Source organism: Adiantum capillus-veneris, chromosome 16 (assembly GCF_014529385.1).
Source record: "Adiantum capillus-veneris isolate H3 chromosome 16, ASM1452938v2, whole genome shotgun sequence".
NCBI classification, from domain to species: domain Eukaryota; kingdom Viridiplantae; phylum Streptophyta; class Polypodiopsida; order Polypodiales; family Pteridaceae; genus Adiantum; species Adiantum capillus-veneris.
Genome location: NC_140946.1, coordinates 89,882,900 through 90,027,078, shown reverse-complemented (window position 1 = coordinate 90,027,078; position 144,179 = coordinate 89,882,900). Strand labels below are relative to the sequence as shown.

Sequence of the window (144,179 nt, the reverse complement as noted above, 5' to 3'; positions counted from 1 at the left end):
TATACTTCGCGAAAGCTGAGAGATCATGAGAAGAATTATCCTACTCATGATTTGGAACTTCTAGCAGTTATTCATGCGCTGAATTTATGGAGACATTATCTTCTCGGACGCAAGTTTCAGCTGGTTACAGACCACAAGAGCTTAAAATGGATTTTTACTCAACCTATTCTCAATATGCGACAACGACGATGGGATAGAGCTATTACAGGAATATGACCTTGACATAAAGTATAGACCAGGAAAGTAAAATGCAGTTGCAGATAGTCTTAGCCGAAAATCCTTTCTCGGAGCTATCTCTATTCCAAATAACCCTATCTGGGATAGAATCAAAGAAGCAACCTTGGTAGATCCAAAGTACCAACGTATAGTATCTCTAGTCCAGCAGAATAAGATGCGTGAAGCTAAAGATTACTCTCTTATGGGAGGATGTCTTTACTACAGACATAGACTCTGTGTACCCAGAGATCCAGCCTTAAAGAAGGCCATTTTGTATGAAGCGCATGATAGCCCTACATCCGGACATCCAGGCTATGCTAAGACTCTTCATGCTGTCAGGAGGAGTTATTTTTGGTCTGGAATGAAAGGGGACATACTTCGCTATGTGAGGCAATGTCTTTCTTGTCAGCGGATAAAGGCCGAAAGAATCAAGTTACCAGGGCAACTTCAACCTCTTGACATACCCCAGATGAAATGGGAATGCATCAGTATGGATTTTGTTATAGGATTACCTTCTACAGGAGATTATGATTCTGTTTTCGTGGTTGTTGATATGCTCACAAAAGTGGCTCATCTAATACCTGTAAAGACAACCTTTACTGCTTCAGATGTTAGTCGAGTATTCATCAAGGAAATTTTTAGGTTACATGGTCTACCCAAGCGTATCGTCAGCGATAGAGATGCCAAGTTTACATCGAAATTTTGGACTTCTCTTTTCCAATCTATTGGGTCACAATTAGCCTTTAGTACAGCGTATCATCCACAGAAAGATGGGCAAACTGAGAGAGTTAATCAAGTCATCGAGGACATTCTCAGAGCCTATTGTTCGCAAGAGCCAAAGAAGTGGTTACAATATCTACCTTTGGTGGAGTATGCTTACAAATCTTCCGAACACAGAAGCATTGGAATGTCACCTTTCAAAGCTCTTTATGGACAGGACTGTTTAGCACCACTGAACTTCTCAGATCCAACCATCAGGATAGAAGCCTCTAGAAAGATGTTAGAGGATATGGAAGCACAGACTAGGGCTATTCGCCAGGACATTCAAACCGCTCAGGATAGACAGAAGCACTATGCAGATAAGAACCGTTCGGAAAGAACTTTCAAAGAAGGAGATAAGGTTTTTCTGCGAGTCTGACCAAAGAAAAGCAACTTATCTCTAGGCAGATATAAGAAGCTAAGCCCAAGGTATTGTGGACCATTCGAGATCGTTAAGGTTGTGAGTGACCAAGCCTACAAGCTAAAGTTACCTGCAAACTTGAAGGTTCATGATGTATTCCACGTCAGCTTACTCAAACCCTATATTCCTAACCCTGATCAATTCCTGGACTCAGATCGGATAGTCATGCCAGCTCAAGGAGTTCTCGAGCTCCAACCTGACTACGTACTGGAAACAAGGGAAAGGAAGTTACGCAACAGAACTATCACGGAGCATCTGGTAAAGTGGAAGGATTACCTTGAAGAAGATGCAACTTGGGAGGACGAACCAACGCTTATAAAGGATTACCCAAGCACATTCTTGAGATGAGGACATCTCAATTTTTCACGTTGGGGAGGTTGTAAGGTCTCCAACCCCGATCAAAAAGAACACCATTGTATCTTGAAATGAAAATAATGGAATAAGTTACTATTTTTAGCAGTTTTCCAGATTCTGTCAGTGCCATGATGTTTAGAATGTTTTAAAACTCCGAAATGTGAATTAAAATAATTTTTGTAAAAAAATTCCAAAAATAGTAAGTTTTTGGTCGCCTGACCCATCCAGATTTGATCGTCTCGAAAAACTGCACCCGTACCCCGAATTTCAAAAAAATTGCATTTCGAACCCTGGGGACTACTAAATATGGCAGGTACTCAGGCCAGTACGGCTTAGTTAGATCTTGCTATAGCAATTTTCGGCATCAAAATCCGACTCCTATGACCCGTTTTAGCCTAGAACCAATTTTGCTAAAAATTGTCCGGGGAGGTACCGGGGACCCGGGACTGTGTGGGAACAGGTTCCAGCCCACTCCATATCAGCTTTAGCAACTAGGGGGCGCCCTCTTGCTTTGTGGGAGTCCTGGGAGAGTTTCCAAACCAGCAACTCAATCTCAGAACCAGTTAACCAAGCCAACCTAACACTTGGTGGGCAGGGAACTGGACTTGCCATGCTTAACTGGAGAAGCTCCCAGATGCATTTAGCAACCCAGATTGATTTTCAGCTTGAGGTGGCCTATTTAAAGACCTGCACACACACACACACACACACACACATATGCTCACACACACACAGTGCACACACACACACACCTACACACACTCTGGGACGGTGCTGCCGGAACACACACCTTTTGAAGGGGAAGCAAGGAGGGAGGTGCTGTCGAATTCTCGCCTCAAGAAGGTCGATTAGATCAAAGAATCGAGAATATTATAAGCCCTTAATCACGGTAACCACGGTTTAATTAATGCTTTCTGCAAATCCTTTTTCATTACCATCTAAATTTCTCGTCTATTATGCTTATTCCTAGTCGTAATTCTCTATGACTACTCTCTAAATTCTCCTTATCCATATTCTATTATGTAATCATCATTCCATAGCTGAATTATCAGCCATTCATCACTCTCGGTTAATGATTAGAACATAATTATCAGAATTTTCTCTCTCTAGGTAGCATAGTAATTAATCGATAAGCTAGTAATTGTGTAGATTGAAGAGAATCACTCTTTTAATCACTCATTAACAATGAAGCTTAATTGAATTCATTCTCTTATGCATTAAGATGTAATTAAGGAGGAATTAATCTGTCATTAAGACTCTAAGAATTGGTTTTCCTCACACATATGCCTAAGATAAATCTGCATTGTCTATTTACCAGAAAATAGTTTAATCATACTTAATTAAATTTTCTGGTAATTCCAATAGTGAAATCCTAATTATTCTTACCAGAAAATAGTTTAATCATACTTAATTAAATTTTTTGGTAATTAAACTATTTACCAGAAAATAGTTTAATCATACTTAATTAAATTTTCTGGTAATTCCAATAGTGAAATCCTAATTATTCTTAATCATGTAAGCCGAATAATTATCTTAGAGCCGGTTCCCATAGGATTATGTGCCATCCTTAATGATTGCTTTATGAAAGAAATCTAGATCTCTCAGATAGGAGAAATTAATTGATGTCACTAATCTACCCATTGGACTGTTATGATGTTTGCGAACCTTAGCTCTTTCTCCAAGCTAATCATTTAAAGTAGTGAGAAATGGCCCCGGTTAAGAAGACGTGCTTCGGTGGTGCCCACGATCGCGAGGCAAGAACGAGTAATGTCAACGAAAAGGGGAAAGCTCCTATGGAGGAACAAATACCGGCCATCTCACGGGCCATCCATGAAGAAGTGGAAGAGGTAGATCATATTTTTATTCAAGTTGTTTAATATTACATTGCACACGTTTAGTTAGGAATGAAAATTTTCCCGAACATCTTGGAGAAATCCGACGAAAACCTCGGCACTGAAATCATTGTACATTAAGTTCTAAAGTAGGAAGGTAATGTTTGATGGGTATGCTGTTTGCAATAGGAAAGAATGTCTGCTAGGGAAAATTTAGCTCGACATGTTCATTTTAATTCCAATGTTGAATCCGTCTTGACCCCCCTACTGATCACAGGGGGCAGAGTTCCTCGTTAAGGGCTCTTGAATCTACGACTTGCTTTCTATGCGGTGGATACCCACGACTTGCTTTCTATGCGGTGGGAACCCACGTCTTGCTTTCTATGCAGTGGGAGTGTCCATGACGTGCTTTCTATGCGGTGGACATACCTAGTTGTATGGGCAGCTAGGCGACAACGGGAGGAGTGAACTCTCGCTGGAGGGGGGATGTTGTACCTCCAGAACATTGGAACTTTTATGAATAAGTTTGAGTAGAATTTTTACTAGAATTCTGTCTTGGTACTGTTTGCAATACTCGTTGAAGGGCTATCTTAACGAACAATGTGATTCGGAATTAAACAAGGAATCTTTATGTTGAACAATCTTTGTGGTAGTAATTAGGTCACACAAAGAAGTGTGAGTGTGGGGGCTTGGCTCAGGTTGCCAATGCCTACGAGATGGGTGGTCCCGATGGGTCGGGAACTCTCTGTCCCCATTGTGCTTACTTCGATATTAGTAATACTCATTGGCCCTAGAGTGGTGAAATCTGGAGAGTACGTGCCTCTGAAACATGGGGAAAAAGGCACTCGAGGTTTCTCTCCTCTTGGAAGGTGGGTCTTAGGATCGCTACATAGGTTAAATCCCGCTTTCCCTGCGAGGTGGAGCTAGATCTCCTTGCTAGTAGGCTCGAACTCAATTCACTTTGTGATGAGAGATCGTCCGCTAGATGAACCCAGACCACTTTGTTTGCTTCCGCTATAGATCTTGTGGCCACCAGGTTTACCATCAGATCCGTTGTTGAGACGACGGGGTGGGTACCTCACAACTAAATAGGATCACTATCAAGAATAGGTTTCCCGTTCCACGGGTAGAAGACCTATTTGATAAGCTGCCAGGGTGTCGACCTATTTCAGTAGGATTGACCTAAAAAGTGGCTACCATCAAATAAGGATAGTTGATCAATATATTGTAAAGACCACATTTTGCACTACGTTTGGTCTTTACAAATACATTGTCATGCCTTTTGGCTTGACCAATGCACCAGCCACATTCAACCGCTTGATGGAGAAGCTATTCAGGCCTCACCAAACCTTTACTAGAGTCTTCTCTGATGATATAATCATCTACTCTAATTCACTAGACGAACACAAGCAGCACCTCCAGGTAATATTTCAAGTCTTATGAGAGGATAAACTTTATATTAATCGAAAGAAAACTGAGTTTGTCTTACAAGAGATTCAGTATTTAGGTCACATTATCTCTCAAGATGGCATCCAAACAGATCCATCAAATCTAGAGGTAGTAAAAGGATGGCCTAATCCAAGGAATCTTCATGAACTAAGAATCTTTATAGGTATGTGTGCATACTATAGATGCTTCATAGAAAAGTTCTCACAAATCACAGGACCATTACATGACCTAACAAAGAAAAACGCTAGGTATACATGGTCTTCCAAGGAGAAGAATGCTTTCTAAAAGCTTATCTCTCAACCTGTGCTTACACTGTTGGATCTCTCAAAGCCATTTGAGGTCCAATGTGATGCTTGTGGTGATTGCCTTGGAGCTGTTTTGCTCCAAGAAGGGCACGCCATAGCCTACAAAATTCAAAGGATCGACCCTATTGAGCAAGCTCTAGGCATATATGAAAAGGAACTCCTCACAATTCTACATGTCTTAGACTTGTGGAATCACTATTTGTTGGGGACTCCTTTCATTCTGCGAACGGATCACCAAAGCCGTTAGTACTTCATGACGTACACCAAGGTCTCTAACAAACAAATGAGGTGGGCAAATTTCCTTTTGCACTTTCATTTTCATATTGCTCACGTTGCTGGCAAGCATAATCAAGTAGCCGATGCATTCTCAAGACGACCGAGAGTGTGAATGCGGTTTCCATAGCAACTCACAATGATCTATCTTCTATGATAGATGAGTATGCTATTGATCCCAATTTTAGAGATGTGATTTCAGCCCTTGCACTAGGGAACAAAGAGGAACCATTTACCTTACAAGATGGTTATTTTCTCTATGGCAACAAACTATGCATTACTAACTCACTATGTGAGAAAGTAATGAATGAATCTCATGCTCCTCCTTATGTGGGGCATAGAGGGATTCAGTCTACCCTAAAAGGGATAGAAACATATTTCTAATGGCCTTCCATGAAAGCAAACATACAAGAGTATGTTTCTAAATGTGTGGTATGCCAAGAGACGAAGTTTGATAAAGGGAAGCAACCTAGATTGCTTCAACCTTTGCCAATCCCGAATTCACCATGGGAGACATATCCATGGATTTTATCTTTGGATCGCCCAAGTTTATCCATGGAAATACAGAAATATGGACGATAGTAGGCAGGTTTAGCAAACAAGCTCAAATTATACCTGTCAAAAAAGACTATCAAAGCCCATCAAATGGCAGCCCTCTTCATATCACAAATCTTTAAGTACCATGGCTTGCTGATGTCCATAGTGTCAGATAGAGATCCTAGAATGACCAGTAATTTTTGCAAGGGTCTCTTCAAGAATTTAGGGACAAGGCGAAACTTCTCTTCAGCCTATCACCCACAAATGGATGGCCAAAGTGAAATAGATAACCTAGCAATTCTTGATCTACTAAAAGCCTATGTAACGGAAGTAGATCAAAGGTCCCAATCGGAGAAGTACTTACGCTTAGTGGAGTATGCCTAAAACAATATTGTACATACCTCCATGGGAAAAGCACCTTTTGAGGTAATTGAGGGAAGATCTAAAAGTCCCCTGCTAGTTAAGGTACACGGGAAGATGTTTGTTGCAGATGAGTATAGCCAAGACCTACAAGAATCTTTCCAAAAGATTAAGGATGTTATCTCTATCTTACAGCAAAGGCAAAAGGCTGCTGCTGATAAGCATAGAAGAGCCCAAATTTTTTTTTCAAATGATTGGGTCTTGCTTAAATTTCCCAAGGCTCAATTAAGGCACACGACGGGCAATAATCCTATGGGATACCAAAAGTACTATGCTAAGTTAGCAAAGGTACTATGGTCCCTTCCAGATTCTTAGACCAATCAATGAGATGGCCTATCAACTCAAGTTTCCCAGTCATTGGCTCATACACAATGTTGTTCATGTGAGCCTACTAAAGCCTTACAAAAGAGAGCCACCTCAAGAACCAACTATTGAAGACCCACCGGAGATCGAGGACCACAAAGAGGTTCTGCAGCCCGAGTCCATTCTCCGACAGGAAGACAAGGTATTGAGAGGTGGTAATATTATCCAATGGTATCTTATTAAGTTTAAGAAGTATCCTTTTGAAGATGCTAGATGGATGCAAGGCATACAATTAAAGGTTAACCTAAACCTTGTCAATGCTTCCCTAGAGTAAGCAAATGTACAAATGTAAGTTAAATGAACAAAGTTTTTGTCTTATAAGACTCTCTTTTTCTTTATTGTGCACAAATGTTAAGAAGTATGCATGCTTAAAATCAAGTTTGTGGAGACGACTTCTCCCAAACACCAAGTAGAGCTTGTCACTCTACTATGGAAGATTGATATGATTAATGCGCAGACATGCTTGCAACAGCTTAGGCTCTCAAGCACCAAATGGATTAGTCAGCCATTCTGGAACGATGTCGTAGGGTAAGATAGGGATCCTCTACCTGCTAGAAAAAGGACTAATGAATAGGCTTTATCTTCTCTACCTCATAGTCGAGGATGACTATGATTTCAAGAGAGAGGTAATGTCATAATAACTAATATCTAATTCTCCTAACTGATTTTCTCATGTTAAACTGATCATTTAATATGGGGAAGTACCAGGGGAGATAAAACTTGGTTAAGCTGGCAGACCAACCACAGTAGGGATCCAAAGGAGGGAAAATAGGGACTAGGTGTGTCTATTTTAGGTTCCTCAATTATCGATTCTTCTATTTTTTGAGCTTGCTCTCTTATGACGACCTGTATGGATATCATTGTTTTATTTTTTAAACCACTACTTGATGGGATCACGCCCACTATGTTTAATGTAGTTTTTACTATTTTATTTGGGTTTTTTGAATAGTCACTGATCAAATACGTAATGTTGCAATTTGGACAATACATATTCACTCTCATGATCTCAGTGTGAGGATAGTCTTTCATACAGTGGTGTAACACAGTCCTAAGATACAGGCACTAAGGCTTGTTTCTTTGATTCCTTTATGGTGGATGTATATCTAATTCCCATTGGTCACGTTCCTGTCAAAGGTGGTTGTTGCCCTAAAAACTGGTTGTGGCCGTTCAACCCCGCCTAGTCCTCGCAAATTTTCTACAACATATCTAGGCATTGGTGGTACCTAAGGAGGTGCTACTTGGGCTGGTGGGGTATATTGTCGCTCTTTTACATACCCCTTGCTATGGTAACACTATTTTGTAGCATGGTTTGTCCATTTTTTCTCAATGGCACACCATTTAAGTTGCTTAGCCTATGACCTAGCAAACGGGCTTATCCATTTGAGAACTTCCTCAACAAGTTATTGTTGCCTCGCTCTTTTGTGTTGACTTTATAGACTTAGCTCCACTTTGTTGTGATGGTGAGTCATCATTTAAGTCTTTGTAGTTGCCTTTCTTATAGACAGCACAATTGTCTTTTAGGTATAGAGCCTCCTTGGTCAACTCATTTAGAGTTGAGTTCTTCTTCATATGCAAAAGCTTCTGAAGGTCTACATTTCTCACTCATTGGATAAATATCAGCATGAGTTGGGACTGACTTGGTAATTCCTCCACTTGGTAGAATTTTACGTAGAATTTAAACTTTAAGGGTGGATTTCTAATAGATTCTGCCTCTTTCTTCTTGAACTTATGGATTTGTGAGACTGTATTATGAGCTATCCCTCTTTGAGAGAATTATTAGATAAACTCATCAAATACCTCCTCCATTGATTCAAAATCTCTACGTTCAGAGTCAAACAAGGTGGAAGCATCCTCCTCTAGGTTTAACCCAGATCCCACAAACTATATGGAAAAGTCTAGTACTTACTCAACCTTGATGACACGCACAAAGGCTGCCACGTGATCCCTTGGATCCCTATTTCTCGAATATTTCTTATTAACCCATTTTTGGGCTTGAGAGGATCTGATCCTCCGATGATCGACCATCGTAAACATAGGGTCCTCTTTTCCTCCTCTATAATCCCTTTTTGTCTTGGGATATAGTACATGATTCTCCCCTAAGGTTGCTCTTAATCCATAGTTCCTAATTGGACTAGCAAGTGTTCGTTCTTCTGCTCGGCTTCTTTCTTCTCGTTCTCATTGTGGTGTTTCCGTCCTAATTGGATTAGTGTTCTTGTCCTACTCTCATCTTGATATTTCCAATGGAATGGTGGTTTTGGTGGTGCTTCTAACTCTGATGCAGCCTGATATCCACCCCCTTTTGTGTTCATGTCTGGTGTAGCAAATTGTTCAAGCCACGCTTGAAATGACAGTGGTGATGCTTGTGACATGAGGGTTAGGCAATGGTTGTTTATCTGATTTTGTTGTGGTGTCATAATCATTTGATAAGGGATTTGTAGATTTTCTTGGGGTTTCTATGGGCTTTTGCTTCCCTACCAAAGCTTGTGCCATCAGTTCTGGCGTTATCATTGTCCCTACATTGTCTGGGTGAATTGGCTTGTATTCTCTCCTGTACTTATTGACAAAAATAATAATATGGTTTCTTGTTATTGACTCATATGAAAACAAGTATAGGACTTTGTCCATGCTTAAGTCGTTCACATGGGGCTCCATGCACCGATAGTAAGAGGTGACTCTTCCTTCCTCGTGCTTGTAAATCCCGATGTTTTCATGGATCATTGCCACTTTCCACTCCCTTGTCATGAATGTAGCAGGCTCTAGAAAGAGTGAGTTTAGGAGGTATCTCTTGAGTCTCCATAACCATCTTTCTTTTTGCTACATTGTCTCCATATCAATTGTAATTTTCAGGGTCTTTGACAATGAGATAGAGGTTTCCCTCCTCATCGCGAAGCCCTGGGGGATTCACTCTATATGCAAAACAAGACGCCACCTGCAAGCGAACAACTTCAATAAAACCCCTATATATGACTCATATTAGGAATATGACCCCCCTTTCTACGCTTATATGACAATCAATGAAGAAAACTATCATACCCCTATATCTTACATATAAAACTTAGTCTCACATGATCTAACTAAGTCAACTAGTCAAAGAGTGTGTAGCATAATGATTGGCAATGTAATCAGGAACCACTTCTGTTTATGTACCCTCAATGTGTCTTAGTTTGAATTTCCAACTATGTGCCTGATCAACCTACACTCTAGCTACTCGTTCAATTCTGACCCATCCAAAGCTGGTGTAAATCAACCCTGACCAACTCCAAATCATCCCTTATCTATGATCGTCTTGATGCAAAATTTGATGTGTGACCTAATAAAAAACTTTGCCTAAATTTATCCAAGTTCTATTACAAGTAATCAACTCGGGTCAAGTCCTCCCCCCCCCCCCCCCCCCCCCCCCCCCTAAATATGATACCCCCCTCCCTTATTTTTAAGCTTGGGAGATAAATGATTGAGGGCATGCCCCTAACTTATACACTTATGTAGCTTGTAAACAAAACCCCTCCCTTGCACTTACTGGTGTGGTAAGTCTTCCATGGTGAATCCCCTGGGTGTGAAGCCTATCACAATCATCAGTTACCATGATTACTGTTAATCCTCTCGCTGCCGTTCTTCAATACAAATGCATTGATGTCCTCAAACATCATCATATATCAAGGCTCCATGGTCATTGGTTCCCTTAAGAAAAAGTGCACTATATTTTTTCATGTTTAAGGGTTTTTGAGAGGTACTACTCCCCATGGTCCCTTGCTTCTAAAAACCTCCAAGTGGTTGGTTAGCCATCCAATGATATGATCCTTCGAAAGAGTTGTCTGTATCACTACCCTCTTCTATGATAGGTGTGAAGGGGTCTCTCCTTGCTTGGTTTACACTCTCTTCTATCAACACTAAGCTAACCTAATCTCTGGCCACTCTCTGTTGTCTTTGAATACACCTTTCGGATCTCAAATTCATTAAATTCTTTATACAAACAAATATGAACCCAACCTCTTACCTTAGAAGTCTCAGTTTTAGCACTAAAATTGGTATGTAGACATCATACGTGTATGATTTCTATTCTCTCATAATTGACTCAAACTTGAACCATACACTCTCCTTGATGTTTTTACTTCAAACCTAGGCTTACTTTGAAGTTCTAACCCCTGCAGGTAGGTTAATCTCTCCTATGTATGCATGGGATGTTGCCGGCTTATCCAAGAGGTTAACTATGTCAAAATTGATCCAAATTGGGTGAAACTTGGTCCTTAGGCTTGCCTTGAGATGTTTCACACTCTAGTAAGCTCTATTAGCAGTTCTGGTCACAAAATATGCCCATGAGACATCATACACATATGATGTGTATCTAGTCAAAAGGGAGTGAATCTCATTCCAAAGGATACCCACCACATAAGAAACTCCACTGCCACTTGCAAAATTTAATTTCAATACCTATTGTGCTAGATATTGTCAAATCAAGAATTCACTTTGTTTAACTATATCTTTTGGTCTCTATTAGCCTTAAATTGCTTCAAAGTCAATGAGACTTGGCCTATTTACTCCCTAGATACTCTTAAACACAATGGTTCACACAAAGGTTCCTTTTGGACCAAAATTTGGCCTCCCAGACATCATATGCGTATGATGTCTAAGTTGTCAAAGTACATTTCTATTTCTTTCCTAGGTGCCCCTTGATTTGTACAACATGCACAAGTGCTCACATCAAAGTTTGGATATCAAACTTGCAGCTTATCACCACTTTTTCTCAAGAAGTTTCCTGAAAAGAGTAAAAATTCCTCAATACTTAGTTCATATGCCCAAATGAGATGAAACTTGGTGTATGTGCTATATATAATATGTAGACTATGGGTGTGAAGTCAAAATGCCCATTTTTCCTCCCAAGTCTACTCTTTAGACATCATACACGTATGATGTCTGCTGAGGAGTTTTGGTCCAAAACTCAAGCACAGGTTTCTCCAAGTCTTCAGCACTGCCTCCAAAGCACTCTTACAAATTTTCAATGCAAAAATGTGCACTGAATCACAAGTTTCCTATTTTTTTTATTTTCACACGACTTTTGTCTTTTGGGGACCAAATGTTGGTCAAAACCTTAGTGCCAGGGTCACCTTAGGGTAAAATACCCCTTTGGAACACTCTGGTGTAGCCTGTTTTCAAAGACTCACTCAACCATGCATAAATGTCTATTGAATCTTTTTTATTGCAAGTTAACTCTAAAAATCAACTTTTCAGAGATTACTTATGCAAGCAAACTTACAAGGAAATAACATTGATAATGGATAGCTCTAGATCACAATCACATGTCCTATCTAAAACTAATCTTACTCCTCATGTGGGGTTTTGAAATCGTGGGTAGAAACACACTTTACTGCCACACAAGGACTCGTAAGCACTTTCATACCACCACAACCGATCAAACACCACCAATCACAACTATACCAAACTAGCTAAAGTTGTCTACTACGAAAGACCCAGGTGATACACGCACTCCCTAGAACCTCTCTAAAACCTCAAGAGTCCAACCTAGAGTAAAATGACAAGGCTTCGGCAACTCGGAGGAACTTTCACCTCATAGGACTAGTCTAAGGTCACCTACCTAGGGCTCTCGTCCTTGGCAATGGCGCCAATGTTGTCGAGAAAATTTGTTGCTCGCAATTGCTAGCAAAGTGAGAACTAGGCCAGCAAACAAGATGTCAATAAAGGATGGAGCTTGACCCGTAGGCGCGTAGAATCCAATATGGGTGTCAATCATCTACTCAACCTTCTATGGACAATCACTAACAAGAAACACCAACTCAAAGCACACTATGTATGCACAAAAGCTTTCTTATCTACGATATCTATGCTCTCTAAAACAATACTTAACGTTATATCACCTATTAGTAAATATGGGAATCTCCTAATTCGCACTTTGTAAATGTGGTGAAGTTTTATTTACGATATAGTACTTTGCTATGTGTTTCAATCATCATTCTTTTCTTTCCAACGAAAAAGTTTGCCGATGAGATACTACTTGTTGTATCTTTGCATCGTGTCATTGACTTATTATCATAAATGTGGATAAATGTGTAGAGAAAACTTTTAGAAAGACCATAGATCTTTAGATCAAACTACTATGGAAACTTGAAAATGCACCCAAAATGCATTGCTTTTTGAGTAATTACTTCAACTCCATGAGATCCATTGTTGATTAGGTTTGACATTGTAAGAAAAAAATTTACGCTGAACTATTTGATCAAGCCCAAGCAATGTCATGTCTCTCTAGAATTCTTAATACATGTGTATTGTTTACTATAGTCCTTTCATATTGTCCCAAAATCATCATCAAACTATATCAGCAAGATTGTGAAATGTCTAAAGAAAAAAGGAAGGTACAATATGATTTTCTACTTAGTTCAATAATGAGACAAGATACAAGAACAAATGATGGAAATAATATACAACTAGCAATGTGTGACAATGTGTTTGTGTACATAGAGCTTTAAAATGTAAGGAGTAAATTCACCTCATACACATAGAGATTTACTCTCCAATAAATTTTATATGGGTGACCACAACATAAATGACAACTGTGTTTGGCATGAAGCATGATGACACATTATCTAGGTCATTTATGACCATTACAAGTAAATCCAAAAGGATGCAACCAAGTGATAAGTTCTTAAGTAAAGTTTTTTCTTGGGCATAAGGTAGATTATTTTCTCTTTTAATAGGTGGTGTTAAGAAACACCAAACAATCATACACAAAACAAACCAATGTACAAGTATTTCTACTTGAAATCACAAAAGTACAAAATGCAAAGTAATGTAAAAATGTGTTGTCAAAGGTGCATCTTGCTGAAAATCTATTGTGTGAAGTTTCAAGTTTTTACAGCTTAACATTGTTCACTCTATCAGAGTGGAATTTACATCATGGGGCTTTGATATCATCCTTGGTGGGAATACATTTTTCATAATCTATCTATGAAACGTTTAGCAGATCCTTCATTTATGTAACTCTTGTTATAGCCCAACTCTTGAGCTATGTGCATAGCTTCCATGTCCTTTAAAGTTGAGGTCAAAGGAAGTTTATGTAGCTTCGATCTTTGAGAATCATTTGATGGAAAAAGAGTATGCTTTGTTGTGGCCGTGATTGATGAAGCCAATCCTTGTGATAGAGAAGGCCCTTTAAAGAAAGAGGTGATAGAGAATTGAACAAATCTTCCATGCTTGTTTCCAATACATTTGGATTGAACTGATTAAGAAGATGAGACATCACTATTGCTAGGTTTGGTCCAGCCATCAATAACACTCTTAAATTGCTCATACAATGCATGTCCAAATTGAATAGGCTCTTGAACATAGCAATAAAATTTGACAACCCCACGTGCATCACTTGATTGGCTTAATTGCACCAAGTATGGCAAAACTTCTTCAATCAAAACTAAATTGGAAACATTGACATCAAAGGAGGTGGGAAATATACAATTCTTGATTGGATTTGGACATCCCTTGTAAAGGCTATCATCAAGTAGAATTTTCCTTGTACGTTTGCAAACATCTCCAAACTAATTCCAAATATACTCGAGAGGTTTAAACATTAAGTTCCACCCCCATCTTATTGGGTCAATATATGATGGTCTTTGAATGCTTGTGGAAATTTTCTTGACTCCATATCATGAAGAAAGAAAAATTATTCATTGCATGAGTCTCTAAACACCTTATTATTTCCAATACGTTGTGGAGCAAAGTTGTTGACCAAATTCCAACATGAACTCTATCAAACAAGGCATTAAGAAACTCCATACACCTTGGCCGAAGAACCACCCAATTTTTGCCAACTTGGAGACTTTGGAACTTTTGGAATTTTGCAAAATAACATCGTAATAGTAGGTCATTAAGATCCAAGATAACACATAGCTTTGATGAAGTTTCAGATAACGATGAAGTTGTCATGATACCATGTGCTACATCTGTCAAACCCAAAAAGACATTGCTTAGTCAAAATTCCATAATCATATGTTTCTTGGAGGCTTATGCTTGACAAAAAGTACCATCTACAATTTCTCCTTGCAACCAAATAGTTTCACTCAACAATGCACATTTAAACAATTGTTTGTGGGGTGATAGCTCTCTTCTATACTTAACAATTATATTTTAAACTTTGGGGTCATTGACAATTTGATGCAATAAGGTAGATATGTATTTAGATGTTAAGTTTGCTCAAGTAAATGTTATTTTCATATTCCAAGGATAATTTGTACATATAGTTAGAGCTATTGTCATGGCCAATAAGTCATTTTGTAATATGTCAAGAATGTAGCCAAGGATACTTCAACAAGGTAGACTTATACAAATGCACCTTGCTAATGTCTATAGCATGCTTGATTATTGACAACTCATACCTCGTACACAAAGGAAGGTATAACACGCTATTTGAAAAGTAAATCCCTTTCATCTTTGAAGATGAAATTTGTATCAAAAAGTCCTTGGTTAAATACCAAATATGTAGGTTTTGAGAATGTGGAACAAACTTGCTCATTTGGGTTTTGGACACTTGAAAACACCCTCACTAGGTTTTGAACATGTGGACAAAACTTGCTCACTTAGCTTTTGACCATGTGATCAAAACGAGCACATGTATTGATTGGGGGGAAAGTTTCTTTTTTGAGATTTGAGCATTTAAAAATGCACTTGCTTAGCTTTTCAACACATGGTAAAACATTTTTAAGCATTCTCTTTTGTTTTTTGACCACTCTTATTGAACTATAACTACTCTCTCCGCATGGTCAAAACCTAGGTGAGTGTGTTCTTCCACATGTTCAAAACCTATGAGTGAGTATACCTTCTTTTTAAAGTGCAATAGCTACTCTCTCCACACGGTCAACTACTCTCTTTTTGAAGTGCAACTACTCTCTCCACGTGATCAAAACCTAGGCGAGTGTGTTCTTCCACAAAACCTATGAGTGAGTTTTTCAATTGGTAAACACATAACTTGATTATTGTGAGAAGGAGATTATTTAAAGAAACAAAAGTTGCAATTGAACATAGCACAAGAATTTGACCATAAGGTCAAAACTAACATGTCACCATGACTACAAGAGGTAAGCAAAGTCTCATATACCTAAGATGACTACTCAAATGGCTTGATATCCACTTGTCGTCGCATTCTCCTTTCAGCATGTGGTTAAGTCTTTTTCACTAACTTACAAATCTTGATATCTGAAAAATACCATTTGAAAAATATAGTTAGAAATTCATCTAAACGCTTTTGACAAGATCATTCAGTTTCACTTCTTCCGTTTGTGGGTTTTTAAGTAAATGGATAAAATACTTGCACAAATATAACTTAAGCCATTGAATCCTAGAAAACTCTCTATTTTGAGTGGTGTGAAACAAACAAAAGTGAATTCATAGGCAATAGTTGCCATTTTAGCTTTTGCTGCCATGTGATTATGGTTGACAACAAATTGGAGCCACTACCTTCAAAAGTTTTTTTAAGAAAAGATCCATTAAGTTGTATTGCAAGCCAATTTGTAGTATGAAATAGTATATAAACTAAAGGGACACACTTGAGAGAGAGAGAGAGAGAGAGAGAGAGAGAGAGAGAGAGAGATGACCAAGCTCACACACTTAGGGAGAGTGTCAAGAAGCATCCACACTAATTTTTTGACCATGTGGACAAAAGAGAGAGAGAGAGAGAGAGAGAGAGAGAGAGAGAGAGAGAGAGAGAGAGAATCAATCTTATTCATGTAGGTGGAGTGAGGAGGAACATCCTCACTGCACTTTTGACCATGTGAACACAACTTCGGGCAGAGAGAGAGAGAGAGAGAGAGAGAGAGAAAGAGAGAGACAGAGAGAGAGAGAGAATGATGAAACCATTCACACACACACACACACATACACACAAACATGAGTAGAATCACTCACTTAAGGAGAGTAAGAAGAACATCCTTACTCATATTTTGACCATGTGGACAAGAGAGAGAGAGAGAGAGAGAGAGCACCAAGTGTAATCATTGAAGCTTTGAAACTTAGTCACTTAGCAAAAACTAGGACAGACATTCTCACCAACTTTTTTGCCATGTGGACATAACTGAGAGAGAGAGAGAGAGAGAGAGAGAGCTTACTTAGGAAGAGTGAAGAGCACTAGGAGAGATAACCTCACTAATTTTTTGACCATGTGGACAAAAATAAGGGATTGAGGGGAGGCGAGAGAGAGAGAGAGAGAGAGAGAGAGAGAGAGAGAGAGAGAGCTTACTTAGGGAGAGTGAAGAGCACTAGGAGAGATAACCTCACTAATGTTTTGACCATGTGGACAAAAATGAATGAGAGAGAGACAAAGATGAAAAAAATTGAAGGATGGAGGGGGAGACAAAGAGATATGGAAAACACTTTCAATGTAACAAGTAGTACATAGGCTTTATCACTCCCCAAATTACAAGGAAAATGAGTACTTAAACATGTTGCAATTCAAAAAGTTATAGTGCAATCAAGGTACCAAAAACACTTCAAGTGGCCTTCATTTTCTCTTTCATGGTAAGGACCATGAAATCTTGGTTAGATTCCTCTACACCTTCCTATGGTAGATAAGGCACTTGTGGTTCATCTTCTTTGGTGTCTTTTGGATGAGACTTTTCTTTAGCCTTTTCATGTGCTCTAGAATAGATTCCATCAACTTCACATTGCTCTTGCGAGTTGCAAACTATCATGATGGATTTTCTTCGACTCAAGAGTGCAGCCTTTGATGCAAGACCACCTACATTCACATCGAGATCAACCTCATACTGGTCATTGAATACCTTCACAGTTTTCTTGATAACTTGCTTCTTCCTTCTCACTATTGCTTTGGCCACTTGTTGCTCGTCATCAAGATCTTTGTCAGCCCCCTCCACTTCAATGTGTGCATTGCCCCATATTAGGGGCTTGTTTGTATTGTTGACATAGCGATCAAGGTTGAAAAAAGTTTTGCTCATGCTCACTAATGTTCACACCACAAATGTGTGTATGGCTCCAGAAGCAAAATTGTTGGCTAAAGGCAAGAAATCAATGCTACCAACAAGCATCTGGAACTTTATGCTCATGTGTAGAGGACCATCCTCCAAAGAAACCATTTGCCTTCGAGTAAGAAAAGATAGTAGGATGAATTGTTTAGGCTCACAAGTCATCCGTAGCAAATAGGAGACAAGCCTCTCAAACTTGGAGGAATCCCAATTCATTCCTTCTACTCCATGTGCAGCATCCAAGATAGCTACACCAATGGTACTTGGACCTCTGTACGCATTATATATTAGATCAAGGGCTTCTAAATCATACCCAACAACATACACTAACCTAGGAAAGGTGCTAGAAGATTGAGGGGGGTCTCCTTTCTTCCAACAAAGAAATTCACTATGTCTCTTGCACCATTGGGTAGTGGACTTGGATCAGCCTTATGTGATAGTTTTTTTGACAACCAATCACTACAAACACCTACAAACTTTGAGTAAACATCCTCTATGATATTGTAGTCATTAAGTAGCTCCTCCCATGTTTTCAAGACACTGTTGTTGGTTGATATTGATGCATTGAAAAGTGTGACCAACTCTTCCTTTAGCACCCTGTCCAGCTTTAACTGCCTTGCTCTTGTTTCCATATCTATAAGATCTTCCTTATCCCACTTATTTCTGAGAAATAAGATTTTCCCTTCGTTGGTTTTGTTTTGCAACCTATTAATCTCTCCATCCTTTAGCCCCATCAAGCAACGAAAGGTAGCCAATGATGCTTGTCTTCCCTTCTTTCCAGGACTTTCTACTTGAGATAATAACTCATCTTTGGCATATTATTTCATTATCAAAACCCATCCATCAAATACTTGTTGGGAGCTTACTATCATTTGATAGTCCCTTGATGCCCATTTATCCTCAATGTAATCAAAAAAACCCTGAAAACATATACAGATAACAACTTTGTAAGGAACATAACAAACGTGCTATTTTGTAAAAGCAAAAAAGGTAGTGTGTGATGCTCTACCTACCAAGGTAGCCATAGCATGCTAGACTTGGGAAATCCTTGTTGAGGTTTTTATGGAGATATAAATGCCATCCATTGGTCTCTCAATTTCTTGAGTTGCTCAATATAAGGAGCATTCTTCATGACATTATGTGATTCTTCGTTTGTCATGTGAGATAACTCTATACACATCGCTGCTAGACATTCCACAAGTATTCGAGCATTCCATGTTGCATATAAATATTTGGTTGTCATGCAACGTGGTGTTGTGCTTTGGATATATATTTTTGTTGCATGTGTGGAATGTAGACTTGATATAATCCAATAAGAGTATGTACCCAACATGGATTCCTTGACCTCATTGCTCGTAAGTGGTCTTGACTCCCCATTTTCCCTAATGTAAGGCATTACGTAAGCTGAGGTGCCAGGAGCCATAGGATTACTAACAAAGAGTTTTGTTAATGTCTCCACATAATCCCATGCAAGGGTTCTATATGTATAAAGTGGAGGTGCCACCTCACAATTTACCAATGAGAATGGAAAATTGTGAAGTGGACCCAAATGGAAAGAACTTTTCAAACATGTGAAACCCCATTTCTTCTTGCTTTTCCTTCTTGTTGCTTGACCTTGGGGAATCAAACGTCATCTCTACAACCTTGATGTGAAGAGTAACAAGTGGTTTGGGGTTGAAAACTGCAAGACTTAAGGATGTAGAAGAGCTATTAACAAGTGTGTTGGCCACACTTACAAAAAGTGCATTTTCCATGGAAGATTCCCAACCCTTCAAGTTAATAGTGTTCGTGGGGGTTTCTTTTCTAGTATTGTCTTCGCGAAGCAATGTATGAAGCTTCTGCCTTTTCTTCAAGAGGCCACCATATCCTTTTGCTAAAGAGAGGAATTCTTCATTGTGTTGAACGTTTTGAAATGCCAAGGCAACATCCCTTGTGCAAGAGATATCCTCAGACAAATCCCGCCCCATATTTTTTAGAGAGAAGTTGTCTTCAACCCGCATCCGTGTAGCATTCAAGGCCATGGGGTCAAGCTTGTAGCACATATTATTGTCCCTTAACTTAATCGCATTACAAGGAACCCCTTCCTTGCGAGCACACCCCTCCGTAATATTTTCTATCACCCCATTTTGTCCAAAACCTAATGTTTCACCTTTCTTTGTGAATAACAGCATATCTGAGTGTAATTGTCCTTGTAGATCATAGACATCAATATACCATAAATATGAAAACTTTTCAGTACCCCCATTAATCACCTCAAGCCCCTTCTTTGGAGCTTTATCTTTCTTTGCCATTTGGGAGTCTATAAAAACATACAACAATAAATCATTAGTCCACATCACTCCACATTATTGTAACTTGGATATACCTAGGTACTTGCTTAATGTTTGACCATGTGGATAAAACTCACATACTATATAAAATATAAAACTTACAAACGGATTGATAAAGTTTTGACCATGTGGATGATACTTAGGGATGGAGGGAGGGACACAAAGAGAGAGAGAGAGAGAGAGAGAGAGAGAGAACCATGTGGATAAAAACAATGGCAGAATGAGAAAGCCATGAGAAATCTAACTGAGTGAGAGAGAAATTAAAAAACTTGGAGAGGGAGTGATAAATTTTGACCATGTGGTCAAAACTTAGGGATAGAGGGAGGTACACAAAGAGAGAGAGAGAGAGAGAGAGAGAGAGAGAGGGGGGGGGGGGGGGGGGGGGAAGGGGGAGAGGAACAAACTCATTCACATAGATGCAACCAAGTGGAAAAAGCTCACTTACTAAGAGAGAGTGTAAAAACATTGTTTCAAAATGTTGACCATGTGGTTAGAAGTGAGGGATGAAGGGGGGAGATAAAGGAATGAGGAAGCCATTGGTAAAACTAGCACAGTCAGAGAGAAATTACAAAACTTAAGAGGGGGTGATAGAGTTTTGACCATGTGGACAAAAATTTGGGGCGCACGCGCACACACACACACACACACACACACACACACACAGAGTTTTGACAATGTGGACAAAACCGATGGTAAAGTGACAAATCCATGGGAAATTCAAGGCCAAAGAGATAGAGGAGAGAGAGAAAGGAAGATAGAGAGGGGAGAGAGATAAATAGAGAGATTGTTGACCATGTGGACAAACCTTAGGAACACACATACACAGATATTTATACAAGGTCTCTCTCTAGAGACAAGGGAGAGAGGGAGAAAGAGGGAGAGAGAATGTTTGAGATGACCAAATTCATTCACATAGGTTTGAGTAAGTGAAAAAAAACCACACTCACTAAGAGAGTGCAAAAACATTCTTACAAAAATTTTGACCATGTGGCCAAAAGTGAGGGATGAGAGAGACAAAGAGTGAGGAGGAGGAGGAGGCCGTTGATAAAACTAAGAGGTGGGTGATAGAGTTTTGACCATGTGTACAAAAGTTAGGGATGTATGGAGGTACACACACACACACACATAGAGTGTTGACCATGTTGACAAAACCGTGGCAAAATGAGAAATCTAATACTAGAGTGGATGGAGGGCCAGCGGGCCACAAAGAGGGACTGATAGAGAAAGGAAGATACAGAGAGAGAGAGAGAGAGAGAGAGAGAGAGAGAGAGAGAGAGAGAGAGAGTTTTGACCATGTGGAAAAAACATGGGGATGGGAAAGAGAGATGTTATTAACATTTATACAAGGCCTCTCTCTAAAGACAAAGGAGGAGAGAGAGCTTTGACCTTGTGGACAAAGGGGGATAGGGAGAAAGGAAGAGAGAGAAAGGGAGAGAAAGAGTTTAAACAATGTGGCCAAAACTCAAGGATAGAGGGAGAAAGGAGGAGAGAGAGAGAAACTAGAGGGAGAAATAGTTTTGACCATGTGGATGAAACTCAAGGATTGAGCGAGATAGGGAGATAAAGAGTAGACAATAAGAATTGTCCACCTGGTAATAACCTTGGACGTTATTATGTTATGATATTACACTACTCTGTAGAAGAGACAGAGAGAGAGAGAGATGGAGAGTGAGAGAGAGAGAGAGAGAAAGACAGTTATGGGGAGAACGAGAAAAACATGGACAAAACTCAATGGAAGGAGAGGGAGCAAAGTGTGAGATTTGTCCACATGGATAAAATCTTTGATGTTGAGTTTATTCTTCTATTAAACTACTTGGTGGTATTGCACACAGGTGAACTTAGCTTACAAATTATAGACACTAAATTATGCCCCCCCCCCCCCCCCCCCCCCCCCCCCCCCCCCCCCCCCCCCCAAGCTTATTTCAATCACAAGTTTTGTTGTTTTGTCATGATGGAAAAGTCTGGCTTACAAATGAATGTTTTGCAATCAAACCGTGAATAGATTTATCCATATGAGTAAAACATTCCTAGATCTTGAAATTGGAATACTTCTCTAGTTTCTTTCACCAAAACTCTTCGTTTTTGACCAAAAGTGTATATAGAATTCTTCAATGTGGGAAATAGTCAATTTATGTGGACAAGATCGCATGGTCACTCACACAATGGGATTTGTTTTGAGCACATGGTTAAAAATTTTCATATGAAATGTATGATGCTATTTGGAATCAAGTATAGCTCAATAGATACCAAATTCCCTTCAAGATAGATTCAAAAAGGAAAATTTTAAAATAGCAAAAAAAATTATATTTTGATTCTATTTTCTTAAATTTTTCATTCGGATTTTCCCTTTCTCCCCCTCTCTTCAACCGGTTAATTTGGTTTTTCCACCGGGTCAAGGTTAAGCTAAGGAACGCTTTTCTCAAACACATAATAATCGAATCATCACATCATACAAAAATTTGTCCATAAGGTCAAACTTTGTGTTTTGGATTTTTAGAAACTTAAACTTGTTATAAGAAGACAAACAATATGAATTTATGATTTCACATGATCAAAATATAGAAAAACTATAGATGAAGACAAATACCTTTGACCCTTTAATGGAGTAAGCTAGACCCTTTAATAGAGTAAGTTAAACACCTTCACATTTTTAGGCTAGTAACAACTCATGCACTTAACTCGGACCAAGCAACTACGAATGATGCACTCATTATGCTTTCAAACAAACATGGAGGGATCCAACATTAATATTCAAGGTAGGTCATCACCTTCTCTTCATTTGCATTCAAACTTTGTTTATTTCCTTTGATTAGCTAAGTTTGAAATGATACCTTTGATAGAATGATCGATTTTGAGTGTTGGTCGAAGGGAGATAGCTATTGCACAACCTTGAAAACTTTTAGGAAAGCTTAATCAATATTATGTAGGGTTGTTAACACAAAACTAATGCATGCTATGTTTGTTTGTGTGTGTATTTGCAAGCATGGAAGAGAGAGAGAGAGAGAGAGAGAGAGAGAGAGAGAGAGAAGGGGAGGGGGGGGGGGGGGGGGAGAAGAGTTCAAAAACAGCTCTTATATGTGGACAAGGCAATAGCTTATGAAGTGTCTATCAATTTCTCTCTCTTTTGTGTTTCTCCATTGGCAAATTGGCTCGATTAAGGCTCCCCATCGTGTGTCACGAATGTGTGTGTGTGTGTGTGTGTGTGTGTGTGTGTGTGTGTGTGTGTGTGTGTGTGTGTGTGTGTGTGTGAAGGAGAGAGAGAGAGAGAGAGAGTTTGAAAATGACCGGATTTATGGTCTTATCAAAACATCCACGTAAATTTTAGAGGCCATTAATAGGGGGCCATGTTGGTGTCATTATTTTGATTCACCTAATTGGCTTTGTGTGTGTGTTAGTGTAAGAGAATCTGTGTGTGTGAAAGAGAGAGAGAGTGACAATGTGCACAACGTTGAGAGGAGCAACCTACGCATTGCTTAATTCTTGTGTGTGTGTGTGTGTGTGTGTGTGTGTGTGTGTGTGTGTGTGTGAGAGAGAGAGAGAGAGAGAGAGAGAGAGAGAGAACCTGCAACCTGCGCAAGGCCTTGGAGGCTTGGAATTCCCTCAAAATTGGAGGCTTGTAATGCCCTCAAAATTATGTAAATGTTCGCAAAGGGAGATTATTAACGGATGACCTTGTAGAACGATACATGCGCAAAGCACAGAGAGAGAGAGAGAGAGAGAGAGAGAGAGAGAGAGGGCAAGGCTTGTATGTGTGTGTGTGTGTGTGTGTGGTGTGTGTGTGTGTGTGTGTGTGTGTGTGTGTGTGTGTGTGTGTGTGTGTGTGAGAGAGAGAGAGAGTCTACGCAAAGGTTTTGGAGAGAGAGAGAGAGAGAGAGAGACAACTTTGGCAGCTTGGCAAGTTGGCATTAGTGAGAGAGAGAGAGACCTGTGCAAGTTTCCATGAAGTTCAAACAAGTACTAATTGTGTGCAGATTAGAATTGAACGTAGTCTATACACCACTACCTGCACTATCCTAGGAGCTTGCAAAAGTCCTCAACCGTTATTAAGGCTGAGAGTACTTCCTTCCTCTCCGAGCTGTGAAATAATAGCGGGTACTAGGGTAGTAGGGAACTCTCTCTGAGCTGCGAGTAAATAGCAGGGCCGCGGCTTCGTTTGCAGGATATGGGTAACGGGTATCGTGCAATGGTCAGGCTAAATCATTTTGTGGGAAACATACAAAATTCCTTTCCTTGAAGGCAATTTTAGAAAATTAGGTTTATTTTGTGGGTTTTTACTCTATTTTGGAGCGCAATTTCTCCCTTTCCCTTTTGCCCTCAACCGGCATTTTTGAAATTGAAAACGGCACAATATTTAACCAAGACACATTTTTCCCAAACACTAGGGGTACGCCACACTACACAGCGTTTGGGAAAATAGCTTTTGCTAAGAGAAATTTTTAAAAAACTAAGTTATTTATATGATTTTTTACACTATTTTTCTCTATTTCAACACTAGCTTTCTCTATGGGCAAAATTTCTCCCTTTGCGCTTGCCCTCTTGATTTCAAAGTCATCAATTCCCAAGAAGTATCTAGTCCTCAGTAATCTCACACACACACACATACCTCTTTATACAATGGTTGTCCTCCTATTACTAGATACGGGGTTGTTGCAACTTGAGTCCACCGTTCAACATAGGGTTAGGTCGCAAGCACGATGAACTCCTACCTTCCTCATGATAAAAATTTGGATATGTCCTAACCTAATAATCATCAAGTGCAATAAATGCATTGATTTGACGTTCCCAAGCAGTTTTCAGGGTACAAAATGGGAGGCTTTTGGCGTGCAGCACAAACAAGAAGTTTTTTGCACTAAAATTTCTGCAAGAAGACAAAAGCGCACACTAGTTCATGTTGATGTAGACATTTAAAGAGACAGCATTGGGCAGAAGGTGACCGATTAGGAACATACATACATATATATATGTAGAAGACGAGGACAGTCCGAGTAGGCAGGAATTGTCCCTTAGTAGGCCACACAGCAGGATCAGTCACACTAGCAATAATTACCGCAAGCAGTTACTACAGTAACTCCTGGGAGCTATAAATAGGACCCAGTACATTGTAATTGGGCTTCTTAGCTTCTTCGCTTTTAGCTGCTTGACTTTTGGCTTTAGCTTTCTAAATACTTTTGGGTTTACAAGCTCTTCGCCTCTAGCTCCACCCTGTAACAATTGCTTCTGTAATCATTTGAGCTTAAACCCATTATACACAGTACTAGTTATCCTTGAGCTATTAATCTAAATCTGCAAATACTCTTTCCAGTCTTCCAGTCATGTCTTTTATCTCAGTATAACATTCCAGTTTAGTTCCTTATTTCAATTCAGTAGTATGTTCCAGTTTCACTAACTGAACTGACGACATAACCAGTAGCTCTAAATTCTAACACTGCAATCAGTTGTCTAAAGAGACTAGCTCCAATTCCATTTTGATGATCACGGTGGTTGGAGTTGTTCGCTCTCCAGAAAAAACTTATCTCCCAATTAGAATTTTCAGTTGTATCGATGGCGCCCAAAGCCAGTCGTGGTCGCAAATCATCAACCCGGTTAGGCACTGATTCCAATTGCATCGGCCCTATTCTTGAGGTATCAGAAAGAGATTATGATCCCAAGAAGGACCCTGAGAGTGAGAGTGAGGCTCAGGAGGAGCACAGTCATGCTGATGAGGCTAGGGACTCTCAGCACTCCAATCATTCCAGGAGGAAAAGGGCTGAGCAGGAAGAACGCAAAACTAGGAGTTCTAGGTCCACACACAAGGCAGTTGAGGCCAAGGGTAGCAAGGGCAATCGTCACAGTTCCAGCAAGAAAGTCACAGAAGAGATAGAGACTAAAACTGAAGAAGAAGTTGATTGGGATGCTGATACCGATCACTACAGGAAATCTTCAAGACGAAGTCAATCTCCCAAGGTCAAAAGAAGCAGAGATGATGCCGATCGGCATGATTATACTTCTTCATTGAAAATATCTTTCCCAATGTTCAAAGGAAGAAAGAAAGATCATCCAGATGTTCATATTCAAGCTTTTGAATAGTATGTTGAGTTGAAGAATATTGATGAATATGACTGGGGAGAATATTTTCCTCAGACACTGAAAGATGCAGCAAGAAAATGGTATTACCATTACCTAGCTTGCTAACTCAGATCATACAACAAATTGCTCAAGGCTTTCAGATTGGAGTATTTAGACAACAAGGGTGATGAGACATCCTCTGCAAGCTAGATAAGATTAAACAAGGGAAATTGTCAGTGAGAAGTTATGTTGAGAAGATCAAGGAGTTAACCACGCAATTTCAGGAGCCACCATCAGAAAAGAGGCTACACACATGGTTTCTAAATGGGTTCCACAGTAAGAAGCTCAGAGAACAGGAGGGACCTGCACCAACAAAGAAATTTAATGCTTTGGTGCAGAGAGCTCTGAAACTTGAATAGCAAGCTAAGAAGGAGAGAAGTCACAAGAAGCGGAGGTCCAGCAGTAGAAATTCTTCCACTGAGAATTCCGATTCTAGTGAGACCTCCAGCAACTCTGATGAAAAGAGCACGGACAAGACCAAGAAGGGGTCTTGGTCTAGGAAGATTGATAAAATGTCTTGGCAGATTGTTGACATCAGTCAGACCAGACAACCTGTTAGGAGAATGGAAACCTGGTGCTCAAGGTGAAAATCTAAAGATCATGTTTCCAATGAATGTCCACAATGTACCTATTGCAAATCATATGGTCATTTATGGAACAATTGTGATATGCGCATTCATCACTTCAATAAGGGAAAGGATTTATCTGTAGTGGCATTTACCAATGTTGAACCAGCTAGAGCAGAGACAACTAGTGTACCCCAAGAGGAGAAATCAGGTACCATTGGCACTGGTACTGCACGTGGCAGATACCAGGGAGATACTAGTCGAGGCCAGGGTCGTGGTAATTTTCAAAATCAAAGCCATAATTTTTATACTTGTGGAAAGTATGGGCACTTTGCGTCTCAGTGTCCAGAGGCACCCAATGATTGCGGCTACTGAGGTGAAAGCCCCAGAGCCAGTCAAGCAATTACACTAAGTAAAGGGGTAGTCATTGAGGAAATCCCAGATGAGCCAGCAAAACCAGTTATTCTTGAAACTAGCAAATGGGCTTAGCAGAGAGAGGTATGGAAGGCAAAGGACAAAGAGAAGGTAATCAATGAATGGCAGGAGCAGAGATAACTGGTGGCTAAGATCACAGAAGATCTAGCCAAGAAGCTACCAGAGTAGCCAAAAAGTTCTGATGCTTGGGTCATTCAAAGATACTAGTCCAGTCTTTTGAGAAACGACAACCAGATCAATCAGGATCTGGAATTTCTAAGACTATGCAGGCTGCAGTCCCTGGCTGCAGTCCAAGGGCTGGTCAAAGATCTAAAAAACATTAAATTAGATCTAACTGCAATGGGAAACAATGAAGGGGGCACAACAAGCACCAGAACAGAGAAGTGGCACTGTGAAGATATCCCAATTCCTCCAGTTCTAATAACTCTGATCAAGAGAGAGAATAAATTCATGTAAAATTCTATGAAAGAATTTAGAAACTGATAGTTGAATTAGAAGACATCAGAAAAACTTTGCCTGAAGCAGCAAAATTCATCAGACAACAAAGAAAGGCTGAAGCAGATGCCAGAGGCAAATGTTAGAGATGATGAAGTGCCGGTGATCCAGGTAGTTTACAAATTCAAGAAACAATGGGAGCCACTATCCGGTGTCATATTGGATGGAGGGGTAGGGGTAAACATCTTGGGGGCACACCTTCAGCAAAGAATGGGTATCAAAAACTTGAAACCAGCACCTTTTAAAGTTTGAATGGCCGATCACAGAGTCGTGCAAGCAACTGGGATGATAGAGAGTATGCAGATAAGGGTGGGAAAAGAAAAGTTCAAGACCATCTTCCTAGTACTGGATGTGCAAGGCACATAATATGGGATGCTACTGGGATGCCCATGGTTGCGTACGACACAAGCTGTTCACAACCAATCAGACTCTGATAATACAAAGCACCAGTAGAAGAATTCAGATCCAGATAAACAACACTAGAAGCTGGAAAAAGGCACTACAACCAGAGAGCTTTGCCATAAGTATGGGGTAAAGAAAATTGAGAGGATGCTGGCAGCAGTGAAGATTTTTCCATTGACCGAGATAGACCTAAATGCAGTATTATTTGACAAGGATCAGGCTGAAAAGCAAAGGAAGCAATTTCCAGATCAATTCACTGAACTGAATCCTGGAGAACGACCAGTTTAGCTAACTAGACAGCCAGAGAAACCAGTTGACTACAAAGAAGAATTCTCAGATTCCAGTACACCAGCACCCACTGAAGAGGTGCACTCTAAAGAAGTTATTGAAGTTCAAAATGACAATTCAAAACTACAAGGTTCGTCCTGGGATTATGCTGAGGAGTCAACCAAAAGGAAGGGAGGTGGGCCTAATTGGTTGCTTCCAGATGATCAAGAAATTGAAGAATGGAACCTGAGTTCTGAGGAAAGTCCTAGATTGATCAAAGTAAACAAGAATTTGAACCCAGGAATGAAAGAAAAAGCCCGACTCATGTTCCAAAAGTACAAAGACATATTTGCATGGAACATACCGATCTAAAAGGTGTAGATCCAGAGGTCTGTCAACATACAATACCTCTGAATCCAAATGCCAGACCAGTGCATCTGCAACGGTACAGAATGAATCCAAATTATGCTAAGAAGGTCAAAGAAGAAATTGACAACCTTCTTAAGGTTGGATTCATCACAGAAGTTGTCAGTAGTGACTGGTTGTTTCCTATTGTAGTGCCCAAGAACAATGGAAAGCTCAAAGTTTGTGTGGATTATTGAAAGTTGAATTCTCAAACCATCAAAGATCCTTTTCCATTACCTTTTACGGATATGCTTCTCAATGAGATTGCAAGCCATGAGATGTATAACTTTATGGATGGCTATAGTGGTTATAATCAGCTAAAGATTGCTCCTATAGATCGGAGTAAAATCACTTTTATTACTGAATGGGGTGTGTTCATGTATCCGGTCATGCCATTTGGTCTTTGCAATGCTCCAGCAACCTTCCAAAGGTGTATGATGGAGATATTCAGTGAATTCCTCCACCAATTTCTAGCCATATTTATGGATGACTTCACTGTATTCTCAACTGAGGAAAAGCATTTGCTCTTTCTGGAAATGGTTTTTCAATGTTGTAAGGAGAAGAGGATCTGTTTGAACCCATTCAAATCTGTTCTCCTGGTCTAGAAGGGACAAATACTGGGACATATAGTGTCCAAGAATGGCATAGAGATGGCCAATGATAATATCCAGTATGTCCAGCAAGCCAAGGCACCCCGCACAGCATCAAAGTTAAGTTCATTCTTGGGATATATCAATTTTTATAGAAGGTTTGTTCATATGTTTTCTTCCAAGGCATTACCCTTATATGAGCTCACAAAGAAAACCAGCAAGTTCCTCTGGACTGTTGAATGTGAGGAGAGTTTCCAATGTCTTACAAATGCCATTATCAGTAAGCCAGTGCTTTGACACCTAGATTGAGATGTTATTTTCTATGTGTGCATGTCGATGCTTCAGGACTGGCAATGGGAGCAATACTGGCTCAACCAAAAGGGAGGACTGATTATCCAATGTATTTTTCCAGACAGAGATTCAGTGAGGCTAAACAAGAATATACTACTATGGAGAGAAGCCTTGGTAATGGTTTTCAATGCTACCAAGTTTCAACAATATTTACTAGGTAAGCTATTTCATTTCTATGTGGATCATCAAGCGTGCTTATTTTTTATAAGCAAAGTTATTATCCAAGGAAGATTGATTAGATGGATGATGTTCCTGATGGAGTTTGAATCCCGCATATTTCACAAGTCCGACAAATCTCATTGTGGTGCTGATTTCTTATTAGAAGTACTGACGGCTACTCAAACATATCCTTGAGAGATGAGCCAATAGACATAGAGCTGTTCCAAGTGACAGCTAAGGAAAACACAGATCTAGAATGGTATGATGTGTATCAATTCCTTTCCAAAGGAGGATTCCTAGATAACTGGACTTAGAATCAGAAGAAGGCTCTGATTATTAAGAGTCTAAAGTTCACCATCATAGGAGGATTTCTCTATAGACTGGAAGTAGATGGGGTTCTTCAAAGGTGTGTGCCAATAGAAGGAAGATTGCAAGTTATTTTTGAAGCACACCATGGGGATTTTGGAGGACATTTCTCCACTAATATTACTTATAAGAAGATTTTGCAGGCTGGATTATGGTGGAAAACTCTGATATCTGATGTTAGAAGTTTTTGCAAAACTTGTGATGTATGTCAAAGAATAGGCAGACCAACAAGAGACCGACAGCAAACTAATATGACTCCACTTATTCCAGTTCAGACATTGGGCGTGTTTATGGAATCGGGTCTGGACTTAATGGGACCATTCAAGAAGGTCACTCCAAGGAAGAACCGATATATTTTAATGGCTATCTGTTATGTCACTAAATGGGTAGAGACCAAGGCTCTTCCATATAATACTGCAAAGTCCACTGCTAATTTCCTATTTGAAAACATTATTTGCCAATAAAGATGCCCTATTGAGATTGTGTCTGATTAAGGGACACTTTTATAAATGATACCATGGAAATTCTGATGGAAATGCTCTCAATTAAGCAGAGGAAATAAAATCCTTATTATCCTAGATGCAATGGTCAGGTAGAGAGCAGTACCAAAACCATCAAGAATATTTTAACTAAGATTGTTTAGAAGGAACCACATCATTGGGATCTTAAGCTACAAACTGCTCTATGGGCCTATAGAACATCTTACAAAGGCACCACTAGAATGACATCGTTTAGAATGGTGTATGGTACTGAAGTTGTAGTGCCTATTGAACTTGTAATTCCCAATCTCAGAATGGTGGTGGAATATGGATTAGATTTTAATCACAATCTTAAACAAAGACTGGAGGATTTAGTGCATTTGGATGAGTTGCACCAACGTGCCATGCTGGAACACGAAATTGTCCTGCAAAGAAGAAAGCACTGGCATGATAGAAGAATCAAAGTTAGGGAGTTCCAGAAGGGAGACTTGGTCTTGCTTTATTAGTACAAGCCCTAAGAAACCAAATTTAAAGATAGTTTGGGCTGATCCATATGAAATTGATTGGGTATTTTCCAATGGCACAGTAAGGTGGAAAGCCTTTATATGGACTACTGTTTCCAGGTGTTTATAATGGGTCCAAAATTAAACTATATTATTCTAATGAGAAAGAGACTTCCAAAGGAGAAAATACGGGTATTCTGGTACTAGTGACCAAGAACTATTAGAACCAGCTATTTTAAACCTCTTCCATGTACAACCAGTACCAGAACCAGTGACGGTGCCAGAAAAGACTCAACGTGATGGAATAGTGTCAGTGGCAAAGTCAATAAAGTGTCAGAGCAAGCACTAGTTTTTATGGAAAAAAGGGCCAGTGGGAATGCATGTGATAATCATTAAAGGGAACATGGGAAGTATTAGCCAATGCATGTGTGCCACATCACCGACGGTGCACAAAACTCTAGGAATGGTAAGTAGTGGAACTTTTATGGCACGAACATGTATAACAGTAAGGCGAGTGGACATTCTTCCTCACAAATCTCCTGCACGACGCCTACATGCTATTACACACTCGCCATCGCAAGCTCTGAGGCTTCTTCACTACAACCACAAACCTCCTCCTTAGAAGAACTCTGTTGATTATTGTCTATCCCTACCCGACACACCTTGTTGTGGCCTGGAATATACAAGTAAGTCTTCTTCTTCTACAGACTTACCATCTTCACCATGTATGGGTAGAAGGAAAATGTCACAAAAGATGCAGGATACCATAGATGAGACTGCAGCAGTCATCATCTCTCTTCAAGCTTCCCTACCACTTATCGCACATAGCAAGGCCAAAGTGCTGCTAGAGCTATGGGATCTGCATGTAGTTGTACAAGCTACAAGGATAGCTTTTGACACGGCCGTAATCAAGCAAGTTCTTGATTCTTTTAGTGACAAGGATGGCAGTGCTATTGTCAATGGTGTAATAGTCAAAGCAACTCCTGACGCCATCGCTTTTGCTTTCAAAATGCCCAATGAGCCAAAGCCGACCACAGTGTCTACAAAACAGATAAGTTCGGCTTTGAAAGAGGATGAAGCAGCCAAGAAGAAACAAAAGGCTAGTGCATAAGGGGTTCTAGTAGCAGCATTGGACGTCCCCTCAGCCTACAGGTTTGTTATTGAAGCTGTTAGCCTAAAGAACAACCCTACATATGTGTCAAAAAAGTTGTTTGCTATGTTACTTGCAAAAAGATTAGATGCTACAGCTAAAATCAATTTATGTCAGATCTTATCTCATAAAGTGCTCCAGCAGACTACCAAGCTGAAATCTCAGAATGTATTCAAAGCCTGGTATGTCTGGCAATTTCTATATTGCACAGCTACTCCATAAGCTAATTACCAAGTACGGATGGCTTGGAGTCTGAGACCCATCCCAAAGACTAACACTGTTGAGCTCTATTGAACGAAGAGGCTTCAAGCAACCAGTTGGCTCTAACTAGACAGAAGAGGAAGGCCACACAGGTGGTGTCCAGTGGTTCAAAGAAATCAAAGATTACATTGGCCAAAAGTAGTGCTTTACTAAAGCAATTGGAGAGCCAGTTTAAGCCATTGCCTACTGAAAAGTCCTCAGCAGCTTTGGCCATACCTGCAAAATAGACTCCAGCAGACACCAGTGTTGGAACAGGCTAGCAAGAAACATCTAGTGTTGAACACGTGGCAGTTAATATTGACAAGGGAAAGGGTTCAGAACCTGCCAATACACCCAAAAATTTTCCTATTAGTGAATTGGCTTTATCCATAGCCAAGAAGGATAGACTGCAGCAGTTACAGCATCACCCTCTAAAAGGACGACTAATTCTTCAGAAACTTGATTTTGCAACATTACCATACATGGCTCCTGTTACGATTTATGAGCCAGTCCACTCTGACCCGGCAACAATAGTTAATGGTTGCTCAGTGATTATCCCCAGTCATCATGGAACACAATTTTCAACACCTTGGGATAGATGATGGATGCAACAGCTTCCACTGATGAAGTGTCTAAGCTAAAAGAAGAACTGGGAAGCAGCCAGCAGCAAGTTCAAAAACTTCAGCAGGAAATCGGGGCACAATCTCTTAGGCATAGTATTGTTAAAAATCAGTCAGCACGCGAACAATTAAGGAGCTACAAGAAAAACTATGTAAGCTCAAAAAAGAATAGGCAATTAAATGAAGACAAGGTAGAAGTTGTAAGAAATGCTGACAGATTTTAGACTATGCTGAGAATGAAGAGGGTAGACTTCAACGCGCTGCTGACAACCCACACGACATTGAAGGCCTCTCTTACAGAGATAGATATATATATAATAACCTTGCTGATATTTTGACTCCATAAGGCAATGTCACTCTGAATATGGACAATCTGAAGGTACTTATGGAGACCATGTAGAGTGATTTGCAAGACAATCTCTCTAAATACAACACTACTTTAGCAAATCAAGTCATCATAGATTATATTGATAAGAAAAATGATCTTGATGAGGATTCTGAGAGAGTAGAAGAGTAGGATGAGGAAGGAGAGGACAAGCCAGCAAATAAACCTGATGATGATGATAATACTCCTCCTTCCCCACCTTCAGGCTCTGGAGTTAGTGGATCAGCTACAGGGGGCAGTGAACCCAACAAAGACCAGCCAAACTAGCACAAGGACCAGTCAGACCAGCAATCAAGGCACCACCAGTCTGATGATTAGCAGCAAGGCAGTGGCGAGAAGAGCAACACTGGAGGTTCTCCAGTACACCACCCACAGCACACTCCAGAGGGCAAAGGTAAAGGCAAAGCTGTGGCTGAATCCTTAAAAGGTTGATGAGCAACACTTCTTACAGTTCATCACACTAAACAAGAGGATAAGACATCAGCAAGCTCCTATTACTAGGAAATATTTGGAGGATGACACTCTTCTCTCTGACCTAGAATGCTTTCAAAGGCTGTATGTAGGTGCTAAGAAAATCATTCAGCACTAGAAATCGGTTGCCTTTCATGATCAAGAGTTGTGTCAATTACTTGAGCATCCCAGCAGAACCCAGCTACTGGAAAGGGTACTTGAGTGCATGTTGAATTCTAATGATATGACAATCCATCCACATTGGCAGCAAAAGTCTACTACAGATTGACACTCTGTAGCTCTTGAACTGGATCTACTGCTAGGAAACAGACCTACATACACGTGTATGAGGGAAGTTAGAACTCAATTAAAAGAAGTCTTGCTTCATATGCAAATTCCCAGAGGAGTTTTGGATTAGCGGGTGCAGGCCATCATTGAAGATAGGTCTTCCAGCAATGAAGGACATTGGACTCAAATGACACTAGGGGAACAGGCAACTGCTCTCTGAAAATACTCTTTCAGCTCGTCCGAGTTACTAGGTAGATGATGTAGTAGGAGAACCAAGTTGTCCTCAATTTTCTGGAGTTTGTGCCTGATTCTCTAGTTCTCCTGTATGCATTGCTTGCTAAAGAAGCTAAACTGCCTAGATTTTTCCCAGCTTTGTATCCTCAACATCCAGAACCAGTGGATTGGCTCACTTACTTCAACTTTACAAATGAACTTCAAGACTGGTATGAGCAAGCCACTATGGAATGGAAAGCCTGGAAATCACTGATCAATGAGGGCCTCAAAATGGTTAATGTCATGGATCTACAAGGAGAAATGCAGAAGGTCAAATGTTGTATGGGACATTGGAAGATCCAGCTTCCTGGGTTAACGAAGATCACAAATCATTCACTTCAACTGACTTTGGAGTCTTCTAAAATTCCTCAAAAGGATATCACTGCAAAGCCAAGAATGGGACCACAATACAGAGAGATGGCTGAGAATTTCTTTGAAGCTAGAATTAAGACGAATCAGCCTCTTCAACAGGGATGGATCCACACAGCCTTGCATTGTCATAAATTGGCCAGAACTTGTCTGACAAAGGGCAAACGCAGTCTATATGATCCCAACACCAAAACCTATAACCCACTCACGCCCTATAAATTTGAGATGTCCACTGAAAGGCGGGATTAGCTTGAGCAGGAGGCCATTTACAGACTTATCCAGAAGGACAATGCTAGCACTGGGACTTCTGAGGCACCAAAATAGAAGAAGGGCAAGAGGAAGCGGGTTCAGTGGAAGTATATTGGGTAGTTTCATCTTGAAATCAGACTGTGGATTTTCCCAATTAGGCATTGGAATTTCCTTCGTTGGGCACCCTTGGAATTACAGCTATAGGGGTGTCAAGCACTCAACAAGCATGAAGTATGGTTTAAAGCTAGCAATATCAAAAGATTATTATCATGAGGAACATCGGCCAAATCAGCAACTAGAAGGGTTTAGGGTTTAGGCCAAACCAGAGCACCAGATGGTTTCCTCAACACCAAATCAGAATCAGGTGGTGGATTTTCTTTGAAAAATTATGGGGTTATAATAGGACCCGCTACATTGTAATTGGGCTTCTTAGCTTCTTGGCTTCTTAGCTTCTTGACTTTTGGCTTTAGCTTTCTAAATACTTTCGTGTTTACGAGCTCTTTGCATCTAGATCCACCCTGTAATCATTGCTTATGTAATCATTTGATCTTAAACCCATTATACAATGTACTGGTTATCCTTGAGCTATTAATCTGAATCTGCAAATACTCTTTCCATTCTCCCAGTCATGTCTCTCGTCTCAGTATAACATTCCAATTTAGTTCCTTATTTAAGTTCAGTACTCTGTTCCAGATCCACTAACTAAACTGACGACATAAACTAGTAGCTCTAAATTCTAACACTGGAATCAATTGTCTGAAGAGACCAACTCCAATTCCAATATATATATATATATATATATATATATATATATATATATATAAGGGCCGCATATTAGGTATGTTTTTACCTTGATACGTATATACAAACACACACACACACACACATATAATTATGTATATATGTGAATCCATTTATACATAATTATACATAGACACACACGGGTGTGTGTGTGTGTGTGTGTGTGTGTGTGTGTGTGTGTGTGTGTAGCTGTTTAAATCTTAACTATTAAGACATCATTGAATTTTTACATTCAAAAGACAACTGGCCAAGGAATAATGAACTGATATGTACAAAAATAACTCAGTATTAGAATTATTTAGGTACAATGACTGTAGGAAAGAGATCCTCTTTCAGTAAGACTAGTAGTAAAAGAACTTCCCTGTTCCTCAGTGAGTATTTCATGACAGAAAGGTTGCTTGCCAAAGAAAAGAAATCCATCCAAGATAAGATAGAGTCCTTACCTGCATCCATCAAAACAAGACAACAATTCAATTAGCCTTGGATGTGTTTTACAGGTATCAATGGACCATACCAGTTGTTATCCATGTCCATCTTACAAAACTTTTTTAACTTTAAACAAGCTAGGTCCACAGTAAATTCTTTTTGTATATAAGTTAAATTATTACTTTTTACCTAAGTGACAGAGTTTTCCTTTTAATCCGAGTGGCATATTCCCCAAAGAGAATATCCTTCATGAGTTATTTAACTGTCATTTTAGTGAAGTTCTATCAATAAGCATTGATACTATCTCCTAGGTATAGAACAGATGTTGTATTTATCATACAAATGGAATCCAATGTAATCTATAAGTTACAACCTTATAGCTAGCCAAGTAGTAGAAGCCTAGCCCGACCAAAAAAAAAGAAACTAACTGTGAATGTAAATGTTGTAAACCATCAAAAAGATATAACGATCTGGTTCTTCATAGAGTGCAACGGATCATATTCCATCCTATAAAAGCAACATAAACTAGAACACGGGTCCGAAAACTATGTTTCAACATTTTACCACTTCCTCCATACGGAAGGTTCTTCCAAGTCACAAAAAGTAGACAACAAGCCATTCATTAATACTAGCCAATGCATTAGAAGCAGTATTCCATCCTTATCCGAGGTACAACCCTTTCCGAGCTTCTGTTGAAGCCAAAACTGCCATGTGCTTACCTTCACAAATAGTTTGAACAGAGAACCATTTCATAAACCATAAGCAAACCCAAAACATTGGGCTATATCCAGCTTTATTTTCAAATATAGATGATGATCCTTTCCTTAGAATGTGAGCTCGCACAGTGATATACAGTACTTAGTGCCTCAGTTGCTACAAGGGCTAAGAGTAGCCCCATTTTTTGAAAAGAACCAGTTATGCCGAGACTAGGAAATGTCAGAATGCACAATAATGCAAAATTAAACAATGCCTCAGTTATTATAAAGGTCAAGAATAACCCCATTTTTTTGAGAAAAACCAGTCATGCCGAGATTAGGTAAAGCATGCAGACGGTAATTCCCTGCACCGGTTTTAAAAGAAACCCATTTACAAGATCATATCACAGTTTAAAGCCATACTGCACACAGTTCCTTTCCAATAAAACAGCATAAAAACCCCTATCTACCAATGTATGTCAAAGCATTCCAGCCAATCATTATCTTTTACTGGCCTAAGAGGTGCCAACCACACACAGTATGAAGATCCAACAGACCCCGACAGCTTACCAAAGAACCAGCATAACCAGTCCAAGGTCCGGAGCACCTCCCATTTATATTACCATGATGTTATATCATACCATGTCAGCCCATAGCAGACGGGGGTGTATCATGCCCATAGTTACCATACTAAGCTAACACCATACCCTCAGGTGTTTATCTCCATTGGTACAGTCAACAAGATAGGCCAAAAAAAAAACAGTTGCTTTGTATGCACAAGCAGTCCCAAGGCCCACAATAATGTCCATGTACAGTAGTTATGATTATGCAGCGGCTTCTTTCTGAGCCGATACCTAAATTACATGCAGGTACTTCAAAGAGTCCATTATTTTGCTCAAATGCTAGGCAAAAAAGTTTGTCTCTCTAAGTTTAAGACAAATACATAGTGTATAACTCAGACGACATCATTCTTCTCTTACCATGCACGATACTGCAACAACATTTAAACAAAAACAGAAGCTTTGTAGTAAGGTACCTATGTTACTTGAGTTGCAAGCTCCATTTTAGCAAGATCAGACAGCAGCGAAAAAAAGAGCAGAAAGAAAGACCTACGCCAAGGCTAAGTGAGGGCCAGAGTATGCCCTCACCTCAGTATATATAGGATGTCATGCACGCTCCTAGAGTCATCAGTTTGAATGCAATCAGACGCCCTCAACTACTCAAGCCTGTAGGTGCCATAGCCTGGGGAAGGTGATCGAGAGTGGACAGGGGCCGCCTACCCCATGAAATAATTACACTTCATGCTTTGGTCTAAGCAGGGGCCAAGTCCCCAGTTATCTTTATTATGCAACCCTGGGGGGGGGGTTGTTTCTTCTGGGGAGTTTTAATTTAAAAAACCACTTATGACCAGTATACTAGTGTGTGTGTGTGTGTATTTATTTTTTTATATCTATATATTTATATAAATATCAATATTGTATAGTCTAGTATGCTATGCATGAATGTATGTGTGCATATGCATACATATGTGCGAGTATGTTCGCATACATATACACACCCATATTTATTTCTTTCTTTCTTTCAAAAAGATCCTTCCATTAGTCAATGCAATTCTTCCCATATATCTATATTTAATGCATGCCTATGTGTATATAAATTTTATATATCTATTTTGTGCTCTGTACATAGAGGGATGTAGGTTTTGGTCTAATACTCCTTGGCATGGACCTCAAGTTTTTGCCACATGGTCAAATCTTGAGGCTACTGGTACAACTCATGTTATCTTAACTAAGTAAACATACAGATTGAATAGCTTCAAACCCATAGCCTTGACATGGGCCTTGAATGTGTATGATGATCCTTAGCATGGACCTCAATTTTTTCCCACATGGTCAAATCTTGAGGCCGCACTATGATGGTACACCCCAAGTTATATTGGCAAAGTAAATATAGGGTGTAATAGAAGTGGAGTTTGGTAGATTGAATAATTGCAAACCCATAGCCTTGAAATTCCTTGAATGTGTACCCTTGGCGTAGGCCTCAAGTTTTTGTCACGTGGCCAACTCTTGAGTCTACTCTGAAGGTATACCTGAAGTATAGCTGATTAAACATAAGGTATAAAAAAGTGGGACCCGATCCATTGAATGACTAGGAACCCGTACTCTTGACATGGCCCTTTAACGTGTGTAATACGATTTGGCATGGACCTCAAGTTTTTTCCATGTGGTCAAATCTTGAGGCTACTCCATCTCAATAGATATTTATTGACTATTTACATGCCTATGTGTATATAAATTTCATATATCTATTTTGTGCTTACTGTACATAGAGGGATCTAGGTTTCATCTAATACTCCTTGGCATGGCCCTCAAGGTTTTTCCACGTGGTCAAATCTTGAGGCTATCGTGACAACCCATGTTATCTTAACTAAGTAAACATACAAATTGAATAGCTTCAAACCCATAGCCTTGATATAGGCCTTGAATGTGTATGATGATCCTTAGCATGGACCTCCACATGGTCAAATCTTGAGTCCACACTATGATGGTACACCCCAAGTTATATTAGCCAAGTAAACACAGGTGTAATAGAAGTGGGATTGGGTAGATTGAATAATTGCAAACCCATAGCATTGGCATTCCTTGAATGTGTCTAATAACCCTTGGTGTAGGCCTAAAGTTTTTGTCACGTGGTCAACTCGTGCGTCTACTTTGAAGGTATGCATGAAGTGATATTAGCCGACTAAATATAAGTTTTATAAAAGTGGGATCCGTTCCATTGAATGACTAGGAACCCATACCCTTGACATGGCCCTTTAACATGTCTAATACGCTTTGGCATTTACCTGAAGTTTTTTCCACGTGGTCAAATCTTGAGGCTATTATGAGGGTATGTATTAGCTAAGTAATAGCATGTAATATAAGTGGATGGTGGTACATTCCATGACTGCAAACCCATAGCTTTCACATGGTCCTTTAATATTTCTAATAATCCTCAACATGAGCTTCAAGTTTGTGTTGCATGGTAAAATCTTGAGAGTACTCTTGCATTGAATGTTTTTTTCAGGTGTCTTTACAAAAGTCATTCAAAGTGGAGACCTTGTAGACCTCCTCATTGGAGACAAGGTGGTTGAAAATGGGAGTGTATTTTCAATTGAACCTAGCATTTTGTGCCATGGTGAATTAGTTGGAGATGGTAGCTTGTCAGTGTCTATTGATAATTGCCATGACTCTTTCGTTGCTTGCCCTTTCCAACAATTCATGCATTGACAGTCAGTGAAATGGCTGGTGGGTTTGCAAAATGGGAGAGACAAAATGTCAAGCTTATAGGGGAATGTGTCATGATTAGTATGCCACATGATGAAGTGGAAGTGGCCCTTGAAGGAGAACATATGGAGGAAGTCGGCTACGAAGATCAATTGCAAGAGAGTTGGAAAGAGCGTGTTGTCTTGCTTTGGTCAAAGGGGATGAAATATTTCATTGGAACAGTGGATATACTTCTATCTTTTCCATATGAAGTGATTGACTATGAGGTTTGAGGAGAAGAAGATCTTGGTGTGGTGCTGAATAAAGCTTACAATGAAGGAACAAGGGCGAGTGCAAGTGACAGCTTAGATTGAATCACTTTAGTACGATGGCCTATTAAGAAGCTTACCTTCCAAGATGGATCACCATTGCTTTCCAAACCATTGGGCAAAGAATTTGTGGATGAAGACACATGCAAGGAGATGGACAATGTGGATTATGTGGCTACAAATTTTGATGCAGGGTCAAGGTCACTTTTTGTACACACAGCAACCAGCTTAGTAGTCTCCACAACCAAAGTATAAGTGGGTACCCAAGACGCTAAAACCCATGGAAATCAAGCGGAGGGTACTCCAACAGCCGAAAATCTAAGAGAGAGCATGCCATCCTCAAACACTTTTATTTAGACCATGTAGTATAGATGGAGCCTCGTCAACAAAATCCATTGAACAATACATTCAGTACCCACATCTTGCACCGCATATTGTTACCCCATGCATCTTTTCCATTGCAATGATAGGGCCGTATTACAAGGCCTTGCATACACAAAGTGTTCATGCCCATGCACATTGCATAAACCTTCATCCAGGATGACTCAAAATGGGAAGGGGGGGAGTAGCAAGTCAATTGCAGGATCAAGGGCTGCAAGATGTTGAGAACTCATGTGTATAGTGTATAAATTGTGTTTTAAGTTTTTGCTTTTTAGAAGGTTTTTATCTCTTAACAAGCATAATAATGAGCCATATGCTTTTTAGCTGCTTTTTATCAGGTTTTTATCTCTTAACATGCATAATAATGAGCCACACTAACAAATGTTTGACAACCATGATGCCTAGAGTGAGATTATGTATATACGAGTGTGCAAATAATTTTGGCTAATTTTTGGCCAAATTAAAATAATTTCCAATAATTTTTTGTATTTTTTGGCTAGTGAGGATAAATAAAATTAACTAGGAAAGTTCAAATTGGTTTTTGAAATCAAATGCTAGATCAGCAAAGCAAGAGATTCAAACATGTCAAATCTAGGAAGATTTGGCACAAATCAAAATTTGGGCCAACTTACGACGGTTCAAATTTGCAAAATCAAGCGACTAGATGTCCAAATGAGTTGTTTGAACCACAAGTGATATGCCATGGGCAATCAAGACAACAAAGGTAAATATGCACTTGGGACTTGGGTAAATCGAGCACTTATAAGCAAAATAGGAAAAATCAGGTCTCATTTGCACTTGTTGAGCTCTATATATATATATATATATATATATATATATATATATATATATATATATATATATATATATATATATATATATATAGAGAGAGAGAGAGAGAGAGAGAGAGAGAGAGAGAGATCATGTCTTTGCAACCTAGAGCATGCTACGGCATCTTTGCTTGCTAGATACATTTAAAGCCACCACCAGGCACGAGATTCAACACGTATGTTCATCTAGCATCCCTTCACAAATGCATAAAGGATACACTACACAAAAAACATCAAATTAACCACAGTAATCAAATCAAAGATAAATTTTTGGCAAACTGTCCGAGGTCATTAGGGGGAGAAAACCAATGTAGATGTGGCAGGAGAGAACATTTCCTTAGGAATAACCAGCGGTGGGAACAGTTCCATAGGAATTACTGATGGTAGCTTCCAGAAGTATCCAACGGGCAATAATTACAATAGTTACTGTAGTAACTATACACAATCCTATAAATAAGACCCATTACACATTCTACGGGGTTGGTCATTCTATGTAGGTTGGTTGCGGGTTGATTGTCATGTACTGTTGTTAGCCTTTGTACTTATCTTTGAAGTTCTTGTATTAATCATGCGAACCTTTTGGGCTTGGAGCCATTTGTACTTTAATGCTTAGTTTGTACTTTTTATGTTATACATACTGATTCGAATATACATTATTAGTTCCAGTGTTCCAGTATTCAGTCTTTCCAATTTGTATTCTTTCCATTTCAGTACTCTGTCTTAGTTCAGTTCTCTGTTCTAGTACTTCGATTCCAGTTGTTTGATCTAATATGTACCATCTAAATTCCTCAAACTCACAACTAGCTATGAACTCCAACACTGGAGTAGCTGCCTAAAGAGACTAGCTCATTTCATTTTGGCGATCACAGTGGCTAGAGCTGAAGTGCTCTATGACCAGTGAACTCTCTCCCCGTTGGTGTTCTAAGTTGTAGTCATGCCGCCCAGAGTTACATGTGCCCAACAAACCAGCGACCAGGTTTCGTGGTGAAGCAGAGTGGGTCAGTCCAATTCTAGAAGAATCAAAGCAAGGCTCTGACACAGAACACGATCTTGGTAATGAAATTGACGCACCTCTTGAGCATGGTACTATTGAAGGGGCAAGGGACTCTCAGCACTCCAATCATTGCAGGCGACAATGGGCTGAATGTGAGCAACACCGAACCATGTCTCAGAGGTCTAGGTCCTCTAGTAAGCACATCAAAAGTAAGGGCACCAAGGGAACTCACCACAGAACAAAGAAGAAGAGAGTGACAAATATTGGTACTAGTATTGAGTCTGAGACTCAGGAAGATGGTCATTGGGAAGCTGATACTAATCATTATCATAAACCTCAATCCAAACACCATCGTCATACTTCAAATTCCAAAAGTACTAGAGAAGCTACTACCAATACCTCATTGAAAATCTCATTTCCACTCTTCAAAGAAGGTAAGAAAGATGATCCAGATGTTCATATCCAAGCTTTTGAATGGTATGAAGCACATTGACAAGGATGAATGGGGGGAATATTTTTCGCGAACGCTAAAAGGGCAGCCAAAAAATGGTATTACATTACCCGGCTTGCCAACTCAGGTCATACAACAAATTACTAAAAGCTTTCAAACTGGAGTATTTAGACAATAGAGGGGATGAGGATATACTCTGTGAGTTTGATCAGATTAAACAAGGGAAATTTCCTGTTTGAAGCTGTGTGGAGAAAATCAAGGAGTTGACTAGGCAATTGCAAGAACCTCCTTTTGAAAAGAGATGAGAGCATGGTTCTTGAACAATGAATGGCTTTCATAGTAAGAAACTCAAAGAACAAGAAGTACATGCACCAACAAAGAAATTCAATGACTTGGTGCAGAGGGCCCTCAAATTAGAGCAACAAGCCAAGAAAGAAAAAGAACACAAGAAGAGAAGATCAAGTCTCGCAGTGGTTCATCCACTGAGAATTCAGATTCTAGTAACAGCTCTAGTACATCTGATAGTGATTTAGATCAGAAAAGCAAGGGTAAAGGAAAGAAAGGATCTTGGTCACACAAAATTGAAGAAATGTCCATATAGATTGGTGAGATTGCCCAAATCAAACCTTCCATCAAAAAGATGGAAACCTGGTGCTCCAAATGCAAATCTAAAGATTACATCTTGAATGAATGTCCACAATGCACTTATTGTAAGGCGCATGGCCATCTCTAGAATAATTGTGCCATTCGGATTTATCACTTCAAGAAAGGAAAAGATATATCCTTGATAGCATTAAGCAATGCAGAACCAATAAAAATGGAAGGAGCCACTGAGTCCAAAACAGAAAATCCAGGAACCAGTGGGACTAGTAATGGCCGAGGCAGATACCCAGGGGGTACTAGCCAAGATAGAGGGTATGGGAATGTTTAACACGGAAGTTTTGATTGCTACAATTGTGGAAAGTATGGGCATTAAGAAAAGGTGTAATTATCAAAGAAATTCCAGAGGAGCCCTAGCAGCCAGTGACTATTGAGGCCAAGGAGTGGGAACAATAGAGAGAGGCTTGGAAGTCCAAGGTCGTGGATCAGTGGCAGGAGCAGTGAGAGCTGGCAGCCAAGATTATAGAGAATCTGGCTAAAAATCTACCAGAACAACTAGAGTATTTTGAGGCTCGCACCATCCAAAAGATCCCAACCGAGTCTTTTGAGAAGGGACAGACAAAGCACTCAGCATGTGGAATTGAAGAATCTATAATTGTCGTAGTACAAGGTCAGGTGGAAGAATTCAGGTAAGTCAGATCATACTTGGCCAAGATCTATGCAACTAAACTGGTGAAGGATCAATGCCTGTCGTCCCAGTGTCAGCAAGTGGAAGAAGTTAGGCAAGTCAAACCAGACTTGTCTGAGAGTGAAGCAACTGCGTTGGTGAAGGATCAATGCCCATCCCAATGTCATCAAGGAACCAGCTCAGAGAAAGGAGTTGAATAGGGCTGTGAGCATAGTCATGAATCCTCTGGTTCGGAGAACAGTTCTGGGCACGAGAGAGATGAGATCTATGAGCTGGATGATATTAGACAAACTTCACCAGACGCTACAAAGTTCATCAGATAGAAAAGGAAAGCTGAAGTTGAGGCAAAGGCAATAGACCCTCAATAGACCTCTCAGTGTAAGAGATGATGAAGTTCTAGTCCTTCAGGTTGATCATAAGTTGAGGAAAGAATGGGAACCTTTATCTGGTGTTATTCTGGATGGAGGTGTCAGAGTCAACATACTGGGAGAACACTCTCCAACAGAAACTGGGCATCAGTGATTTAAAGCAAGCACCATTCAAAGTGAGAATGGCAGACCATAGGGTAGTACAGGCTACAGATCTGACTAAAAACATGCAAATATGGGTGGGTAAGGAAAAATTCAAAACCTGCTTTCTTATGTTAGATGTCCAAGGAGCATATGGAATGCTACTGGGATGACCCTAGCTCAAAACTATAGGAGCCATTCATGATTATGCAAATCAGACTGTCACTATTCAAGGATCTAGTAGGTGGATTCAGATCCGAACTGATAATACCACGAGCTGGAAAAAAGCCTTAAGACCTGAAGAATTATGCAAGAAATACATTTCTAGGAAGATAGAGAGAATTCTTGCAGCAATGAATATTTCCATTAGCACGGATTGATCTAAATGCAAAATTAATGAATAAGGCACAAGCTGACAAACAAAAGAGATAGTTCCCAGACTAGTTTATTGAACTACATGCTGAAGAAAGGATAGTCCAGTTAGCCAATGAACCAATCTGAATCTGAGTTGGAAAAATTTGATTTCAGATTAATGACAGACACTACTCAAGAAGGCACTGAGATAGCAACTGAAGGTACTGAAGTCCAAGGTGCAACTTTGGTGTTAGGAAATACATTCAAAGATTATGCGGCTAGAATCGATACTAAAAAGGAAGCAGAGTCATTAGCAAAATGGAAGGGAGGTGGCCCAAAGTGGTTACTTCCAGATGACCAAGACGTAGAAGAATGGAACCTTGGGTCATAAGAAAAACCCTGAATGATCAAAATCAACAAACTCATGAACTCAGAGGTGAGGGATAAAGCAAAGGCTCTTTTCTAGAAGTATAAAGATGTGTTTGCTTGGGAACACACTGATCTAAAAGGTGTAGATCCAAAGATTTGTCAGCATTGAATACCACTAAAACCATATGCAAGACCAATACATCTGCCAACAATAAAGAATGAATCCTAATTACGCCAAGAAAGTCAAGAAGGAGATAGACAATTTGCTTAAAGCAGGATTCATTATTGAAGTGGACAGTAGTGACTGGTTATTTTTTATAATGGTGGTTCTGAAGAAGAATGGGAATTTGAGGGTTTGTGTGGACTACAAAAAATTAAATGCACGGACTTTTAAAGTTCCATTCCCAATATTATTCACGAATATGCTTTTGGATGAAATCACAGGCCATGAAATGTACAACTTTATGGATGGTTATAGTGGCTATAACCAGTTGAAGATAGCATCTGAATATAGAGCCAAGACTACATTTATCATCAAATGGGGAGCATTTACGTATCTAGTAATTCCATTTGATATGTGCAATGCTCTAGCAACATTTCAATGCTATATGATGGAAATATTTAGTGAATTCATGCACAAGTTTCTAGTCATCTTCATGGATGATTTTACAATCTTTTCTAAGGAAGAGGTGCATTTATTATTCCTAGAAATGGTTTTTGAAAGGTGCAGGGAAAAAATAATCTTCCTAAATCCATTCAAGTCAGTCTTCATGGTCTGGAAAGGTCAACTATTGTGTCCCGGAATGGTATTGAGATGGCCAATGATAAGATGAAATGTGTCCAAAGCTACGGCACCCAAAATTGTGTCTGAATTAATTTCATTCTTGGGCTATATCAACTTCTACAGAAGGTTCATTTATATGTTTTCAACCAAAGCCCTACCTTTATATGAGCTCACTAAGAAAAGCAATAAGTTTATTTGGACCACTGTGTGTGAGGAAAGTTTCTAGTGTCTAAAAAATGTAATTATCAGCAAACCAGTCCTTCGACACCCAAACTGGGATGTTATTTTTCATGTCCATGTGGATGCTTCAGGACTGGCAATGGGAGCTATACTGGCCCAACCTGATGGAAAGACCGACTACCCAGTTTACTTTGTTAGTCGTCATCGTTCGCAGGTTCAGTATTGTTGAAAGGATACACCACTATGAAAACAAAATCATTGGGGATGGTGTTCAGTGCAACTAAGTTTAGGCACTATCTATTGGGAAAACTATTTCATTTTTATATGGATCATCAAGGCATTATTGTTTTTTATCAACAAAGTCGTTATTCAGGGCAGACTAATTCGCTGGATGATGTTTTTTATGGATTTCAAATTTCACATTTTCAACAAACCCGGTAAGGCACATTATGGCACTGACTTTCTGTCTAGAAGCACTGAATGTTATTCTGAGATATCTTTGAGCGGATGAGCCAATGGATGCTTAGTTATTCCAAGCTTCAGCTGAAGAAAATCTAGATCCAAAATGGCAAGAAATATACGATTTTCTTTAGAAAGGGGAACCCCTAGACACTTAGTCTCAAAATCAGAAGAAGGCATTGATTGTCAAAAGTCTGAATTTTACTCTTATTGGGGGTTTATTGTATAGGTGAGTGTGGATGGTGTTCTCCAAAGATGTGTCACGATGCATGGCAAAATGAAAGTCATTACTGAAGCCTATAGTGGTGATTCAGGAGGTCATTTTTCTACTCACATCTTTTATAAGAAGATATTGCAAGTAGGACTATGGTCATGGCAAACTATGATAGATGATGTCAGGTCATTTTGTAAAACTTATGCTGCATTCCAGAGGATGGGTAGACCTACAGCAGCAGATATGACTCCTCTCACTCCTGTACAACCTTTGGGGGTATTTATGAAATGGGATCTAGATTTTATGAGGGCATATAATAAAGTCACTCCGAGAAAGAATCGATACATTTTAATGGCTACTGGCTATGTTAGCAAATGGGTGGAGGCCAAGGTTCTTCCAGATAATACTATTAAATCTATTGTTGTTTTCATTTTTGAAAATATCATCTGTCAGTATGGCTGCCCTATCAAAATTGTATCTGACCAGGGGACACATTTCATTAATGATACTATGGAAATATTGATGGACATGCTTTTAGTCAAGCATAGAAAATCCACTCCATATTATCCCCAATGCAATGGTCAAGCAGAGAGTAATTATAAAACCATTAAGAATATTTTGACAAAGATAATTCAGAAGGAGCCACACCAATGGGATGCTAAACTTTAGACTGCTTTATGGGCATACCAAACAGCTTATCAGGATACCACTAGAATGACACCGTTCCGAATGGTATATGGAACGGAAGCAGTTGTGCCAATGGAGTTTATTATTCCCAGTTTTCGATTGGTAGTGGAGCATAGCATGGAATTCAATCACAATCTTCAGCAGAGATTGGAAGAATTGCTACGATTGGATGAGTTAAGGCAATAAGAAATGTTGGAACAAGAGGTGGTTCAGCAGTGAAGGAAACACTGGCATGATAGTAGAATCAAAGTCAGAGATTTTTTAGAGAGGAGATTTGGTTCTACTTTACCAGTCTAAACTGGGACCAAAAAAACCAAATCTCAAGATAGCCTGGTCTGGGCCATATGAAGTAGACTGGGTATTCTACAACGATACAGTTAGGCTGCCATATCTGTTTAAATTACCATTGTTTGGAGTGTATAATGGGGCCAAAATTAATCTTTACTATTCCAACAATGAAGGGGTTCAAAAAAATGTTGGTAGTGTTCCTTTTGAGACATCTGTACTAGTAGACCAGTATGAACCAGAGGTAGAGTCTCTGAGCCTTTTTCATATCAAGCCAGTAATAGTGTCACATCCAGAGCCAGTAGATATTCAAGAAAAGACACAGTCCAAGTCAGTCTTAGTAGGTAGCAGTCCAAAGGGAATCATTGATCAAATCTTTAAGGGGATTATGTCAAAAACATTTGGCAAAAGTGACCAATGCATGTGTGCCACGTCAAATCTGGTGCACATAAACCCAAAAGTGGGAAGTAGTGGAGCTTTTATGGCGCGGACTTGTATAACAATGAGATGTGTAATCGTTTTCATGCACAAGTCTCCCGTGCGATGACTTTCTATTATTGCTCATTCACCATCGCCAAGCTCCGAGACTCCCATAGTACTATCCGCCACCTCGTCATTGTCTTTTGCAACACCTCATCGTGCTTTACCTGACACACCACGCTACAACTTTGAGAATACAAGTGAATCTTCTTCCTCTTCACTATGTTCTATGGAGACATAGTGTATGGGTAGACGAAAGGCAGCAGAAAGGATGCAAGATCAAATGGATGAAGCTACAATAGTGATGAGAACTATCACAGAAGCACTGTCTTCCATTCAGTATAGCAAGATTCATAAATATGTATTTACAAATCAAGCAGTAAAGCTCCTAGAGCTTTGGGATTTGTAGGTAGTGGTTGAGGCCACAAAACTTGATTTTGATGCAAAGATCATTAAGCAGGTGCTAGATACATTTGATGCTAACCATGGAACTGCTACATTCATTGGAGTCCAATTGCAAGTCACAACTGGTGAAATCTCTTATGCTTTTCGACTACCTGATGACACAAAACCCTGTCCAGCTACACCGGAGCGGGTCAGTACAGTACTGATGGAAAATGAGCAGGCAAGAAAGAAGAGGAAAGCTGGTCGTCAAGGGGTTCTAGTAGCAGCATTAGAATACCCTTTAGTATATTGGTTTATGATGAAGCCATCAGCCTGAAGAAAAATACCACCTATGTCTCTGAAAAGCTCTTTGCCATGCTATTGGCAAAGATACTGAACTAGTAGAGAAGGCACTTCAGAAAGACAATGTACCTAATTTACAAGCTGCCACCCAGCACTTCAAGCTTAGCATGGGTCAATGGCGGGTCCAACTGACTAACACAAATCAGCTCCTTTAGTTAATAGTGGAATCTTCCAAAATTCAAGGAAAATACATCATTGCTAAGGAAGCCTTAGGCCCACAATACAGAGAGATTGTTGAAATTATTTTTGAAGCCAGAGTGAAGACTAATCAGCCACTTTCACAAGGATGGATACACACTACCTCGCATTGTCATAAGCTGGCCCATCTCACTCAAAGAAAACAAACCATGTATGACCCTGACATCAAAACATACAACCCTCTCATGCCCTATGAACATGAGATGACTATGGCAAGGAGGGATCAACTTGAACAAGAGGTCATTTACAGACTCATCCACAAGGAAAATGTTGGTATTTGTTCTTCTGAGGCACCAAAGAGGAAAGGCAAGAGGAAGTGGGTTCAATGGAAGGATATTGGGTAGTCCACTTCTTGATATCAAATCCGGAGGTAGATTTTCTAAATACACGCATCAAGAATGCCGCAGATTTTCCAAATAAATGCATCAAGAATGACCCTATACTTTTGAAGGTAGAAGATTCGTTGTGGCTCGTCGATGATAAATTTTGGTTCATACCAAAATTCAAGAAAGAAGGGACGGATGTAGATGTGGCAGGTGAGAACAGTTCCTTAGGAATTACCAGCGGCAAGAACAATTCCTTAGAATTTACCAGCAGTAACTTCTAGAAGTATTCGACGGGAAATAACTACAATAGTTATTGTAGTAACTCTACACGATCCTATAAATAGGACCCATTACACATTCTACGAGGTTGGTCATTCTACATGGATTGGTTGCGAGTTGATTGTCATGTACTGTTGTTAGCCTCTATACTTATCTCTGAAGTTATTGTATTAATCATGGGAACCTTTTGGGCTTGGATGCATTTGTACTTTAATGCTTAGTTTGTACTTTATGTGTTATGCATACTGATTCAAATATACATTATCATGTTTAGTGTTCCAGTCTTTAGTCTTTCCAATTCAATACTCTTTCCAGTTCAGTACTTTGTCTTAGTTCAGTTCTCCGTTCCAGCCCAGTACTTTGATTCCAATTGTCTGATCTGATATGTACCGTTTGAATCCCTGAACTCACAACTAGCTCTAAACTCCAACACTGGAATAGCTGCCTAAAGAGACCAACTCATTCCAATCAAGTCCAAACTCAAAACAAAATTGCCACTGGACTCCCCAAGCAGAGGTCATGTAATCACAGTCAGGGTTGGGTGAGGAACATGGATCGCGATCCATGTTTAAACACCTCAGAATCATGAAATTTTTCACCTAGTGAATGCCCTCAACAGCGTCTCTACACTAGTGTAATCATAGTTCAAAAATCTTGCCATAGATCGATTGTGATCCATGTACCCCAACATCCAAAAATCAAACCAAAAATGGCCTATTTTTAGATCAAGGTATGGGGAACCCACCCCTCAAATTTGAGCACGATTCCTCTAGACCCAAAAACCCTAAAATCTCAAAAAAAAAATGTAAATGGTCATTTTGACCCATGCCAAGAAAAAGTGAAAACCCAAAAGTTTATGACCAAGGGGTTAGGGAACATGTCTAGATGCTTCCCCTCAAGTTTGGTAAAATTTGGGCTCAAAACATGGATCGCGATCCATGTACCATAGGAGCAGAGTTGGTAGATTCAAAGTCCAAAGTGTATGAATGTGTCCAAGTCATCAAGTAATGAAGGAATTGTGCAAGATTGGCCAGAATTTTGAGAGATTTGTGACTTCAGAGAGTTAAAGTGCCAAAGTTAGGGTTTTGGGGGAAAAATACCATAAGTCATAAAGTTGGATATGTTTTGAATGCTCAAAGTACCAAAGAGAAGCCAAACATTGTCAGCAAAAAGTGTAAATCTCTTCAGCAAGGCCAAGAAGTCCAATCAGAGTCAGATGACATTGAAAATTGGTACACAAGTAGACATGGCAGTGATAGTCAAACTCCAATCATCAAATCAGCAAAAACCAACACCCATTAGCCGCACAAATCAATCAAAGAGGGATCCAAAAAATAAATATGGTCAAAGTTGGGAGAACTGGGCCATAAACCGGAAATTGGGTAAAGTTGATAAATTTAGATCCAAATTTGAAAATATTCGACCAGTGTGCTAGGATAAGCTATAGGAACATGCCCACCGAGTCTCATCCCAAAATGTGATCAAACATGGATCGCAATCCATGTACCTTTTTCAAATCTTAGGACCAAAACCAATCCATCAGGTCTTGCATGCCATTTAAATCCTAACTCTGAAGTTTCAAGTCATTTGAACATCAAAACCTTGAAAGAATGCCAAAATTCTCTAAGTTTGTGGAAAATTTGCAACAGTTGGCTTAGAATCCAAACCAATTATCCAAATCACAAAATTTTTCACCCATAGCATCTCTTAAGCATGCTAAACCATATGGTGAAGAGATCACTCCAAAATGTGTATCAACATGGATCACGATCCATGTACCCCTCATCCACAATTGACCTGAATCCATTTGACCTAGTGCCTATAGATGTCCTAGTCACACTAGTGAAGTTTTGTCAAACTTGGAACTGTTTTGCTCAAGTTATGTTGATTTTTCATTTTATGGTCAATTTATGTTATTTTGACTTTTTCAACAATTTTTGGATCAACGTTGGGACGACAAAGCTTGAGAAGCTTAAAGAAGAAAGGTGACAAAGAGCGAGTGGACATAAAGCTGCTAAGATCCACCTGCCAAAGGATCCACAAAGCTCTAAAGAGAAAATTTGATGAAGACAGGGCTGAGGAAGAGTCAAAACGCTAGAAAATGGATCTAGACTCACCAATGGACTCTCCTCGTAGCTAGCAATTACATAAGAAGAATCAGCTCAACATACAGCTACAACAAAGGATGTGAAGGAAACAAATCAACATGTCTCACCAAAACCGCCATCTCCACCCCTTGCTGATACAAAGAAGACAGAAGTTCAAGTAGAAAAGAAAGACCAAGACTGTATCGAGGAGGAGCCAAGAAATCTCAAAGAGAAAAGCAAGGGAATTTCTACAAAGATGGATGTAAAAAGAGATGTACCACCTCTAACACAAGAAGATGCAAGAGAATACTGGAAGAATTTGATCTTAAAGAGCACCTGGAGACGATTGAACTCAATTTCAGATGCCAAAAGGTGATCACCCAGCTTCGGATCCAAGATGTTGAGGATGCTAAAGCCGATACACAAAAGGCTAACCAAGAGATAGAGAGGTAAAGGTAGCAAGTCATTACCCTGCAAAAGGACAAAGAACATCTAAAGAAAGACATCGTAAAAGAAAAGGAGGATGATGAAAATCAAGAGTTAGAAAGGCGAATTGAAGCAAATATAGATGTCCAAGTGCAGCAACAAGCATTAGAAGAGGCTCTGGAGGAGAAGAAGAAAAAAGTACTCCAAGTTGTATGAATCCTATGACGTAGTCAAGCAAACCCTCTCCACCCTCTTGTCCATTCAAGATGTATTTCCACTTGCCTCTATATCGCAATTTTCCACAACAAATGTTGAAGGGACCAATGCCTTGAAGATGGAGTTGGAACAAGAGAAACTGCATTGGCAGCTCCTAATGGCTAGAATGATTGCAACAAAATCCCAAAGAGAACAACAGATCAAAGATCTTCAAAAACAATTGGCAAAAGCTAAAGCTGAACTTACTGCCCAATTAGAGATGCACGCCAAGGAAATGGAGACTAAAGTGTTGGAATTGGGTGCTATCCAAACACAAGCAATTGTACCACTCACCCAGATATAGCATTGACATGCCCCCAGTGGACTTACCAAGTACATCATCCAAGGGAGAAATGGACGAGCTCGAAGAAGAGAAAGAGTTAGTCGATGCCAGAGATGAGCTCAAAAGATGGATCGAAGAGAGTACATGCTTTATAAGCTCAAGATACTAGAATTGGTAGCTCTACTAATGCTCAAACCTGGCAAGCATGTGAAGAATTTTGGCCATGAAATGGTGGCCTTACCACTGATGAATCAAGAGGTGATCCTCTAGAAAAAGAAGATGCTCCCGCCTCTAGAACCGAATGCAAAAGGAGATTATGATGATGTTCCAGTAACAGCTTAATAAAAGGTTGCTCATCTTGGAGAGCCAACCACTCTGGAGGAAGAAATGGTTTGATAAGAGGCCCCGAGATGAGACACCATATAGGAATGCTCCCCAACATTTAAGGATTGACCCAACATACTTCCTCATACCAAGAAGGCAATCTTGGGAGAATTACACTTGGAAGAGAATCAGGCTATTAGTGCTCAACTATCTATTGATTGCAAAGCCTACTCTTAACCATAAACCTACAAAGGCATACATGGTACACACTCTCAAAGTTGTAATCACTTTAATGCAAGATGTGCCAGACCTAACCTGCCAGATTTTGCTAAGATGATCCTCACATGTATCGAAGCATTTGAGGACATCGACAAGTCCAAACACCCTTGAGAGTTGTTACTAGAAGGAACGGACGGCATCAGCTGGAACATGGAAACAGAAGCCCCCTCCAAAAATATCATTATGAGGATGTATGCAAGGCTGGTGTTCCTACCTTCCCATTATATGTAAACTTTTAAAGAAGCCTTCATGATGGGAGACTCCACCATATTCAACTCGCTCACTAAATATTTGCATGCAAGACATGTGGCATATCATAGTACATTTCTCAACAACCCATTCAAAGATCTGTCAATTAAAGTTGACATCATAGCTCGAACAACAATGTTTAACAAGATCACAAAGACACTCAAACAATAGTAGTTTGACTACAGAGGAGCATCCAAGACTTGCACGAGGATTTGCAACGGCTAAGAAGGGGGAGTGTCTAGCCGATGTAGTTGAGGGGAATCCTCCTAGTCAACCAAACCTTGTACGAGCCATTTTTAATGTAGTTCATCGTATTTTTTTTCGAAAGCCTTGTAATTGAGTCCATGTAATTTTGATCCGAAAGCTGTACAATCTGAGTTGTAATATTTTGTCATGAGCCCAAAGCCATGTGATCCGGCGATTGGTCATTTAAAAAACCCCTAGGTATAAAGGTCAATAGCTTTAGTTTGAACACACTTTTTTGACCTTATGTTTTGGATTTTTGGAAGAGCTCTGTGTACGTATGATTGTAGGCGGCCACTCAGCTACAACTTGTCACTCATTTTTCTCTCAACCTGATAATCCAAATTCAATTTCAAGAAGTGCATTGTGTTCCTTGTCTCTTGCTCTTTCAATTAAATATAAGCATTTCAAGTTTTGTTGTGGTTCTCGCCTCCGTGTCTGCTAAGAGTCTTATCTAAAGATTTGAGAGGTGAAATCATTATTTTTTGACATTTTTACCATAGGAGATGTTACTAGACTTTAGGTGACCTATTTGGATTGTTCTGTTGCAGTTTCCATGACTTGGTACATGATGGATCATGATTTTGATACCTTGTCAAATGACCACTAGACCTTATCGACTTGTGCCCTTAGACCTAATATAGGTTCCCTTAAAGTTTTGTGAAGATGTTCAGAGTCCAATTAGTTGACTAAATGGCATGATGACCTAGAGCGGCGAGATAGAACATGGGAAGATTTTTCGATCAGAGAGTTGAGTTGATGTGTTTGCTTGTTAGGTTTACTTCTTGAGGACTAACAACCTCAAAGAATCTTTGTGCCCCATCCGAGTCACTTCCCTAAATATTGACATATTATGTTAGTGCCAGATAGCTATGCTACATACGTCCATTGTGCGATACCCGCTAACAATGATCCCCAATGATTTGTGGAGAGAGATAAGCAAGCTACAAGAAGGAGAACATGAGGACCTTAATGTGCACATAAACAAGTTTGAAGATTGTTGGCGAAGGATTATAAAGGGACTTGAAAAGAATCAAATTCCCCCTAATTTCTTGAAGAAAGATAGATTTGTGGTTCTCTTTAAGCATTAGAGATAATGTGGAGCTCAAGAACCCAGGGACCTACAATGAGGTAGTGAAGATATAGCTAAGAACAATGGAAAAAGAAGATAAGAAGACATGAGATGGAAAATAGGAAAAGAGAAGCAAATGTACATCAAAGGGATGTTTATGTACCAATGAATGATCTGGTTGAGCCTTTGCCTTTGGATATGCATGTTGAAATGGAAATCCATGTAGAAGCTCCAAGAGTGGACAATAGAGGACATGAATTCCTTCACCAAGGCATCCAAATATAAAATAGGGATAGAATCAATCTCATGCACCTCCACAGTTTAATGTAGGGATTTTGGAGGTGGTTGATGAGGGGGATGAAGATGATGAGATTGATTTATTTGTAAATAAGAGAAAAAGGGGAAAAAATTAAAGAGTGAAGGTCTTTTCAAAGAGGGAAGAGAAAGGAAAAATCCAAGGAGAGATATAGAAAAAGGCAAGGCACCTATGGAAGAAGCTAAAAGTAGTAAGCATGCAAAGGTAAAGAGCGAGGAGAAGGAAGGTAGGCATGGATGATTTTCAGGTTGGAAAGGGTCAATCAACCTACAAAATCTTAGAATACTTGAATAATAAGAGGGCTGGAATATCATATGGGCAACTCTTTTATTTGAGATCAGGTATGAGAAGGCACTGGCATAAACTAGCTAGTATTAAAAGGGTCAAGGTAAAGATGCATAATACACATGTATTGCAGCTTCATAAATTAATTGATGTCTTGCATGTGGTTGATGCTTGGATACATGGAAGAAGGGTGAAAAAGGCCTACATGGATGGTGGAGCCCAAGTATGTGTTATGACAAAGGAAACAACGCAAAAATTGGGATTGTAGCTCATAGGCAAATCTTTGTTTAATGTGAAGATGGCAAATAGTAGTAGAGTAAAAAATTTGGGCATCATTCATGACCTGGAGATTAATGTTTTGGGTCAAAGGTTTTTCATGGACATTCATGTGATTCCTGCAAAGCTTGGGGCATATCCAATTATATTGGGTAGACCTTAGTTGATTGATATGAGGTCATTGCATGACTGGGACAAGGGATGTATTGACCTCTTCGTGGATAGGCCTGAAGACAAGAGGATTAGATATGATATGAAAAAATGTAAGGTCCTAGAAATTGATGAAGAACAAAGTATGCATCATAATTTATCACCATCCACTTATGTACATCATCTTTGGCATCACATTGACCTCTATCTATCTATCTATATATATATGTATATACATATATATACACCAACCACTTACAAAGATTATGATTTACTAAACATACAATTCATGTACGTACTTTGTTAAATAGAAGTGCTTCTTTATATGTGGACTACATCATTGTCTACACTCATCTTAATCATGCTTTTCATGGCTCTCTGATGATAAATATACGACTCCTAATGTCGTAGAGAGAAGCAAGATTATATCTGATCCTAACCACCCTCTTCATAACCACGGGCAATAAGTACTAATCAATTCATTTACAATGTTGGGTAGACTCCACAACCTTTTGAAGCAACCTTCGAGACAATGTTGAGATTTTAAAAATCTTAGGTACATATAGTACATAGTTTAAAAAGGCCACAAGACCAAAAAGATCTCAACCACAACAACCACATGCAAGGTAGAACCATTATCTCCAATTTATTTTTCCTTGGCATAGTTCTTGTGGAGTTGGAGAGGTGATGACCAAGAGATAGTCTTGACAATGCTAGAAAGAATAAGAATGAGCAAGATAACCTACGACATTAGCGACACCTTTGTTGGTTCTCTTTGAAGCATTTCTTATTTTACTTAACTTTTTCATCTGGTCTCTTATGCCAAAGGATCTAAGCATACCATGCCTAAAGGAGGATACGACAGGCACAAGATTCATGGTTCCTATTAAAAAGTGAGCATGCTCATTGGAGCTTGGGAGCATCCGAAGGAGTTTGTTAACGAGGTGACTAGGGCACTATACTCATCCACTCGATCCTTTACGTGCAAACTCTATATTCTGATTCAAAATGTAGTCAAATTTAGTGGTAGTGAAACCCTCCTTTCCCAAACTAGACCATAGAGTATTGCCCAAACCACCCAAGTGTCATCTCATAGTTCTCCAATGCTACTCTACAAAACAACCAAAGACATCCCATGCACAATCAAACATTCGGCACAGCTTCACGTAGGATTGGTACATGGGGCATACACCCTCTACATGTGCGATGAAACGCCACAACGGCACTAGCACTCTCCAAGAAAGGTTATACATGATGAACAACAAAGTACAAAGTTGTGAGTCATAAGCTTTTGGGATCCAAAGAAATTGGGGGAGTTTGACAGAAGCAACAGCAAGGAGAAATAGGTGCCTAATGATGACCATCTTAGGGCCAAACAAATGCGAACAAAAGGGGACAGGAAGTGTAGTATGAGCGAATAAGGATTGGCTACTGGCAACCATTGCGGCTGTGACTACTTCAAAATCTACGAGAATTTTGCACAATTGAAATTCTATTGACATAAAATAGCTTCAAATAAAGTGCAAAACAATGCTTCCAACACGAGACTCCCAATGACAAATTTTTCAAAACTTTCAAATGGAGAATTCTCGTCCACATTTTGTACTGCAGAGAGAGCAGAGCATAGCAGTACGTGTTTGCACTACAAGGGCGCCATGTTGAATTTCTCGGTGAAAAGAGTGCAGTTTCAATCAACACTCCCTTGATTACCTGTCTCAACACCACCTCATGCAACTTTCGGTTCTGATAGAGACACAAATAGCTTCACTATTCAAAAGTAGGCGGCTACACTACCAAGCATTTATCTTTGGCTTTGATAGGTCACATCCCCTCCATTGTACCCTTTGACAAGACACTCATGTGACCATTAGAATTGCTTAAAACATGAGCTCCTTAAATGGGACCTCGAAATGTAGCTTAAGTTGGGGGGCTCAAAAGATCAACACAGCTCTCTTCTATGCAGCTCCTCTCAGATGCAGAGATCTTCAAAAAGCATGAACATGAAAGAGACGGCATTCTACCAAATATAGAAAAAAGGGGTGCTCTTAAAAGGAGATTAAAAACACCCCCCTCTCCTGCCCCATGCACGCCCCCATAAGAGCTGAGAAGGTTTCCTGCAGGATGAACGGAACAACCATCACTTACCCGACGTTCTGCTACATTCCTTACCAAATGCTTTTAAGAGACAAAATGAGGGGGGAGGCACACAGACCAGGGAGAACCATCGATTCAAACAGGCTCTGCTTTCTCTCATGGCATTTCAAGCAGGAAATACGATCTCTTCATGGAACGAGTACAACGCACCACTACCCATCAACACTGAGACAAATTTCAACGCATAAAAGAATTGATTCTCTTGTAAAACAACTGTGTAACAAAGCACAAAAGAGTGTATGCCATGTCTCATGGGACAAAGTTTTCTACTCTAATACTGCACATATGGCTCCACATAAGCTCAGACTGATGTCGCTCACATTAATACAAAAGGGCCCTATCTACCCTCCCATGAAACACTATATGTATAAATATATATATATATAAATATTTACTCTTTCTGAGGAGCATCACTATACACTAGATCAAATATGTTAGCAGACATAACTTGTTAGCCCATTAGATGACCTACCTCAGTAAGATGTAATCTACAAGGCACCACTGATGAAATAAAGTGCGAACTTCTTTCCCAAGTAGACAAAGGACCTGGTAGGAATGAGATTCTACTCTCCACCCAGAACCCCGAAGGCCAGAATCACAAGCCTACCAGAAGAAAAATCCTTCGTCTATGTAGGAAATCACGTCACACACACAACCGAACCCACCATGGGTACCACGGCATGCTTTTCTTCACATCAATCCGCATCCAGCTCCACATCAGCAGGATCTCCAATCCATCTCCTGCCCTCTTGCCATGCAAACTGTATCCTCAACTTCCCATTTGCATCAATCCCTCTTACGACCCCTCTGCTTGTATGTGTAACAATATTCCATCCCCACCTTGGTGTAAGCACACTTCGTTTTACCCTCACCCTATCCCCAATTCTAAAAGCTTTCACCCGCTCCACTTCATCACGTTTGCACACCCAAAGCTTGTCCAGAAAACAAAACGCAACCCATAAATCCTCATGATCATCAATCTTATGCACTATACCAATACTTGCATGAGTAACCTCACCCCATTGATGGGCTGGTGTTGAAACCGAGGACTTTACCCTTACCCAATCGCCAATATCGATAGGCTTCTCTTTCACTATCTCCACTTCTGCTGGATCAAGCATCCAGTATTTTTGACCACTAGCAGAGGAGTAGGTCTTCAGCCTCCCATCTGCATCTATAGATATTACAGTCCCCAAAGTTTCTTGATTATTTCCACACCAACCAAACCTTGGCTGCTTCACCTCCTCTTTTACACGGACTTGCTGGCCTATCCTAAAAGGCTCTTGAACCCTTTCAAGTTCATCAACAAGGCCAAGCCATTGATCTTGTTCTCCACAAAAACCAACAAGGACTGCTCTTTCCTCGTTATCAATCTCATAGGCCAGTCCCTGCACAACCCCAATACCACCAGGATGTACAGATTTCCACCCATGCTTGGGCTCCACCACATCCTCCTTTACCTTCACCCAATCACCAACTTCAAACATTTCCTCTACTACAAGATCTGCAGGATCTCCTCTCCACGGAGCAGTAAGTCCTGGAAAAGCTACTCTCACCTCTCCATCTGCATGGACTCCAATGATGACACCTTTAGAGCCAAGACTGCAGCCTCTCCAGCCCCATCGGGGCTCTTTAATACTTGCTCGGAAACGAACATGCTGGCCCACTTTGAAGTTTGCAACCTTTTCCACATCCATGTAATGCGTCATCCACCGACCTTTTCTGAAGCAGCTTACAAGCTCCAAGTAACCCATCTCAGAAAGACTATGAACTACTGCAAAGCTATCTTTGCCTGTACCATGCCAATCATAGCTTGGTTTCACACCATGCGGTTTAAGACGAACCCAATCACCCACTTCGAAACCAGAAAGACATTCGACATCTCCAGGTGACACCCTCCAAAATGATGGCCTGCCAGCAACTTTGATCTGACAAAAAACGATCAAAATGTCATTTTGGGGTTTACAAACTCAGGAGACAGGGACGGTAAAAAGGACCAAACCACCCACATTGAGAGTACCATCCAAATCTATTCTTGAAATCTTGCCAGTCGTAGCTGAAGTCTCCCCACACCATCCCAACCGGGGCTCAGTAACAGATGATTTGACATGTAACTCTTGACCAACCTCAAAGGGAGCTACCTTCTCCACATCTGTCAATGAGCATGAAAAAGGCCTGCTTCTAAAGCAAAACCCTACCCCCATATCACCCTCTTCCTCTAAACTGTGAACCACACCAATGCTGCTCCTAGTCACATCTTCCCATCCATACTTCGGAGATGAGACTGCTGCCTTGACCCGAACCCAATCACCCACCTGTAAAACAGTGTGAATGAGTGCTCATAAGAAGTCCATGAGCAGTGTTGCTCAAGAACAGACACAATTGCATGATCACCGAAACCATTACATTAAATGACAATTAAAGGTAGTATACCTTAAAATCTTCAACCTTTTCGATGTCAGCTGGGTCAGCTTTCCAGGATCTATGGCCACAGAGAATGTCTATCATAAGAAGACCATCACTGCTAATCTCCATCACAGTTCCCACACTGTGATGGGTCTCACCACCCCAGGCATACCTTGGCTCTGCAACTGAACGCTTAACGCAAACACGATCTCCAACCTAAAAAGTCAACAAGGAATATGACACAATCAGCCCAAATCAGCCCAAAAAACCATGAGAAACTGATACAAAATTATGACTAAGAGCTCAACCTCAAGCTCTCAACAAAATAAAGCAGATCCCAACAATACTCTACCTTGAAAGGCTCTACTCGCTCAACTTCTTCAGGTTCACAGTGCCAGGGACCTTGCACATAATTAAGCTCCAAGAGCAGGCTATTGTCTGGACGTATACTGTAGACCACACCGATACTGCCAGGAACAACAGAGCCTAACCCATGCTTTGCAGCTGTCAGCGAAGGACGAATTCTGACCCAATCACCAACTTGAAATTCTTCAACACGCTCCATCTCTGCTGGATCAGCTTTCCAGCCTCTGGAAGCCCCAGGGAAACCTACCCTTAGAAGCCCATCATCATCCATACACAGAACTGTCCCAACACTATCCCTCGACTGCCCGCGCCATCCATATCTGCCCAGAAATTTAATTAAAAGCCTTTGTTAGTAAATCCTGATTGCCAGAGAACACATTGTCATAAACAACATCTTACTTGGGCTCCTTGACATCTGCTTTCAGCCGGACATGCTGGCCACGATCAAGAGGAACAACTTTTACGACATCCTCTACTGAGACACGAGCCTCTCCGGAGCAGAAAGACACAATCAAGCAGTCCTTATCGACTACACTTTGCACAAACCCCACATTCTTTCTGTTGGCACCTTGCCAACCAAACTTGGGAACCTTCATGGACCTCTTGAACTTCACCCAATCACCAGGTTCATACCTGAAATCCCAATGCAGTGATGAGTGATTTTCTCAAACTATAAAAAAAGAGCATCCACTTCTGTGTACAAAAAAGGCCTTGGCATTGTCAGCTGTCAGTCCTTGAACCCACATGACGGCTGTTAGCTGGATTCCCCTGTTTGAAAGTGCTTCCAGAAGATCTTCAGATAGCCACTCTCGAGGAAGCATTTCAAGGAAATCCTTGAAAATCTTGCCGCTGGAATTGAGGGGAGAAAAACATCAGAGCAGCTAAATTGGATATTGAAGTAGACTGCCAGAGAGCTACACCAAGACATTTCAGAAAACCAAAGTAGTCCAGACCTGTATGTCCTTGTATCAATATTTACACCCCCTATTCCTAGCATGACTGTCATCCAGTCCAGATTATCCCTGACCATCTTTGCTGAGCTGGAAGCTATATGGAGTGCATTGCAGCCTTCGTCATCCTGAAGGACAAACATGCATGTGACATGATAGCTGTGTTAGTTGACCAATTGAATTCCAAAAGCTTTTGAATAAGACAAGCCTTCTATTACAAGAGAGGTACAAAACACTTGAGCATACTCTGATGAAATAAAGCTACATATTTATGTCAAGCCTTTTGATGCTTGGACAAGTAAAAATTTTGCTGCATTAATTTTGAGTGTTTAGAGAAGAGACCTCATGATATTAATAGCATGTATAAGGTCACCACCTACCTAGATGATGCAGGAAAAGCCCAAGCAGCCTTGTCTATTCCTGAAGAGATCCTCACACCAAGAAGCAGTGTTGCTTTTATCCTAAGCCCATTTTTTTTACAGCCTCTCCTATGTCTTGTAGAATTCTAAAAAAACAAGCCACTCGCACCCATGCACGTGAGCACAATTTTTGGTGAAACTAAATTTGCACTAATTACTGTGCAAGACATAGCAACCCAAAATGGGTGGAGAAATCCATAAAAGCTAGAAATGATCATGGACGGCCTCAAACTGCTAAAGTGAAGCGACTCTCAAATGGAAACAATCACGAAACTTCCATGATGAAATCCCTTCTAAAGATTGTGTGTATGCTAAATAGCTCAAAGGGCCCAGAACCGCATCCAAATGAGCAAGTAGTCGTACTCGTACTCTGGTAGTGCTTTACTCAAATGGCTTAAAATTCAGGACAGTTTTCCAAAACCGTAGCAAGTGAAACGATACTACAGCTGCTGAAACAAACCAACGTTAGACGGAAAAAAAATTCCTGAGCATGAGGGCAGCATGTGAGGTACCGTGCTAACGGAAACTGCAAAATAAGGCAGCAGTGACATGCCAGCGTGCGAGAAGGCTCCAACAAGTAGATAACCTATCAGAATTCCAAAAGAAAAACCTTTGTTTGAGAGGCAGCTTGCAGTTCCAAGTCTTCTCCCCCAATGGATAGGTTTGTGCAAACGCCATAATTGATTGCCATGCTCCGAAATACACGGTGAGGGAATAAGCAAGCGATATGCATTAAAAGCATTAAGTGCTCAAAAATAAGAGGAGGGATAGCATGGTGGAGAAGCTTGGGCAGTATCAATGCTCATGGGATCTGCTGAATGCTAAAATCCAGTCTATTATCTTCTTGAATTGCACTCGGCAGGCACTTGGAATATTTGGAATATGACCAATGCAAAGGATATCTTGATCCCTTTGGGAAAAATTACAATAGGATGACACCAATGAAGAAAGCTCATATGGAGGTACAGTGGTGACCTTTGAGCCTCAAAGGTCGAAGAGTATGAAGGATTACATTCATAAGATGCAGCATGTGATTCTTCAAGCATGATAGCTGGTCTCTTTGGAAGATATGGCTATCATCTTGATAACACATCTCACTTCGGAGTATAGTGTTTTTTGTTCAACCTTGATTACTTTGGGGAGGACCACTGATTTGACATGTGAGGAGCTTGTTCCTATTACCAACATCTAACAAGCACCTCTGCCATCAAACTCTGAACAGGAAAAAAGAAAACGCCTAGAACACAACACAGAATAAGTTTAAACCTGTAGATTACAATCTGCTTCCCTCTCCAGTAGGAGTTTCACACATTGCTTGGATCCTCGGGCCAAGGCCACATGAAGCGGAATGGCATTTCGTGCATCCCTTATATTTACATCGACTCCAAAATCCAGTAACATCTGTGTCCAAAAAAACCGTGGTAAAAAAACCTGACAACAAGAAAATGCAACTTCTCCTAGACAAACTAAAAAGGCAGCAACAAAGTCCACATTTAAAGGCACAAAAGGTATAATTTCCACTGCTCTTCACATCCATCCTAACATCTAATATCTCCAACATGCTAACCAAAATAATACCTTTAACATCTTTGCATCATTAGCAAAGGCGGCGCTGTGTGCAGCAGTAAAGCCCCGTTGAATTTCCTTTGCACAGCCATCAGCTCCAGCTGACAATAAAAGATTGACCAGCTGTCTTGCTTCTGGCACAGTAACCACAGACTTTGTTAGAAACTGCTCCCACTATCTTATTCATATGATAGAACTCATCTCAAAAATAAAATGCATGAAGCTAAAAACTTTGAAACTCGTCTTCTGTTTTACAAATTGAGACCTTCAGAGAAAGTGGGTGTTGTAAATCCCCTTTATCAAGTTTTGATATGTGAGAAAATCTACCTGATGATCGCAATTTTTTCAGTACACACGACCCATAAGATTGACATTGACTGGCGTCTGGATAATTTGTATGTCATTGATAACTATTTTCCACTCTCCTAATATTTGGTTCAACCTGAGAGCTAATGAGGCTTTGAACCGACTTAGCACGAGTCTTAACTCAGCCAAAACTCCATTTGCACAAGACAAACCCAAGCAATGACAGGATTTCTCCATGCGCATAAAGAAAAAGTAAACAAGCTGAACACCAGACATATCAGGCAATGTCGCGCAGACCAAGAATTCTTTCTCAGAGAAATTATTGCCTATAGTTGCAATGTCTAAACCAGCGCTCAAAGACTGAGGTCACCCAACAGCTGAAGACTCCTTTGTAGAAAAGAGATGGCATCCCCATGCTTAAACTCATCAAGTGATCCCTCCACAAATAAATCCTCAAATCATGTCAAGCAGAACTTATATTCACAATCGACATGCTTCGCCTGCTTGGGGAAAAGCATGGACAATAAGAATATACCTAGATGAATCCAGGATAAGCCCAGATTCACCCTTGAAGGATAGTGCAAGGTATAGACTCATGGTAGTCACCCACAAGACAATATAACCATCAGCTCCATCATGCATAGTATTGACTAAATACCACAACATCCCCACTAACGTCGTCAGTGCCCAATAGTGGATGTAGAACTAGGTACTAACATATGCTCCCCAACACAACACACACACATGAGCATACATCAACACAAAGTTCAGAGTACTGAGTTTCAGTCATGACTCCGGAGATCAAGGGCAGACTCAGCCATAATGAAGCCTAGCAACTAAAGAAGCATGAAATCGGAAAAATTAGCACAAAAATGAGGTAGTTGATAGGGCATATGCACCACAAAAGATAGAAATACTTAGCACAATATCAACTGGTCATAACTCGGACGAAAATTTCACAATGTGAAGTCTGCGTGTCCGCTATACGACTAAAAAATATACCTAGATGAATCCAGGATAAGCCCAGATTTACCCTTGAAGGAAAGTGCAAGGTATATACGACTTAATTTCAGCCAAGGTGCAATTGAACCTTCACTAAGATTTGCAGCTATTATTTATGCACTATTTGAAAATGCTTGTTTAACATGATGGAAATTAAGGTTTTATATGTTGTGCTTTGAAGTTTAAAGGCAGATTTCAAAAACACATTGATCGAATCAAAAACCTAAGAAATGCAAGCCCCAAATTGTCTTAGTTTTCTCTTTTTGATCAGATTTTGTTGTACATTGCGGTTACATTGCACTCTTTCAAAAATGACAGGAGACTAATGCAATTTCTTTATTCCTAAACTAGACTATAAACTAAAATAAGAGACCTAGTATGTCTGGAGTCTGGACGATTTTAGAAAAGTGCTGACAAAGGCAAATGTGCAGGCGATGCTTTTGTAAAATCCAAAGGGGATTAAGGGTGGTCGTAGGGGGTAGCAGGTGGCGGCGAAGCAAGGAGGCAGCGCTTTTTGGCACGTGGCACGTGGCACGTGGTTCTCTCTCTCTCTCTCTTTTGGAAAAAGTCAGGGCTGTATATTACTGAGTACAATATAATCCCCAGCGGATGCCAAAATAGCCTATCACGTGGGGTGTACAAGCTGAATGTAAGGAGGAGAGCAACTATAGTGACAACTCGACTAGAACAATCTCATGGTGGTCGGTGTGATGAGTGGAGGAGAAACCACCGAGGAGGGGCATAATGCCACGTAATCTGGCCACCTGTAAGTGGGAAGAAGAGTGGGGATCAAGCCCAACGCCGAAGGAACGCAAATCGGCGTGCCTCGGCTGCTCGAGATGTACCTGAGGATGAATCCCACTACCAAATCAGGGTATGAATGATGTCCAACCAAATGGCAGTGAGTATATCCTGAAGGAGCTGTGGAGCCGCACAACATTCCATAGTGTAATACTAGTGATGACTGAGAAAACTTCATCACGTGTCTGAGAATCCCCCTGCCAAGCAATCTGTGGAAGCATAGCCAAAGTACCTCGCCGATAACCAATCGATGTGAGCATAAAGGCTGGATCTGTGTCTGAGCCCTCGTAGAAAAGATGGGGGCCGGGCATCGGCATCAACCATGAGATAGATCCCCAAGTAAGAAATCCATGCTGAACACCTGCTCTACTAAGTAGAAAGCAAACTGCAAGCCACAGTACATGGGAAGCTGAGCATGACCAAAGACAGTGTGCAGGTGACTCAAGTAGTCGCAAAGGACAGCGAGTACATAACGGATCATGACCCATAATAGCTAGCCAAGTCCCAACCGGAAGTCCCGCATGTGGAATCATCCACATGAAAAAAGAAATACGACGAGCCGCATGTAAATCCCAGATGGTGGACCAAAACTGCTGCAGATAGGCATGGGAGAGGCCTGAATGTAACCAGAAACGCATACGAGTGGGCTGCTCTGGCTGCTATCTCATCAGTGCTAACCGTCCAATCCTGACAATGTACTCAAAGAAGGATATTGGTGCACCGGTGGGGTCAGGGTGAGGCCAATGCCACTCGCCTGGGTCCCAATAAAGTTGAGATAGGGCACGACCCTCCCACACCCAAAGCCTCCAAAGTGCAACATCGGCGGAAGAGAAACGAGGGTCAACACAACGACGCTTCCCGCGGGAGCCAACTACTCTGATGGCCTCCCATCGAGCTCCGGGAAGGGCAAGGTGCAGAGAGGTGGCATCATATGTCAATCTAGCATGAATCCCATGAGACTACTCAATATCAACTGTGAATAGCATGGTGTCTAAACGAGCTAATAAGAGAGTGCTATGAGCAAAGAGGCCTTCCCAGCCACAATGGGGAGGCATCTGAACCGTGCCTCTCATGACTGCATCCCATTGTGAAGGAATGGCGGAATCAATCTCAAGCAGTCTGTCTGTCACCCCGCGACCAATGTCATAATGTTCTGCCACAAAATCAACATCCAGCATACGTGACTCATGAAACAACCACATAGAGGCAGCAGGGCCAGTGTCCCAGGCATCCCAATCAATGTGACTCCTCTCTCCAAGCTGACGTGGTGGACCAACCAAAGAATCAAGAACTACAGCATTCCAAATGAGAGGCTGGCGCTCAATCTCCTCACGACATGAGGGAGGTGAGCGTATGATAGCCCGTCGCATGGAAACCCAAATCTGAAGGAGCGATCGGATGAAGGGTGAGAGGGAGGCGGTGGACAAGGGGGCATCAATAAAGAGAAAACGATACCCTGTCTGCCAAGTATGACCATCTCTAGTGCCGAGTCGTGGAGTCACTGCGCAAAGAGCGACCTGAAGAAGCATCTTCCAAGGTTCTTGTCCGGGGAAAAGACCCCGAACAATAAGCTTGGTAAGAAGGGCGCGGCTCTGTAACTCTGGATCAATAATGCCAAGGCCTCCCTCTGACCTAGGACGAATAATCGTGGACCAGCGAACTCGAGCACAGGTATCAGTAGTCCCATCTGTGCCACTCCATCAAAAGTTCCGCACTAAGCGGCGGAGCGGAGCTATCACACCAGAATGTAACAACCAGCAAGAAGCCGTATACCATATTGTAGCCAGAATGACCTAGTTGGCGACCAATGCACGGCCAGCCAACGACAGATGACGTGAAGACCAATGGCATAGCTTCCTGCGAATAGACTGTAGTACGGGTGCAAACTGCTGCTGTGAGGTAACATCGAATCCAACCTGAAAGCCCAGATATCTGCATGTCTGACCTAGTCGCAGCCATGTGAAACCATCAGCTACCCCCCAAGTAGGTATGTCATCACTGCCAACCAGTAACCCATAGGATTTGTGCCAATTAATGCGTGCGCCACTAGCAATGCAAAAAACCTCTAGGGCCTCCCGCATAGCATCAAGAGCCGCTAGCAAATAGCGTAACATAAGCATAGTGTCATCAGCAAACTCCTGATCAATAAGGTCTTGAGCTGTAGGTATTGGCATGGTCAAGCCACAAAATGCATGACTCTGAGCACGAAGAAAGTCAGGCATAGTCTCTCCTACAATAAGATACAGATATGCTGCTAGAGGACATCCCTGACGGACAGATTGAGAAAGCTCAAAACTGCGACTAACACGGCCACCAATAGTAATAGCACTGTTGGCAGTCCTGCAGAGAGCGGCTCAACACGATCGTATGCTTTCTCGAAGTCAAGGATGAAAAAAGCGAGAGGCTCAGAAGATGATTTGGCGCACTCTACTGCCTCATAAAAAGTGAAGATATTATCCAGGATGCATCGATCCATGACAAAGCCTGTCTGAGAAGTATGAATAATATCTGGTAAGAACGGCCGCAAGCGATGGTTTATCATTAACGCTAATATCTTATAGACCGAAGGGAGTAGGGTAATGGGTCTCCACTATCGGAGCTGAGTGGTGTCACCCCCTTCGGAATAAGAGATATGAGACCTGAACAAAGATCCGGATGCATATATCCTGATGCAAAGATGTCCTGACAACCGCGAAGCAGTGGTATATGCAATACATCCCAATAAGTCAAAAAGAAAGCTCTAGTGAGGCCATCCTCTCCTGGACAAGAGGATGGATCAAGACTCTCTATAGCAGCATGGAGCTCTGCAAGTGTGAAAGGTGCCAACAAGATCTCTGCCATAGTGTCTGTACAACGGTGTCTCGTGTGATGCCAGATCTACTCACGGGCAAGTAAAACCTCAGTAGTGCATACATCGACAGTGAACAATGTCTCAAAATAATCTGCAGATATATCAAGTATAACATCAGGATGCATATGTAGTGTCCCCTGAGCATCGCACAAAGTCCGAAGGGTGGTGCCAGGAGGGCGCTCTTTATGCGCAGCGTAGAAGTCTTTATTCATTCGATCGGCTTTAGCTATCCAATGAGATATTGAAGCATGATGAGTGAACTCAGACCTAGCATCTTGTACGCGACGAATCTCCTCTCCGAGCTCTGTTTGTCTAGCAGGGAGGTATGCATCCTGAGGCCACTCCTCAAGCAAGCACTGAGTGGAACCAAGAGGGACTCCTCAACTGAGTCCCGTACTCTCAACTGACAATAAATAATACCGGGAAAGTATTGCGGGAAACTCTCTAGGGGGTCCACCATAAGAAGCATCCGAGGACCATAAGTCAGGAATCTGTTGCTGCAATACTGGGGTGATGAGGACACTGTCACGGATGCGGCAGCCTCATCTCTGTGCAGAGGATCTAGTGAAGGAGATAAACAATGAGATGGGTAAATGATCCAAGAGGCTGGTCCCTCTCCATATAGTAGTGAATCCGCCTAGAGCTGCTGCCCAAGGGCCAATGTAAAAACGATCAAGTCGCTCTAATAATCTCCCCTGCTGTCTCTGAAACCCCCAAGAGTAATGAAGTGTAGCAGGGTGATGACCAAAAGAGGGTAAGTGCCAGGCGTCAACACCTTGAATAGCTAGAAGAAATCGACCCCAAGTTGGCTGCTCATCGAGAGAGATGGATGATAGAACTGGAGAAATGATGGCTCGCCAATCAGAGTCGCTCTCAACGTTGTTGAAGTCACCTCCAACACCAGAGGCACACTGATCGACCGAGCGACTGAGCTAGGAAGATCCAGACGCCCACGACTGCGGAGGACTACACAGCATCGGCGGAGGCTGCATCACAGGATTCGGATTACTTTGGCTCGACATGCACGACGCCCGGTCAGACTACTGACCATGGAGGAGATTGATGAGATCCGCCAACGACCGATGATGGATCTCTTGTGATCTAGCTATCCCAACTAGCTGCTGTTCACACCTAGTAGTTTAGGATTCCATAGTATTTTATTGTGACATTTGTCATTTCATTTTTGTCATTATTGTCATCTTGTTACTCTGACTCTGACTTTGTATCAGATCCACCACATTGTAACTTTCTGGTCTCATAGGTCACTTTGGCCTTTTGAAGACGTTAATATCACATTTCATTTCATCATCTCTCTCTCTCTCTCTCTCTCTCTCTCTCTCTCTCTCTCTCTCTCTCTCTCTCTCTCTCTCTCTCTCTCTCTCTCTCTCTCTCTCTCTCTCCATCATTAATAAAGAAACTGAATTTCTTTATTGATATGTCAGTATGTATGAAAGAATGAAGCGTTGCAAAACAAATTTATACATTACCTTTAGAATTTAAGAGTGTGCAACCTTTGCCAAAAGTGTGGAGAGGAAGATGTGATGAAGACGACGACAAAGAGAGCAAAAAGCAAAAGGAGAGAGAGGAGGGGGAGGGGGGATAGTTTCATCATTTCCCCTCTTCGGTGGTCATTGAATCCTATCATTCTTGTATAGGGATGCCTTGGCAAAGCTTGCCCCTATATATATACAGTGGGAATATAACTTCCCCACATAGTCACCACAACCAAGGAAATTTCAAATGAGAAGGGAATATGGATGAACACAGCCCAAAATGGGGATGCTCCTGCTCCTAGGCATGACTCGGTCTTGTTGGACCCCCCTCGTCTCCATACCATTGTACCATGCGCATATTTCCCACTTTCAAGTTCTTCTAATGGTTTAATAGCATCGTTGTAGCCTCGATTGAGATATCTATGTGGTTTATCTGAGCTTTTATCTTCAATCAACAATGTTATAGAACCTAGATCTACAATCTCTTGACAAATTTGGAGCTTGTATGTTTGAGAAATAGCCTAAGTGCAGGATTTTTTCCACTTTACCTAATGCAATCACAAGGATCCAAACTAAAATTCATTGGAGCAAGAGACATAACCATAATAGATCATCTCGTCAAACTTAGCATCCAAAGCCCTCTTCTTTGATAAAACATGAAGATGAGCAACATAACCAAAGACATAGAGATGTGAGAGAGTTAATTTACCTATAAATACCTCCTCTGGAGTGGAGACGTATACTACTTTTGTAAGAGAGAACAAAAGATATTAATGTCCTGGTGAGGAAGACGTCGACCTATAGGACAGATTAAATACACGATATAATACACTCATTCCACTTTGGGATGCCATGAATAGCATATAAATAATTGAAAAATAAACTTCTTCAAATAAAGATGCTCCCCATGAGGGTGAGCTACATGTTGCATAAAAATGCAACTACTACCAATCCATGTGTCCTCTTTAAGGTCTTTCTTGGTTACCCAAAATTCTTCAATCACATGTAGCCACAGCTTCCAACCAAAATAAGAGAGGGAGAGAGGAATGCTGCAAGAGAGTGCAAGCCATCTCCTTCATTGTCCCATTTTTCCTCTTCACAACACCATTCTGATACGGGGTGTAAGGGAGAGAGGTTTGCCTTGGACTTCCTTTGGAAGAGAGAAATGAATCAAATGGGATAAACTCACCTCGACTGTGAATTCTTAAAATCATAGTTAGATTGGTTTTCTACTTTGCGTATCCAACTTTGATAGTTATGAGAGCATCATGTGAGTGCGCACTGCGCGAGTATGGAAGCATGAGAGAGAGAGAGAGAGAGAGAGAGAGAGAGAGAGAGAGAGAGAGAGAGAGAGAGAGAGAGAGAGAGAGAGAAACGAGAGAGCGCTAGAGAGATCAATCCCCCATCACCACCATGAACCCTATAGACAACCAATAGTCAACAAACACTAACACAGCCGCCCTAAACCTCCAACATGTCCCTATCTATAATGGAGTCGGAGGTGGAACTACCGCAAATCACCCAACCACCCTACAAAAAATAAATAGCAACGCCCAAGAAAATAAATGGCCAGCATGGGCACCGAAAACAGCGAACAATGGGCCCAACAATGGCCGATCAGACAAAGATGCAACCTACATGCATTTGCAATGGATGGAAAACCTAGGAGACACACTAGTCATACAAGTAATGCCTTAGACCAAGGTGAAGTGGAAGGAGTGTTGAATACTCAAACCCAGAGATCTAAGGCCAAACCCAGGAGACACACTAGTCATACAAGTAATGCCTTAGACCAAGGTGAAGTGGAAGGAGTGTTGAATACTCAAACCCAGAGATCTAAGGCCAATAGAGCAGATGGTTGCTATGATCTTCATTGAAGGACAACACCCCACCAGTATAGCCAAAATCTAGGGACTCCACCCCTCCAAGAACATCTTCATTTAAGAGAAATGAATTGTCCATAAGAGGATTAAGGAACTAACATAGTGACGGTGTCACACAATTCTCTAATGATGAAGGAAGCTTATGAAGGAGCTTGTGAACGGGACTACTCATTGTACTGTTAGAGTTTCGGATTCCTGTCCGGTGGTGGCTCGAGTATCTCCCAGGAGCAGTTTAGGGAGTGAGGGCTGTTTGGTGGCTGTGCTATCCAAGCTATCCCAGGTCTAGGGTTCAGGTTAGCCTAGGAAGTGTTCTGGCACCCTTGTGAGCCTGTGCGCAAGCCGTGCATGTTCAGGCACTTAGAATAGTTGCATACCCTCCGATTGCACACAGCCACATCATTAGCATGACATTCAGTACCCATCATGAGCATTTTCCAAAGTATAGAACCCTTTTTCCAAAGTACACATTTTTCACTTATTTATTAATAAGTGACTTTTTGTTGAAAAAGTGAGTAGGGAAAATTTCTAAAGAACTATAAAAGAAAACCATTGGGCACTCAGTAAAAGCAGAAGAAGCAACAAACAGAAGGGAAGGCACCTGCAACAGAGCAAGCAGGCACCACAAGTCCAAGCGTTTTCTCAAAGATCAGCCCAGCGTTTTCAGCAACTACCACCAGCGTTTTCAATTTCCAGCCTTAGCCTTGCGAGAACCCGCATCCTCTGGTTGCAGATCCTCACCAGATTCCCCATCTAGTAACAGGTCAGCCTAGCGTTTTCAGAATTCAGCCAGATCAGCCAACGTTTTTGCATTTCAGCCCTAGTGTGGCGAAGCAGTTGCAGATTCACGCCGCAGTACCGCCACAGTAGCAGATCCCCAACAGAGCATCTAGCATTTCAGTTTTGAGCCTTGACGCCATCATCGGTACCGTCGTCGTCGTCGGCATTGCAGATCCCTATCTTGACGACGACGAAGGTCTTAACGACGACACCTACATCATCGTCATCACAGATCCCTATCTTGACGACGACACCTTCGTCGCCATCGTTGCAAATCCCGGACTTGACGACGACACCATCATTGTCATCGTCATAGTCTCCATCGTCGTCGTCGACATCATGCAATCTATAGCATAGACCTCTCTCACCATAGAGAGGGGGGCCCTTGGAGGAGGGTTAAAGAACCATCTGATGTCAAATTCTCCTCTCTCATTCTCAGCACTCTCATTCTCAGCACTTTCATTCACAGTAGCATTCACTTTGTTTGTGATCATTGCACTTGCACTCTCTCTCTAAGAAGAACGGAAGACTCTCCCTTCCGTAAGTAAAAGGAACCCTTGAGCACAGTTCAAAGCACTCATCCTGAGCACTATCAACATTCACTTCCATTGCACCTTACATTGGTATCAAAGCTCTTTGGCAGAGTTCTGTATCACTCAAGGAAAGAACCACTGAAAATTTTTTGCTTGTTGCGGTCGCACGTAACCCAAATCCACTTGGGCGTGTCAATTCCTGATCGTGTTTTTGAAGAGTGACAGGTAACCCAAGAGAGAAGGGCTTGTAACAGACTTGGACACTCCAAGTCAAGAATCTACCGCGACAGCACCAAATAACCACTTCAAAACAGTTCACAGTTCACAATTCACAATTTATTCGACACTGGCCCGGCGGAGTTCCGTGCCTAGAAATATTGGCCCCAAAGACTGGCGCCCCTTTCGGTATTCTTTTTGTATTAATCTCAGTTCAAAGTACAAGGGTGTGGGTAGGCGCTCACACTCAGACTCTTCGTCCAGATGCTCTGAGTGTGAGACCTGCTCACATATTTAAAGATTACAAGGGTTGCTAAAAGCAGAGCCCAAAAGCTGAAAATCAAAAGCTCTTAAAAAATAAGGTAAAAGCCTTCTCTCACAAGCTCTCTTGAGCCTTCAAAAATAAAGCAAAGCTTTTGCTCTCTCTCTCTCTCTCTCTCTCTCTCTCTCTCTCTCTCTCTCTCTCTCTCTCTCTCTCTCTCTCTCTCTCTCTCTCTCTCTCTCTCTCTCTCTCTCTCTCTTATTCTTTTCATGACGTAAATAAAGCAAGGCTTTCTCTCTCTGTCAAAACGCATCGCCCAAAAATCTGTCAACGCTGCCACATCAGCAGATAGTACGGATTAGCCACGTCAGCATTTCAGTACGGACTTGCCACATCAGCATTTCAGTATTTCCTGCAGAGGGTGTGTGTGTGTATAGCGGGCAGCCACGTCATCACTTTGTGACATAACCCCCTCTTGAAAGCATTGTAATCGCCCTCGATTATGCCTGCAAAACAAGCAGAAGCCATAAACTGCCTCAGCAGACACTGACTGTTAGTACCTACATACTAGGAACGCACATCTAGCACGTGTACCAATCGACAGTCACATCACACGACATCACAGGACATCAATAGACAATAGACATCACATGACATTCAACATACATTCGGATCTTAGACCATGATTTATCGGCAATGTAGCTAGCAATCGCATCTAGATCCAGTCGGGACCTCATAGATGCCCGCTTGACTAACCCCTATTGCAACCATGCCTATTCGAGATCATTTAGACCAAAATGCTGCAGTCATTTCGTCTATCAGTTCCTGCACTTAAAAACAAGTCAAGAACAAATCAGTTTCATATCCATTTCATAAAGTCATACAACACAATACTGTCAGTTCTCAGTATCCCTGAAGCTCAAAGAGACATCAGTGACTCGTATTCTAAAAATCAAGGCATCTGTTGACAAAGGAGCGGAGTAACTCCCCTCTTGTGCATCCCACTGCACCAGATCTGCGGCCAAGCTGAATTCTGGGTTCCATTTGGTGTAGACTATACTAAACCAAAAGCTTCGATTTCACAATCTGAGGAATATCTGCTAGGTCCTCCTCCTCCATCCACTTCGCATCCAATGCAGGATAGTTCTTGAATTTAACCAAGAACCGCCTTCTTACTTTACCCTTATTCTTTGTGTCCTTATGTGCCAAAATCTATTTAGGAACAAGGATCTCCTCGTTTTCCTCCACTTCGGGTTGCTCATCAGGCTCCCCATCGTTAGGCACATCACCTTTAAAAGGTTTCAAGAGACTCACATGAAATTCATTGTGAATCCTCCAAGTGTCAGGCAGTTTCAGCCAGAAGGAGACATCATTGATCTTTTCAGAGATCTGGAAAGGTCCGTAGTATCTCATACTAAGCTTTGGAAAAAGCCTCTCCTTTCCCTTCTTCTTTCTTAGCCGTGCCTTCTCAAAACGTAAGAGCGCCCAATCATCCTTCTTCAATTTCAAATCGCGACGATGACGATCCGCTGTCTTTTTCTGTCGTTCTTGAGATTTCTGCAAAGCCTCGCGGACCTTGGCAAAAGCCGTGTCTAAGTAGCAGGTATACTCATCATCTTCAAAAATCTTATCTTTCGTGCTTAGGAAGGGTGGAACCTTCGTAGCACCTTCAACAATCTCAAATGGCGCTTTCCCCGTCGAAGAGTGTATCGTGTTATTGTAGGCAAACTCCACCAAAGGTAGATACTTTTCCCATTGAGTCTTCTAATCTGAGATATAAGACTTCAATAAATCTAAAACCATTGAATTGGCAATCTCAAATTGCCCGTCAGTCTGCAGTGGAAAGATAACGAGAACTGCAACCGCGTGTCAATGTTCTCCCAAATTGCCTTCCAAAACAAACTCGTAAATCTGGGGTCCCTGTCGAAGATAATCGTCTCAGGCATGCCATGTAATCTAAAAATCTGGGCCACAAACAGTCTCGCTAAGTGATCCGGCTTGACTGTTTTCTTCACTGAAATGAAATGAATCTGCTTGCTAAATCTGTTAATAACAGTCCAAATACCATCCTGACCACTCTATGTTCTCGGGAGATCAAAAATAAAATCCATTGCAATACTTTCCCAGGGGCGGGTGGGTATGGGCAAAGGCTGTAACAATCCCAGTGCTTTATGCCTGTCAAACTTGACCTTCTGACATACCAAGCAATTGCACACAAACTCGTCCACATCCTTCCTGAGTGTCCGCCAAAAGAAGTATTTCTCTACCTCTTTCATGGTGGTAGCAATGCCGCGATGACCCGTAAAAGGCGGACAGTGGCATTCAGTCATAACCTTTTCCCTCAACGGCTGTGTAACACACAACATGGTTTTCCTCATCAAGTAGCCATCCCAAATGGAATATCCTGCTACTGTCTCCCCATCCCGTATCCGTGTGAAAACGTTTGCAAAATCTGGATCTATGGCATACTGGTCAACCGTATCCTCGAAGCTCCTATGATGTATCGCGGAAATAGCCAGAACTAACGGCTTCTGAGACAGCATCTGCCACCAAATTCTTCTGTCCCTAAACATGGACAATCAAGAAGTGAAATTGTGACAAGATGTTTGCCCACCGTATCTGCTTTTCCGATAGCAGCTCCTGTGACAAGAAGTAGCGCAAACTCTGACACATGAAAAGACCGACACATAAAAGAGATGTTGCGACTCTTTTCTCAAGTGCAGGCACAGATGCAAGAGATTCCGGGAAAAGGAGACTCTCCGGCTCACAGGCTGACACGTCGCCCAGTTTCCGAGTTTGGGCTTTCCCTGCTAAAAATATCTCAACTGGTGCATCAGTTGACTTGGCAGCAGAGCAATAAAATGTTCCCCTTGTCATTCCAAAGCTAATGACGCGAACACATTTTCCGATCAAAAATAGCAGTTCCCTAAATTTTAGGAGATGCTTCCATGGCGTCCCTATCGGTCTCCTGACCATCATTGAAGACTACCATTTGACCAACATCTACAATGTGGGTTAATTTACTGGCCCCTTTCAACTTATAAAGTTGCAGTGACTTGACGAGTGGCCCAAATTCCAGTTTGGCGCACACGAGCTTCCATACTCATCAGAATTCAGTGCTAACTGGCCCGGGCAGTCCCTGTCTGACCGACCTAGATCCCCGATGTGAGAACTCCATTCGGCTGCAGCCGTTTCACACTGGCCATGCAATGTCCACTTGCACCTTTTCAAGGGTTCCGGGACAAACAAGTAAAAATAAAATAAATATATCTAATACTTATTTACGGAAATCAACAGGAAAAATACACCTCCTGGTGACACACCCCACCCTTGAAATACTGCAAGCGACCTCGCTTGCATGCCAATAATACATGCGATATCTCCTTATATCACATATATTCTATGATGGGAATCCAAGATATACATGCTTCCGGAAATGTAGCGTTGGACGATTAAACAATCCCACCAACCTGGCTACGACACATATATCAAGCATAGAAGTCTTCTAGTGTACTCTTGAGCACAAACTTCTCTAGCTAAATTCTGTATGGAAAGAGTAGATACAATTGCTTAACTACTCTCTTGAGCATCATGAACCAGGCTCTTGCCTTACTCCAAAAAGGTTGCATCAAGTCACTGTGGGTTCCATCTGAAAGGCTTCAAGATACAATTGCAATAACTGAGGTGAATCAACCAATTCAGAGTCTTCCATCCATTTGGCATCTAACGATGGATAGTTTTTGAACTTCACCAAATAGCGTCTTGCAACTTTTCCTCTAACCTTTCTTTCTTTATGTGCCAATATCTGTTCACGAACAAGGATTTCATCCAATTCTTCCACTTCGGGTTGTTCCTCATCAAGCATATTCTCTAGCACATCACCAACAAAGGGCCTTAGAAGGCTGACATGAAAAGCATTATGTATTTTCCAGCCTTCTGGTAGCTTTAACCTGTAAGCTACATCACTGATCTTTTCTGAAATCTAAAAAGGACCATAATATCGCATACTGAGCTTAGGAAACAAGCGTTCCTTGCCTTTCCTTTTCCTTAACCTGGCCTTTTCAAAGCGCAAAAGTACCCAATCACCAAGTGAAAATACAAGTTCACGACGGTGACGATCGGTAGCTTTCTTTTGCTTAGCCTGAGTCTTCTCAAGAGCAATCTTTATCTTCCTGTATGTTTCATCCATATCTTGCACATACTTGTCTGCCTCAAATATCTTGTCCTTAGTCTGCAAAATGGGCGGGACTTTCTTTCCTCCTTCCACTATCTCAAATGGTGCCTTACCTGTTGACGTATGCACAGTGTTATTGTAAGCATATTCAACCAATGGGAGATGGTGTTCCCAAGTTGCCTTGTGCTCTGAGACATAACATTTGAGCAGGTCCAAGACAGTAGAATTTGCCTCTTCTGACTGTCCATTAGTTTGCGGATGAAACGAAGAAGAGAACTTGAGCGTAGTGCCCATGTTCTCAAACAATGCCTTCCAGAAAAGACTCGTCATACGTGGATCCCTGTCACTGACAATTGACTAAGGCATCCCATGATATTTAAAGATATTGCTCATGAATATCTTGACCATGTGTTCTGGCTTTATCTTCTTCCTAACAGGAATGAAATGGGCCTGCTTACTGAACCTACAAATGATAGTCCAAATCCCATCATTTCCTGTTTGCGTCCTTGGAAGAGCAAAGATAAAGTCCATTGCTATACTTTCCCATGGCCTATCAGGGATCGGCAATGGCTGCAACAATCCCGGTTGCTTTTGTCTGTCAAATTTGACTTTTTGGCATACTAAGCATGATCTTACAAATGTGTCAACATCTTGACGCAGAGCTGGCCAGTAGAAGAATGCCTCAACCCCTTTCACTGTCGCATCAATTCCACGATGCCCAGCATAAGGTGGAGCATGACTTTCCATCAAAATCTTTGGCCGTAACTGTTTAGTAACGCATAACTTTCCATGCATCATGAGAAAGTCATTCTTAAGCATATAGTGCTCATGATGTTGCCCATCAACAAGCTGGTCATAGATCCTTGAAAAATCTGAATCTTCAGCATATTGTGTCTTCATTTCGTCTAGTTCACAATGGTACGGAATTGACACTGCTGAAATTTGGGGCTTTCGTGACAACGCATCAGCCACCACGTTCTTTTTCCCTTGCACATGAAAATGGAACATTGACAAGATGTTTGCCCATCGCATGTGCTTCTCAGACAACTTCGTCTGTGTAAGAAAATATCGCAAGGTTTGATGATCCGTTTGGACAACAAAATCAGCCCCTAGCAAATAGTGTTTCCAAAAGTGAGAGCATGAATTACTGCCAGCAATTCTTTCTCATAGACTTGCAAGTTCCTTTCAGTCTTCAAAAGAATTCTGCTCTCATATGCGACTACTTGGCCATTCTGCATTAAAACTGCACCAAGACTATGGCCACACGCATCACATTGAACCACAAAAGGTTTAGAAAGATCTGGCAAAATAATTACCGGATTTGAAGTCAGCTTCTCTTTCAAGTGTTTGAACGCTTAAATTTCCTTGGCTGTCCACTTGAAAGTAACTCCTTTTCCTTGCAGTGCATGGAGTGGAGAAGCAATCTCAGCAAAATTTCGGATGAACCTCCTGTAATAGGAACATAAGCCTAGAAAGCTTCGAATGTCATGTACGGACTTCAAGTCTGGCCATGACCTAATTGCTTCCACTTTAGCGGGATCCATGCGTACCCCATCCTTTGAAACAATGTGCCCAAGGAAGTGAATCTCTTGCAAAAAGAACTCACTTTTCTTCGCATTAATGAGTAGTCTATTCTTGCGTAGCTCATTGAAAACTGCGGTCAAGTGATCCCTATGCTCCTCTTCAGACTTTGAGTAGACAATCATGTCATCAAAGAAGGTACCCACGAAGTTTCTATGTGGTCTAAAAATTATGTCCATCATTCTATTAAATGTGGCAGGAGCATTTGTGAGACCAAATGGCATGACAAGAAACTCATAGAGACCAAATGTTGTCCTGAACGCAGTCTTATGGACATCTTCTGGTCTAATGCGTATCTGATGATACCCGCTCTTTAGGTCATCAGATACCCGCTCTTTAGGTCTATTCTTGTAAACAATGACGCTCCCTCAAGCCGATCAAGAATGTCATCTATCCTCGGTATGGGGAACCTAATCTTGATGGTATTCTTATTCAAGGCGCGATAGTCAATGCACATGCGCCATGAACCATCCTTCTTCTGCACTAAGAGAGCAGGCGAACAAAAAGGGGATGAAATGGGCTGAATCAGCCCCTTCTCTAAAAGCTCGTTGACCTGACCCATAATCTCTTTCTGCTTGGTCTAATGCGTATCTGATGATACCCGCTCTTTAGGTCATCAGATACCCGCTCTTTAGGTCTATTCTTGTAAACAATGACGCTCCCTCAAGCCGATCAAGAATGTCATCTATCCTCGGTATGGGGAACCTAATCTTGATGGTATTCTTATTCAAGGCGCGATAGTCAATGCACATGCGCCATGAACCATCCTTCTTCTGCACTAAGAGAGCAGGCGAACAAAAAGGGGATGAAATGGGCTGAATCAGCCCCTTCTCTAAAAGCTCGTTGACCTGACCCATAATCTCTTTCTGCTGGGCTGCACTAACCCTGTATGGTGGTCTATTCGGTGGACTAGAACCTGGCACAAGATCTATAGTATGATCCTCAGGTCTCTCAGGAGGTAACTCCCCTGGCAAAGAGTCCGAAAAACAATCACTGAAACCACTCAAAAAAGTTGACCTGTCTTTATCTAAGGTAGACAAATTAGATACAACTTGAGGTACTTCTTTTGCAAAGATCAAGTACGCAGAAAAATGATTCTTTATTACAGATGAAATAGCAGAAGCAAAAACAACTGGAACAGACTCGCCTTTAAGCTTTACATCAAGGACATGAGTCTTTCCTCTATGTACAAGGGTAATCTTTTTGTTGTAAGTATCCACCATAGCATGCAACCTGTAACACCATGGGATACCCAATACCACATCACAGCCCTCAAGCGGCATAATATGAAATTCTTCCGCATCCACATAGCTCTGAATGTGCAGACGAAGCTTTCCCAGAATGGGAGTAGCAGGCTCTGAATGTCCTGGGCATGCCAAACCTGCTTCGCCTGTCATACCCATCTCCTCTGCACGAATGCCCAACTTTGATGCCAATTCTGGTGATATGAAATTTGCACGGGCTCCTGGATCAAAGAAAACCAGCATTGTCTGGTCTCTAACTTTGCCCCAAGCTCTGCACAGCTCCGTGGCATCTCTGTTTGGCTGAGCTCCAACCAAATCTAGAACAAGTCCTGCACTCGGCTTTGGCTTCTTCCCTTTATGGTCTGACTTGTCATCCTTATCCTGTGACTTCTTCTGTGGGCACTCATTTGCAAAGTGTCCTTCCTGTTCACAAATGTAGCATTTCTTGGCCTCCCTAAGAGCTTTCCTTTCTTGAAAAGTTTTGCCAAAAAAATGCCTTTTTTGTCCTTGTCCTCGTTCCTAAGAAGATTTAGACTGCTTCTTGGACGTATCAGCTTCTTCAATGGAGGGCTTCTTTGCGGGAGGCTCAGAAGGCTTTGCTGCAACATTGCCCTTGGCTGAAAACTGTTTGCCCTTGGACCCTTTCTTGTGGCTATTAAATCCATCGGAATCTCCCTTCGACAGATTGCTGGTCACTCTTGCATTCTCTATCAACTGAAACATATTCATGACAGTAGTCTTTGTGCAATAGTCCCTGATCTTCTTGGGCAATCCGCAACAGTACTTCTCAATTTGTTCTGACAAAGGCACAAACCTGTAAGAGGTGACTCGCAACAGTGCGGCCCAAAACCGTTTTTTGTACTCTTCCAGATCCGCACACTGTTTAGCATTCAACTCGTGCCATTCCGTCATCACATCCACTTCAAAAGTGTTTGTCAACCATGCAGGCGCAAAAAGTTGTTTGAATTGGACCCACGTTATTGGGGCTTGACCTTGGTTCAACAATGCGGTCCACCATTGAAGCGCATTCCCTTTCAAGAAAGTGGCAGCCTTGCGTATCTTTGAAGATTCCGTGAAGTTGCCTCCAGCATAAGCTGCATCGAACTGATGTATGAAGGTCAAAGCCTTTAATTGGTCCTCAGTTCCTCTGAAAGTTTCAAACTTCACTCCCTGCCCACCTTCCATGTAATCCTTAGGCTGACTCAAAGGAGCCACATTATCATAAACAAGTGCCTGTAACAGTGGTGCTCCATGAGTGTTCATTCCAGCACTCGCATCAACTGTTTTCCCTGTCATATCTGCATTTTGTACGTATGGCTGCGAAAAACCAGCCATACCAAATTGTGTTCCAGGCACTCGAAACTGGCCATAGGCACCCTGAAAACCTGGTTGGACACCCATGTTCGCGTACATAGGGTTACCCATGCCTGTTTGCATTGTCCCGAACACATTCCCTGGCATATAGCCTGTGGAAGGTCCAACCATAGCTTGAAACACTGAACCACCTCCAAAATAACCAGGATAAGTATTAGGTAATGGAAGGGTCTGACGCATAGCCTGTTCATTGCTCCCTTGACCATTCACAAACGGTTCCTGTCCAGCTAAAGCAAGTTGCTTTGGATCATTGGACACCGCTAGTTGCTCAACCACATGGGCTTTCCCTCGAGCATCACGAGTCCTCTGCGCATTGGAAATCTCCTTTTCCTTCAACGGCTCAGTCATGCCCTGTGTAGGAGGCTGAAAACCCTGTGTCGGAGCCTGTAAGAATTCCTGCATCCTTGGGTTGTTAGCCAACTGCTGAAACATGTCCATGCAACAACGCAGTTGAGTTCTAAACAACCTGTCCTCTTCTTGAAGAGTTGAAGGAATTTTCTATGTGCCATGTGAGGAAGATCCCTCTTCAGGTACTTGGTCTCTCTTCTCTGCCATATCGACAAGCTCTGTGTTGCTTTCACCCACAACAATCCACACTGCACTTTTTGAAGAAAAAGTGACTATCCCGTCGATGGAACCATATAACCGGCCTATACAACGTAGAGGGCGATACTATTTCAATTACCTGGTAACTTTACACAGAGCACTGAGAAGGGAAGAGAACACAGTTGCGTCCAGCGACTAGAATGTCACTGCGCACACAAGACCGACACTCTGTAGGCCCCAAAGACTGGCACCCCTTTCGGTATTTCTTTAATTCAGAGAGCGGGAATTACAAAAAAGAGAGTCCTTGGAAGATAACACCTGCATCCAGCTAGTACGCTCCAGATTCGGCTAAATTTCGACAACATAACGGTACCAAAATTAACCCGAATCCGTTTCCAAGCTCAGGACTCTATCCCACTCGCGTTATCCCTCAGTCGGGAGCACAAAACAGTAAATTCCAGGTCGCTGTAATTTCTGGTTCAGTCCTGTTTTTGACCTGATTTGGGCACACGACGGTCCCTACACTGTTCCATGCACCTTGGGCTTGGTGCCCCTTGATTCTGGAAGCATCCCGAGCACAAAACAGTCTCAAAACAGAGTAAAAACAGCAAGCAAACAGTGCTGAATTTACTGCGCAATCGAGAGGTTATCACCCTCTCGTGGACCTGCTTTGGTGCAGCAGCTAGCTACACCGGTTCCTGTGCAAAGAGGCTCTTGCCTCAACATGAAAGCATATTTCCCCACAGTTGTACATAGGTCAAATGAGAAGCCCACTAGTGGGGCATAACATATTGTACGTAGGGGAGAAAGAGAGCAGTATGTAGCGTGCGGGGCATCACTCCCGTCACCATACTGTGCATAGAGGGCAAGGTAAACATTCCATAGCTTCTGTACCTGCTACAATCCACCTGATGCTGAAAATGGCACCCCCTTTGTTGATATGCAGCTCGTTTTTGCCTCCCAAAGTGGCAGAATCGCTCACAGGCTAACACGTCGCTCAGTTTCCGAGTTTGGGCTTTCCCTGCTAAAAATATCTCAACTGGTGCATCAGTTGACTTGGCAGCAGAGCAATAAAATGTTCCCCTTGTCATTCCAGAGCTAATGACGCAAACACATTTTCCGGTCAAAAATAGCAGTTCCCTAAATTTTAGGAGATGCTTCCATGGCGTCCCTATCGGTCTCCTGACCATCATTGAAGACTACCATTTGACCAACATCTACAATGTGGGTTAATTTACTGGCCCCTTTCAACTTATAAAGTTGCAGTGACTTGACGAGTGGCCCAAATTCCAGTTTGGCGCACACGAGCTTCCATACTCATCATAATTCAGTGCTAACTGGCCCGGGCAGTCCCTGTCTGACCGACCTAGATCCCCGATGTGAGAACTCCATTTGGCTGCAGCCGTTTCACACTGGCCATGCAATGTCCACTTGCACCTTTTCAAGGGTTCCGGGACAAACAAGTAAAACTAAAATAAATATATCTAATACTTATTTACGGAAGGTAACAAGAAAAATACACCTCCTGGTGACCTTTCCCTTTATCCAGTTGACTCTTGCCTTTGTCTCCTGGCTGGTCTGGTACCTTCTTCTCAGTGACTGGCTTCTCATGATCTTTCCCAGAGTCAGTAGCAACAACGGACTGATCAGGCACAGTTTGCTGAGCAATTTGCCGCTCAGTTTTACTTCTCTCAGCTTTCTCAATGCTCACTGCCTTAACCTGGCTTTCTATTTGCTTCAAGAACTCACTGCTTTTTGTTAGTGTAATTCTTGGCTTCTTTGAACCCAAGTAACCCAAGATCTCAGTGTATAGTCATTACCCGAAGCGGAATGGATACTTTGCGTGAAGGTGATGAGAGTGGAGTTGGAGAAGAAGAAGTTTCTACACTAGGAGGATCGTTCCCCGATCTTCCTCGATCCCCATCTACGTCACGGATTGCACCAAATCCTATAGAGGCTTTGGTCAAGTCGATGATGGAGATGATGCTACAACAGGAGGTGCTACGTGCGGCCTTAGAAGAAAGAAGGGCAGCCATGGAGCGTAAGCGTGAGCAAGCGCACTTAGCGGCCGAAGACCTAAGGGCAACTATGGAGCTTGAGCGCAAGCAAGCACACGAAGCTCAACGGATAGCGGTCGAAGAAAAGCGAGCGGCTATGGAGTTAGAGCGTGAGGCACAGAGAGACCAACACATGCAAGAGTTGGTCCTACAAGTACTCACATCGAAATCCAAGCCAATCAAGGACGTTGGCACTTCATCAAGTAGCACAGGTAGAGATGCAGATTCCAACAACCCAGTCACTGAGAAGTTGACAATCAGTAAGTATGACAGTAAGATGGATGCTAATGTTATTCATTCTTGGTCACATCAATTTAATGCTTACTTTGCGACAACTAAGAAAACACAAAATATCAAAGTTTTGACGGCAGCCATGTATCTTGCCGATGATGCCATTAATTGGTATCAATTGTGGTAAGAGGCACAGTTAGCCGCGCACCTAGAGGAAGCCGAGGAAGGCATGCCCCTTTCTTTCAATTGGGCCGACTTCCAAGACAAGCTCAAGGCGCGGTTCATGCCACCTCAGTACATAGCGCAATGAAAAAAGATTGGCGCAATCTCAAGCAAAATGGTACTCCAATTATGTCTTTTTCTAACCGTGTTTTGCAACTCTGTACCCAATTACGCAAATCGGTTGAAGAGCGCAAAGAGGCATTCCTATTCAGGTTGGACGAGTATATCAAGTTCGATGTCGAAGTCCTCGACCCAATAGATCTCAACAAGGCGGTAGCGATTGCTCTCGCGCAAGAGATGAAGCACGACAAAGTGAAGCCTAGGAGAACAAGTCTTCTAACAGTACCACTTAGAATTCTCAGAACCCGCAAAATGGTAAGAACGGTAAGAACAACGGTAATTCTCCTAATCAATCTTCCTCTATTTCTAAAACACAGAACTCTCACAATGAACCTAAGGGAAAAGGAAAAGCTAAAAGTCAAGAAAACCCTAAGTTGTTGCCTGATGAAAAATCTGCTCAAGGAATTTTAGGAGGTTTGTCAACTCTTGAAGAACGAGCCGAATATACACGAGACAAAAGATGTTTTAAATGTCATACTAAAGGTCATATGAAAAGAGATTGTCCTAAGAAAGCATCCAACGAACGTAAAGAACCCACACAACCCACATCCTCTATTAATGCCATAAATGAGAACACTAGTGTGTCCCAAGTTTCTAGTGCTCATCTAGCTGATGAGTCTCTCATGAAGTCTTATGGTCATGTGAATGGTCAACGCATCGTGATCTTGTTTTGATTCAGGCAGTATGCATGAATCAAAACAAGATTAGAGCCCGCTTGGAGGTTAGCCAGACGATAACAAGGTGTTCGGCTTCGCTCCCGGTATGGACTCTCTCATTATATGAGAGTGCCTTGATTTGTTATTCACTGTTTAACGAGCTTTCTTCCGTAGAGGATTTATTGCGTCTGCTCTCTCATAATGTGATATGATTTTGGGCATTCGATGGTTTCGTGAACATAACCGTCTCATTGATTGGGCAGACAGTACAGTACGCTCACTCTAAATGCCAAAAGTGACTCTCCCATGATCATTCGTGGTGAGGTGGGTCTTCATTCTTTACCTCTCATTTCTCATGTGCAGGCGAAGCTTGAAAAGAAACATGAGAAGGAGATTCTCTCAATCCTTTCTTCTTCGAAGCACGACACACATTTTTTGTGTCACAAGACGGGCACCACGTGCCAATAGAAAAGAACAGACTGAACAGACTTTTAACACTTCAATAACAACTGAATTGAAAGAGAGACGAGACGCGACACGGAGTGGCGGAATTCCACCCCAGAGAGTATTGGCCCCAAACCTTGGCGCCCCTTTCGGTATTTCTTTATATTGCATCAACATAGTACAAGCTGGTACTCCAGACTCTGCACCTTATCTAGGAAGCATGCCAAAGAATGAGCCCTAGCCTCATATTTAAAGGCCCTTGGCCTGAAAAGCAATTACAATAAAAAGTCTTTAAAACTCAAAAGCTTCTGGTCCAAAAAGCAATGCCAAAAGCTGTCAGCATAAATTACGGAAATCCGTACAGACTGCCACGTCATCATGCCAATGCAATTTTCAAAAATCTACCACGTCATCAATTTTGGCGTGTGTCCAAATCCTGCTTTATTTTAATCCTTTATGTCACTTGGGGCCCCATCAAACGGGGTCCCCATAAGTTGGTAGGACTTCTTCTTCTGTTACTTGTTCTTCTTAGGGTTTAGGCCCCTCGGCCGGCTTCTGTAAGTTGACTCCATTCTTTAGGCTTTGACACGTCAACAATTTGTTACATCTCCCCTTCTTGAAAGGGAGTAATCGTCCGCGATTACAGCATATCTGCAAAACAACTCGACTTAGCTCAAAAATTTCCGAGGGTCATTCCGAGGGACAATCAATTTGCTCTTTTTATTATAGAGTTAGCTTCTCCTTTCTGCTCTTTTGATCAAGGAGTTAGCTTCTCCTTTCGACTGTTTTGATCAAGGAGTTAGCTTCTCCTTTCTGCTCTTTTGATCAAGGAGTTAGCTTCTCCTTTCGGCTGTTTTGATCAAGGAGTTAGCTTCCCTTTCTGCTCTTTTGATCAAGGAGTATAACATGCCTAAATGTTGAAATGTCTCTATTGTGCAAGAGAGAGTATGCAACTATGACCGACCTGGGCATGCACGTCTTGCTAGAGGCTCACGAAGTGCCAAGCTAGGTCCTACGCTAGACTACCACTAACGCTAGACAGTAGCAGAAGCTTGTCCACGTGGCGCAAGTGTAGTGCGCACATGACACCGTGAGGGAGGATTGGTGACACTTGTTATCCCCTGTGGCGATTACAAGTAGCTATGTTGAGCACATCCGCAGTACTATGGAGACCTTGGCTAAGGAGTTTGAGATGACAAATCTCAACTTCCTTCACTACTTTCTTGGATTGGAGGTATGGCAGCAAGAGGGGGGCATCTTTCTCTCTCAGAAGTGCTATATCCAAGAATTAGTGGAAGCATTTGGTATGACTAAGTGCAAACCTATCTCGACCCCTATGGATCCCAATCAGAAGTTGTCACACTATGGCTCCCCAGATGTAGCATATGCTACAAAGTATCGAAAACTGATCGGTTCTCTTATTTGGGTTCTCAACACCCAATTTAATGTCAGTTTCTCAGTGGGACTTCTCACTCTTTCATGCAGAAACCCGCCAAGTCCACTTGGAGCAGGCTATTTGGACTCTGCGGTATTTAAAGGCGACCAAGTCATTAGGCATTCACTATGCAGCTGGAGGTAGATACTCCCAAATCATTCTACAAGGATGGAGTGCTTCAGATTGGGGTGGGGATCTAGATGGACGATAGTCGACTACAGGTTACACCTTTTCTTTTGGCTCAGGAGGCAATTTCATGGAGCAGCAAGAAACAGCCTACAATTGCCTTATTTTTCACAAAGGCAGAGTACAGGGTCAGTGTGATTACAGAGGCTACTTGCAAAGATCAGATTTTCCGAGCAGACAACCAGAGCTGTATAGCCATTGCGAGGAATCAGGTGTTCCATGCCCGAACCAAGCATATAGAGATTAAGTACCATTTTGTTCGTGAGAAGACCAAGGATGGCTCTATCTGACTAGAGTACATCCCAACGTCAGATAACCGTGATGATATCTTCACCAAACCTCTTCCACAAGCGACATTATCCTCTCGTGCCAGCTCCCTTGGACTTGTTTCCCGTCCAAGAGTTGAGAGGGAGTGTTAGAATTCAGATTCTTGTTCGATGGTGGCTCCAAGTATCTCCCAGGAGAAGTTTAGGAAGTGAGGGCTATATTGTGGTTGTGCCCACCCGTACTTGAGGTAGACGTATTTTTTCTCGGCGATGCACTCCGCGGTGTTGCCCACCTGGTAGGCTGGTATGAGGCGAGAACCCTGTTCCTAGGGTTTCCCAAGGTCAGAGTCTCCAAGTCTCTGCAGTTGACATAATTATTAGCATTTTTCCCAGTTATTAGGGTTTTTTGTCAACAAGAGGGCAATTTATCAATTGCCCTATATAGGCACCCCCCTCCCCATTCTACTTTTGGCATGTTGTGATCATTGCAAAGTACCAGCGTTTGGGCACACTCTCTCTCTTTCTAGCGTTTTCCATTTGCTAGCGTTTTGCAGTGCAGCCTCTCTCTCTCTCTAGCGTTTTTCATCACTTGCGCTCTCTCTCTGTAGCGTTTTGCATTGCGATCTCTCCCTCTCTCTAGCGCTTCCCTTCCCCTCTGTGTTGAGCCCCTACACGTGTGGTTGTACGCGTGCTTGGTTGCCTGCACCCATTCGGTGGGTGCTACACGTTGGGAGCCTGTGTACGAGGAGATCTGTCACGATAAATCCGAGATCCATTGGCTACCCAGTCGCGAGAGGAGTTCAGACAAGTTCATCACTCGATTCACCCTTTTCCGCTACACATTTGACATGTAGAACCACACTCCTTGTATTGCCACTTGATCCGTGAGAAATCTCTAATCTTCCCAATGTGTCACAAGTGTCAAAAAAAGATCGACAAGTAAGGCTAAAAATAGCGACAACAAGTGCACAACCTCGTCTCCAATAAAGGACCACCACCTCCAAATATGGAGCCTCCAAGAGCAACTTTGCCGTGGTGCAGACCCTCAACCGCAAAAGATCCGCCTAGAACAGCTAAAGACACTGGAGGACAACCTGCACAAAACGCAAAGGCAAAGCACAGAACGCAAGGGAGGAGAAAAAACATTAACGAGAGGAAAACGCTAGCACATGAGAGACGAAGTGACCCTAGAAATGTTGGCTAGATACACTATGATGATGATAGGCTACACTCATGAACTTTTCAGGAGAAATGGCATAAAGATAGACCAATCCTATAGTTATGTGGTGTTAACTTTTGAGCATCAAAGAGTGTTGAAAGTTTGAAATAACGAGAGAATGGATTAAACAAATTCAACATAGAGAAAGTATGTCACATGACACATCCAACCCTATGTGTTCATGGACAAGCTACAGCATGACCAGGGTTCAGTGCAGTCAAGTCAGTCTAGAATAGAAAGTGATCTGGCACTTTTGTGAGTGTTCGCAGACTGTGCATGTCCAGACACTTAGATTAGATGCATATCCTCTGGTTGCACACAGCATGATCATCAGATTTCCATTACAACCCATCAAGAGCATTTTTATAGTGCATAGACCTATTTTCCCTATTTTTGACATTTTTCACTTATTATTTTTAAGTGACTTTTGTTGGAAACTGGGTAGGGCAAATCCACTAAGTTTGTATATATAGAAACCTAGCGCTAGCACTTTCTGGCAGAAGAGGCAGCAAGAGCACCTTGCTCAACAGGCAACTTCTCAGCAAGACCAACCCCCACGACAACTCTCGCATTTTCTCCACTAGAAGGCCTAGCGTTTTTGCACCAAATCAGCCAGCGCTTTTTGCACTTGCAGATTCCCGACAGTAGACAGCAAATCCCCTAGCGTTAGCAGATTCTTCAGCAGTTAGTAGATTTCCACCGCAGCAAAAGATTTTCAACCCTAGCGTTTTTGCATCTGCAAGACATCTCAGTGTTTTTGCAGATCTTCGCGACGGAATCAACCCTAGACTCAGCGTTTTCAGTTTTCAGCAGTCAGTTACCGTAGTAGAACCACCGAACCTCGCAGATCTCACCTTCCCGCAACAGATCCTCACCGCACGGTCAGATCCCGTGAAGTTTCCAGATTCAGTCCAGGAAACGCAGATTTCAGCGTCTGCGTTTTCAGCGCGTCGTCGTTGCATCGTCGTCGTCGACATCGTCATCGTCACCGACATAGAGTCAGACTTCAGCAGATAAAAATTTGCAGATTTCAGCCATTAGCGTTTTCAGACTTCAGCCCGTCTCGTCGTCGTCGACATCATCGGCACGTCCAAGCATTGTAGAGATTTGTGCAATCATAAGTAGACCGCTTTCACCATAGAGAGTGGGGTCTTCAGAGAAGGGTTTTGACAACATTCTAATGTCGTATTCTCCTCTCTCTCTCTATCTCTCAGTCTCAGCACTTTCATTCACAGTGTTCATCCACTTTGTTTGTGTCCATTGCACTCTCTCACTAAAGGAACGGAAGGCTCTCCCTTCCATAAGTAAAAGGAACCCTTGAGCACAGTTCGGAGCACTCATCTTGAGCAAAGTTCAACATTCACTTCCGCTGCCACCTTACATTGGTATCAGAGCTTTGGCAGTGTTTAGTATCACTCAAGGAAAGAACCACAAGAAACACGGAATTTTTTTTGCTTGTTGAGGTCGCACGTAATCCAAGCCCTCTTGGGCGTGTCGATTCCTAATCGTGTGTCTGAAGAGTGACAGGAAACCCAAGAAAGAAGGGCTTGTCCAACATCCCCTTGTGTCTCTTCTCACTCATTGCGAGCGGACCGTGCACTTAGCAGCCGGCCAATCAACGTGAGGTGGGAAAAAGCAATCTTGGTGTGAGCGCAAGGCCGCCAAGGGGTGCGCCCGCAAGGAAGAGTATAGCTCGAGTGAAGAGAAGATCCTTCTCTAACACAGATTGCAAGCGAAAGAAGAACCTCAAGAACCTCAAGACCCCCAAGAACCCAAGAACCCAAGACCCACAAGAACCCAAGTTCCTCGTGAATTTAAGAACCCAAGACTTCAGTGGATGGTCATCACCCGAAGCGGAATGGATACTTCGCATGGAGGTGATGAGCATGGGAGTGGCGAAGAAGAGTTTTCCCCACCAGGAGGTTTTTCTAACCCTCCCTCTTCCCCAGCTACACCAAGGATTGCATTGACTCCTATGGAGGCTTTCGACAAGATGATGATGGACAGTAAGCTAGAAAGCGACGAAAGAATGGCAACCATAGAACGTAAATACGAAGAACTACTGGCAGCCATAGCACGTGAACGCGAAGAAAGATTGGCAGCCATCGAACGTAAGTACGAGCAAGCACGCTTGGAGGACAAAGCAAGAGAAGCAGAATTTGATCGCGAGAGCAAAGCAAGAAAAGAGAAGAGCGACCAACACATGAAAGAGTTCTTGCGGCTCTTTTCTATTGTGCAGGCGCAGTTTGAACATGTCACGTGACACATCCAACCCTAAGTGTCCGTGGACAAGCTACACCATAGCAGGGTTCCCGTCAGTCCAGTCAGTTTAGATTAGAAGTGATCTGGCACTTTTGTGAGTCTATTTGTAGACCGTGCATGCCCAGTCACTTAGTGTAGATGCATTTCCTCTGGTTGCACACCGCATAAGCATAAGCATTTCCATCAGATTCCATCAGAGTCAGTTTGGAGATTTTTCAAGTGACTTTATCCTATTTTTAACATTTTTCACTTATTTATTAAGTGACTTTTGTTGGGAACTAAGTAGGGCAAATTGGGTAAGTTAAAATATAAGCAAACCCAAGTTAGCACAATAGGGCAGATGAGCAAGGAGCACAACAGGCTTTCCAAGCAACAGGTGTTCCCTCCCTCTCTCAGCAAGAACCTCGTCAAGCTCGCTTGGTGAGGCCACCTCCCTTCAGCCCTAGCGTTTTCTGGGATCGCCATCAAGCCTCTCCCCCCCCTAGCGTTTTCCCCACTTGCAACCATCGCCAGCAAGGTCAGTATCATTGGCGTTTTACACACCTGCAGCAGCCTCAACCTTCAACGTTTTTGGTCGCCAGCAAAGCAGCATATCCAGCGTTTTGTACTTCAGTTTTCAGCCTTGAAAAACGCAGCACAACAGCTTTTTTGTAGCAGATACAGCAGTGCTCAATTGCAGCCCTAAAACCTGCAAAGCTTCAGCGTTTTTCAGCCTACGACAGCAACATAAAAACGCAGCCTTGACCCCTTGTCTTCAGCGTTTTTATCAAGCCCTAATACACTCGACAAAACCAGGAATTTTCAGCCGTACGAAACAGCCCCAAGATCACCCAGATTCTCAGCCATTGTCTCCTTGTGGACAGCAGATAGAAGAGAACCAAATTCAGCCCTAAAGTCATCGTCGTCGTCACCGACATAGTCCCCGTTTGCATCAGTCCATGCATCATCATTGTACACCTTTGTGCAATCAAAAGTAGACCACTCTCGCCGACGATCGGAGGAGGGTTTTACAACCTCTCGGGTGTCGTATCTCTTTTCTCTCCTTCTCTCAGTCTCATACACTAGCACGCACAATATCCACTCACTTTGTTCGTGATCATAGCACTCTCCATAAAGACGGAAGGCTCTCTCCTTCCCTAAGAACTAAAAGGAACCTTGAGCAAATATAGATCACTAATTTTGAGAAAATACAACATTCATTCGGCTGCACCTTACATAACAGAATCAGGAGAAGGAGACTCTCTTCGTCTCTTCTTTTCCAAAGCATGACACACATGAAGATTTGCATGAAGATTTGAATGATAATGATAAGCATGATGAATTGAATGATAATGACAAGCATGATGAATTGCATGATAATGACAAGCATGATGAATTGCATGAAGATGATGTGATTGTTCACAAGGATGATGTGTTCGTTCATACTTTCTCTAGTGAAGCTAACCTCATTGCAGAGTCGATCAATCACGAAGAACCGATCTTGGCTCTCGAGTCGAGTTCCACAAAACCCCCACAGGAAGATTCGATCAAACACGAAGAACCGATCTTGGCTCTCGAGCCTAGGTCCAAAGAACCCTTACAGGAAGTACTATGTGTTCGAATGATTCGTCAGCACGCATTGTTCGAGTGTCTCATTTGTGATCGTTTCCTGCATTTTAGTCAACGTCTTTATGTGATCCCTTTTCCTAGGCATGACATTGTACATTGAGCACATTTCACTCATGAAGCACAGATGTATGCGGATTTCTCATGAAAAGCTGAAAAGTATGCATTCAAGGAAGTCAGATTCCATGTCTCTTCCTTGGCATGACACAGTCGTAGAAAGAGCACAAGAAAGTATGAGCACCAAGCATGGGCATTTTCGTTGTGAATTGCCACAGTTAATTGATTTAGATCAGAAAGACAAGATTCGATCTCATTGTTTGCGTGTGTGTGGTGAACGGTTTGGCACTCCGTCTATTTGTTCATCTACATTGCATGCACAGTCTTTGAAGAAGACTAGAATTTTTCCAGTCACTTTACATGAAATGGGTATGTCCATGTTTTTGTGTTGGTAGTGGTTTCAAGAATTTTCAGCCTTGGAGATTCTTGAAGAAGGTAAACGCATAACTCTAGACGAAGTTGAAGCATTGAAGGAGCCACAGAAGACTTTGTCGCTTTCCGCGCGGCCCAAAGAAGCAAACGTTGTAGACCTTTATGAAATTCAAGTATCGCATGACCCACGCATCAAAGTGGGTCGGCGAAGACTCCTTTACAGGATTTCAGACTTTGTTGGCGATCTCCCTCGACGCTATACAGTTCGCTACCAGTACCTCACTTTGAAAAGGAGGGGATGTCACGTGACACATCCAACCCTATGTGTCCGTGGACAAGCTACAGCATGACCTAGATTCACTGCAGTCAAGTCAGTCTAGAATAGAAAGTGATCTGACACTTTTGTGAGTCTGTTCGCAGACCGTGCATGTCCAGACACTTAGATTAGATGCATATCCTCTGGTTGCACATAGCATGATCATCAGATTTCTATCAGAACCCATCCGGAGCATTTTTACAGTGCATAGAACTATTTTCCCTATTTTTGATATTTTTCACTTATTATTTTTATGTGACTTTTGTTGGAAACTGGGTAGGGCAAATCCACTAAGTTTGTATATATAGAAACCTAGTGCTAGCACTTTCTGGCAGAAGAGGCAGCAGGAGCACCTTGCTCAACAGGCAACTTCTCAGCAAGACCAACCCCCGCGACAACTCTCGCATTTTCTCTTACTAGAAGGCCTAGCGTTTTTGCACCAGATCAGCCAGCGTTTTTGACTTGCAGATTCCCGGCTACAATAGACGGCAGATCCCCTAGCATTAGCAGATTCTACAACAATTAGCAGATTTTTCCACCGCCGCAGAAGATTTTCAGCCCTAGCGTTTTTGCATCTACAAGACATCTCAACCTTTTTGCAGATCTTCGCGACAGAATCAGCCCTAGACTCAGCGTTTTCAGTTTTCAGTAGCCAATTACCGTAGAAGAACCCCCGAACCTCGCAGATCTCACCTTCCCGCAACAGATCCTCGCCGCACAATCAGATCCCGCGAAGTTTGCAGATTCAGCCCGGAAAACGCAGATTTCAGCATCTGCGTTTTCAGTGCGTCGTCATCGACATCGTCACCGACATAGAGTCAAACTTCAACAAATAAAGATTTGCAGATTTCAGCCATTAGCGTTTTCAGATTTCAGCCCATCTCGTCGTTGTCCTCATCGTCATCGACATCGTCGGCAAGTCCAAGCATTGTAGAGATTTGTGCAATCATAAGTAGACCGCTCTCGTCATAGAGAGTGGGGCCTTCGGAGGAGGGTTTTGACAACATTGTGGTGTCGTATTCTCTTCTCTCTCTATCTCTCAGTCTCAGCACCTTCATTCACAGTGTTCATCCACTTTGTTTGTGTCCATTGCACTCTCTCACTGAAGGAATGGAAGGCTCTCCTTGCCGTAAGTAAAAGGAACCCTTGAGCACAGATCGGAGCACTCATCTTGAGCAAAGTTCAACATTCACTTCCGCTGCCACCTTACAAAGTAACAAGAGGAAGAACCACCACCAAGGGAGGTATACGTATTACGAGTAAGAGGAACCTGACACACTATTGGATGGACGGTAGTTGTCACCGCAATCTCGTAGGAGGCAAAGAGTGAGGCACCGTAGACATTGCCATGAGTTTAGTACTATCAAAACTACCAAAAAATGTAGGATCTACAGCCGGAGGAGTAGAGAAGTCATTGTTTGAGATGGTAGGAATCCCTCTTGACAAGGCAAGGATGGTATCTCTTGTGAGAGAGCCACCAAACAATGGATAATCTGATGGAAGTCGAGTCTCCAAAGGTACAAGTCGAAGTAGGAGGAGACTAAGTGTCTTTGTCCTTTGCGGTTGTACCAGCCATCAAATTACAAGTCACCTTTACACTTGTAAAGTTCACGTAGAGGTGCGCAAACATGGAGACCCCACCTAGAACCAATCTGGGTCTAAAAAGAGAGCACCCAGCTAATAAACGAGCCACCACACTAAAAATGGGGCAACATGGACCAGACTGGGTCAATTGACTAATAAAAGGTCAAGAACAATAAAAATGGAATGTGCTAAAATGCATATGCAAGGCCAATCTGGCCATACAACCATGCTATGTAGACTAGAATACCACTGTCTAGTGATGAAATATCTCCTAGAATTGCTCTCAACGTCGGAGTTGCCCGTGCCTTTGTCTGTTGTCCACTGGAGAGATCTTACTTACCTTTGCCTTCAAGTCTAACAAAAATCACATTTGACACTACATAATGGTCCTAAAGCTTATGCTAATTTGGCCCAGAAGGGTAATTCTCTTTTCGAAGGTCCAAAAGAATGACAAAACACACTCTTTCTCAAGAGCCTAGACACACTCCACATACCTTGCAAAAAAAGATGCATAGTTAGCTCCCAAGAAAAAGAAAGAAAAGCTTACAATTAGGTTGATTTTCTATAAACTACCTTTAAGCAAAATGCACTATAACCTTGGTTTGTAAAAAATAAGGAAATCTAAGAGCAACGCTGAAACTCCACGCTTCTCCTCCAAAAAAAAAAAGCGAGTGAGGACTATAAACCAATGAAGATGGGACTGAACTAAATTCAAGAAATATTGTAATCCAATTGATCACGACTGAATCTGCAACAATGGAATAATAACCAATTAAAAAACTAAAAATAATTGTATTGTACTCCAATAATGAAGGTACATGGAGGAGAAGATGCAAGATTCTCCTACACAAAGAAGTCAATGGCCTTAAACTGACACTGTCAACGCACACTGGGTGATTCTTTAGTGAAAGAGTTTGCGTACAACAAGGCAGTCTACAAATCCTGTTTTTGAAAGTATGCCTTCAGTCTTCTGTCTTCAAATGGTGAACCATGTGTGAAAAGTTTTGGCCTACGTCTATATTTGCAATCAAACTCGAATCAAGCTAACATGATATTATTTTGTTCTGTTGATGCATTATGCTCATCATGCCCAGACTTAACACAGGCTGACATGGTAACTTTGATGATGGTTTAAAAAGCTTCACAAACCACACTACAACTATAGTCAAAACAGCATTACCTATACCTCACAAAATACCCATTTCTCCTTATTAAAGTTCCATCACAAAAACATTAACAATCCCATGTTTAAAGCACGTACTTTTTCAGTTCCTCGATCCCATCTCTTGCTCAACAACAACCAGGCAAAACTAAAGAAAAGTGAAGCAAGCAGCAGGTGATTGTTCTCAAATTATTACCACAAACAGCAAACAAACAGTCACCTGCTTCATGAGCTTTCTTGAGAGCAGCTGCCATGCAGAGTGCAGTCCCTGTACGGCTTGGAATTTCCAGCACCACCTTCCTTTCCTCTTTCTCAGCCAATTCCACCCATTTTTGCACAACTGCAACGTTTTTTGTGGTAATACAAAGATGTAGAGGCCTGAATATAAAACAGAAAGCACCTCAGTAGATATCGCATACATCCATGATCTAATGACATACACATCATAAACTTTAACTTACGTCATGTCATCCTCGTCAAGGACACCCATTGATTTGCAACCTCCATTTTCTAAGATCACAAGTGCACATGCTGTATGCATTGTCTCAATGGCCCTGTGTAAAATGGTTTTTCCCTCATTGTCCACTGTATTAGCATCGGCCCCAGCCGAAAGTAGCACCTGCAGTCCACACAAAATAAAATTATCATCAACCCAGTTAGACCTCACAAGATGGGCTTTCAAAGAGACAGAAATGAGCTTAAGCTAACCTGCATGCACTCTGGTTCACCATAACTGGCACACATATGAGCTATGGTAGGGCCAAGTCCCTCCTTAAGACGCACATTCACATCAGCCCCCCGTGCTATAAGTGCCTTAAGGCATTCAGTTGTTCCACATGCTAAAGAGAACAACATTGGTGGGTCACCATCTTTGTCAAGAGCTTCAACATCTGCTTCAGGATACTCAAGGATAACCTTCACTATTTCTAAATAGCCTCTCATTACAGCCACATGAAGAGGTGTCTGGCCACCCTCATTTCGACTATCAAGAATGGTGCCAAGAGAGCAACCTGCCTTCCCAGCTGCTGCTCTTGCTAATAAACTCCTACGAGCACAGAATCCTTTACGTGATGAGAAAAGTAAGCACCCAAATGAAAATAACTCCCAACATTCAGAAAGTCTCTAACCTGACACCCTCAACATCACCCTCCGAAACCAAGTTATGGAGTGATGTTTGCACATCCTCTACAAACTCCAGCACAGAGGAGGGTGATGGTTTTAGCCCCGAGCTATCTGAGTCCTTCGAAAAGGAGCTGTTCACAAAGGTGAATCAGAAAACCAAATGAACAAGTAAATGCAAGGCGTCATGCCTCCAGCAAGAAAAACCCTTACGCTTCAGGACTCTGAGGAGGACTCCAAGGCATGTCTTGAAGGTGACGAAGAAAGATACATAGCATTGCTGAAAAAGTGGGCCTCTTTGAAGGCTTAAATTGCAGGCACTCGCCAATCATTTTCCACAGCTCTCTTGGCATACCCACACCCACAACACCAGCGTATTGTGGAGGTTGTCGCCGACCTTTTACAACAGCCTTATATATTTCATCAACCGTTGAACCTGACCACCTGATCAAAGTAGCAATAAACCCATTAACTGACAAACTAAATGAAGACCAAAACTTATATCTACTGATGAGCCTTGGTTTTTTCCTGACACAAATAGTTGCCATCACAGCTTTAACTTCCACCACAAACATGAAACTTGAGTCAAACAGACAAGATAGGTAGAGACTCACGGAACTGCTCCTGTACACATTTCTACCATAACGCATCCAAAACTCCATACATCAGACTCAGGTGAAATCCCAACACGATCATCACCAAAAATGTTCAAAGCAGACTTCCGCAGGGGTTCCCATGCTTCAGGTGCAATGTAGTGAGGGCTGACCATTGTGCATTCCAGACAAGAGTGTAGGCGTATTGCTCCATCATCGCTTCCTGAAGATCGTGCCTTTCTACAATTTGGCTTCTTCAAGATTTCAGGCAGTCCATAATCAGCCACAACAGCCCTCCCTGTGGAATCTAGAAGTAAGTTTGTAGGCTTCAAATTCATGCAAACCACACCTGCTGCATGAAGCTCCGCCATTCCACGAGCTATATCAGCCCCGTACCTGGATTGCAAAAGCTAGTATCAGATGAAAACAAGAGATGCTCCTGAAACTGATTACAGTTGCACTGCTTACATGCTACACATTAAATTATTAATCCTCTGTCCTGCACTGTATTCATTTAGATCAAATGCGACACTTCTATCCTTTAGTATATATATCCTACAAAACCATACAATTGACTGTTTCGAAATGCATATAGTACTTAAGTTTAATCATGTTCAAGCCAAAACTTCAGCCACAAATTACCTGTACTAACTTCGGCTATGCTGCAAAAATAGTAGAAACTCACAAACATCGAGAATTTCAGTCTTCTTCAATCCTCTCTTAGATCCCCTAACTTCCATTAGATGCTCACTACTTTAGAGCAGTTATCAAAGTACAAATAAACCCCACGTTTATAGTTTTTCATACGAGCAGTCCAAAGCAGTCTATAGTATGCAACAGCTTAGGGTATCATCAATCAGAGATCCCAACAGAAAGCCTCAAAATCTCAAATACAAAATAATTCCTTATTGTGAATTACCTCAACACTTGTTCCAATGTAAGGCGTCCCTCATTCTTCTGCATCTTTTCTTGAACTGACCCACAGTAGCTGTCCATCACAATGCACAATTTTCCATCTTGCTGGCATGATCCATAAAATGCACAGACATTTTGGCACCACATGGTCGCTCGACGCAGGGTTTCAAGCCTGCCTTGGACCCAATCAACATCCATCCCATCGGGGACCTGCAAGCTTTTGACTGAAACTTTGTGTTTGCACCCACCAGGGCCAGTAAGGAGCCCAGACCAAAGCTCTTGTCCAAGTCGAGGACCCTTTCCCATAAGATGCAGAAGGCGGACAGAATGAGCGCCCAGCCCTGAGTATAACCCACAGCAAGAAGGGATCCACATGGGGCTTGCCTGAGGTGTGTTGCTCCTTGATCTATCTGAGAAAAAATTTGAGGCACAATCAGTAAGCTCGTCCTCTTCATCAGAAGCTTCCTCAGCTGTGCATTCCGAGGGTGCATTGTTGATAAGGGAAAGCATGGCAAAGTTCTTCCTTAGCGTTTCGACACTGTTTCCAACCTTTGAGGCCTGCCTGCATCTAGGGCACACAAGCGAATGATCAGTGCTGACAGCAAACATTCGTGAAAGACATTCTTTGCAGAAGGTATGCCCGCACTGCAACATCATTGGAGCCTTCTCTTCGTCATTGTAAGTCGTTTGACAAATTGAGCACGCCGGGAGCTTCATCTTTCACCCCCTCGGAAAGAGAGAAAGAGTAGATCCTAGAATTTCCTTCACAGGCAACCGGTCTTCATCCTGGGAGCTCCCCGAAGCTTCACAGATGGACAAGCTTTTTGTAAGATCCGAGTCTTTCTGACCCACACACGTAGCTCTGAGAGAGAAAAGCTATGGCGATGTGGGGATGGGGGAGACAGAAAGGGAAACCGAAATCACTAGTATGTCAGACTGGGTAGAAACAGGAGCTAAGAATTAGAATGCACACGAAGACCCAGAGGAAAAAGCCTTACATCTGCGTTCTGGTGTAAGTGGGTGAGAGAGAGATTAAAAGCTACAGGAAAGGCAAACCTGCCGCATGACGAGTTCTGGGGGCAGGCCGAGTCCCTACATAACAGCAAATAGACTCCATATGAAATGGAGTAATAAGGCCATATGATGAGGCTGGCGGTATGCTCATGTTGTTGATGGTTATTATGGCCAAGATGAACAGGAACAAAACACTTTGTTTTTTGCACTAGGAATCTAAGAGCTGAGCGCACCTTTTACAAAACAAAGAAATTTGACCATTGGTTAGGCATTGATGGGCTCCATCTCAACTTTTAAAAGCACAAATGCAATGCAACAAGTTGGAGTGAGTTAGTTAGAGCAATGAGCCCACCACACACTACTTCACTTAGTAGATTCCTCTTGTTAATTTTGAACAATTCATTAATTCATATGTGAAAGGATGTTATATGTGTCATAGATATGTTAGAGAAGCAGGGTTCCAATATATTTATACTATAATAAAAGGGGGAGGGATTCCGGCACCCTCCCCTTGACACGTGGCGTTCTTGGATGCATCCGGTAAGAGAAGAAGAAAAAGAAGAAGATAATTTTTGTAAGAAACTATCCAACGGGCAGAGGAGGGAGGGGGAGGCCGTATTAATGGCTAATCAAGTGAGAGGTGGCCTTCAGATTTATTTCGCACAAGTAGTACTGCTTCGTGGGGGAGCGGGGGGAGAGAGAGAGAGCTCCTGCTAGCTCTACGACTTCCACCATAGAGGTTTTTTGCAAAGCTCACGTTGTCATCATGTGTGTTCGTAATGTTGAGTTGAGAGGGAGAGGCAAGACTTCTTCGTAGAGGTTGTACAAGGCTGCAAGCTGCGAATTGAGAGGAGCCATGGCTAGGATGAAGAAGGTCGAGAGGCACGGACTAATGTGCTCATGCAACAGGTAGCCATAGCTGTGAGGAAGCTTCTCAATTGCTGTGAGTCCAGCTCTTGCACTAAGTGTCCTTACTTTATGCTTTGGAGGGTCTGCGAGTCTAGCAGGCTTCTATTGTTGCCGCTGGTGTGCACTAAGTGTCCTTACTTTATGCTTTGGAGGGTCTACGAGTCTAGCAGGCTTCTATTGTTGCCGCTGGTGTGCACTAGTGCAAGGAGTTTGCTCGTTGCTACCGGGTTGATGTTGCTGCCAAGACATGCAATAATGCAAGTGGGCTACTTCATCCAGACCTTCAACGCCTGTAGTAGGCTCAACAAGAGGTCCAACGTATAACTCCTCTGCACTGTGCAAGCTTCTCAAATAGCAAATGATGCTTATATATCTGGTGATGAGTCCAACTCCCGTTAGGTCGTGCGTGTCTAGCTCCCATCCGGGGTTGCTGTTACTACTGTTTATGGACTTCATTGCAACCGGGCTACTACTAGTGCACAATACTACAACCCATGCCCTTCAGCGTCTTCAGCTCCAAAGTGCAAGCTCGGCCTTGATAGAAAGAGAGAGAGAGAGAGAGAGAGAGAGAGAGAGAGAGAGAGAGAGAGAGCGCTTTAGCTACAAGTAAACATGGCGATGGCGACGACGACAAGCTTTGGCAGGATGGCTCCATTACCCGAGCTGGCTTCATTACTCAAGTCTGTTGACATTGAATGCGGAACTTTTTATGCTCACCTATGCAGGTGCCATCGTTCGGTAGCTTCTCACCTGACGATTTCCTCTCAAAATCAAATGTTACAAGATGTTCGGAGCAACAAAAGTAATCGCCAAGTGGGGCTACTGGGAGTAACTGCTAGGTCGCAAGTTGGGATGCTGAGGGCACCCAATGTAGTCTATTTCTGGATGATAAACCCCTGGTTGATTTTGTAGAGCTGACTGAGACTTGCCAGGGTCTCCACTATTGCAATGTGTTGTATGGGGTTATCAAAGGGGCTCTTGAAATGGTAAACATGCGAACAGAGGTCGGGTGGGTCCTAGATGTGCTTCGTGATGCTTATGAAATGCACATGAAACTTTTGAAGCACGTGGCAAAAGAGTACCCCTACAAAAGACTGAAGTTGGTGTAGCTAGGCAAGGCAGATGCACCGAGTCAGTAGTGCAAGCTCCAATGCTAGAAGATTCTAATTCAAAGAGAGCAGGGTTTTTGGTTGGGTTGTTGTTCTGTAGGTTTTCAGGAACCGAAGCGGAGTGTGCTCACAACTGAGGGACAAAGTTAGGGAGAGAACCAAGTGCCACAGGTTGATTGGAGATGTCAAGCAGGACGGAGAAGTGATGTGGGCATTTTCATAAGGAGGGTCACGACCAAATTATGGGCGCTTACGAGCAAGGTCATGCTTGGACTACTCACAGGTACGGTGCAGAAGGGGGAGTTGAACAGTGGCAAGACCTCCCTGAGCTTTCACGACCCCATCTCGTGGATAAGAGCTGCACGACAAGCTGTAGAGCAGCATAAATACACAAGACACAAACATGCACTGGCACATTCATATCAGTCGCACTGACAAAAGTTTCAAAAGATTACCAAAATCAACCTACGCAGGTTTCTAATACTCAAGAGGTCGCATGCATGCACACATTGTGTGTCTCAGAAGACTTCAAACACCAGTATGGAGGGGGGGTTGGCTTGAGTTTGATATGTGCGTGATGCCTCGGCCCCCCATTCCAGAAGCTGATACACACTCGAGATCTAAACCACCTTTTTAACTAGCTAAATAAACTATCAGCGTCTCTCTCTCTCTCTGTGTGTGTGTGTGTGTGTGTGTGTGTGTGTGTGTGTGTGTGTGTGTGTGTGTGTGTAGAACATTTTCCCTGAACCTTGATCGCAAGTCTCATATATGAGAGTAGAAGAAGATCTCTGTGCTCCATAACAATTTTGAGAGAGAAAGAGAGAGAGAGAGGGCAGGGGGGGCTTGATGCGAAATGCAATGTATGTATGTTGCAAGAGAGTTTTGGAGGCAGGTTTATAATACTCAAGACGTCGCATGCATGCACACACTGTGTGTCTCAGAAGACTTCATAATCACCGATGGGGGGGGGGGGGGGGGGGGTGGCTTGAGTCTATCTGCAAGATGTCCCCATTCCAGAAGTCGATACACACTCGAGATCTGAACCACCCTTTAACCAACTAAATAAACTCTCATCATCTTTGTGTGTGTGTGTGTGTGTGTGTGTGTGTGTAGAAACCCGTTGTGTTGCATGTTCCAATGGGGGGCCACATTTCGATCGCATCGGAGTTGGTGATTCCTATTAAATGTGTTTATTACGCATAGCACACTCCCAGTATTGCAAGCAAAGTTCAAAAAAATCAATTTTCCATTCATACAAAATTCCTTTCCTTGAATTCCCAAGAGGAATTTTTCCCCTCACTCTCAACCAACATTTTTGAAATTGAAAATGATATGATATTAAGGTGAGACATTTTTCCCGAACAATGATCGCAAGTCTCATATTTGAGAGTAGAAGAATATCTTTGTGCTCTATAACAATGTTGAGAGAGAAAGGGGAAAGGGGGAGAGGGGGGGGGGGGGGGGGGGGGGGGGTGGATGCATGCGAAATGCAATGTATGTATGTTGCGAGAGAGTTTTGGAGGCAAGAAGGAGTTGGAGTTGAATTTTGTACAAAGAATATATACTTAGGTTGGAGAAGAGAGGAGGCTATAGCGGGTCGAAGATTGGTAGGCGAAGCGACAAAGAGAACGATTGATGAGTAGAAAGAAGGAAATGGAAAACTTTGAATTGGCATGAGAGAGAGAGAGAGAGAGAGAGAGAGAGAGAGAGAGAGAGAGAGATGTGGCTGCCATTACTGTTGTTATTTCCCATCCCCCCACGTGGAGAAAACGGTTTGCTTACGAGCAACCAATGAAACACAAAGCAAGCTCAAGTTAAAAACTACGAGGAGGAGAAATTGAGGCATTGTTTTACAGTTGCATCATCACACCAAAGCTTGAAAAAAAAAGAGGTTTAATGTAATCCCACCTAGAAATTTTGAGATTTATCTCTAAGTTTTAAATTTGAGGATAAGAAAACCTACATCATGGAGAGAAATTGTGTAAAATCTATAGGATATATAAAAAGGGGAAGGGGATACATAGTTTCATAACCTAAAGATTATGGTTGATAAGCTCTAGGACATCTTGCCTTTGTAAATGTGCCCAATATTTTTTGATGAGAGGGAAGTGTGTTGCAAAAACTCTATAGCCACAAACTACAAAATGATTCCGAGAGTTATGGTCCAGCATTCACATATAGAAGGTCATTATTTGTGGTGTTCGTAGGTTTCGTTAACATCTTTTTGATGGCAAAAACATCAAGTTCAAAGCCTTAGAAGCACCACTGACCATAGGTGACTTGTCTTAAATAAACATTAACATTGTGATCTTATTGCCAATCATGGAATAGAATTGCCAGTTTTATTATTGTCATGTTTGAAACAAAACTTGTTCATTAATTGTTGCTTTTAAAGGAGAAGAAGGTGGAGACCATTCAGACGGTGCAGGAACCCGCATACCTCAAATATGTTGAAGGAGAACATCAAATAAATGCACAATCCTTGTAACACATATCAAAACAAATAGGGAGAAGTATACACAACAACACCTCAACGGAGATGGAGATGGCAACCTTGTTCGCTATGCATCAAAGCAACAAGATCCCATGTTCTTTGATAAGCAAAGTAAAACATTTTTTATTAAACCGGATTGATTGATGGCTAAGCATGTCATTAGTAATAAACATAAAATTTAGCTCTTTTGAAAAGCACTCACTTACCTTTTTATGGACAATAATTCTCAAGACAATTGATTCAAATGCAGCAATGATGCATTACCCTTGAGGGATATGAACAAACTTGTTAATTTTGTGTCTATGTGCCTCTTATTATAAACAAGTTAATTTTTCACAAGGCCTGTCATATGCAAGCGATAGTTTTTAAGTGCACTTCCTTGGTTTCATACTCCATGAATTTTGATTTTGATTTTTGCTATGTTGAAATTCTCATTAATGTGTTCATACATTTATACGTCTCTTTCTAATAAGTGGTTCAAAACTAGGGGTGATTTTTAACCATCAGATCTCAAAGATTTTATGTTTCCCCTGGTAATTTATCGTATTTTTTGGAAGGGTAACCCACTTTTTTTGCGTGTAGAAAACGAAGAAAATGCACATCAAGAAGCAATCAAGGTGGTTCCCATCTCACTCAGCAATAAAATTTATACTCCAAACATTTACTATAAGTCAAGCTCAAACATACTAGCTGACACTAAGGCACTGCCCCTTTTTAAGAGGGGGGGGGGAAAGCAAAGCATATTGGTTAAGGAAATCAATGGCTTCATTTTGTCCATTGGTTCCACTTTTTGAAGAAAAGGATTCCTAATGGAAAAATGCAATAATCAAGGTCAATTTACTATGGTGGCTTTGTAGAGCGCTCTCTCTCTCTCTCTCTCTCTCTCTCTCTCTCAAACACACACGCTTAACCTACAAAATGTTGCATCTAACCCACCCAATTTTCATGATTGTTAGCTTGAGTTAAAATTCCATCACATAAAGAAAATAGTTTTGGCACATTGTAAAAATAATAAGCTTTCAATGTTGAGAAATACAATGCATTAGTGTTCAACCAAAAAAAGATGACATAAAATTTTACCATTGACATGCACTTCAACGTTATTCGTTCAGAAGAGATAAGTTGATAAAGTCGAGTGCTTTCTTCGGGGACCTTATTCTCCTTCACCCGAGCTAGTCAAATTATTGTAGGAGTAACCTTATGTGGCAGTCCTTTATTGTGGTAACATACTTTACTCCCAGTAACTCCTGACTACTTGGTTTGTGTTTTCATTATTGTTAGACAAGGGGAACTAGAACCTAGGAGTCCACATCCCAACCAACCACTATATAGCATGGCTCCTAGCCCTTTTCCCTAGTTGGACTCCCTTTCCACACTGCTTAGCCCGGCCTTGTCCTTGTCTAGTCCGGCCTTGCCGTTGTCCTGACACTACTTCCCCTTAAAGAACAGTTTTCGTTTTCAAAAATAAAAGTGGGGAACTTCTTCTTAAGAACACTGACGTTTTCCCAAGTGGCACTTTCTTCAGGTCGATCTTTTCACTTGATTAAGGCTTGTTGACGTACATAATGATGCGTACATAAATCATGATAGTCGAGAATACGTTCAGGTTCATGCGGTAAGGTAGGAGGTTCACGAAATCAACCAAAATCTGTTGGTCAATGACATTGTCGTCCCCATGTAACCGCTTACGTAAACGGCTTACATGAAACACTGGATGAATACGAGAATGTGTAGGTAGCAATAATTTGTAGGCACGATCACCTACTCGCTTGAGTATTTTGAAAGGCCCACAATATCGGGGAGATAATTTAGGTGTTGGCACAATTTTCAAACTTTTTGAATGTTATGGCACACGTAAAAATACTTCCTCCCCTTCCTCCAAGGTAATTTGCCGACGTTTCTCATCATCGTACTTCTTATACCGATGTGCGCTTGTCGGACATTCTGACGAGCGAGTTTCAGCATATCCATGTGGTATGGGAGAAAATCCTTAACCTGTTGGAGCTTTTCGGTTGCCAACCCCACAGTAACAGGTGACCTAGATTGAAACCCATACATGAGCATGAAAGGACTAAATCCAGTTGTGACATGCTTAGCACTATTGTAGGCAAACTCGAGAATAGGTAAGTATTCTTCACAGTCTGACTGTTTTTTGCTAATGCTCTTAGCATATCCTCGAGCACATGGTTAACTCGTTCAATCTAACCATCTGTTTTTGGATGATCGGATGTACTAAGGTTTAGTTGTGTATCCAATCATTTGAACACAACCCTCCAAAAATGACTGTTAAACTTGGGATCACGATCACTGACAATGTTACTTGGCAAACCATACAACTTGTATAGATTGTTCACAAATAACTTGGCTAGTTCTGGAGTCTTAACCGTTGATTTGGTTGGAATAAACTTACATAGTTTAGTCGACCGATCTACGACCACCCATACCGAGTCATGACCTCATATAGTGGTTGGTAAACCCACAATAAAGTCCATAGAGATACTTTCCCATTTTTCATTGGGAATCTCCAAAGGATGTAAGAGTCCACCTGCTTTCAGGCGCTCTGCTTTGTTAACTTGACATTTTGGGCAATGCAAGACATAATCTTGAACAAAGGCATGAACGTGGCTAGTAAAACTATCATCGTACGAGAGCATAAGTCTTTCTAGTACCCGGGTGCCCTGCACTTGGACTATCATGACATTCGTAAAGAATTTGGCGCCGAATGTCTGTGTCCGTCGGTACACAAACTCTCCCCTTATGGAGTAGGTACCCATTGTCGATGGTGAAATGCTTCCATTGCTATAGTTTATCACTCGATAGAGGAGAACTATGTGTGGAGGTTAACGTTACACTACCATCATTGGAGTGAGAAGGATCCCTCATTTGTACATGGCTCCACACTTTGGAATATGCTTCATCATGCTCATATTTGACTTTGAGAGAATCCAAAAATTCACTACGAAGTTTCGTGAACAAGAGAGAATTGATCTCCGGCATACGACTTAGAGCGTCAGCCACCACATTGTATCGTCCTTTACAATACCTGAGCTTGGCGTCATATTCCTATGAATCTCGGTCCACCTGGCTTTTCGACCTTTCAAATCAGTTTGTTGTGTAAACCATTTGATGCTTTCATGGTCAAACACAATCTCAAACTGAGCACCATACAAATAATGCCGCCATGTTTTTAAGGCAGACACTATTGCATAGAGTTTGTGCTCATAAGCAGAGTAGTTCTGTTGAGCTGCATCAAGCTTCTTGCTTTCAAATGCAATTGATCGTCCATCTTGTAACAGGACTGCTCCAATAACATGGTCACTGGCATCCATTTCCAAAACGAACGGTTTCAAAGGATCTACAATAGCTAGTATGGGAGCTGTAGCTAATGCATCCTTGAGCGTATAGAAATTGTGTTGTTGAGCGGGTCCCCACGGAAAAGCTTTGGCTTTGTCTTTCAGTTGATCCGTCTTTACGAACCTTCGGTAAAAACCTACAAATCCTAAAAAAATATGTGACTCTTCCAGATTTTTAGGAGAAGGCCAGTGTCGGATTGTATCCACTTTGGATTGATCCATATATAGCCCATTAGCTGAAATAACATGCCCAAGATAGTGAATTTCTTCTTTCAAAAAATCACACTTAGATTCCTTGTCATATAATTTATTTGTTCGTAACAATTCGAATACCTACCTTAGATGTTGTAAGTGTTCTTCTTAAGAAGCACTGTAGACTAGAATGTCATTGAGAAAAACGATGACAAATTTGCCCAAATACGGCTTCAAGACACTATCCATAAGTGTCATGAATGTTGCGGGCGCATTGGTTAACCCAAAGGGCATCACCGATAACTCGTAGTGTCCAAACCTTGTTCGGAATATAGTTTTGGGTATATCACGGACTTGGTGATAACCTGACCGCAAGTCTATTTTCGTAAAAATACGAGCATGTGTGAGTTTGTTGAACAACTCATCCACGCTTGGCGATGGGTACTTGTTCTTAACAGTAACCGCATTTAAGCAACGATAGTCTACGCACATGCGCATATTGTCGTCTTTTTTCTTCACTAATAGGATAGGAGAAGCCCATGGTGAAGAACTGGGTTGGATAAACCCTCTTCTAAGGTAGTCAGCAAGCAGACGTTCCATCTTAGCAGCTTCAGAGAGTAACTCATACGGTAGGGCGGTTTACTGACAGGTTTACTACCTGCAACCACATCGATGCTATGTTGCACCAATCGTGTCGGTGGTAATCTTGGTGGCAAATCATTAGGAAAAACATCTTCAAATTCCTTTGAAATGTTTTGTAACTTACTAGCAACATTTGCTTGTTTGGAAGTAGCCACTGGTGGAAGAGATGAGAGAGAAGCATGCAGCGTTGAGGAATGTTCAACAGATTCAATGCTAGAGAGAAAATGAGACAATGAGTAACACAAGAAAACTTGATCTATTTCATTATCAGGAACGAGTTGCATAAGCTCAGTTGTACATATCAATGGTGAAAAGGTACATCCTTCTCTCCTAACAACAACACATGTGCGCCATGGGATTCGAACATCAAGCTGTTGTGCTCATAGCTATGCTTCAGTGATGGTCCTAGGCTATGCAACCATTCCCTACCAAGGACCACGTCTGCCCTCTCCATAACCTGAAAATCCAAGGATGCGGAGTAACCTTGTACTTCCAACGGAACAGCTCGGACTTGAGTATCCCAGATTTCGGTATCATGTCCATTCATCATTGCTACCTTGTAGTGGTGGGTACTCGGAGTTTGAGGCAATTTGAGTTTTTTCACCAATCCGTAATTGATAAAATTGTGAGTAGCACTGTCATCTACCAAGATGTGCACCTTGTGCCCTTGCAGAGATCCGTGCATGCGTACTAACTCATGTGGTTCGAAGGTCTGTTGCCACATGGAAGTTGTAAGAGAGCATTCATGCACCACCTCAGTGTGTGTTACTTCCACTATAGAGAATCGTGAGGAAGACTCAAGAGGCAGCAGTTGCACCGTGTGCACTGCTTTCTCCTTGCCATGAGCAGCAGATTTCCCCTTGGGACAATCCTTTTTGCCATGACCGCTTCCTAAACATTGAAAACATAATTTCTCTTTCTTAGCTTTATCAAAGTCCTCAGGAGACAGAGGACCTTTGGACCCCTTGGGTTTTTTAGATGCTTCTGAATTGGCTACTATAAATTTCCTTTTATTGTGCCCATACTCTATGCGTGTATTACCATGTGTATTAGCAGGCACGTGATTATGATGTGATTTCTTTTCATCTGGATCATCGTGAATATGTGCTTTCACTACGGCTTCCTCAAGTGTTTTAGGGTCTTGGGTCTTGACGTGCTTCTTAAGCTCTGGTGTCAGACCACGTATAAATCCCCGTACTTGCTAAAAGTTATCTAAGCCTTTCAACTTGAGGATAACATCCCGATAGTGTTGGAATTAGGGTTGCAGAGAAACGCACACAGCTTGGAGAAGACGAAGGAAGCTCAAGGCACAGAATAGAGAGTGTGTTACTTAGTGTGCAATGGAAAGATAGATAGCCCTAGAGCGATGGGCGTATATACAATGCTCGGGGAAAAAAACCTCCTAAAGAGGGAAAATATGCCCCGCCAGTCCTAGTGTGTTCACACACATCACTACCACATGTATATGGTAACAAATCCCTCCTGGAGTGATGCGGTGAACGAGAGCTAGCACATGAATAAACCGAAGTGCCATGCCCTAAGGACATGACAAGTCCACAAAGGAGAGTAAGACTAAAGCTTTGCGGAAAGCTTCAAGCTTCTCACGAGACAATGCCTTTGTGAAAAGATCTGCAAGGTTGTCCTGTGTTGGCACATAAGCCAAGCTGATCTCTCCTGCTAAGGACCTCTCCCTGACATAGTGGTAATGCACCTCAATGTGCTTTGTGCGAGCATGAAAAACTAGGTTCCTCGCAACTGCCAATGCGCTTTGACTGTCAGTGTAGATCGTGTTGGCAGTGTCCTGTCCAACACCCAAATCAGTCATAAGGCGTCTGAGCCATACACACTCAACCGTAGCTGTGAAGACTGCCATGTACTCAGCCTCACAACTCGAAGTGGCCACATAGGTTGCTTCTTGCTCAACCATGATATACATGAACTGCCAAGCATGAAACAAAAACTACTTGTGGACACTCGCGTGTCAAAACAACCAGCCCAATCTGAGTCCGAAAAAGCATGTAAATATGGCAGCAATGATCCCCCCTTGGGATAAAACAAGCTAAGATGTAAAGTGTCAGTAAGGTAGCGGAAAATCCTCTTGACAGCCTGCCAATGCTTAGAGCCTGGGCTATGCATAAATCTGCTGACCTGTGAGATTGCAAACTGAATATCCGGCCTCGTGTTGCATACATAAATGAGGCAGCCAACAGCAGTTTGATAAAGAGTGACATCAACAGGATCGCCAGCATCATGTAGACTCAACTTCAAACCTGTTTCCATGGGAGTGGCAATAGGTTGCAATCCTCAAGTCCAAACTTACATAGCAATGTCTCTATGTAACTTTTCTGACACAAGGCAATACCACCATCACACTACTTAAACTGTATACCCAAGTAATGATGCAAAAGCCCCAAATCTTTCATCTTGAAAGTAGCATTCAAATCAGCCTTAAATTCAACAATATGTCTCTCATTTGGTCCAATGATCAGCAAATCATCGACATAAAGAACCACAATGAGAAGTACATCACCCTCACACTTTACATACAATGTGCTTTCTGTTGGACTGTTACGAAAACCTCGTTTGACCAAATGAGCGTCAACTTTCTCATACCAAGCACGAGGAGATTGCTTCAACCCATACAAAGCCTTCTTATATCTGCACACTTTGTCCTCTTGTCCTTTTATGACAAAACCGCAAGGCTGCGTTACATAAACTTTCTCAAATATGTCCCCATTCAAGAAAGCAGTAACAATGTCTGATTGATGTACATCCCAACCAAAATGAGCTACCAATGCACATAGAAAACGCACAGTAGTCATACGACAAGTGGGAGCAAAAGTCTCTTCATAATCTATGCCTTTTTGCTGTGCATAACCCTTTGCAACAAGTCGAGCCTTATGGCAATCGATCCCACCATCCGGCTTGCGTTTCAACTTATAAACCCACTTCGTACCAATGGCCTTTTTGCCAGGAGGCAAATCACATAAAGTCCATGTGTCATTTTCTATAAGTGCATCATATTCTGATTGCATGGCAGCCATCCAATTTTCTGAATTCTGTGCTTCGTCCAAAGACAAAGGCTCCTCAACATCATGTAAGCTAGACACAGCCAAAGCATAACAATATGATGCATAAGGTGCATGGCGAGAGCTTGAACAAGTACGCCTAGACAAAGGTGCATCGAATTTACTGTCACGCAAAGTGTGCACCATCCATTTTGGCATACCTCTAGCCTGCTCATTTTCAGCCCTTTCCTCATTAAGTACATCATGTACATCTGCATCAGTAATAGGCTGATCTATAACATTTTTAAAACCCCCATAGGCTGTACATTTGCCTCATTGGAACTTACATTCGTATTTCCACCACAGAAAAGAGGCAACAAAGTGTCATAAATGTCCTGTGAGCTTACATTACTGTCTTTAGTACATGATAGCAAGGGCTGAACAGAATCTTCCACAAACACTACATCCGGTGAAACCAGAGTACGTTTTGTTTGTGGATGATACAACCTGTAACCTTTGCTTTCAGCACTATAACCAACAAAAATATATTTGACAGCCTTATCATCCAATTTTCTGCATTGTGTTTGTGGCACCAAAGCATATGCCAAATAGCCAAAAACACGTATGTGCTCAATAGAAGGCTTTCTATCATGCCATGCTTCATATGGAGTAATAGACTGCAAAGTTTTCGTAGGACACCTGTTTAGTACATAAGTGGCACACATGATGGCCTCAAGCCAAAAAGAATGCGGCAAAGCTTGACTTTTGACCATACATCGTGCCATTTCCGTAAGTGACCTGTTTTTCCTCTCAGCAACACCATTTTGATGAGGTGTATAAGGCATTGTACATTGGTGTTTTTATCCCACGACTAGCCAGAAATGCAATGAATTCATGAGACATATACTCCCCCCCTCGATCGGAACGGAGGGTGCCCATAGTACATTTCGAGACATTTTCAGCCATAGCCAGAAATTGTTTGAAGCACATAAAAACTTCCGACTTCGCTTTAAGCGGAAATACCCATGCATGCCTGGAGTAATCATCAATGAAAGTCACGAAGTAAAGGTAATTGCCCAAGGACGGAGTTTGCATGGGCCCACAAACATCACTATGCACAAGCTGCAACCTGCATGTAGCCCGAACTGAACCATCCTTTGGAAACTTAGAACGATGCATCTTACTCAAAATACAGCCTTCACAAATGTGTTTGACAGGTGCTTCAAGAGGCGGCAAAGTGTTACCATATACATGTGGTAGTGATGTGTGTGAACACACTAGGACCGCCGGGGCATTTTTTCCCTCTTTAGGAGGTTTTTTCCCTGTGCATTGTATATACGCCCATCACTCTAGGGCTATCTATCTTTCCATAGCACACTAAGTAACACACTCTCTATTGTGTGCCTTGAGCTTCCTTCGTCCTCTCCAAGCTGTGTGTGTTTCTCTGCAACCCTAATTCCAACAATTGGTATCAGAGCAGGTCACGTCCTGCCGGGCTTAGTCGCCAGCTGCTCCAGCACACGCCTGCTCACTTTCTCCGATTTTAGTGAGCTTTGGTGAGCGTTCGCAGGTCGACAAATATTTTGGGTAAGCTCAAAGAGCTTGGTCTGCTCAGAATTTTGATTTGGACTCATTTCGGCCTCCGTTTCCACTACGGGCAGTACTGCACAGGCTATTTCGTCATTTTGTGTAGATTTTATGTCAGTGCCGCTTTCTGCATAACAGGTGCCTTATAGTCTTCTACGGTTTGTGCTATATAGCACAAGTTGTTCCCGCTCCATTTCTCCTATTTTCGGGCAGTTTTCACATCAGGTGCAGCATTTACCATGGCTGACAACAACAACACAGATGTGTTCAAGATGTTTGCTGCTGAGGACAGGTTGGATGGGGACAACTACCCTATGTGGGCTTATATGATGCAACATGTTCTTGTGTCAAAAGGTGTCTGGAACATTGTGCAGGGCATTGATGTACGTCCTGGTTCTGAAGATGTAGGCGATGTTGAGGATGTTGCAGGTCTTGCTGCAAGGATTGCAACTGTTAGAGTTGTTTTGCCTACAGCAGAACAAGCTCGTTGGGATGTTAAGGATGCGCAGGCTCATGCATTGATTGCGTTGTCTGTGAAGCGCACCATTATTCCTCACATCCGTTCAGCAAAATCTGCAAAACAGGCTTGGGATATTCTACCAGGTCTTTATGCGAGCCGCAATGAGGCTAAAATTGCTTTGCTGCGTAAAGAGCTAGAGTCGAAGATTATGCATGAGGAAGATGATATGGACACTTTCCTTGCTAGTGTCAAGGATATCAATGAGCAACTCATTTCTGCAGGTGAAGTCATTTCGGACAGTTCCCTTGTGCAGACTGTTCTTGATGCCTTACCAGATTCCTACCAGACTTTTGCTAGTACTTGGAGACTGATGACCCAAGGAAATCCTGAAGTTGTCAAGTTTGATGCATTATGCACAGTGCTGTTGCAAGAGTCACTTTCTAGAAAAAACAGAACTAGGCAGCGTGCAGTTGAACAGGCTTTTATTGCTTCTCAAAGAAAGGGTGGTAACAGTAATGCAGCCACTTCTTATGGTTCTGCTGCGAGTGGCAAAAATTATGTTCCTAATGCTTCTGCTGGCAGCACTTCGTCTGGCAATTCTGGTGATAAGGGCAAAAAGAAGATGCGTTGCCATTATTGTAAAGCCAATGATCACTTGATCAAGTCGTGTCCTAAGTTGAAGGCCAAAGAGGCTAAGAAGAAAGAGGGTGATTCCACTGCAAATGCTGGATCCACTACAAATGCAGCCATTGTTGAGTCTTCTGTGAAAGGAGATTGTGATGCTGATGTTGATGCAGAATGGGCTTTTAGCGCAGAGTGCACTTACAATCCTGCTGTCCATGATGCATGCTTGTCAGTTGCTGCAGATTCACATGTGTGGTATTTCGACAGTGGTGCTACAAAGCACATTACCTCACATCGTGAATTGTTTACCTCTCTCGAGTCTGTCCCTCATGGGAATTCAGTCACTTGTGCCAACAACGCCTCTTATCCAGTTCAGGGAGTTGGAAAGATTGTGCTCACTGCTGCTAATGGCAGTTCCTTCACACTTGTTGATGCACTTTATGTACCTGGGATCAAGAAGAATCTCTTGTCTGTATCCGCACTTGCTAGACTTGGACTTGTAGTCAAATTTGTGGATGACAGATGTACAGTTCATGATCTCAGTTTTGGTGATGAAATTGTTGCATCTGGGCTTTTGTGCCGTGGGCTGTATAAGCTCACTTTGTATGACAAGTGTGGACAAAATTTTGCAAATGCTGTTGCAGATTCAAGGGCTATTTCAGATGCAAAACTTTGGCATGCACGTTTTGGTCATCTGAATTTTGCCAGTTTGTTGCGTTTGCAGAAATCTGATATGGTTGCTTCTTTGCCACCTCTTGAAGCACCTATCAAACATGTTTGTAAAGGCTGTATTCTGGGTAAAATGCAGCGTTCTAAGTTTCCAAAGGATGGTTCAGTTAGGGCCACATGCAGGTTGCAGCTTGTGCATAGTGATGTTTGTGGGCCCATGCAAACTCCGTCCTTGGGCAATTACCTGTACTTCGTGACTTTCATTGATGATTACTCCAGGCATGCGTGGGTATTTCCGCTTAAAGCGAAGTCCGAAGTTTTTATGTGCTTCAAACAATTTTTGGCTATGGCTGAAAATGTCTCAAAATGTACTATGGGCACCCTCCGTTCCGATCGAGGGGGGGAGTATATGTCTCATGAATTTAATGCATTTCTGGCTAGTCGTGGGATAAAACACCAATGTACAATGCCTTATACACCTCAGCAAAATGGTGTTGCTGAGAGGAAAAACAGGTCACTAACAGAAATGGCACGATGTATGGTCAAAAGTCAAGCTTTGCCGCATTCTTTTTGGCTTGAGGCCATCGTGTGTGCCACTTATGTACTTAACAGGTGTCCTACGAAAACTTTGCAGTCTATTACTCCATATGAAGCATGGCATGATAGAAAACCTTCTATTGAGCACATGCGTGTTTTTGGCTGTTTGGCATATGCTTTGGTGCCACAAGTGCAACGCAGAAAATTGGATGATAAGGCTGTCAAATGTATTTTTGTTGGTTATAGTGCTGAAAGCAAAGGTTACAGGTTGTATCATCCGCAAACAAAACGTACTCTAGTTTCACCGGATGTAGTGCTTGTGGAAGATTCTGTTCAGCCCTTGCTATCATGTACTAGAGACAGTAATGTAAGCTCACAGGACATTTATGACACTTTGTTGCCTCTTTTCAGTGGTGGAAATACGAATGTAAGTTCCAATGAGGCAAATGTACAGCCTATGGGGGTTTCTGAAAATGTTTTAGAACAACCTATTACTGATGCAGATGTACATGATGTACTTGATGAGGAAAGGGCTGAAAATGAGCATGCTAGAGGTATGCCAAAATGGCTGGTGCACACTTTGAGTGACAGTAAATTGGATGCACCTTTATCTAGTCGTACTCGTTCAGGCTCTCGCCATGCATCTTATGCATTAGATTGTTATGCTTTGGCTGTGTCTAGTTTACATGATGTTGAGGAGCCTCTGTCTTTTGATGAAGCACAGAATTCAGAAAATTGGATTGCTGCCATGAAATCAGAATATGATGCACTTATAGAGAATGACACATGGACTTTATGTGATTTGCCTCCTGGCAAAAAGGCCATTGGTACGAAGTGGGTTTACAAGTTGAAACGCAAGCCGGATGGTGAGATCGATCACCATAAGGCTCGACTTGTTGTAAAGGGTTATGCACAACAAAAAGGCATAGATTATGAAGAGACTTTTGCTCCCACTTGTCGTATGACTACTGTGCGTTTTCTATGTGCATTGGCAGCTGATTTTGGTTGGGATGTACATCAATCAGACATTGTTACTGCTTTCTTGAATGGTGACATATTTGAGGAAGTTTATGTAACGCAGCCTCGCGGTTTTGTCATAAACGGACAAGAGGACAAAGTGTGCAAATGTAAGAAGGCTTTGTATGGGTTGAAGCAATCTCCTCGTGCTTGGTATGAGAAAGCTGACACTCATTTGGTTAAACGAGGCTTTCGTAATAGTCCAACAGAAAGCACATTGTATATAAAGCGTGAGGATGATGTATTTCTCATTGTGGTTCTTTATGTTGATGATTTGCTGATCACTGGACCAAATGAGAGACATATTGCTGAATTTAAGGCTGATTTGAATGCTACTTTCAAGATGAAAGATTTGGGGCTGTTGCATCATTACTTGGGTATACAGTTTAAGCAGTGTGATGGTGGTATTGCCTTGTGTCAGAAAAGTTACATAGAGACATTGCTATGTAAGTTTAGACTTGAGGATTGCAAACCTATTGCCACTCCCATGGAAACAGGTTTGAAGTTGAGTCTACATGATGCTGGCGATCCTGCTGATGTCACTCTTTACCAAAATGCTGTTGGCTGCCTCATTTATGTATGCAACACGAGGCCAGATATTCAGTTTGCAGTCTCGCAGGTCAGCAGATTTATGCATAGCCCAGGGTCTAAGCATTGGCAGGCTGTCAAGAGGATTTTCCGCTACCTTAGTGGCACTTTACATCTTGGCTTGTTTTATCCCAAGGGGGGATCATTGCCGCCAGACTTACATGCTTTTTCGGACTCAGATTGGGCTGGTTGTTTTGACACGCGAGTGTCCACAAGTGGTTTTTGTTTCATGCTTGGCAGTTCATGTATATCATGGTTGAGCAAGAAGCAACCTACTGTGGCCACTTCGAGTTGTGAGGCTGAGTACAGGGCAGTCTTCACAGCTACGGTTGAGTGTGTATGGCTCAGACGCCTTATGGATGACTTGGGTGTTGGACAGGACACTGCCAACACTATCTACACTGACAGTCAGAGCGCATTGGCAGTTGCGAGGAACCCAGTTTTTCATGCTCTCACAAAGCACATTGAGGTGCATTACCACTATGTCAGGGAGAGGCTCTCAGCAGGAGAGATCAGCTTGGCTTATGTGCCAACACAGGACAACCTTGCAGATCTTTTCACAAAGGCATTGTCTCGTGAGAAGCTTGAAGCTTTCCGCAAAGCTTTGGGCTTACTCCCCTTTGTGGACTGATCCTGTCCTCAGGGCATGGCACTTCCCTTTACTCATGTGCCAGCTCTCGTTCACCGCATTACTCCAGGGGGGATTTGTTACCATATACATGTGGTAGTGATGTGTGTGAACACACTAGGACCGCCGGGGCATTTTTTCCCTCTTTAGGAGGTTTTTTCCCCTGTGCATTGTATATACGCCCATCACTCTAGGGCTATCTATCTTTCCATAGCACACTAAGTAACACACTCTCTATTGTGTGCCTTGAGCTTCCTTCGTCCTCTCCAAGCTGTGTGTGTTTCTCTGCAACCCTAATTCCAACACAAAGAAGCAATGATATCAGATTTCTGCAAGTGCAGCAAACTGGGAAAATTCAGATGACCAAAACGTGCATGCCAAAGTTTTGCATCTGAATTAGCCCTTGAATTTGCAACAGCATTTGCAAAATTTTGTCCACACTTGTCATACAAAGTGAGCTTATAAAACCCATGGCACAAAAGGCCAGATGCAACAATTTCATCACCAAAACTGAGATCATGAATTGTACATCTGTCATCCAAAAATTTGACTACAAGTCCAAGTCTAGCAAGTGCGGATACAGACAAGCTATTCTTCTTGATCCTAGGTACATAAAGTGCATCAACAAGTGTGAAGGAACTGCCATTTGCAGCAGTAAGTACAATATTTCCAACTCCCTGAACCGGATAAGAGGCATTGTTGGCACAAGTGACTGAATTCCCTTGAGGGACAGACTCGAGAGAGGTGAACAATTCACGTTGTGAGGTAATGTGCTTTGTAGCACCACTGTCGAAATACCACACATGTGAATCTGCAGCAACTGACAAGCGTGCATCATGGACATCAGGATTGTAAGTGCACTCTGCGCTGAAATCCCATTCTGCATCAACATCAACATTACAGTCTACTTTTTTAGAAGACTCAACAATGGCTGCATTTGTAGTGGAACCAACATTTGCAGTGGAACCACCCTCTTTCTTCTTAGCCTCTTTGGCCTGCAACTTAGGACACTTCTTGATCAAGTGATCATTAGCTTTACAATAATGGCAACGCATCTTCTTTTGCCCTTATCACTAGAATTTCCAGACGAATTGCTGCCAACAGAAGCATTAGGAACATAAGTTTTACCACTCGCAGCAGAACCATAAGAAGTGGATGCATTGCTGTTACCACCCTTTCTTTGAGAAGCAATAAAAGTCTATTCAACTGCACGCTGCCTAGTCCTGTTTTTTCTGGAAAGAGACTCTTGCAATAGCAATGTGCATAATGCATTACAGTCTCCTTTTATAGAAGACTCAACAATGGCGGCATTTGTAGTGGCACTAGCATTTGCAGTGGAACCACCCTCTTTCTTCTTAGCCTCTTTGGCCTTCAACTTAGGACATTGCTTGATCAAGTGATCATTAGCTTTACAATAATAGCAACGCATCTTCTTTTTTCCCGTATCACCAGAATTTCCAGATGAATGCTGCCAGCAGAAGCATCAGGAACATAAGTTTTGCCACTCGCAGCAGAACCATAAGAAGTGGCTGCATTGCTGTTACTACCCTTTCTTTGAGAAGCAATAAAAGCTTGTTCAAATGCATGCCTATTTCAAAAATTAACAAATATTCAAGCGTGCGATATGACACCATAAGTTTAGGAAAAATGATGGATGTCAAAATTAGCTAGCAATAATAGGGGGAGTACCACCAAACGCGTTTCGCTCTTGAGAGCTCATTAGTGGTGGTGTTGGTAAAATGTGTCTATAAGGGAGGAGGAGGAGGATGTATGGTTTATAAAGGGTGCTTGGTTGAGGGCTAACAATATTTTTGAAAAGAGTGGAATTTAATATTGAGTACTAGAGTGCATGGAGAGGAGTGGAATGTAAGACTAAGTACAGTGGTACAGGGAGTGGAGTTAAGGGGAGTTAAAGTGATCTAGGTGTAGGTCAAAGTCCCAGGTACCAGAGTACAAATTTGAGAGTAGAGTTTTATGGAAAAGAGAGGGTGGGGTAGAAATGTGAATAAGAAGGTGGTTAAAGGAAAACTTTGTGAGGGTGGCATAAAAAAGAGTGAAAAGGTAATATCAACGGAGGGTGGAAGAGGGTTCTAGTGTCTCAAAAAAAATTTGAGTAGTAGGGAGTAAAGTGTAATAGAAAATACGAAAGGAGAATTGACACTAAAAGTTTTATAAGAAACCAAAAAAGTAGGCCCACATGGTTGGAGTGGAGTGGAAGGCATAGAGAGAAAGCTTGTATCAAGGGGGGTGTAAGCTATGTACAAGGAGGCTATGAATGTTGGGCCCGGAGGTCCAACAAATGGTAGGTCTAGGGAGGTGGGAAAGATTGGGGTCGAGTTGGCAAGCTTTAGAAATGGGATTGCTAATACATTGGGAGGGTAGCATTTTTCTAGTGGTGGGTGTGAAGGGAATTTTGAGCACAGTGGGTGGAATTTTTGTTATTTTACACGAGGGTAGGAGGAGTGAGGTGCGGTTGTGGTATGAGACTTTGTTAAAGACTTTTAAAAGAAAACTAGCTGGGTAGGCCTTAGCCCGAAGGCATAGGTAGAAAAGGTTGTGGAGGTAGAGGTATCCCTTCAAGGTTGATTCCCGAATAATATACCTCTTGAGCTCTAAGATAATGAAGGAAACCTTTTGATGGGTAGGGTGCCATGAGATCCAAGGGATGTAGTTGTAGACATTCATAGGTTTTTGATAACAGTGGGAGTCCAAGAGGCTAGATGAGGTGAAACGATCACCTTTAAAGAATTCGATGTCAAGGATAATGGCCCGGGTATGGGAGATGGTACTGAAAATTTTAATGTGCTCTTGGAGAGGTTCACCATAAGAGTTTAAGAGAAGGGTAAGGGTATTGCTGGGTCCCTTCCATAATCCAAAAGCATCATCAACATATCGCTTGAAATAGAGGAGGTTAGGGTTGAGTAAGAGAGGGCAAGAGGTTTCCAAGTGACAGAGGAAGAGACAAGCATATACCACGGCAAAGTTAGAGCCCATGGCGGTGCCTTTGGTTTGTTTCCAGAATTTTCCTTTAAAGGTGATGTAATGATGAGATAAGATAAGGGAGGCAAGGGAGAGGACAAAATTGGTTTTGTGAGGGTCAAAAAAGGGGGAGATGGTAGATTTGAGAGCGTGAGGCCTTGGGTAATGGGGTTGCTAGGGTATAGGGATTCTACGTCAAAAGTAAAGAGGAGGGTGTTAGGTGGAAGGGGAAGTTTGTCCAAATCTTGGATTAGGGTGAGAGAGCTTTGTAGGTGTTGCTTTTGGCAAAGGAGGATTGGATAGAGCTCCAAATGGAGCCAAATAGAGGCTTTCTCAAAGAGGTAACCTTTATAGGAACAAATAGGTTGAGAGACGATGGATGGTTTATGAAGTTTAGGGATGAAATAGATAGGACAAGGTTTAGGAAGTTTGCTAAGGGGGGAGAGGATAAAGCTGCGTTCAATAGAGGGGAGGGCGGAGTAGCGGAGTGTGATAGAGGAAAGAAGGGAGGCTAAGAAGGAAAAAGGAATGTTAAGGCAAGGCTCATAGGTGAGTGGTCATCGAGATGTGAGAGGGCATCTTTCTCATATCAATCTAATGGTAGGATAACAACACCAAGGTTTTTGTCTGCAGGTTTTATGATTATAGAAGGGTCCAAGGAGAGGCTGGATAAAGCTTCAATGACAAAACGGGGTCACTTTGAAAAGGGAAAGTTGCAAGCATTCAAAATGAGGTTAAAGTTATGCCGGTTAGAGGACAAAATTTGGTTAAGGTTGGGATTTAAAAGAGGTGGTTTGCAAAGTGGGTTGGTTTCCTTAAAAGGAGAGGGGGAGGAAGGTTTAAGGTCTTTAAAAAAGAACTTAAGGTTGAGATTTCTTGATAAATTGTAGTGTGAGTTGAGGAGTAAGACGAGGGAAGGGTTTAGAGGGGGAGGGATGTATTTTAAGCCTAAGGCCAAGCATCGTCTTTGAGAGAGAGAGAGAGAGTTCGAGGTGCCAAATTGTGGATTTTAAAGTTAGAGATATCGTGCTCCAATGTTGAGACTTGGTTTTTGCCAAAGAGCAAGAGTTTGTAGGCTTGTGGATTAGTGAGTGGAAGCCATAACTTTCTTCTTGTTCTTCCTTTGTGAAGTGGGGGTCGTGAGAGGTTTTAGAAATCCATATAGATGGGAGGAGGGGGGGGGGGGGGGGTTGGAGAAGTAGAGGTGTACCCAAGTGTATGGGTGGCTAAACCCTAATCCCTCCTCCCTTTGTCTTTTTCCGAGTGGTCTATCTTGCTTTAGGTGGTAGTATTACGGGAGTAGTCCTTATTGTGTGGGTGTGGGTAAGGGTGGTTGATGCTTTTTTGTGGTGGAAAAGAAGGTGATGAACCAAGGGAGATGGCTGTAGGATTAAGGGTTTTAAGAGGGTACAATGGATAGGTGGGGGTGCTAGGGGAAGGAGAAAATTTAGTTTTTTTAGATAAGGAAAAAGGTTTTTCAAGGCAGGTTTGGAGGATGGTTGAAGAGGCCGTTTTTTGGGGATTACATAGGGGGATGGGGGACAGGGGTCATGGTGTACAAAGGGGGGGGGGGGGAAGGGGGGGAGGGGGAAAATGTTCTTGGAGGTAGAAAAGGTGTTTTAGAATAGGGGTGGGTGGATTTTTTGGGGGGTGGTTTAGGTGGGGAGGCGGAAGGGGAGACCTAAGACTTGGGAGGTAAGGAATGGAATTTTGCTGTGACAACCTGTTCTACAAGTTATTTGATGGTTTGCTCCTTGGGGAGTGATAACAAATCTTCTTCAATGTCGTTAATGGCATTCTTGCGGGCAAGTTTAGCTACATCCTCTTTTGTGGAGGCGAGGTATGCATTTACTACATGGGTTTGAATACCCAAAAGGAAGCTTTGAAGGGATGCGGTTTTCCATTGTTGTAGCTTGAGGTCCCAAGCATGCTTGGAAACTAAGGGAATAGAGAAGTTTAAGAAGGAGATCGTTGAGCTGTTCTTCTACTAGAGTATGATAGCCGTCAAGGTAGGATTGTATTATTAATAAGGATGGTTTGTGCTTGTACAAGTGCTTTTGTGCAATCTAGTTGATATTTTATGGTAAGTGAGGTAAACTTAACATTGAGATGGGCTTGAGCATGTGTATCATCTAAGGATAGTTTGGGTGGCTTCATACATAAGCTATTGGGTGCTCTTTGATTGCTAAGAAGGTATTTTAGGTGGTTAAGGAAGCTTTGAGCTTTACCTATTTTACCATGAAGCTTCTTGTATTCCAGAAGACAGTTGGAAATAATCACCTCGAATTCTTGAGGTTGCTTGAGATGTGGAATCACCTCTTCATTGGTATGGGGGTTGATCGGGGGAGGGCCACCATGTTGAAGGGCTGAGGGTTTGCTGGTTTGGAGTGGGTTTGTTGAAGGTAAAGAGGGGGTGCTGTCCTTATGGTTTAGTTCGTGACTTTCTTTTGCAAGCACCGAAGAGAAATCAAAGGAAACCTTCGGAAGTCGCTCCAATTCTTCCGTGATGTTCTCATAGGGGTTGGTTGTAGCCTCCTTCTTGTTTATTGAAATTGGAGTTGAGGTGGTCGGACGAGAAACCGAAGCCTCCGCTCTTGCATATGCGGCAACAAAGATGAACCCGGGGAGTGAAGGGCCAATAGCCACCGAGGAAGAGAGATTCGAGGCGAGGTTGTCTTGCAGTTGTAGTGGAGCCGGGATATTGGTATCCATTACAAACGAGAGGGTAACCCAAGGTTTGTAGGGTATTTGAAGGGCGACCGATTGTGGGGATCTTGGGGGTCGGCGTGTAAGGGTGAGAAATTGAATTTGTGCAGTGAAGTAGTCGTGACTGTGCTGAGGCTAGGTGCGGAGGTTAAGAAACAAGGGCAAAAGGTGGGGAGCGTGAATAAGGTAAAAGTGGGGAGCATGAGCAAGGAAGGTCTCCGTGTGTGCAGGGTGTAGGTAGGTTAAAAACGACTTGAAAATAAGAGCGCAATCGCTTGAAACCAAAGCAAAAGAAAATAGCGCAACTGCTTGAAAACCAGGGCCTGTGGTGCTATATCTCTAGTTAGTGAGGGAGAGGGAGTGTGCGCTAGCTTCTCCTATACCTGCAGCGACCATAGCAAGGGGAGATGTAACGGGGCCGATGTTAAGATTATACAACGGAGCTGCAACAAGGCATGCGTGGAGGTGGGGTTGACGCAGGTAATATACACGAATGCTGCAAGTGCCATGAGCGAAGCAGGGGAGGAGCTAGTAACAGGGCTTGTTGTTAAGCATTAAACAGAAGAGGAGAGACGGGGCTTGTGTGCAAGTGCTGAGGCTGAAGCGCCATGAGACAGTATAGCGAGCTCAAGATTCACCCATTGTAAAGTGAGTAGGTTGTGGTTGATGCTAGCGATAGTCGCAGGTGGGTATAAGTAGAATAGTGGACACCATAGCCACAGTCGGGCTTCGATAGTGAAGCATGCTGGGGTAGTAGAAAAGGCTAACTGTGTAGTGTGTGCAAAGGTAGGAGACCAACGTGCTGCAAGCGGGTCGATCGACGTCTTGGGAGAAGGGTGGGAAGCATTATTAAAGAGGCCTCGTTTTCCGAGCACAGAAACGAAAAAAACCTTGGTTAAAGGGAAGCTTGGTTTAAAAAGATGCGACAGTCAACCATCAAGGGAGTGGGCGTTGGCGCAAAGCCATAAGTGGTAAGATACCTAAAAAAGGGTCGGGTGAAGGAGGCGAAAGCTATAAGGAAGGAAAAAAGAGGGGGTTTTTTAAGAGTGTGGCAGCACAAAGCCATAAGTAGTAAGAGTAACTAAAAAAGGCCGCGTGAAGGGGGCAAAAGCCATAAGGAAGCAAAAGGGGGGATTTTTTGCTAGAAATGGGGGATAGGAAGAGGAAGGTAGGGTCGTGCAACGCTTATGCTATTCAAAGATCAAGCTTCTTTCAAAAATTAACAAATATTCAAGCGTGTGAAACGACACCATAAGATTAGCAAAAATGATGGATGTCAAAATTAGCTGGCAATAATAGGGGGAGTACCACCAAACGCGTTTCTCTCTTGAGAGCTCATCAGTGGTGGTGTTGGTAAAATGTGTCTATAAGGGAGGAGGAGGATGTATGGTTTATAAAGGGTGCTTGGTTGAGGGCTTACAATATTTTTGAAAAGAGTGGAATTTAATACTGAGTACCAGAGTGCATGGAGAGGAGTGGAATGTAAGACTAAGTACGGTGGTACAGGGAGTGGAGTTAAGGGGAGTTAAAGTGATTTAGGTGTAGGTCAAAGTCCCAGGTACCATAGTACAAATTTGAGAGTAGAGTTTAATGGAAAAGAGACGGTGGGGTAGAAATGTGAATAAGAAAGTGGTTAAAGGAAAACTTTGTGAGGGTGGCATAAAAAAGAGTCAAAAGGTAATATTAGGGGAGGGTGGAAAAGGGTTCTAGTGTCTCAAAAAAAAAAAAAGAGTAGTAGGTGGTAAAGTGTAAGAGAAAATACGAAAGGAGAATTGACACTGAAAGTTTTATAAGAAACCAAAAAAGTAGGCTTGCGTTTCAACTTGTAAACCCACTTCGTACCAATGGCCTTTTTGCCAGGAGGCAAATCACATAAAGTCCATGTGTCATTTTCTATAAGTGCATCATATTTTGATTGCATGGTAGCCATCCAATTTTCTAAATTCTGTGCTTCGTCAAAAGACAAAGGCTCCTCAACATCATGTAAGCTAGACACAACCAAAGCATAACAATATGATGCATAAGGTGCATGGCGAGAGCTTGAACAAGTACGCCTAGACAAAGGTGCATCGAATTTACTGTCACGCAAAGTGTGCACCATCCATTTTGGCATACCTCTAGCCTGCTCATTTTCAGCCCTTTCCTCATTAAGTACATCATGTACATCTGCATCAGTAATAGGCTGATCTATAACATTTTTAAAACCCCCATAGGTTGTACATTTGCCTCATTGGAACTTACATTCGTATTTCCGCCACAGAAAAGAGGCAACAAAGTGTCATAAATGTCCTGTGAGCTTACATTACTGTCTTTAGTACATGCCAGCAAGGGCTGAACAAAATCTTCCACAAACACTACATCCGGTGAAACCAGAGTACGTTTTGTTTGTGGATGATACAACCTGTAACTTTTGCTTTCAGCACTATAACCAACAAAAATATATTTGACAGCCTTATCATCCAATTTTTTGCATTGTGTTTGTGGCACCAAAGCATATGCGAAACAGCCAAAAACACGCATGTGCTCAATAGAAGGCTTTCTATCATGCCATGCTTCATATGGAGTAATAGACTGCAAAGTTTTCGTAGGACACCTGTTTAGTACATAAGTGGCACACATGATGGCCTCAAGCCAAAAAGAATGCGGCAAAGCTTGACTTTTGACCATACATCGTGCCATTTCCGTAAGTGACCTGTTTTTCCTCTCAACAACACCATTTTGATGAGGTGTATAAGGCATTGTACATTGGTGTTTTTATCCCACGACTAGCTAGAAATGCAATGAATTCATGAGACATATACTCCCCCCCTCGATCGGAACGGAGGGTGCCCATAGTACATTTCGAGACATTTTCAGCCATAGCCAGAAATTGTTTGAAGCACATAAAAACTTCCGACTTCGCTTTAAGCGGAAATACCCATGCATGCCTGGAGTAATCATCAATGAAAGTCACGAAGTAAAGGCAATTGCCCAAGGACGGAGTTTGCATGGGCCCACAAACATCACTATACACAAGCTGCAACCTGCATGTACCCCGAACTGAACCATCCTTTGGAAACTTAGAACACTGCATCTTACCCAAAATATATCCTTCACAAACATGTTTGACAGGTGCTTCAAGAGGCGGCAAAGAAGCAACCATATCAGATTTTTGCAAACGCAGCAAACTGGCGAAATTCAGATGACCAAAACGTGCATGCCAAAGTTTTGCATCTGAAATAGCCCTTGAATCTGCAATTGCATTTGAAACATTTTGTCCACACTTGTCATACAAAGTGAGCTTATACAACCCATGGCACAAAAGGCCAGATGCAACAATTTCATGACGAAAATTGAGATCATTAACTGTATATCTGTCATCGACAAATTTGACTACAAGTCCATGTCTAGCAAGTGCAGATACAGACAAGAGATTCTTCTTGGTCCCAGGTACATAAAGTGCATCAACAAGTGTGAAGGAACTGCCATTAGCAGCAGTAAGCACAATCTTTGCAACTCCTGAACCGGATAAGAGGCGTTTTTGGCACAAGTGACTGAATTCCCATGAGGGAGAGAGGTGAACAATTCACAATGTGAGGTAATGTGCTTTGTAGCACCACTGTCGAAATACCACACATGTGAATCTGCAGCAACTGACAAGCATGCATCATGGACAACAGGATTGTAAGTGCACTCTGTGCTAAAAGCCTATTCTGCATCAACATTAGCATTACAATCTCCTATTATAGAAGACTCAACAATGGCTACATTTGTAGTGGAACCATCATTTGCAGTGGTACCATCCTCTTTCTTCTTAGCCTCTTTTGCCTTCAGCTTAGGACACTGCTTGATCAAGTGATCATTAACTTTACAATAATGGCAACGCATCTTCTTTTTGCCCTCATCACTAGAATTGCCAGACGAAGTGCTGCTAGTAGAAGCATTGGGAACAGAAGTTTTGCCACTCGCAGCTGAACAATAAGAAGTGGCTGCATTGCTGTTACCACCCTTTCTTTGAGAAGCAATAAAAGCCTTTTCAACTACACGCTGTCTAGTCTTGTTTTTATGGAAAGTGACTCTTGCAACAACAATGTGCATAATGCATCAAACTTGACAACTCCTGGATTTCCTTGGGTCATAAGTCTCCAAGTACTAGCAAAAGTCTGGTAAGAATTTGGTAAGGCATCAAGAACAGTCTGCACAAGGGAGCTGTCTGAAATGACTTCACCTACAAAAATAAGTTGCTCATTGATATCCTTGACGCTAGCAAGGAAAGTGTCCATATCATCTTCCTCATGCATAATCTTCGACTCCAGCTCTTTACGCAGCAAAGCAATTTTAGCCTCATTGCGACTTGCATAAAGCCAAAATATCCCAAGCCTGTTTTGCAGATTTTGATGAACGAATGTGAGGAACAATGTCGCTTCACAGACACTGCAATCAATGCACGAGCCTGCGCATCCTTTACATCCCAACGAGATTGTTCTGCCCTAGGAAAAACAACTCTAATATGAGCAATCCTTGCAGCAAAACCTGCAACATCCTCAACATCGCCTGCATCCTCAGAACCAGGACGTACATCAATGCCCTGCACAATATTCTAGACGCCCTTTGACACAAGAACATGTTGCATCATTTAAGCCCACATAGGCTAATTGTCCCCATCCAACTTGTCCTCAGCAGCAAACATCTTGAACACATCTGTGTTGTTGTCAGCCACGGTAAATGATGCACCTGATGTGAAGACTGCCCGAAAATAGGAGAAACGGAGCGGGAACAACACGTGCTATATAGCACAAACCATAGAAGATTGGAAGGCACCTGTTATGCAAAAAACGACACTGAAAAAAATTCTGCACAAAATGACGAAATTGCCTGTGCAGACCTTCTTGTAGTGGAACGGAGGCCGAAATGAGCCCGAATAAAAAATCTGAGCAGCCTCAGCTCTACGAAGCTTGCCCCGAAATATTTGTTGACCTGCGAATGCTCACCAAACCTCACTGTAATCGGAGAAAGTGAGCAGGTGTATGCTGGAACATTTGGCGACTAAGCGCGGGAGGACGTAACCTGCTTTGATACCAATTGTTGGAATTAGGGTTGCAGAGAAACGCACACAGCTTGGAGAAGACGAAGGAAGCTCAAGGAACACAATAGAGAGTGTGTTACTTAGTGTGAAATGGAAAGATAGATAGCCCTAGAGTGATGGGCGTATATACAATGCTCGGGGGAAAAACCTCCTAAAGAGGGAAAAAGTACCCCGGCGGTCCTAGTGTGTTCACACACATCACTACCACATGTATATGGTAACAGATAGTGAGATATATATTCAAGTAATGATGGGTATTGGCGCATGGAACACGTGTCCCAAGCAGTCCAATTCTGATCTGCCTCATTTGGAGGCAAAAATTCTTTGCAAAACATAGCTTCAAAAGCTGCCCAACTCTGTGGTATGATATATTCTTCTCCTTGAGAGACATCCACCATTTGTAGGCCTTGCCCCAAACTTAAGCTCATTTGCAGTGCTCTGACTGCGTCCGGAGTACGCCGCAAGGCGTAAATTCCATCCCACTTTCTGAGAAAGATATTCATTGCATCCTTATTGCGATCACTGTCTTCTCCCTTAAAAGTCGATGGTTTGGTGTTTTTCAACAACTCATCCACCTCTTCTGTAGTGAGAGTGTGCAAAGTATCAGCACTTGGACCTTGTCCCTGATTAGAAGGGCCTTGCCCCTGTGTAGCAACGTGCTCATGCATGTGCATGTCAGCAGGACCCTTGGCTTGCTGTTTCATTAATTGGATCACTAACGTGGATAATTTAGTGACATTTTCATTTAAAGATTTAAATTTTCCTTCCATGACTAATATGCGTGTCTGAAGTGGACGAAATTCTTGAATGTTGAGCAATTCATAAGTGTCGTCACCTGCCGTAGTGTCGCGGGCCCTCTACGTGAGAGCATCTGGCCGCGAGCCATCATGGGCATGATCAGGCGTATTTTGCTCGAAATCAAAAGTCATATTGATATCTGAATCCATGGCGACACAGTGCAGTGCAAGGAATAGCAAGAAAAATACATAATGTACCGCAACTGGTAAATATCGATAAAGAATCCCGTTGATACCGGTAATTAGCCTTGCTAATTTCTTTCGTGCTCCAATTGCCACTGAGGATGTAATCTTGCTCCGGGTTCCAAGAAAACAATTCAATAGTGTAGGTGTGTTTGCTTTGAGCACTGAACTTGGTCTGTGTATTTTGGATAACTTGCCGATGACTTGAATGAAGGTACGAAACAATAATATGCAGGATATGTAGCAGAAATAACACCTTGCCTTTGTATTTCCCGGCCTTGCCCTTGCTTGGCTCTGTCAGTATGCCTAGCTTTGCCCGAAGCTTCACAAGAGGGAGGGGGGTACCCTGCTGTGGGTACCGTCCCTTGTTGGTGAAAAAATGTAGGGTGCCCACTAACCCAAAGGGTTGGGCGCCCACTAAGTATGAAAAGAAACTGTTCACCGGCTATGGTGGCCCATAGACAGCACGAGGAGGGAGCTTTTGCTCACCCTACCTTGTATGGCGATCGAGGGCGCCGGCTACAGGCACGTGAAACGTTCAACAGGGTCGCGCAATGCCGTCAAGCCCGAGAGGGCACGATTCGGTGCAGGTCGCTTGTCGGCCTCTTCTCCTTGCAAGTGGTGTTTCCCACGCCGTCTTCGTTGACCTCCTCACAGGGGGTGAGCTCCATGGCCTTCTTGACCCCGACATGCAAAAGCATGCAAGAATTTGTGTGGCTCTCCAACACCATGGTTGTCCCTTCCCAAAATTAGTAACCTTGCTCTTGATACCAATGTTAGACAAGGGGAACTAGAACCTAGGAGTCCACCTCCCAACCACCCACTATATAGCATGGCTCCTAGCCCTTTGCCCTAGTTGGACTCCCTTTCCACACTGCCTACCCCGGCCTTGCCCTTGTCTAGTCCAGCCTTGCCGTTGTCTTGACAATCATATCAGAATCCTCTCTAAATGATGAACTTGCGCATAAAATTTTGCACTTAGTTATCAAGGGGAGTTGGCCTAACAGTAGAGGTGAGGGGTATAATGGAAACAGCCTACGAACTTTGAGAATAACGGAATTAAGAGAATTAGAGTGAGTATTTTTATGAGACTCTTTGAGAACATAGAGGGTGAACTTGATTAGTGGAAAAAACATAACCATTATACTTAATTAACTTGGCATAAAAAATACTTTTGCAAGAGAGAGTTAGAGAACTTAACAACAATTGAGGACCGGATTTATATGGAGCCGGTCCCCCCCTCCAATAGGCTTTTGAATTATAGATTCTCCCATAAAGGGAGACTTGGTACAATACAATCTTTGTGTTCCTTGTGACCTAGGTGATGCAATGAAGATGGAAATCTCCATGCATCACGAGCATAATATAAACTTTGTAAAAGCATTAACCATCCCCGGTCTCAGTCCCAAGGCCTCAAACACCTTCGACGATGGAGAGAGCTAGCGGGGAATGAGGGTAGGGAGGAGGAAGAAGAAGTAACGTACAAGAAAGAGATAGTTCCTTAGTTATCATCACTCTTGTTGTATAGCATAGCCTAATAGCATAATAATGATGAAGAAGAAGATGGAAAGTTTAAGCATTGTAACATGGATCTTGGTTGGATTTGCATTCCATAGCCAAGAGTGTTGGTGTAGCTCACAACTTCTCAACAAGCTTGGAGAAGGAGATGGAGTTCTTGCACTTTCACCAAGTGATAATGAGCTTGTGAGTTTGTGTGTGTGTGTGTGTGTGTGTGTGTGTGTGTGTGTGTGAGAGAGAGAGAGAGAGAGAGAGAGAGAGAGAGAGAGAGAGAGAGAGAGAGTATACCCCCCAAGCACACCCTTAGCTTCCTTGTGCGACCCCTCCTTGTAGCTCAAGCTTCAGGACCCCTACTAGCTTAGCCAATCACATGCATAGTGCATATCAAGCAACCATGCTAGTCTTAGGACAAGTGCCCCCCTTTACCCCCTTGAGAGAGAGAGGACTTGACAAATGCATAAACAATTAATTTAATTAGCTAAATTATCATTGGACCCATTTAGTGGCCAACCAATAGGCTTTAGGAACCTTATGAGGGCAACATGGAGAGGAACTTGACATGTGTCCTTGTTTCTTCTTTAGACTAGGCTTGCCTTGTGTGAGGGTGTGTGTGTTCTCTCTCATGCCCCTACAATTAGGGCTCACCCCCCCCCCCCCTGTGAGTAGGATGTTGGTTGACTTTTGGAACACATTAAGCACCTTAGTCATAAAGAACCTCAAGCACCTTAGTCAACAAGCACCTCAAACTTGGGTCGGGTTCCCACCTGAAGGACAACCCTAGCTTGCCTAAGGTCCTAGGTCTAAGGAATTTTAACACTAACCTTTGGAGGTCTTTAATGAAGCTAACCCTAAGGTCTTCAAGCTCCATTAGCTAGCATTGCTCTTTAACATACCATCTCTCATGTGGACCCATTAACTCTCATGTGGACCCATTAAGTTTGGCCCCGTGTTGAGATAGATCCATAAGCACATGTCTATATTCTAACCCTTGTTCCCGGTTATTCTCCCACATTAGATGATCAGTTTAATATGAGAAAATCATTTGGGTTGGTTAGATATTAGATTTTAAGACATTACCTCTCTCTTGAAATCATAGTCGTCCTCCACATTAAGGTAGAAGAGATAAATTCTTAGTTATTAGTCGATGTTTCTTAGCGGGTAGAGGATCCCTTTTTACCCTACGACATCATTCCTAGATGGATGACTAATCCATTTGGAGCTTGGGAGACTTAGCTGCCGCTGCAAGCATGTCTACTCTTGAGTCCATTTCATTCTCCCAAAGTAGAGTGACAAATTCTACTTGGTGTTTGAGAGACGTCGTCATCACAAACATGATTCTAAGGCTGCATACTACTTAAATTTGTGCACAAGAAAAAGAGAATTATTCTTACAAGACAAAAACATTGAAATTTAAAAGAAACATGTACATTTGCTTACTCTAATGTAGCATTGTAAGCATTGACAAGGTTTATACTATCCTTAAGCTGTATTCCTTGTATCCATCTAGCATCTTTAAAAGGATAATTTTTAAACTTAATAAGATACCGTCGGATAATCTTACCATGTTGTAGTACCTTGTTGGATAGCTTCGGGTTGTAGCACCTCTTTTTGGTCTTTGATTTCTAGGGGGTCTTTAATAATTCATTCTATTGGTGGCTCTCCTTTGTAGGGCTTAAGTAGGCTCACATGAAAAGCATTGTGTATGAGCCAATGGTTGGGCAATTTGAGTTGATAAGCCATGTGATTGATTGGCTTCAAAATTTGAAAAGGACCATAGTATCTTTTTGCTAGTTTAGCATAATACTTTCGACGGCCCATAGGATTTTTGCCCATTGTTTGTCTCAATCGAGCCTTAGGAAATTTGAGTAAGACCAAATCATTTTCCTTGAATGTTAAGGCCCTTCTGTGCTTATGAGGTGAGTAACACCCTTTTGCCTTTGTTGAGAGATGGATATAGCCTCCTTAATCTTTTGCAAAGATTCTTGTAGGTCACGGCTATACTCGTCTACAATGAAGATCTTCCCATATACTTTAAGTAGTAGTTAGGTCTTCCCTCTATGATCTCAAAAGGTGCCTTTCCCGTAGTTGTATGGACATTATTATTGTATGCATACTCTACAAGGGGTAAGTACTTCTCCCATTGTGAGCATTGATCTAATTTTGTAACATAAGTCTTTAGTAGATCGAGAATCGTAAGATTGGCTACTTCGCTTTGGCCATCCGTTTACGGGTGATAGGCCAAAGAGAAATTCAATCTTGTACCTAGATCTTCAAAGAGACCTTTCCAAAAATCATTGGTCATTCTAGGATCTATATCTGACACAATGGATGTTGGCAATCCATGGTGTTTGAAAATTTGGGATATGAAGAGAGTTGCTATTTGGTGTGCTTTAATAGTCTTTTTGATAAGAATAAAATGTGCTTGCTTGCTAAACCTATCGACTATTATCCATATTCTCGTATCCCATGGATAGAATTAGGTAATCCAAAGATAAAATCCATTGTTATACTCTCCCATGGTGAATTAGGGATTGGCAATGGCTGGAGTAACCTGGGTTGCTTCCCTCTTATCATATTTGGTCTTTTGGCATACCATGCATTTTGAAACATACTCTTGTATGTCTACTTTCATGGTAGGCCAATAGAAGTACGTCTCTACTCCTCGAAGAGGAGGTCGAATGCCTCTATGCCCCGCATAAGGAGTGTTGGGGTATAAAGCCCAATGTGGTCGCCCAGGTAAGTGGGCGGGCCGCCAGGTATGTACACATATTCTTTTGTAAAAACCTAATAAGAACTCACTATGCTCTACACATTACAGTAGAGCGAGTTCACCACATCGTCGTGCTCTTCTTCTCGCACTCTCTCTCGCGTTGCACTTCCGCTCGTACTTCTTCAACTGGTATCAGAGCTCAGATCGAGGCTCGGGACAGCACTGCAGGAGGCTAGAGTCACCAGCTCAGATTGGAGTGAAATTCGACAGGAGAAGACACGGCCCCAAATCCTGTGGGCGGCCCGAAGGCCTCGATGTTCTCAGAATTTCATTTTGAGGTCATCTCGGCCACCATTCGGCTTCGACAAAGGTCTGCGCAGGCCATTTTCGACTATGTGGTCTCGACGGGTGCAGATCCGACTCTGCAAATTTGGGGTTTTCGGCCTACGACTGCAGGTGCTGAGGATATCGACACTCCCAGAGTGTTGATTTGTGGTTGTCTACACATCGAAGGACGGCTCGCAGTTCTTGGAGGCGTGTCACATACGACAGGGGCGCATCTACACACAGACTGTAGGCAACATCCACTAGTTCATCAGGTAGCTTGTGTTTGCTGCTTGATATTCTAGATTTCATCCTGACATTGCAGGTACTTCCACATGGGATGTATTGTCAGAGATGATGTATGTCTGTTGAGGGTTTGCTGGCTGTGAGTCACGAAGCAAACAACCGCCACAACGGTTACAGCATACAGTGGGAAATTTGTGGATGTATGACTTTGTGGGAAGTCTATGTACTGTCAGATTTACTGCAGCCTTTGTTGAGGGTCGAGTGAGGTCTTATTAAGCTGTGGGATTCTCGAATGTTGAGATCCTTTCGGTGATACAGGTCTTGGAGTGATCCCTCGAGCACCCTTAGATAGGCAGCTAGGATGTATTGACTGTGAGTTAGACAGTTGGGATTGCATCTTTGCTTTACTGCCGTTGAGGCATTGTCGCAGTCTATGCTTACAGGACAGCGACAGGACAGTCAGAGACAGTACAGGTGCAGGACAGGTTTACCCACAGCTTACAGTGTCAGAGAGACAATGTTTTTTGAGCTGTTTTTTGGTCTGTTTTTGAGTACACCAGAGCCATTTTACAAAGGAGACTCTACCGAAATTTATGCAGAATCTGAAGCTTTCTTGGTTCATTTGACAGGTTGATATTGGTTCAGAGGTCAATTTACAGGGGAAACTCTGCCGAATTTTTCCCAAGAAAGTAAACTACTGTGAAGCGTAGCTATGGCTGGATCACAGGACACTGCTCTTTACAATATCAAGAAGCTGGATGGAACCAATTTCCCATTGTGGAAAAGCAGATTTGGCACGTGTTGGTACAAAAGAAGCAGATAAAACCTATAAAGCTCAAGGGGATAAAACCAGAAGATATGGACGAAGATGAATGGAACGAAATGGATGAATTGGCACTTTCTACCATTATGCTGACTTTGGTAGAAAGCGTTTACTTCAATGTAGCAGACGAGATGTCGGCTTATCAAGCATGGTTAAAGCTGAGTGATCTTTATGAGAAGCAGAGTGCGGCTTCACAGGTATACTGGCTTAAGAAGCTTGTTGACTTGAAGATGAAAGAAGGGACACCTATGTCCAATCATCTGAATGAATTCAACACAATCTATAGTCAGTTGTCAGCTCAAGGTGTCAAGTTTGATGAACCTGCTAGAGCTATGTTCCTGTTGATCACATTGCCGGAAAGTTGGGACACTTTTCGCACAGCTTTGAGTAATTCTGCACCTCCAGATGGTTTGAACATAGCAGGTGTAGAAGGAAGTCTTCTTACTGAAGAAACCAATAGAAAGACAATGGACAAAGGCAAAGGAACAGCCTTAGTTGTCAGGGGAAGGACCAAAGAAAAGTACAAAGGTGGAAAGAGGAATCAGTCTCGTAGCAAGTCCCGCAGTGCTAAAGGCAAGAGTGACATAGAATGCTACCATTGTGGCAAGAAGGGTCACATGAAAAGAGACTGCAGAGAATGGAAAGCAGAAAAAGGCAAAGAAAAAGCTGAAGACCATGGTGAGAAGAACAAGTCCTCAGTGAAGATTCAAGAAATAAATGTGACAAACACTGTTGCAGAGGATGACAGTCTAGTGTCAGGAGACATCTACTTCTTGAAGAATACAATGGACTCAGCTCTTCTTACAGCATCTGATGGAAATGCACTGAGTGACTGGATTATAGACTCAGGGGCATCACTTCATGTGTCTCCAAACAAGGAGTTGTTTACCTCTTATGTGACCACTAAAGATCATGTTCGGCTAGGCAATGGGCAGACATGTGCGATCTTAGGTGTTGGAGATGTTCAATTGAAGTTTCAGAATGGCTCTTCTTTCACGCTGAAGAATGTGAGACATGTTCCCGCAATTACAAAGAGCTTGATCAGCACAGGTTTACTTGATGATGCTGGCTACGTCACCACTTTTGGACAGAACATGTGGAAGATATCCAAGGGTTCTATGACAATAGCACATGGAGTAAAGTCTGGAGGACTTTACATGATTTATGTATCAAATGTCTCTAAAAATGTAATCAATGTAACCGAGCAGCCGAACATTTCTTTGTGGCATAGCCGGTTAGGACATATGTCCAAGAAGGGAATGGAAATCTTGTCTCGATCTGGTTATTTGCCTGGTTTTTCATTTAATGATTTTGAATTCTGTGAACATTGTCTGTATGGTAAGCAAACACAGCAGCCACATAAGCATAGAAGCAGTAGAAGAGATACACAGTTGGCACTTGTTCATAGTGATTTGTGTGGACCTATGCCTAACCTATCTCTAGGGGGAGCTTCTTACTTTATGACATTTATAGATGATTACTCGAGGAAAGTATGGGTTTACTTTCTCAAGGACAAGGATGAAGCGTTTAGTGTTTTCAAAACGTTTGTGACACTTGTGGAGAATCAGAGTGGCAAGAAGCTTAAATGCTTACGCACTGACAATGGTGGAGAGTATGTTTCAAAGGCCTTTCAGGACTTTTGTGAGTCAAAAGGTATAAAACGTGAACTTACTGCTCCTTACAATCCTCCTCAAAATGGTGTTGCTGAGAGGATGAATAGGACCATACAAGAGAAGGTCAGAAGTATGTTGTCTAATGCACAACTGCCAAATGGGTTTTGGGCTGAAGCTGTATCAACAGCTGTTCATCTTATAAATAGATCTCCTAGCAAGGTTTTGCAGAAGGATTCAGTGCCAGAGATGGTATGGTCAGGCAAGGTGCCCTCATACAAGCATCTCAGAGTCTTTGGCTGTGACGCATATACTCACGTTCCAAAGGAATTTAGGAACAAACTTGAGCCAAAGAGTAGAAAGTGCATCTTCTAGGCTATGGTAATTCTGGTGAGATGGGGTACAGACTTTGGGATCCCGAATCCAGAAAGGTTGTCCGCAGCAATGATGTTCACTTTAATGAATCCAAATATCATACTAAACCAGCGAGGGTTGAGGAGATTAGAAGAGTTGTCTTCCAAGAAGATGGACCTGCACGTGCAAGACAAAATGTCAGGGCTCAAGAGGAGCAAGGACAGGATAGATTGGAACCACAGGTTGTGGCTGAGCCTGAGCCACCTATTGTGCGTAGATCTGGACGTGTCATGCGACCTCCTGATAGGTTTGTTCCATCTATGAACTATGTCATGTTGACTGATTGCAATGAGCCTTCATGTTACAAGGAAGCAGTGCAAATGAAGGACTCCGGGAATTGGCAATTGGCCATGCAGTCAGAGATGACAGCTCTGCATAAAAACCAGACATGGAAGCTAGTTAAATTACCATGGGGCAAAAAGGCTCTACCTTGTAAATGGGTTTACAGGTATAAGATCACCGCTCATGATAGTCAGCCAAAGTACAAAGCAAGGCTTGTTGCCAAGGGCTTTAAGCAAGAACAAGACATTGACTTTGATGAAGTCTTCTCTCCGGTGGTCAAGATGACTACATTGAGATGCTTTCTTGCATTGGTTGCCATATTAGATTTGGTGTTGCACCAAATGGATGTCAAGACAGCGTTCTTGCATGGTGATTTAGATGTGGAAATTTACATGCAGCAGCCAGAAGGGTTTGTTGAGAAAGGCAAGGAAGATTGGGTATGCCAGTTGTTAAAGAGTCTTTATGGCTTAAAACAATCACCGAGGGCATGGTACCATAAATTCCACAAGTTTATGCTTTCTCAAGGCTACAAACGTAGTGAGTTCGATCATTGTCTATATACAAAGAAGGCTAAGGATGGCAGTTGGCTGATCCTTATTTTGTATGTGGATGACATGTTGATTGCTGGCAAGCACTTGGAAGAAATTTCAGCTTTGAAGTCAAAGATGGAAAAATCGTTTGACATGAAAGACATGGGTGAGGCAAGTCATATACTTGGTATGCGCATTGAGAGAGACAGATCAAGGAAGTTGATTTGGTTATCTCAAATAGAGTATATTGACAAGGTTTTGCAACGTTTCAATATGGAGAAGGGAAAGGCATTGAGTGTTCCATTGCCACAATATGTGAAACTTAGCAAACAAGATTGTCCTGTGTCTGAGGAAGAACATGCTGAAATGGATAAGATTCCATATGCGTCTGCAGTGGGTAGTTTGATGTATGCAATGATTGCTACTCGCCCAGACATTGCATTTGCAGTGGGAGTAGTAAGTCGATACATGTCAAACCCAGGCAAGAAACATTGGGAGGCAGTGAAAGGAATATTGAGATACCTGAAAGCTACAAAGAGTATGCGTATATGCTATGGGAGTCAGGAGCTAAGTGTAAAGGGTTTTACAGACTCAGATTATGCAGGTGACTTAGACAACCGAAGGTCTACGTCAGGGTATGTCTTTACATTGGCTGGTGGAGCAGTATCATGGCGTTCTAGATTACAAGATTGTGTTACTCAGTCTACTACAGAGGCTGAATATGTTGCAGCATCAGAGGCATGCAAAGAATCAATTTGGCTTAATCGACTAGTAACATATTTGGGAATCAAAGAAGAGATGCCTGTGTTATATTGTGATAGTCAAAGTGCTATACAATTGGCTTGCAATCCAGTTTATCACTCAAAGACAAAGCATGTGGATGTGAAGTATCATTTCATCAGGGAAATGCTCGAGGATAAGCAACTTTAGCTTGTCAAAGTTCACACCACAGAAAATCCTGTTGATCTACTTACAAAAGGACTTCCCTCAGAGAGCTTTGCGCATTTTCGCAAGCAGTTAGGTCTAGGGTAGACCGTGTGGCTGTTAATGTAAAGTTCCCTGAAAGAAGGTTGTATTTCAAGTATAGGGAAAAGAACATGTACGTAGATGCTAATGAACTTGGTCGTACCATACCCCTTGTTGTAAATTCTCCTGCTTTTGAAAAATTAATGAAAAGCTCAGTTTCTGCGTAAATGATTTTTTTGTCAAACAATCCATAAAAGGTCCTAATGTTTTATCAAATGAAGATGGTAGGAATCAAGAAGCATTAGACTTGTCTAATTTTCTAAATGGATTCCAAGATGTTTTTATCGATGATATCCCTATCGAATTACCTCCAAAATGAGGAGATGATGACCATCGAATTGAACTCCTATCAGGGAGCTCACCGCCTAACAAGTCTTCTTATCAAGTTTCCCAAGCTCAACAAAAGGAGATCATGAGGCAAGTACAAGAATTGGTAGACAAAGGGATGGTGAGGCCTCGCTCCTCTCCCTTTTGTTCTCCAGTTCTTTTAGTGCAAAAGGATGATGGTACATACAGTATGTGTGTGGTGAGCGCGAAACCATACCACTATCAAAAATAGATTTTATGTACCATGGGTCGAAGGTCTGTTTGATAAGATACAAGGCTCTACCTACTTCAATAGGATTGACCTTAAAAGTGGCTATCATCAAATAAGGATAGTGAATGAAGATATTGTAAAGACCGCGTTTTGTACAACGTTTGGTCTTTATGAATATCTAGTCATGCCTTTTGGCTTGACTAATGCACCGGCTACATGCAATCGTTTAATGGAGAAAATATCTAGACCCTACCACAAATTCACTGGAGTGTTCTTTGATGATATCATCATCTACTCCAAGTCCTTGGAGGAGCACAAGCAACATCTCCAGGTAATTTTTCAAGCTTTGAGGGAGAACAAGCTTTTTATCAATCAAAAGAACAGTGAATTTTTCCTTCAAGAGATTCAATACTTAGGTCATATTATCTCTCAAGATGGTATCTGTATGGATCCATCAAAGTTGGAGGTAAAAAAAGCATGTCATAATCCAAGGAATCTACATAAACTAAGAAGCTTTATCTGTAGGTGTACATACTATAGACGCTTCATAGCAAAATTGTCTCAAATAGCAGGACCATTACATGATTTAACAAAGATGAACGTTAAGTACTCATGGATTGCTAAAGAAAAAAATGCTTTTGACAAGCTCAAAGAGAAGCTTACCTCCCAACCAGCCCTTATGCTTTTGGGTCTCTCAAAGCCATTTGAGGTCCAATTTGATGCTTGTGGTGATTGCCTTGGAGCAATCTTGCTTCAAGAAGGACATGCCATAGCATATGAGAGCTGAAGGCTCAATACGGATGAATGGGTCTTGGACATATATGAAAAAGAGCTTTTAGCTATCCTAAACACATGGAAGCACTATTTATTGGGGACTCCATTTATTTTGCGAATCGACCACCAAAGTCTCAAGTACTTCATGATGCAAACCAAGCTTTCCAACAGTCAAATGAGGTCGGAAAATTTTCTTTCGCAATTTTATTTTCATATTGCTCACATTGCTGGTAAGAAGAACAAGTGGCCGATGCACTTTCACGACGACCAAGAGTCAATGTGGTGTCTATAGCAACTCATAATGATCTATCTTCTATGATAGATGAGTATGCTACTGACCCTGACTTTAAAGACATAATGTCAGCTCTTGCATTGGGTAAGAAATTCCCATTCATCCAATATAAAAAACAAAATCCCTAAGATCATCCACTCTCGTGTTCTATTGAGTGAATCCCTTTTCCATGTTAATAGTTTAAATGATAGATGTGAAATTGAAGGTTCTAATTTCTTTTTGTTAGGTAGCCAATGCCTAAACAAATGATGTTGGTATTTGTTTTTTAGAATTTCATTTTCTTTCATAAAAATGAACCCATTCATAAATTTGTCCCTAAAGATATATTTAGGTAGCATTGCCCCTTCAATGACACCAACAAGCTCAAACAACAACAACCAAATAGCATCGATGACCATCCTAAGGGAATGGAGAAATCTGCTCTCTTAGGCCTACACAAGGGTAGTGCAATGTCTCTACATTTGAATGGAATGTCCCAAGGGGAAATTTGGTAGGGAAACACCTAGTGCAATATTTGCTCTCCAGACCTACGCCAAGGTAGTGCAATGCCTCTACAATTTGAATGGAATGCCCTAAGGGGAAGTTTGGTAGGGAAAAACCTAATGCCTATCACTCCAACTGAGGAAAATATTACCGAGAACCTACGCAAGAAATTTCCACACAACCACCACCTAAACACAGATCTACTACCCACCAGAAATGCTAGAGGAGGGCCCCCCACTTGGCTAGCTATTGTTGTGGACTACGGTAGTTAACTAGGGATGCCCTACTGGAATACACACTACTCTTGTGAGAAGTATGCCTTGCCCCCTACATAGGGCCATAGGATGGCTACCCAATCCACAAAACCATGGAATGGTTGGCCATCAAGATGAGGAGCAAAAAGTGACACTAGGAAGACAATGACCAAATTTGTGTCAGGTCAAATGTGCATCACACTAGCAAACAAACAATCTATGAATAGATGGATAGGATAGAAAGCTTCCAAATAGCTCCTCTAGCGATATGTTTGCATTGATTGAAGTAGGATATGGAGGCTCTATTAGCACATTGCTAACCTCAGAGTCTATATATATTGCCTATGATGTAATCTCTCACTTTTTAAAATTAATCTTGACATCTATATCCTTAATCTCTTGTAATTCTTTGATTTTTGGACTTAATTTGTAAACATTTATGTGATTATGAGCTAGATAGAGTGGGGCTAAATGCTTCTAGATTGTATCGGTGAAATCTTAGGCTGCAAAAGAGTTAGAGAGTTCTCATTTTTTAAACCAAAACCTTTGGCTAAGGTATAAAAGCCAATTTTGTAAAACCTAAAGGATAATAAGTGTTACGATTGTTCTACAGAGCATTGTGTACTCTTTTGTGATCTTTTGAAGCTCATAACTCCCTCTTGAAGTGTCTGATTGAAGTGTCGTCTTCTTGATCGTATTCACAAGTGAAATATCTTCACAACATTGTGCTTTTTTGTATGTGTGCATAAAATTGTGTTTTTGTAGCTAACCTTCTCCTTAATCTACTCATAACTTAGGATTTACATAACAAAATTGCATTTTATGCATTGGAGGGGGGGCATCATTGCTAAGCTCTAGGGTATTCAAGGCTAAAATTGGTTAGGTCAAATCTGACGTATGAATAATAAGCACGATTTTGGTAAGTGGTCAAAAGGGGGATTTGAGGGTATGGGCATGTGTCTTTAGCTGCTACCTATCCATCCTATAAGTTTTGTCTCTTTTGGACTTCATTTGCTTGGTGAACTATTGAGGTTTGCTTGCGGTGTCGTAGTTGGCAATTATTGCCTGACATGCAGTTGAGTGTATCTTTGAGTAGATAGGGATTGAGTGTGTTTTCCAAGAGACTAACAA

The 144,179-nt window shown here is 42.0% G+C and overlaps 1 protein-coding gene and 2 pseudogenes across 1 annotated transcript; 1 reads left to right on the top strand and 2 right to left on the bottom strand.

Moving 5' to 3' along the window:
* Nucleotides 1–17,890: 17,890 nt before the first annotated feature.
* On the bottom strand, nucleotides 17,891–18,639 carry LOC147439426 (uncharacterized; annotated as a pseudogene).
* Nucleotides 18,640–59,267: 40,628 nt separating this feature from the next.
* Nucleotides 59,268–101,814, bottom strand: KEG (protein kinase KEG). The gene is made up of 16 exons (XM_086485284.1): nucleotides 100,668–101,814; nucleotides 99,770–100,144; nucleotides 99,369–99,599; nucleotides 99,164–99,289; nucleotides 98,745–99,081; nucleotides 98,498–98,655; nucleotides 98,257–98,414; nucleotides 64,812–64,933; nucleotides 64,500–64,634; nucleotides 62,818–62,942; nucleotides 62,609–62,713; nucleotides 62,264–62,497; nucleotides 61,851–62,184; nucleotides 61,526–61,714; nucleotides 61,102–61,407; nucleotides 59,268–61,020 (listed from the first exon to the last, which is right to left on the bottom strand). The coding sequence occupies exons 1-16, from the start codon at nucleotides 101,378–101,380 to the stop codon at nucleotides 59,788–59,790; spliced, it is 4,881 nt and encodes a 1,626-aa protein (XP_086341410.1). The 5' UTR covers nucleotides 101,381–101,814; the 3' UTR covers nucleotides 59,268–59,787.
* A 1,217-nt stretch (nucleotides 101,815–103,031) lies between these two features.
* LOC147439424 (uncharacterized) lies at nucleotides 103,032–103,695 on the top strand (annotated as a pseudogene).
* The last annotated feature ends 40,484 nt before the right edge of the window (nucleotides 103,696–144,179 follow it).

Excerpts from the sequence above, each read along its gene's own strand:
- KEG (XM_086485284.1), bottom strand. The coding sequence starts at position 101,380 with ATGAAGCTCCCGGCGTGCTCAATTTGTCAAACGACTTACAATGACGAA. Across the intron at positions 98,656-98,744 it reads GTGAACCAGAGTGCATGCAG|GTGCTACTTTCGGCTGGGGC; the intron begins GTTAGCTTAAGC and ends TGTGGACTGCAG. Across the intron at positions 98,415-98,497 it reads CTTGACGAGGATGACATGAC|GCCTCTACATCTTTGTATTA; the intron begins GTAAGTTAAAGT and ends TTTTATATTCAG.